The sequence below is a fragment of the Drosophila serrata genome, unplaced genomic scaffold (assembly GCF_035046125.1).
Source record: "Drosophila serrata isolate PLE 108 unplaced genomic scaffold, ASM3504612v1 contig_345, whole genome shotgun sequence".
NCBI classification, from domain to species: Eukaryota; Metazoa; Arthropoda; class Insecta; order Diptera; family Drosophilidae; genus Drosophila; species Drosophila serrata.
In genome coordinates, this window is record NW_028257243.1 from 27,358 (window position 1) to 159,327 (window position 131,970).

General features: G+C 37.0%; 5 protein-coding genes, 1 long non-coding RNA gene and 1 pseudogene across 63 annotated transcripts in view; 1 reads left to right on the forward strand and 6 right to left on the reverse strand.

Annotated features, from left to right (window-relative positions):
* The window catches only part of Gat (sodium- and chloride-dependent GABA transporter), a 19,530-nt gene extending 10,998 nt beyond the window's left edge, over window positions 1-8,532 (reverse strand). Inside the window, exons 1-5 of the mRNA XM_020954239.2 lie at window positions 8,100-8,532; window positions 7,560-7,824; window positions 7,120-7,221; window positions 287-467; window positions 1-178 (exon numbers count right to left, since the gene is read on the reverse strand). The exon at window positions 1-178 is cut by the window's left edge and continues 90 nt beyond it. Of these exons, the coding sequence (XP_020809898.2) occupies window positions 1-178; window positions 287-467; window positions 7,120-7,221; window positions 7,560-7,824; window positions 8,100-8,231 (858 nt within the window). The 5' untranslated portion in view covers window positions 8,232-8,532. The remainder of the gene's footprint in view (window positions 179-286; window positions 468-7,119; window positions 7,222-7,559; window positions 7,825-8,099) is intronic.
* Window positions 8,533-28,296: 19,764 nt separating this feature from the next.
* RhoGAP102A (Rho GTPase activating protein at 102A) lies at window positions 28,297-61,358 on the reverse strand. Its single transcript, XM_086838080.1, has 13 exons — window positions 61,290-61,358; window positions 61,189-61,230; window positions 55,977-56,140; window positions 55,772-55,916; window positions 52,280-52,372; window positions 52,029-52,195; window positions 44,738-44,971; window positions 44,530-44,683; window positions 39,702-39,987; window positions 29,650-29,784; window positions 29,442-29,537; window positions 29,219-29,373; window positions 28,297-29,153 (listed from the first exon to the last, which is right to left on the reverse strand). The coding sequence occupies exons 1-13, from the start codon at window positions 61,342-61,344 to the stop codon at window positions 29,017-29,019; spliced, it is 1,863 nt and encodes a 620-aa protein (XP_086694206.1). The 5' UTR covers window positions 61,345-61,358; the 3' UTR covers window positions 28,297-29,016.
* LOC147642853 (uncharacterized) lies at window positions 46,081-47,175 on the forward strand (annotated as a pseudogene).
* Window positions 61,359-61,397: 39 nt separating the features above from the next.
* On the reverse strand, window positions 61,398-71,405 carry dpr7 (defective proboscis extension response 7). Its single transcript, XM_086838081.1, has 8 exons — window positions 70,760-71,405; window positions 70,563-70,678; window positions 64,281-64,491; window positions 63,929-63,979; window positions 63,764-63,866; window positions 62,641-62,828; window positions 62,388-62,571; window positions 61,398-61,536 (listed from the first exon to the last, which is right to left on the reverse strand). Exons 1-7 carry the CDS (start codon window positions 70,893-70,895, stop codon window positions 62,447-62,449), a joined length of 930 nt encoding a protein of 309 aa, XP_086694207.1. The 5' UTR covers window positions 70,896-71,405; the 3' UTR covers window positions 61,398-61,536; window positions 62,388-62,446.
* A 1,043-nt stretch (window positions 71,406-72,448) lies between these two features.
* On the reverse strand, window positions 72,449-87,651 carry LOC110185399 (uncharacterized). 50 transcript variants are annotated; one of them, XM_086838037.1, is made up of 15 exons: window positions 87,382-87,651; window positions 86,910-86,963; window positions 85,513-86,016; window positions 85,004-85,099; window positions 83,836-83,883; window positions 83,714-83,770; window positions 81,296-81,382; window positions 80,573-80,860; window positions 78,516-78,603; window positions 78,132-78,317; window positions 76,865-77,065; window positions 74,574-75,031; window positions 74,421-74,520; window positions 73,632-73,973; window positions 72,449-73,263 (listed from the first exon to the last, which is right to left on the reverse strand). In XM_086838037.1, exons 2-15 carry the CDS (start codon window positions 86,925-86,927, stop codon window positions 72,596-72,598), a joined length of 3,141 nt encoding a protein of 1,046 aa, XP_086694163.1. In that variant the 5' UTR covers window positions 86,928-86,963; window positions 87,382-87,651; the 3' UTR covers window positions 72,449-72,595. The 50 variants fall into 50 exon arrangements, with proteins under 50 accessions (XP_086694163.1, XP_086694161.1, XP_086694162.1 ...); XM_086838035.1 differs by having other exon boundaries at window positions 83,714-83,773; XM_086838036.1 differs by having other exon boundaries at window positions 87,257-87,407.
* Window positions 87,652-89,435: 1,784 nt separating this feature from the next.
* Window positions 89,436-105,201, reverse strand: Gyf (GIGYF family protein Gyf). Of its 9 annotated transcripts, none has more exons than XM_086838032.1 (8): window positions 105,127-105,201; window positions 104,036-104,403; window positions 103,787-103,969; window positions 103,413-103,728; window positions 99,878-103,303; window positions 96,330-96,404; window positions 89,712-89,866; window positions 89,436-89,649 (listed from the first exon to the last, which is right to left on the reverse strand). In XM_086838032.1, the coding sequence occupies exons 2-8, from the start codon at window positions 104,354-104,356 to the stop codon at window positions 89,530-89,532; spliced, it is 4,596 nt and encodes a 1,531-aa protein (XP_086694158.1). In that variant the 5' UTR covers window positions 104,357-104,403; window positions 105,127-105,201; the 3' UTR covers window positions 89,436-89,529. The 9 variants fall into 9 exon arrangements, with proteins under 9 accessions (XP_086694158.1, XP_086694154.1, XP_086694159.1 ...); XM_086838028.1 differs by having other exon boundaries at window positions 89,436-89,658; XM_086838033.1 differs by having other exon boundaries at window positions 105,121-105,192.
* Window positions 105,202-124,481: 19,280 nt separating this feature from the next.
* Window positions 124,482-125,604, reverse strand: LOC147642854 (uncharacterized). The gene is made up of 2 exons (XR_015272838.1): window positions 125,314-125,604; window positions 124,482-125,253 (listed from the first exon to the last, which is right to left on the reverse strand). It is a non-coding gene; the product is annotated as an uncharacterized LOC147642854 (long non-coding RNA).
* Between the last annotated feature and the right edge of the window lie 6,366 nt (window positions 125,605-131,970).

Below are 131,970 nucleotides of genomic sequence, written 5' to 3' on the forward strand. Positions count from 1 at the left end.
GACAGTCAGCAAAACGTAAGGGAATAGAGCTGTAAAATATACAACTTTTCCCGTCCACTTAACACCCTTCCAAATGCAAAAATAACATAGAATCCACACAAGCAGCAAAGTTCCGGCCAATTCCCAACGAATATTACCAATTTCTTCAATGCCATGCGATATTTGAAGTGCGCGACGTCTAAAAAATAAAAAAAAAATTGTTAACAACTGCCAACCAAAAGCGACCAAAAAGAATATTTGATTTATTTACATTAAAAAATAAATAAATAAATATTCTAGTACTTACTCCCAAAACTCTTTAACTGGATCTGTAAGTTCAGAGGATGTAATATTTGCAGCAGCTACAGTGCAGACTTTTTTTGCTGTTCCATTTATTATTTTATCCCAACAATTTAGATTTTTTCGTTCGTATTGACTAACACAGTTGACGGTATTCCACCAATTGTTGCAAGATCTCCAGGGGACATCTATAATATAAGCAACACACAGATCAGTAAAAATATTTTATTTACCCTCTCATGGTATTATAATTTCAGTCAAAAGTTTGCAAAGCAGTGAAGGTAGTGTATCAGTTTTTAAGCTATCCGAATGAGACTTTGCAGTTAGTCTTCTATATACTCTCACTATTATATTTGTCGGAACAGGCCAGATCGGACGACTGCTTCATATATCTCCTTATATATATTTCTCGATCGTTCCTATGTGAGCTATAGGATATAATAGTCAGATTTTCATAAAATTTGACACAAAATTTAAGACTAATATAAAATGGCTATATCTCAAATTTGATGAAAATCTGTTAAAAACTGAAATTGTTATAATTTTTTTTGTAAAAATTTTCCGATCATGAATTACCCCACTTGAGTCGAGCAGCGAATGTGAACTTTACATAAACGGTGGGTCCGACCCACCGAACGAGTTTGCATGAAAGTCGGGAGAAATTTGGTTAAAAAGTCCGATTGGGTATGTGAATGATATGAAAGCAGGCATTAATTCGGCGTGCCGAATTTAAATGGTATTTATTTAAACCAACATTTATTATTAATTTTATATTTTCTTATTAATATTATTATCTATATATATAAAAATTCTCTGTTCGTGTCTACTTCCTTTATAGACTTGAAAAGTTCTGAACCGTTTAAGCCCAAATTTTGACTCAACATGTGTTGAGGTTCCAGCTCGGTTATTGTCTACTTTTGATGTTGATAGCTTATCTGCGTTTGCGAATACATCAGTTTTTTTTTCGCGTTTCCCCGTGCCCCTACTGCGGCGCCCTCTACAGGCAGCCAGCTTAATCGAAGCATTTCCTGTCAAACATCCCAAAAATATTGAAAGAAGAAATAGGAGATTACAATTTTATTATTTTGTTCAGTTTCAGTAAGAAACGAAGTCATGCCACCCAAGAAGTCGAGTTTGGGTCGTCGTACTCGCAATACAGAAGCAAAAAGAGGTAAGATTACGAATATGACTGACGAAGAGCGGGCCTCCACCCGAGAGACTGAGCGGCTGAGAGCAATGCAGATGCACAACGCGGAATCAGCAGAAAGACGAGCAGATAGGGTTGAGAGAAAACGATTGAGAGTTAGGCAGTCGCGTTCTGCAGCAATCGATTTGATTCACTCTCAAAATAATGAACGCGACAGGGCAAGGGTAGCTGAAGCTTGGATGCTCCAGGAGGAACGGGGAAAACATTCCTCATTACATTGATTCTGGCTACGGTTCGAGCTAACAAGGGCATAGCTTTAGCTCTTGCTTCATATGGAATCGCTGCGACATTGTTATCTGGTGGGAGGACTGCTCATTCAGCGCTGAAGTTGCAGTTGAACATGCAAATCATCGAGACTCCTACGTGCAACATTTCCAGAGCATCTGGCATGGGAAAAGTATTGCAAAGATGTAAATTCATTGTTTGGGATGAATGCACGATGGCACACAAAAAATCGCTGGAGGCTTTCGATCGATCATTGGGGGTTTTGTGTGGAGCTGTCCAACCATTTGGGAATGCGTTAATATTGCTCGCAGGGGATTTCAGGCAAAGGTTGCCTGTGATTTCCCGATCGACACCAGCTGCCGAGATAAATGCTTGCTTGAAATATTCTATATTGTGGCAAAATGTAAGTATATTACAGTTGAAGACGAATATGCGTGTCCAGTTACAGAACGATTACTCAGCCGACGTATTCTCGCGACAGCTACTGGACATAGGGAACGGAAAGCTGCCAGTCAATGAGACGTCGAGAAAAATATTATTGCCCGAGAATTTCTGTAATTTAGTTACATCGAAGGAAGGACTTATCCAAAAAGTGTTCCCCAATATCCGAATAAATTATAGGAACCACGATTGGCTCAGTGGACGAGCGATTCTCGCTGCCAAGAACAAAGATGTCTACCAGCTCAATCATGTAATCCAATCCAGCATAGAAACTGACGAAATTACATATAAGTCGATAGATACCGTTGTGGAGGCAGAGGAAGCAGTTAATTACTCTACGGAATTTCTAAACTCACTTGATCTGCCTGGAATGCCACCACACATATTAAAATTAAAAATAGGTGTGCCGATTATCATGCTCCGGAATATAAATCAGCCAAAATTCTGCAACGGTACGCGACTCGCAGTCAAGAAATAGATGAACAACGTAGTAGAAGCAACGAACATAACTGGTCCTTTCAAAGGTCCTCATTCCTAGGATTCCTCTGATCCCGACTGATACACCGTTCCTGTTCAAGAGATTGCAGTTTTCCATTCGTTTGGCGTTCGCAATGACCATTAATAAAGCTCAAGGTCAATCTCTGGAGTTGTGTGGTCTAGATTTGGATGCAGATTGTTTTTCACACGGACAATTATATGTTGCGTGTTCCCGTGTCGGAAAACCAGATAGTCTTTATATTTACGCGGAGAAAGGAGAAACGAAGAATATTGTATACCCACAAGTATTACAGAATTAAATGAATTTGAAAATTATTCTTTTTTGTTTGACTTATTTCTTATGCGTGCAACCACAATATGCCACAGATAAACGTGTCAGGGTACAGCTAGTTGTTACATAAATACGTATAGATTTTAAATTAAATATTGGAATTAAACATTTAGTATTTATAATTTTGCATTACTTATACAAATAAAATAAAAAAAAATAAAGAAAAAATAAGAACAATATAAAGGGACTCAAGCACTTAAAAAAATGTAAGCAAACTAAGGACATGCCCATATTAAGTAAATCAACAGTTTGTATGGCCTGTCATCGATGAATCATCAACAGCACCCCCTTGAATGTTGATGAAACGTTGATGAATTTCTGATGACAGGTACTGCAGGGTACCTAACAAGTGTTCAGCAGCCCAAAATATAAAATTTTAATTTTTGGTCGTTGCGTATGCGAACAGAAACACACACATATTCACGCACACAGACGCACTTGATTGTTTCCTGCAGTACTGCGTGTCATCAATAGGCCATCAAAAGCGTGTTTTTTTAGTTTTTTTGAACTAATATTTATTTTATATTTTTTAGTTTGGGTACATATAAACGCGTGTTTTTTTTAATTTTCTAAGCTATCAGTTATTTTACGTTTTTCAGTTCTTTTTATCAATAATCAATTTTTGCGGACATTTAATTATGAAATATCTTACGAACTATTTCGTAATCTCATTATTTTATGATGCGCAGATCGCGTGCTAGCTCTGTCTCTCTTACTCCTTTACGGAGGATCTATAAAAGAATTTATCAATCCGGACGATCGTAATCAGGATAATGATCAATTTTTATCAGTCCTTGAGAAGTATGCAAAGTTTCAACTTTATCAGATATTTGGAAACCCTTGAAAATAATGTTCAAAGATTCCGTTACATACATACATCCCGAACTAATAAAAGCGTATTAAAAAGAGAAATAAGCTGCTGCACCTGGGTGGACCACAATTGAAAGTCAAATGACATATGTTCACCTTTAGTGGTGAAAATGGGTATTTTTCTCTACAACGAAACTTGGTCTTCGAGAGACATCTTTATCGGTTATCTTTATGGTTCCCCTGGAAGGGGAATGCGGTTGCGTAGGCAAGTAGCGAAATGCTCTTTCGGCGAACACAGAGAAGAACTTTAGGGATTCTGCCTAAAGATAAAATCATCTATGGGGAAATGAATTGCCGTTGAACGAATTTATCAAAATGTGCTGCACCTGGGTGGACCACAATTGAAAGTCAAATGACATATGTTCACCTTTAGTGGTGAAAATGGGTATTTTTCTCTACAACGAAACTTGGTCTTCGAGAGACATCTTTATCGGTTATCTTTATGGTTCCCCTGGAAGGGGAATGCGGTTGCGTAGGCAAGTAGCGAAATGCTCTTTCGGCGAACACAGAGAAGAACTTTAGGGATTCTGCCTAAAGATAAAATCATCTATGGGGAAATGAATTGCCGTTGAACGAATTTATCAAAATGTGTTACATTGAAGTGCAGGTGAACAAGCAAATAGAGACAATGGGTACAGCTGGCCAAGAAAGCACAGTTCAAAGGGTTTTATATAAAGAGACTCGAAACCTTAACACACGAGCAGACTGCGATCTATGCGGGAGAAAGGAACACCGGAAGGGCAGCGCGGATTGTCCGGAAAAGACTTGGACACTTCGCACGAAGATGCAGGACCAACGGACAAACATATCAGGCTGGTTAACTGTGAGTCTGTGCAAGGTAAGGGGAAATCAGTAAACATTAATTGCTTTCACCACTGCTCGATGACCCGGCGACCATTTTCAACTTGCGCTCTACATCCTCTAATCAGGTCTGCTCCTATTCTTCATATAAACTTCTCAAAATATTACAAATATTTAGTTCAGCGTAAAGAGTAACCCAGAAGTGATTGCTACGTTAAATGTAATAGAAAGCAGCAAGCAATCACTACTAAAATGTGACACGGCGTTACAATTCCATGTTTTAAGATTTGGGTTAAACATAAATCGAGTTATGCAGCAAAAGGTAAATAAGAAACTGGATGAAGCCTTAGAATTTGATATTATAGAACCGGCGATTAGTCCGACCGCTTAAATATCTTAAATTGTGATTGCTTTCAAAGAAGGTGGCGAAATTTGTATGTGTTTCGATATGGATAATTATACCCTTCCAACTTTCAACTCATTGATGACTAAGCTAAATATTGCTAGATATTTTTCTAGGCTCGATCTTAAGAACGCCTACCATCAGCTGGAATTTGACGATACAAGCCGGGAAATATCGACGTTCAATACTCACCGTGGGCTGTTCAGATACAAAAGCGATTTAAAACGATTTAAACTATTTTGACGACGTTATAGTTTTAGGGAGAACCCTCGACGAACATGACAGGGCGCTGAGCAAGGTGCAGTATACATTTGAGGAAAATAGTGTATTACTCAACAAAGAAGTGTGTTTGGCGAACCACGTCTCGACCTCCAGCCCTTATCGAAAGATGACTTCTACGTCTACAGTCTTATCATTTTCGGGTTGTATATAAACCAACAAAAGAGAATATTGCCGGCTCGTTATTAAGATTGTCCCAAAAGACGGAGTAGAACGCATTTGATTTGAAGGAGAGATCAACATATATCATATTGTCTCAAACTCAATACCATTTTCGATATCGATCTCAGAGATGAAGAAGACAGTAGTACTCAAGATGTGAAATAATAAATGCGATGACGTCCTTAAAAGAGGATTCATGGAAGCTAGCAACATCAAGTCCTTTCTTTCCATTTAGAGTCGAAGTGTCGTCTTTACTAAACTGCTGCTGAGAGGAACCAAGTTAGTGATTTGAATTAGCAAATAAAGGCCATCCGGGTGAAAATGCAATAAAGCGACGGAGAATATATTTTGGTTCTCACCGATTATTAACCTCGATATATGGAATACAAAATAAAGAGAAATATTACATTAAAAGTGATTAAATTTTAGGTCGAGGAAATTTTTGCAGGACTTGGTTTCCCCAAACGTTGAAATCGTATAACAGTCATCAATTCGTAAGCATGGAGCATAAATTTAAAGAATTTTTTAGAGCAAACGGGATCGAGCTACTTACAACTCGTCCATATTGGCCACAAGCAAATGGCGAAGTGGTGAATATGAATAGGTCGCTGCTAAAGCGATTAAAAATCTAGCGGAAAATTCTAGTACTAGATTCGCTTTGATGTACAGGGTAATACCGTATAGTACAACGGGTGCAACTCAAACCCATCTGATGTACAATGGGACTATAACAGATAAGATTCCAGGAATTGAGGATTTCTCGTATCATATTGTGGTCCGCAGGAGAGAGATAGGCCCATTTGCCAAACAGAAAAAAAGTAAAGAAGATAGCAGATGCAGCTAGAACTGTTCATATGAAAAATTCTTTTTCCCCACAATTCAATTCGAAGTAGTACACCAGGAACGTCAGTCACTTCTAGAGAGTCGAATCACCGCATCCGCTGCTGCAGTTTCGCCAAGGCAAGGCCAATCATCGGAAGGGGCTGATGAATCATCCCCTTCCAAGCCGGGTGGCGCGGAGCCACACTTACAGATGCCACGTAAAGGTCTAAAACTGAGTCTGGAAAAAAGGAGAGATGTGGGAGCCTGCATCACCAGGAGTTTACCACAACGCGAGCGAAGTCACCTCATATGTTGAGTTAAAGAAGAGTATAAAGAAAATAGTGAAGGTGTGCGGTCAACGATCACGGAATAAAATAATCAAACTTAACTGATGAAATGGCTATATCTATATCTATTTTTACAACAAAAATTATAACATTTTTAGTTTTCAACAGAATTGAATAAAATTTGAGATATAGTCATTTCATATTATTCTACAATTTTGTGTACAATTTTATGAAAATCGGACTACTATATCATATAGGTGCCATACAAACGATCGTTAGATGTAGAGGAAAAATTTAAATCTGTGAATGTAAAACGGCAAATATAATATGTATAGGTGAATGAAATGAAAGCAGGTATTACTTCATTGTTTTAAAATTTATATAATTTATATTGTATGGATTCCTGGTCATCGAAGTTTTATCTGCAAGGGTATATTCACTTCGGCGTGCCGAAGTTAGCTTCCTTTCTTGTTATATATGGTTTCTTTCTAATTTTTTCTCCTGTAAAACATACCCGTTTTCATTGACATGAAGAAATAAAATACTGCCCAGGCCAGAATGACAATGTAATAGACATTCATCCAACAGGACATGACGGCAGCAGCATATCCAATTCCTTAAAAGAAAAATATAAATATATTACGTTATTAAATAGTTTAATAAAAAAAGAAACTACAGTCGAGTTTGACCAACTGTCGATTGTTGAGTTAAATTGTGAGGTACAACAGGGTCCTTCTGTCTCAGATTCCTGTAAGGACCTTGCGGGAAAATTTCGTAAATCAGAAATCATTAAAAATTACTATATCTCGGAATATATAATAATGCTCCTCCGACTCGGATTCCACACTAAAATCTTTTTGGCCAGTATACAAATAATAACAAAATGTGACAAAACTAGTATAAAAAAATTAAAACAAACAATAATTTTCTGTTTTTATGTTTTTAAAATCGTACCTTTAAATATTGGTGCAATTTTAAATACACCCAAACCACCGATGGTCAACATCTGACCTAAAGCTAGCTCCATAAAAAACATCGGTATTCCGGCCAAGAATAAAGTCAATATATATGGCAATATGAAGGCGCCTCCACCATTTTTGTAGCACAAATATGGAAATCTCCATACATTGCCCAAGCCAATGGCTAGTCCGACCACAGATAGTATGAAGTCCATTTTTGAAGACCAAGATCCACGTTCCGGTAGATCAATTTGAACCAACTGAAAATATTACACAAACATTTTTTTGTTAATAAAAGAAAAGTATTGTTGTAGATAACGCAATAATAATATTTGGTTATATAATATAATAAACTTAATGTTTAAATATAAATATAAAAATTAATAGCTATGTAATCAAAAGCCCTTTCTTTTTATTTAATTTTATACTATCGGAGAAAGTCGAAATAAAAAATTGTATTGTCTTTTAAGTTTCAATTTTGTATTTTTGTACTTCTGACCTTCCAAAGACAAAAAAGGGATGAGGGATTACAAACCTGTTTTGACTTGTCCAAAGATTTTTGTGGAGTAGAAGGGGAAATTGAAGGATGATCCAGGTGTTGGCACATTTCAATTTCGTTTTTACGAACATCTCCTCCTCCGCCGTCTGCATCGCTGGTACTGTACATATTTTCACTCAGTATTATTACTTATTATATAGGAATGCCGAGTCCCAGGACTCTTTTTTGATCACAAATTTATCTCGTCCTCGTACTTGTTTTTGTTTTACGTTAAAATTTATGAGATTTAAAAGAGCACAAGAGTAGTAGCCCTATCAGGTCAATAGCAAGCATCCAACTGAACATGCCTATTGTATTTTTCAGCTGAGGTAATTCCCCAATGTGATATAAGCTAAGTATATAAAACGCAGCTTAAATTTATAGGGGACTCTCCCAGTTGTGTTGACATTTTGTGCAAACGATTTAATTTAATAATGATTTAGAAAGAGGGTCCGATCCCCTATTAAAGCATTAGCATGTTTACTTATGCGGGCACAGCTCTCGCTAGATATTAATGGACCAAGCATTGTGTGTTTGCCAGAACGTCCATATAACTTAGTGTTTACAGTACTTAGCTATGAATGTAGGTGTCCCCCAACGCTTGTCAATTATGTGACCCATTTTACAAAATACTTGTACTGTAATCGCTAGATATTACAGAGCCCACTTCTCTATATCAGTTAATTTTTAAGATTTTTGTGACCATTATATTAGTTATACAATTCAGATAACTATGTACTTTTTAAAGACTATTTATAAACTTTCCTAAAAATATATTTATATATATTTTTTAATATATATTTGTTTAATTCCGATATACAATGAAGTGTATACAAAGTTTCATTTAATTTTTAATGTATTTTATTAGTATGTAGTAGATTCCATGTACCCGATTATAATGAGCGGACGTTTCATTATGTATATTTTACCCTTGCCAGGGTATTATAGTTTTCACCAGAAGTTTGCGATGCCATAAAGTATAAAAATACATATATCTAGATCAGCATCCACATCTGAGTTGTCTATTATATAGCTGGCAAGGGTATGGTCAGTAAATATATAGAAAAATATTTTTGTAAATTGTTAAGTGTATATAAAATTTAGATTTAGATTTATGTTTTCATTTGACAGAAATGGAGCGATTGCCAATTACAAGCTTTATTGGTATAAAATCTTTCGAGTCCCGAAGTTAGTTATCTTTTTTGTTATACCTTGACAGAGTATTAAAATTAAAGTCCGAACTTTGCATCACACTCAAGGAGTAACTTCCATAGAGTATATATATTTGTATTCTTTGTCAGGATAAACAGCCGAGGCGATCTAGCAATTTCCGTCTGTCGGTTCGTCTGTGTGATAATACGCAAACTAGTTCCTCATTATGAAAGGTATCTGAATTTAAGTTTGATAGTCTTCTATATATTCTTACTGGAATCGGACGACTATCATTTACCTGCCATAGAAGTAATAGGAACTTTTTTAGGTAAAATAATTGTGTTTGCTGGTTTTTAAGATACAGTCGAGTCCCGATAATTCGAAATGGCAAGGGGATCACTTTTTTTACGAATTAGACGGGAATTCGATTTATCGAGATTTCTATTTAAAGGGGCTCAAAAATGAAAAAGTCGAATAAACGGGGTTTTTACATTTCACATCATGTTTACATATGTATTTAGCTTTATTAAAATTAAAGAAACATAATAAATATGTATATTCGTTTGTACGTTTTTCAAATTAAAGGAAAATTAAACAAAAAATTAACAAACAAAATTAAGCAGAAACATTAAATTATTAAAAATGAAAATTCAAGATTTAAAATAATTGGTAATTTTTTATTGCTTCGTGTTTTTTTTCTTATATTTTTTCCATTGCGTTTTCTAAACCTATTAGGTTGTCAAACACACTATTTGGCACATCATGAGTCGAAAAATAATGTTTAAGTTGAGGAATTAATGCTCTGGTTTGTAAATTCTATAAAATTTCTTCTCCGTTCTGATGCCTGCATAATCTAACGTCGCTTTAACTACAAAATATTTCGCATCGCATTACGATTTATAAGAGGTTTTGAAACAAAATTACAATTTATAAGAGGTTCAATATTCTTTGCGTTGCGCCAAATACTACGAATTAACGAGGGGACCAAAATGTATGAAATTTTTACGAATTAACGAGTTTTTTTCAAGGGGACAGAATTTTTTACGAATTATCGCGATTTTCGATTTAGCGGGGTACGAATTATCGGGATTCGACTGTATTTACATCAAATTTGAGGCATGGGTATTTTGTATGAATTTAGAATTTTGGAAATAATCTCATGTAAATCGGCTATACACATTTATACGAGAATGTAATCAAAATAGGCATTAATTTGTTGGGTTTTTAATATAAATAAGAATAATTTATATTGTATAAGATAGGCATAGATAAGGATCTTATGGCGAACTGCAAGAATACACAAAATTAGGAGTTCCGAAGTTCCCATCCTGATTAACGCTTCTGAACAAGTCTAGCCAAGTTGATATTATGTTAGCAGGATAAAACCTTTACATTTTCAAAATCTTTTCAGAATTTTCCATGTATTATATCCTTGAAAATTATTATTATTTTAGTCAGAACTCAGCGAAGTAATCATTCCCGACACTTAAAAGTATATTTATGAATAAAAAGTTTTTATTCTCATGTTTTTTGTATAATATTTACTTATTCGGTCAGCTGTCTAGCCTGGCTGATTTATTATATACTAATGCTCACGTGGATTGCGTGAGTTGAGTACACTTTTATAGTAAGCGTTCTTGGTAATAACATCCAAAATCGACTGATACAAGTTCAGCGAAAATCAATTTCTAAAGCTCTATGGACTATTAATAACTAATTACAGAAATGTGTAATCTCTAAAGCGTGCCCATAGCTTTTAAACAATATTTTCTATTGGCTTAAGCCGAAGCTTGGTGATTGTGTTAACTCCGTCCTGTTTACGATGCTGATATTGTCGGTTTAACTGGTCGATTCAGAAACGTTTATGATTCAGCACGATAAAACCAAAATATAGTTGTTGAACGCCTGCTGGCCTGGTGGCGGATATTATTCAGTGCGAAATTGCAAGCGCAAAAATTAATTACCGCGTCTTTATGTTTTAAGCGATTTGAATTCCCTCTTTTATACTACTTAAGAGGTACTTACAGACTTAAATGAAAATGCTTGAAATGAAAGCCAGTACAAACAATTCCCAATGCAATGATTTAAGCTACGCTGCAATTTCTCTGTGTACTGTTGCTATGTCTGACTGGAGACTGTTTTCGGCAACAGAGTTCTTCTTCCCTGGCTTATAAAATATATTCGCTCCAAACTTTTTTTTATTAAATTATTGGAAAAGAACATTTTGTACCGAATGTAGTAAATGAGTACAAAGTATTTACTTTGGTAAACTCATAAATAATCATACACAACAAAGGAAGCTAACTTCGGCACACCGAAGTTTACATACCCTTGCAGATAAAACTTCGATCACTATGAATTACAAAAATATAAATTATATATATAAAAAAGCAATAAAGTAATGCCTGCCTTCATTTTATTCACCTATACTTATTATATTTACAGTTTTACATTCACAGTTTTGCATTTTCCTCTATATCTAACGATCGTGTGTACGGGAGCTATATGATATAGTCATCCGATTTTTATAAAATTAAAATTGAAATTCTAGAATAATATAAAAGTGCAATATCTCAAATTTGAAAAAATCTGTAAAAGTTATAATTTTTAATTGTATTAATTTCTTGATCGTACCTATGGCAGCTATATAATATACACTCCTGTTCATAACTATACGACACCTATAAAATTTTTGTTTCAGCGGTCGTAGGAGAATGGAAACACACAGTAGATCAAAATAAAGTATGGCGAATAATAGCACAAGGAGTAGTGCATAAAATGCGCTATTCTTATCCTTGTTTGCCTCACTCGTTTTCAAGTAACGGTTAAAAAGGACACGCGCCTTGATTTAAGCTACGCTGGAAGTGTTTCAAAATGATACGACACTTTACAATTATTGCGGCTAAAGAGAAAGGCTTAGTGCAGATTAGTTTGTAAAATATTTTATGCATTTTTTAATAAAATGCCGCATGTCACTATTGGCGTGATTTGAGTAAGGATCCCCTTATCTTCTCAACACGCCATTTTGGAGGCGGGTCAGCTATGGCTGGGGGAGTTTTCATGCATCTGGTACGCTTGAGCTGTGCTTTAGAAGCTCAAAAATGAAAATTGCAGACTAGAAAAATGTGTTACAAGATCGTCTTCTGCCATTTTTGGATCAAAATAAGGACCAAAATTTTGTTTTTATGCAGGATAATGCGTCCATACATAAAAGCAAAGAGACGCAACGGTTCCTCAATGACAATAAAATAAATGTTGGCCGGCTTGCTCTCCTAACCTTAATCCGATTGAAAACATCTGGAGTATCTTAGCCAGGCGAGTTTACGCCAACAACAATAAATTTGAGACTGTTGAAAGTCTCAAAATTTAAATTTTAAGATAATGGTCTCTCTTGGACCGAAATATCTTAAAAAACTTAATTAGTTCAATGCCTAAACGAATTTTTGAAGTGGGAAAGGTTGTAAAGTGTCGTATCATTTTGAAACACTTGCAGCGTAGCCTAAATCAGGGCGCGTGTAATTTTTTACCGTTACTTGAAAACGAGTGAGGCAAACAAGGATAAGAATAGCGTATTTTGTGCATTACTTTTTGTGCTATTATTCGCCATACTTTATTTTGATCTTCTGTGTGTTTCCATTCTTCTACGACCGCTGAAACAAAAATTGTATAGGTGTCGTATAATTATGAACAGAAGTGTAGTAGTCCGATCGTCATATAATTTTACACAAAATTGTTAAATAATGTTATATAACTATATCCCAATTTTGATAAAATTCTGTTGAAAACTGAAAAAGTTAAAATTTTTGTTGTAAAAATTTTCCAATTGTTCGTAATGCAGCTATGTGCTAAAGTCGCCCGATCCGGCTCGTTCCGACATACATATATATGAGTGAGAGTATATAGAGCTCTAACTGCAAAGTTTCTTTCACATAGCCTTAAAAACGGACAGACGGACACAAGGGCAGACGGACATGGCTAGATCGACTCAGCTGTTGATGCTGATCCAGAATATATAAACTTTATATGGTCGTTGGTGACTCCTTCACTGCCTTGCAAACTTCTGACTGAAATTATAATACCCTGCAAGGGTATAATAATCGTCGGATCGACATATTCTCAGATAATAATGTGTTTATACGCACAATGTCAATGTCTTTCATTTTCTCTATTGGCTTCTCACTTCAGACTACGTAATGTATTTACAATATTTAAAACCTCTGCCGGCAGTACCGGCAGAATTTAGCTCCTTAAGAACCATAAGTAAATATAAAAGAATAAGGAACTGTCAAAAAGGCATGTAGTGCCGCTCACAGATATATGCAAATTTATACCCTTGCAGGGTATTATAATTTGAGTCAGAAGTTTGCAACGCAGTGAAGGAGTCACCTGCGACTACATTAAGTATATATATTCTTGATCAGCATCAACAGCAGAGTCAATCTAGCCATGTCCGTCTCTCCGTTTCTACGCAAACTGATCTCTCAGTATTGAAGCTATCTGAATGAAACATTGGCCGGATCGGACGACTATATCATATAGCTGTCATAGGAACGATCGGACAATTTTCCGAACAAAATTATAACTTATTCAGATTTTCATCAAATTTAGAATATAGCCATTTTATATTATACTAGAATTTGTGTTTTATTTTTATGATAATGATATTAATTCCTAGAGATCATATCATAGAAGAAAGCATAATTTACATAACCAAAATAATTTATCCAGACGAAAAACCAAAGAAATAGAAAAATGGAAGGCGAATTAAACTTTCACAAAAGAGAAGGCTAGTAAAGGATTAGCAGCTTTATTAGGAGCAACTAAAGGTCATCGAGGACTCACTTCGCACTTGTGCGGAGTAACACAAATGGTCAAAGTCGCAAGTTTCTACTAGAATAATATGTGTGAAAACGCTGCTTCCAAAATATAATGTACAACCCAACTAACAAATAATAATTAAATAAAAAGCATATTTTAACAATAAACATCCTTTCGATATGCTTAAACATATTTTACTTAATTAAACTCTTTAACCAACTAACAAAAATATTAAGACAATGTTAGTTAACAAATATCCAAATTTCTTTTTTTTTTTTTTTAAATAATGAAACTGAACACAAACTAGATAACACTTACCTAGGACCTTATAAGGTAATAAGCATAGACACTAAGGAAAAACAACAGTTAGTAAGCAAGGGTAGATTAAAAACATTTTTCAATTAAATTATCAAAAAAACTTTGGCACGCTAAAGTTTGTATACAATTACAACACAATCATAATAAATGATATATATTTGTGTTAAAAAAAACGAAGTAATTTAAACTTTCATTTTACTCACCTTTACTCATCGCATGCGGCCTGCAGTTGGCTCATGGTGGACTCCGCCATTTGTTCCCCGCAGCCGTTAGTGGCCAACCTCTGCATACACGCCGCGAAGGCCTGGATGTCCAGGGAGTCGGGCTTGTAGCTCCTTCGTTTTTGAAGAGGGAGAGGAGAGGGTTACGCACGCTCGACATCCAACTCGGTGATGATCGCTGTGTGGTCGTTACCTGTATAGGCATTACTCAGCGTCTTGCCCTGGAGCAGCTCACGAATGTCGCACCGCCTCTAGGGGTGGAAAAGCCTCGAGGAGGGCCATGCCTCTGGCATTGGTGAGGGTGCTACCCCACTCAACTGCTAAGCGATGAAGTCGTCAACAAACAACAGAGTCTTTAAAGTCGGCGGCTAGCTGATCCACAACGTCTATACAAACAGCGAGTGGAATGCTTTAAGCCAAGTAAACGCTGTACACCCAAAATTTTTTAATATTGGCGCGCATTCCTTACTTGCTTCCTTAAATCTATAACCAACATTTTCTTCGAATTGAAATTTTTATTTGTACATTATTTATTAACTACCCAAACTGGGAAGTTATATGGTGATGACGACGGCAAAGAGGTACAGGTATAGTTTTGAGTATATGGGTTTATCGTCTTCAATACGTATTATAGCAATTAATTAATTGTGTTTCTGGAGAGGCAAAATATTTTCCTGAGTTTAATAGATATATCCGGATTCGTTACCTGGACTAGATCCTGTCCTTTCTGGTTACTGGAAGTAGAATCCTGGCGCTTGGTAAAAAATAGGTTTGTGTTTTGTTTGGGCATGCTTGAACTCCAACTTCTATAACTGTGTCTTTGATAGGTTTTCTGACCTCCCAAACTTCTAAAAAATTAAGAAGGGCGAAATAGTAACGCCGATAAATTGAATTCGACCCATTTTGCTAAAGCGAGAGCTGTTGGTATACTATATTTATATTCAGTGACATCGCCGAAGTATTATCGAACGTCCTTATTGTCTTGTTGGTAATAAGGTCTGTTCTTTCTCGACCTCGGTAATTCAGTAAAAGTCATGTCGCCCTGACTTTATGTTGATTGTTTTTATTCGATAGGTAGGTTGGCTTTTTGATAATTATCTCCATAAGTTGTCCTTCTGAATTTGATGAACTTGTGTTGCCGGTGGTACAGGTATAGTTTTGAGTATATGGGTTTATCGTCTTCAATACGTATTATAGCAATTAATTAATTGTGTTTCTGGAGAGGCAAAATATTTTCCTGAGTTTAATAGATATATCCGGATTCGTTACCTGGACTAGATCCTGTCTTTTCTGGTTACTGGAAGTAGAATCCTGGCGCTTGGTAAAAAATAGGTTTGTGTTTTGTTTGGGCATGCTTGAACTCCAACTTCTATAACTGTGTCTTTGATAGGTTTTCTGACCTCCCAAACTTCTAAAAAATTAAGAAGGGCGAAATAGTAACGCCGATAAATTGAATTCGACCCATTTTGCTAAAGCGAGAGCTGTTGGTATACTATATTTATATTCAGTGACATCGCCGAAGTATTATCGAACGTCCTTATTGTCTTGTTGGTAATAAGGTCTGTTCTTTCTCGACCTCGGTAATTCAGTAAAAGTCATGCCGCCCTGACTTTATGTTGATTGTTTTTATTCGATAGGTAGGTTGGCTTTTTGATAATTATCTCCATAAGTTGTCCTTCTGAATTTGATGAACTTGTGTTGCCGGTGGATAGAAGGTAGTTCTTCGGTGGAATTTCGAGTTAATTCTTTTTCTAGTATATCAAATTTTGAGCATTCAGTACGAAATAAAGTTGGAAAGGATCGAGTGTAATTATGGAAAGTGCCAAAGCTCAGAATATGCCAGAAAAACTTTTCGGTGTCCGGAATTACAATTCCTCTTCATCTAGTTCATATTAATATAATGTCAACATAATCTGCGGCAATCTGCATGTTTCCTTTTGTTGATCAGCCCAAAAAGTGGTTAACTTTTAACGCAGTAGCCATTTTAACAAGGTTTGTTTATATTTTTTTACTAGGTGAGGTGAAAAGTAACCTCCTTGACCGCCAGAATTCACTACTACTGCAAAAACGTTTATGGTTCCTTACGGTGCGTTCATATTTAGGCAAGTATACCAAATTTCAGTGCGATACTGCCCTTAGCTTTGTCTTGGCAGCTAATTGTGGTTGACGTGTTTGGCATCATGTTGAATATGGACAAAAACGATTTTCGTTCTATTATAAAACATTATTTTTTAAGAGGCAAAACGGCGAAGGAAACAAAAGCAAAATTGGACAAATATTATGGGGCAAATGCTCCGTCAGATTACATCTTGAAATATTGGTTTCGAGAGTTTCGTGGTGGCCGCAATTCCACTACCGATGAAGTCCGCAGCGGCAGGCTTTCCGATGCGGTTACAGAGGACAATGTCAAAAAAATACATGAAATGATATTGGCTGATCGTAAAGTGAAAGTGCGCGAGTTAGCAGATGCCACAAATATCAGTACTGAGCGCACACGCCATATTTTGAGCGAGATTCTGCATATAAAAAAGTTATCCTGCCGCTGGGTGCCGTGCATGCTCACTCCGGACCAAAAACTCGAACGCAAGAGCAGTTTGAAAGAGTGTTTGGACTTACTGATGCGGAATCCGGCGGACTTTTGGCGTCAATTGTTAACTGTTGATGAAACTTGGATCCACTATTACACACCAGAAAATGGGCCATTACACCCGGTAATTAGTGCTCCGAAGCGGCTGAGGGAGGCTCGATGGGTCGGAAAGGTTATGGCGGCAGTTTTTTGGGATTGTCATGGCATACTCTTCGTGGACTACCTTGGAAAAGGAAAAATAATCAACAGCGAGTATGACTGTGCTTTATTGGAGCGATTGAAGGCCGAAATCCCTGCAAAACGACCTCAGATGAAGAGAAAAAAATTTTGTTTTTGCAAGACAATGCACCGGCGCGCAAGAGCGTAGCAACCACGGGTAAAATAAGTTACTTAGGGCTCCAATTGCTTCGGCATCCACCTTATTCACCCTATTTGGCTCCCTCAGACTATTATCTCTTCCCGAACCTGAAAAGATGGCTCATTAAAAAAAATTCAGCTCACGCGAGGAAGTCATTGACGCCGCGGAGGAGTATTTTGCAGACCTTCCGAAAAATTACTTTTTGGATGGGATCAAGAAGTTGGAATATCGCTGGAATAAGTGTATCGAGCTAAAAGGGGACTACATTGAATAAAATAAAAAAAACATTTGAAAAAAATTTTTTTTTTCATTCTGCCCACAGACATCGATCTGCCATCCTCCATTCGTTGAACAGCTGGTCCATGGTTTTGCCTTTCCGAAATTTGACATATTGTTCTCCATTCGAATTTGATGGACTTGTTTTGACGACAGTTAGGCTATAGTTCTCAGGCGTAACTCTGAAATCTCTGAGGGTGGCAGTTCAAAGTGTGCTAGAGAAACTCTTCGGTAGATTCCGATAATTCAACATAATTCAATATGTTACCAACTATTATTAGTATCCGTAGAAGACATTTAACCAGCTTTGTATACGCTTTGGATGAGCCAAAGCTGTTCAATCGGCTGTTATCGGACGGAGGATGGAGATTCATTAACCAATGTAGAGCAATAAGTTAAGTTCAGTTTAAGGCGTGAAATAATTCAGTGGGTGTTCTTCAAAACTTGGTTAAAACAAAAAAGTCCTTTTAATACGTTCCTGATCAATTTAAAGGATATGATTGAATAAGGATAAATATGAATAAGGCCATCTATACGGATATAGAATGTACATGTCGTTAACTCGAAGGGATATAGTTATTATTTATTTAAATCTTAAATTATACCCTTACCCCTGCACAACAAAGGGAGTGTTTTTTAACGATGTGCTCCGACTGACATCAGGTGGGCAGAGGTAAGGATAGGTAATTTTAAAAATTTTGAACGGTAAACTCGATGGACAATTCAACGTGTAACAGAAAATAATACTTATTGTACATAGAACAAAGAACACGGAAAGGATCATGCTCGTCAATGTTCGTCTTACAGACGTTAAGGGCTATTGGACGAAAATGACGAGAAGGCCTTACAGGGACAGCGAGTCGTAATTGGCTTAAATTTGACCATTAATTAACTTAAGAATAAAAATAACGCTGTGGCAGGTTCGACGATCCTTTAGGGTGGGGAGGCTTAAAAGTCGTAGCCTTTCAGCATATGATGGAAGACGACGATGTGGGTCCCAGTTTAATCCACGTAGAGCAAACAAAAGGAATTGTTTCTGAACAGATTCAATAAGGTCTTGATACTTCGCATATTGAGGTGACCATATACACGAACAATATTCTAGAATAGGGCGAACGAGTGAGATATAAAAAAGTGATATATAAGGATCATCAAACTCCATTTACCATCGCTGAACAAGGACAAAATCCCCTCGAGCTTTACTATTAATTAGACCAATGTGGTCATTGAAATTAAGGGTGTGGTTAAATAGGACTCCGAGATCTGTTACCTTGTAGATGCGTTTAAGATCGCTCGCACTTATAGAGTAATTGGCGAGCAGGCAATTCTTCCGGTAAAATGACATAAATATACATTTGGAGTTGTTGAGAAAGAGGAGATTATTAGTGCACCAGGATTGCATGTTATTGAGGTCCGTTTGCAAAAGATATATATACCATGCAAAAGTTAAAACAACTCTAAGTAGAGTTTGGTCTTTACGATGAAAATTCTGAAGAAAAATATTCACAGAAATTTAATAGGCACAAGAATAAGAATGTGGGAAACAAAAGTCAAAACAAAAACCAAAAGTAAAATGACATAAATTTACATTTGGAGTTGTTGAGAAAGAGGAGATTATTAGTGCATTAGGATTGCATGTTATTGAGGTCCGTTTGCAAAAGATATAGATACCATTTAAAAGTTAAAACAACCCTAAATAGAGTTTGGTCTTTACGATGAAAATCCTGAAAAAAAAATATTCACAGAAATTTAATGGGCACAAGAATAAGAATGTGGGAAACAAAAGTCAAAACAAAAACCAAAGTTTTACAATAACAGACATTATTATCCTAGTTCTTATTATGCCACAACTAATCAGAGTAATATTCAACCTCAAAATTAATCTCAGTACAAGGAAAATTTGCCATGTTGAGTCTGGACATGAAGATCCGGCTTACCGTAAAGCACACAAATACCCCCGAAGCTTTGACCAGGAGGTAAACAAATCAATCAAGGAAATAATAGAACAGGGAATAGTTCATAAGTCGAAGTCTTTGAATTGTTTACAAATTTGGGTGGTTCCTAAGAAAGCAGATCCCTCAGGGAAACAAAAATTTAGACTATTCGTTGACTATAGGAATCTTAATGAAATTACTTTTGTAGTAGGCTAGTAGAGCGTCACGCTGTTAAGCTTACGACGTATGGTAATCCTAATTATGTTAAGCATATGTTATACAAACCTATGTTAAGCGAATATAAAGATCATGTAAATTGGGAGAAGGAGAACATTCTGGTTTGAAGAGTATAATATAGTAGAAGTACATAAAGCGTCAATCTGATCTTTCACAAGGAAGAGGATCAGACCGGCACCTCCAACACCGGACCCAAAGAAGTCAACACCGAACCGGAAAACACAACAACACACTATGCAAAAAGTGATTCCGAGAGTATTCCAGACAACAATGAACTTCTCGGAATCAGCACACAACTGCTGGCAACACTCATTGCGCAGCAAAATTCTTTCTAACGAGCAGAAGCTCGTAGCGCAACACAACAACAGCACATTAAAGAGCTCAACACCGTTGAAGGAATTCAGATACAACAAGAGAGGCGCGGGACCATACAGACACAACAACAAGGCGCCGCCAGCCAACAACAACGGCCAAGCTGAGTACTAACGGCACACAGAAAAACAGACCCCATACCAGGGCATGATCACTTTTATTTCCCAAGGAAGCGGCCACCGATTTCGAAGGCAATATTTGCGCAAGAAATTTGGTGGAATACCTCAAGAACCTTGGTCAGATTTACGGATTACGGATGCTGCTCGTCAACAAACTCAGAGGCAACGCATAACGATGAGCGTTGTACTATGTATTTCGAAGAAAAATTTATGATGTCCCAAACCAACACCCCAAGTCAACACCGGAGGCGTCTGAAGCCAACAACTTGCACTGCAGGTACTGCAACACCAAGGGCCATTTTGCGAAAGACTTCCGCAAACCAAAAAGGCCACAAGGATCCTGCGGAGAGATAGGTTATTAGGTTCGTAGGAGAATGACGGTAAAAGAAAAGCAACAATGACAGCAACGTTAACTATGTACAAAGGAACGTTACGAAATGTTTTTTTTTTTGGTTTTACTGAATACCTATTATTGCTGAATGTCTCATAGACTCAGGGAACGTGATATCGTTTATTAAGCAGTCCAAAATCCCATCTGGGGTATCATTGGAAAACGTGAACGAGGTTTATCATGGGTTAAAAAAGAGCCAACTTGAAATGTTTGGAAAAACTTGTTGTTTCATTTTAAAATGAAAAAAGATCTCTCTCAATGTCTACGTTTCGGATGAACCACTCAGCACCAGAAATTCTCCGCAGGAATTGGTTTTGGAAAACCTGGATGCGACTCAGATTTTATTTGGCCACAATACTATAAACTTGAATCCCATATGTCCATATCTCCCTGGAAGGTCCGAGTGATGAATCCTGTTAAGTCTTCGCCAAGTCCGCCGCGATGCAGGCCTCCTGGCAAGGATATTTGGGTGTGATGTGAGCTTATTCCTATAGTATTTGACTTGCTCATTAATTATGTCCCCAATCAAGGAACTTTAAAATCTCTCGCTATGTCTACGTTTCGGATGAACCACTCAGCACCAGAAATTCTCCGCAGGAATTGGTTTTGGAATACCTGGATGCGACTCAGATTTGTTTTGGCCACAATACCATAAACTTGAATTCCATATCTGAAAGTGGGTGCAAGGATGGATTTGTATATCCTTATTTGCCAGGCTCAGGTGGTTATTTGCCTTCAGCAGCCAGTACAGCCTTCTGACCTTTTCCTCCAATAAGAGCCTAACTGTACTTGTATGCTTGGTAAAGGTTGATCGCGGTCCAAAGTGACCCCCAGGTACTTATAATATCTGCCCTGCTCAAGAAGCCCCCCATGCAGGAACAAGCCAGAGCACGACTCTTTTCTGAGAGAGTACGTCACTACGGCACTCTTTGCAGGGATAATGGATATATTCCACCTACAGGCCCTATTCTCAAACCTCTTAAAGTACAACTGAACAGCGTCATAATTCTAGTTGGATCTGTGTCGGTCCCAGCACCCTTCCTTGGGGAACTCCTGCCTTAATAAACTTTTGAGAGGATAGGGTTCCATCCTGGACCACCCTGAGTGTTCTGTCAGAGAGAAAGCTCCTAACCATTTCGTATAGTTGCGGGTTAATTAACGGCTTCAGCTTACGAAGTAGCCCTGCATGCCACACGCTATCCAACGCCTGCGGAGATATATTTACACTCTGGTATCAACTTTACTCTTGCAGATTTCGAATTCCTGAGAGCTAACCACTCCAGCAATACTCGCCGAGGTGTTTCAGTTTCTGATTAAAAAAGGAATTTCCTATTACCACCTTCATGTTGTTAGGAATTGAAAATTCAACTAGCTATCGCCATGGTCTCAACTAGCAGAGGAGACTTACTGATTGGTGCAGCATATCTTATATCTACCTCCTTTATTAAGTTGGACTAGTGTCGAGTTTGATCACCTGCTGTCAGACCATAAGTTCATCTTAGGCGGAGATATCAACGCATCCTCTTTGTGGTAGTTACAAAGCGCTCTACATGATGCTAGAAGGAATTCTTCGGCAGAAATTCAAACGACTGGAAGCCCTACGTGCTTTTCATTCAACTCTAGGGCCACCCCGTCCTGTATTGATATTTTTATCTAAAAATCGATTGCAAAATTGGCTTGAGGAGTTAGTCACTTGTTAGATCTATTATTAAGAGGTGAAACTGTTAAAGATAAACTTTTAAGAAATGATATTGCTAAAGAGAAACTGTTAAGGAAAAAATGTTAGGAAATTAAGCTTTTAACTAAAAAATGTAAGGAAATGAAACTGCTGAGGAAAAAATGTTAGAAATAGCTTCATTTTTAAAAAAATATTAGGAAAGAAAAGTTATATAGAAACACACTAAGAAAATAAAACTGTTAAGAAAAAAGCGTTTTAAAACTCAACTGTTATGGGAAAAATATGGGTAGATACAACGTTTGGGTTGAAATTGTTAGAAAAGAAACGGCTGAAGGAAATCTCGTAGGAAGCAAACCAGATGAAAGAAACTTTCAAGGTTTTGATGAGATGCCGCAAAAAGAAAAAGTATATCTTTTAACGGACAACTTTGACAAATAAATGTTGAATGTTGAACACTGGTACAATATAATCAAGCAAGTAGAATATGCACTCAATAACACTATACACCGAAGTATTAAATAAGTTCCTGGCAAGATGCTCTTCTGTGTAGAGCAAAAACGTCAAATTATTGATGAACTTTGGCAGAAATTGAGAGAAATTAAAGATACAATACAGGTAAGAAGTTCAGAGGAAATTAAAAAACTAGCTATGGAAAATCATAATCGAGGACAGGCGTATAACGAAACATATGATATGATAAAACAATAAACAATGAAAAGCCAAAGGATTATATTAAAGGAGATTACGTAATGGTTTCAAATTTCGCAAGTACTACGGGAGTTGCTAAGAAGTTAACCCCAAAGAACAATATATATATATATAAATATTCACTAAAATTGATCAAGCTAAAGGTTTTCATTAAATTCAAATTGATAATAATTCCATTGCGAAAACCGCATTTTCAACCATAAATGCGCATTACAAAAACACCCGTATACCTTTGTTTTAAATACGCCCCAGCAACATTCTATGGCTGCATGAATAATATGTTAGAAGATTTAACCTTCAAAGATTAATTTAGACGATATTACAATTTTCTCCACTTTATTAGGGGAACACATTTTATTTCTAAATAAAGTTTTTGAGAAGCTGAGAGATGCTAATTTAAAGCTACAGCTAGACAAATGCGAGTCAATAAAAGAGAAACCAGAAATCCTGGGACATTTTGTCACTTCTAATGGTTAACTCAAAATAATACCAATGGCTTACTTTACTTTTCTTTACCTAAGACAACTAAGCAAATAAAATAATTTTTGGGATTATGTGGGTTCTACCGAAAGTTTATCCTTATGATTGCTAAAATAGTTAAGCCCATGACCCTTAAATTAACGAAAGGAACAGTAATATATGTAAATTGCTAAAATTACGTCGAATCATTTGAAAGGTTAACGATTTTGACAACCTCAGATCCAATTTTTATCTACCCTGACTTGACCCAGTTTGACCTAAAATATTGAGATGTATCCAGAAACTGATTTATATTTTGACTCGCCGCCGGTGGTAGCTCAAAGGGTTGAGACGACAAACACTGGAACCCGTAGCACTGCCGGTCCGGGTTCGAGTCCCGGTAGTAAGTAGCATGGTCACCCCCGGACCTTCCATCCATTTTCCATTGAACTTCTCCCCTCACTATTGTAAAAAGTTGCTATACTACAGTAATTGTACAATAATAAAATTCAGCTCAATAAATAAGCATTTTTAAAAAAAAAAAAAAAAAAAAATATTTTGACTTATGCAGAACTCAAAGATTTAATTAAAAAAAAAAAACATAAGGAACACCGCGCAGACAAGACGAGATTTCACAAAACAGTGAATGCAAAATTGAGAATAATTGAGCAAAATATAGAAGATCGATGTACGAAAAGCGAAACGATTTTATTTGTTTATAATCATAACACAAAACACAACCTAGAGAACACCAGGCGACATATTTTTATATTCAAGAAGTCCGGATCTTAGCCCTCACAAAACAATATAAAAAAATAGACAAGCTCAATTTAAAAAGGCACAACTTTGAAATTTACTCGAAGGCATTTTACGTTATTTATTAACTACCTGCCCAAAGTTTTGACTAACTCCAGAGTACTTATGTACCATGACATCGTCAAGCTTTGTGTGCAACATAAGGACGTCGCATGCCAGTCGGATTTATAAACCGATCTTAATAATATTCAATCATGGTAAACTTATTAAACTTAAACGGCTCTAAATGCAAGCTGATGGCATTCTCTTGTGTCGTTCCCAAGCTTGCAACTTACACGCTGAACGCTATAAGAATTAATTCAGTTGATGATTTGGGAATCCGCCTGGACCGTAAACTTGACTTTATCGATCATATTTCGTCTATGGTGAATAGAGCCAGGGGTGTGCTTGGATTTATTTAACGGTGGTCGGAAGAATTTAATGACCGCTTGGACTACACCTAACCCAAACAGGCACGTACCTAGTCTCATGCGGGCCACTTGAGTGTGCTGACCGTAGTGTATCAAAGTCCAAGAAATTCTCCCAAAACTTTTGAAACTTACTCAATATCTTACTGAAATTCAGTAAGTGTTCTTCAAAACTTGGTGTGAATGGGGAAGACAACGAATTTTCCCACCCTTTAGCAATAAATAGTTAACGCACGAAAAGGTAAATTTTGTGCCGAATTTATTTTACTTATTTTACTCCCGATCGGACGCTTGGCTTCAATTTATAAATGAATATAATGTAGATAAAGAGAATGAAGAGCGCAGTATGTGCAGCGGTACACCTATGGGCGCATGATAAGATGCTTGCGGTCTGGTCTGACAATACTCCCCGCGTTGGAATAGGCACTGTTCCAACTTTATCGGCATCGTAGGACAAAACGGTTAGCTTGTCGATGGCCCTCTTGATCAGACCCTTAGCTGCACGGACCATAGCTTCTGTGATGACGGATGTTTTCCTGGATGCACCCATTTATCGATGGAATGTTGTTTTCCTTCAGCAACATCATGCTTCCGATCTTGATTAGGGACGGACTAATGATTTTAGGCACTAGACAGGTCTGCAGACACGATCCAACCAATCTTGGTGTTTTCAAGGATTAGCAACGCGCTATCCAAATAAATTTATTCCGATGTGATTATTTCGAAAAACCGACCAGCGCCAATTAAAATATCAATTCGTTGTGATCGGCCGAAATAAGCATAAGCGAGCGAAATGTTGTGTGGCATCCTCCATAGTGTTATATTTATATTGAAATGGTTCTGATAATCAGTGATATCATGAGTCACAACAGCTGAAACTAACGTACGACAGCTAGCATCCCGGGATTTGCGCTAGAATGTCGATGTGCGAACATCGGCAGCCGCACAAGATATGCAAGCCAGCATCAAGTGTATTCACAGAACTTAAGCGAAGAAAGATAAAATAGAATAAGATAAAATGCCCTTTTGAGACAACGCGTGAGAACACCAAGATCATTGGCATCATACAATCGCTTGGAATTCCAATATGATCCCACTGCGAACTACAGTAATAATGAAAATTAAGATATTGCAATGCGTTAAAGTTCAATAGAGAAACAGCTGGAGTGTGCTGCGCAAGTGGAAAAGTCAAACTGGATCCATTACTTACACCACCACAGCCACTGAAACCATTGTTCGATGGAAGTGATCCCGATTCCAGCAGTTTTCTTCAACACCTTTTTAAATACAATAACTGCTTTCTTCCGAGATGGTGGCTTCATGCCGACTTGCAAGGTTAAAGATACACAGTATTATTAAAAAAATTATTGTTTGCAATTACAGATACAAGGACAAATATATCATTTACGTGGTTCAATGGTGCCAACACCAGATAACCCGCATCAATTTCTGCAAATATATTTTATATCGTCGATGGATCAGCTGTAGGTGCGGTCCAATATACAAGGAACACAACAGTTAAAGAGACGAATTATTGAACAGTTGCAAGCTTTTTTTCACCACGAATTTGCGACGGTACTCGACTTTCGGTAAAAAGACATGCGGAATTGAAGCAAGAAAGTACGAGGGTAAAAATGTATGTATTTCTCGAATACCAATGATTCCGACTGACTTTAAACGATTTCAATTTCCAATTCGCCTTGCGTTCGCAATGACAATTAACAAGGCCAATCGCTTATTGTTTGCGGGATAAATTAAGAAAATCATAGTTTTTCACATGTATGATACAGTTATACATTGCGTGTTCACGAGATGAGAAACTATCCGCTTTGTTTGTATTAGCGTCAGACCAAAAATATAAACAAGAAAGGAAGTTAACTTCGGCACGCCGAAGTTTATATACCCTTGCAGATAGAACTTCTATGAATAGGAATCCATACAATATAAATTATATATATTTATGTTAAAAAACAATGAGGTAATACCTGCTTTCATTTCATTCACCTATACATATTATATTTTCAGTTTTACATTCACAGATTTGCATTTTTCCTCTACATCAAACGATCGTTTTGTATGGCACCTATATGATATACCTCAAATTTGATGAAAATCTGTTGAAAACCGAAAAAGTTATAATTTTTAATTTTATTAATTTCTCGATCGTTCCTATGGGAGCTATATGATATAGTAGTCCGATTTTCATAAAATTTTATCCAAAATTGTAGAGTATAGTAAAATGGCTATATCTCAAATTTGATCCAATTCTATTGAAAACTGAAAAAGTTAAAATTTTTTTTTGTAAAAATTTTCCGATCATTCCTATGGCAGCTATATGATATAGTCGTCCGATCCGGCCCGTTCCGACATATATACGAGTGAAAGTATATAGAAGGCTAACTACAAAGTTTTATTCAGATAGCTTCAAAACTGAGAGACTAGTTTGCGTAGAAACAGACAGACGGACAGACGGACAGACGGACATGGCTAGATCGACTCGGCTGTTGATCCTGATCAAGAATATATATACTTTATATAGTCGGAGGTGCCTCCTTCACTGCGTTGCAAACTTCTGACTGAAATTATAATACCCTGCAAGGGTATAAAAAACGCCTTTATAGGTAACCACACTAAAAAATAGAAAATAAATAATAGTTTAAAAGAACTAAAAAAACACCCTTTTATTAATGACCGAACTAAAAAGAAGAAAATAATTTATAATTACAAACAAAATGATTAAATTCAGGGCAAAAGTATATAATTATAAACAAGATCACTAAATTCAGAGTTAAAAGCGTGGGGTGCATCCGTAGACACGGTAGTATCTCGCGCCAAGTACCTGTTTTTTATTCTGCAATTAATTATATCAATCATTGTTTTAACATGTATTCAGTTCGATTATTGCTGTGAATTTGTCATTTGACTGATATACATAATGCTGTTCCTAAGCACAACGTTTGAATACATACGTGACGAGATATTCTACAGCTGCACTGTTTTTGTTAATCTAATAATTTTTTGTAAATATAAGAGATTTTCTTTTATATTTTATGTTCACAGAAATACATTTATCATTGTTTGTAACAATAGTTAAACATGTATTTGGCAAAGCATTGCACAGTGAAACTGTTATTTGTAGGATTTTTCTGTATTTTCATAATTTTCCCCATACAGATAGTTGCCCTTAGAATAATTGTAACATTGATTATAGATGCACCCCACGCTTTTAACTTTTAATTTAGTGATCTTGTTGATAATTATATACCATTGCTCTGAACTTAATAACTTTGTTTGTAATTATAAATTATTTTTTTCTTTTTATTTCGGTTTTCTTAAACTATTATTTATTTTAAACTATTATTTATTTAACATTAATTTAAAACGATAAGTATACAAATAATACTGGTAAAATATATTAATCGTGCAAAAAAAAAATTTGGGAAATGATCATTTGAGTTATACATTTTCCATATTACGTCGTACGAATGTACCGTTCGCTATCCTGGAAATGCCCATAGTATATACCATTCACTTTATAAGTTCATAGTTCATTTTTGAAGACACTTGGTGCTTCTATATTAAAAAACTAATATGTTATATGATTAATATTAGAATAAAGAACATTTAACAGTAATTACCGAATATACTTTCATTATGATACAGAATATATCTTAAACATGTAATCACATTGAAACATCAAGCATGCGAACTGGTATTTTAGGGTATTAAAATGTGTTTTTGGAACAGCATACCTTAATTTCATTATTTTTATCACTTTGCTCAGATTGCATTATTGCCAAGCGTTTTCCAGCAGCGTAGAAAGCGAATCCTAAATAATATTTGCAAATTGCCCTGCTAACTTGTTGGACATGTGTATCTCAAAATTCTCTCATCCAAAAATGGTTTTATAGGATAATATTGTAAACATTTTTTAAATAAAATATATTTATCAAATGTATATAACTTAGCTGCACATAATACTTCTTAAATGGTAGTTTTATCGTTAGTATGGCATTACATATTTTGTGTAAAATATTTATTGGGTTCAAGAATAAAATATTTTTTAATTATTTAACCGAATGGAGCTAGGTATTAAATGTTGCCGCTTATGTAGCTTTCTTTTCCTTTTTTCTAACACCAAGTTACTGGAAATTGATGGCTCAGAATTGTCGTCATCTTTTCTGGGGTATGTATTATTATCTATTTATTGGATATGCGAAATGAATAAATACGTGAATATAAAGTAAAAAAATATGCATATTTACCCCTATTTCCAAAGGATTGTGCTTTTTCCGGCAAAGATATTTTCAAGCTAACTGTGAAAACTTTATCATTATCTCCTTGACAATGTCTGTTAGCACATAATTCTTCCTGATTGGTATTTTTATTTTTCTGTGTTTTGTTGTTATAACTTTGATCGCTATTGTTTAATGTACATATTGTTATCTTATTAGTGTTCAGATAGTAATCATTAACAATAATACAAACCGATCACATTCTTTGGAAGTATTTTCAAAGACATCGTCTGATAAACTTGCAGCTTCACTGCAATTTTGGAAATCGTCTAAATGGTGATGTAGATCCCTGCAAATAATATATATATATTGTAATGATTGACAACTTGACTATATTAAGACAAAATGTATTATAATAAAATTTAATTATATTTTTTAATTAATTTAATAAATATACTTACCATTGCAATAGCTGTGCTTTTGTGGAAATTAGTTCATTCAACTTATCAGGACATACATCTAACATTTGAGCATAAAGGACGTCTAGAAGTTCTGCTGGTACTTTAAACATTTCTTCATAATGATCAATCATGGTCCTACAAAGAAATGTTAAGTATTTATAAATAATAATATTTAAAACGTTTCATTTTCTTTATTTAAACTTAAACGTGGTCCCTAATTGGCGCTCTCTTAATAGTGACCGTACCAACTCTATCGTGCACGGTCGATAATAATAACGTGTGTACGCCCAGTCGCACTTTTTAGCCAAACTCCTGCCGACTTTCATGCGAATCCTTTATTACAAAAAACTTTATGAATCTTCGATTTTTTTACAAGCTAATTTCTTTTATTTGCTGCATTTAAATTGTAGTAAATTATTTTAAACCACACTTACAAATATTTTTTAGAATATTATATGACCAACTGGGGATTGAACCTACGTCTTAATGTTTAACAGTCCGGCTGCTTACACATCGCGCCACGCAGACAACTAAAATTGTGTCGGCGATATACACACATCTGCATATCGCGTGTGAGAGGGACAAAAACTTTCAACCCCTTTAGGACATTTATTGTTTTTGCTAGCTTGATATTTGTTTTTAATTCGCTTTTATTAGTTCGGGACGTAAGTATGTATGGTATGTAACGGAATCTTTGAACACTATTTTGCAAGGGTTTCCAAATATCTGATAAGCTTGAAACTTTGCATACTTCTCAATGACAATGCAAGGATCGTCAGGATTGATAAATTCTTTTTTTATAAAGCGTCCGTAAAGGAGTAAGAGAAACAGAGATAGCGCGCGATCTGCGCATGCCTGCTGGACAAGCAGAGCTTGATTGCCCAAAGATAACACGAAAAATCCCATGGCTATACCTCAAATTTGATGAAAATCTGTTGAAAACTGAAAAAGTTATAATATTTAATTGTATTAATTTCTCGATCGTTCCTATGGGAGCTATATGATATAGTTGTCCGATTTTCATAAAATTTTACACAAAATTGTAGAATATAATAAAATGGCAATATCTCAAATTTAATCAAATTCTGTTGAAAACTGATAATGTTATAATTTTTTATGTAAAAATTTTCCGATCATTCCTATGGCAGCTATATGACATAGTCGTCCGATCCGGCCCGTTCCGAGTATACGATCCGTATACGAGTGAGAATATATAGAAGACTAACTACAAAGTTTCATTCAGATAGCTTCAAACCTGAGAGACTAGTTTGCGTAGAAACGGACAGACGGACAGAAGGACAGACGGACAGACGGACAGACGAACAGACGGACAGACGGACAGACGGACATGGCTAGATCGACTCGGCTATTGATGCTGATCAAGAATATATATACTTTATATGGTCGGAGGTGACTCCTTCACCGCGTTGCAAACTTCTGACTGAAATTATAATACCCTGCAAGGGTATAAAAAGTCGAGAGTGCGGACGACCCAAGAGGCCTATAAGGATCAGCAATGCCCTTAGAGGAAGTCGACAACCCTTCTGAAGCACTAGGGGAAATCGAGAACGATCGAGAAATTAATACAATTAAATTTATAACTTTTTCAGTTTTCAGCTGATTTTCATCAAATTTGAGGTATAGCCATTTTATATAAGTCTTAAATTTTGTGTCAAATTTCATGAAAATCGGACGACTGTATCATATAGGTGCCATACAAACGATCGTTTGATGTGGAGGAAAAATGCAAATCAGTGAATGTAAAATTGCAAATATAATATGTATAAGTGAATGAAATGAAAGCAGGTATTACTTCATTGTTTTTTTTTAACACAAATATATATAATTTATATTGTATGGATTCCTATTCATAGAAGTTCTATCTGCAAGGGTATGTAAACTTCGGCGTGCCGAAGTTAGCTTCCTTTCTTGTTTAATATATCGCTGTATCTCATACCAAGGTGTTAACTTTTATAGTAGATAATAATATCGAGAGTACGGTTTCTTATTTTAAATTTGATAGTTCCTTATCTTTAGCTTAGTATATATTATTTGCACTTTTTACTTATAATATATTTGGCACGTTTACTTTTATTTTCTTCTGCACTTTTCTCTTTCTATTTATGAATTTTTTTTTATACAGGGTAGATTACTGCTCAGCATCACCCAAGAGGATCTATCCATGTACGTAGGTACTTGTCACTCAAAGAGGTAAAGGGAGGGGAGAGAGAGAGGAAAATAAATATAACAAATTATAATTTTCCCAATTTATTACATATCTTCGTCATATATTTGTACATTTTTTCATTTTTCCGGAATAAGCCTTGACTAGTTATCAAAGGAGGAAAATTTTAGTTGGAGGCAACGACCATAATAAAAACAAAACGAAAAGAGAACGAAAAACCTTTCGATTCCGCATTCTATGATACTAAGATAAACTAAATACAGTGAACGAAAAACTCAAAGGGGTTGCCGGGTCAAGTACGCAGCTCTGATTTTATAACCAAAATACAAAATAATATTGGTTGCGTTAAGCAAACAACATGCAACATCTTACAATAGCTCGGCCGCTCTTTCGCTTCCGTATGCAACGGCCCTTCGCGCACTTTCCGCTGAGCAAAACTACATGATCATCAGCTCACGAGTTTTCGAGCTGAGGGATGGCTAGTTCACGACCCACTTCTCGGACCCGCTCCCGCCCTGTTATGTTGGGCTTATCGGTCGGGAGCGCGGGCCTTATATTAAAGCTAGTTTAGTACCATGTATGCAGCGAAATAAAGCTGACACGCTAAAATTACCCTACGACGCCCCGACTTTTCATTTCTTACCCCGAGAGTTTTTCTTCGTTTCGCGACGTGGGATTTTTGGCTTCACCCCAAGGCTCTACACATTTTGGTTCTTCGAGCAGGATACGGATATCCTTTCGCCCTTTCACCAGCAGTTTCCGGTGATTTTTAAGCTAAAGCACAAGCTTTTTTCCGTCTTTTTCTCGCTGCCGGTCTTCAACGGTGGGCCGAACATGAAATTTCGGTCATACTGCTGTTATAGTAATTTTTTTGTTCGTGTCAACTCCAAATCCGAGTTTTCCTGACGCAACGACAGTTGAGAAATTCCTATTTCTCTTCATATTCGACCGTATCCGTTTTGTGTACGCTGCCAGGATCCTCACCGTTTCTTTCGGTTCCCCATTATCCATCCACTTGCCAACGGTCGAGCCTTAATGTGCAGCCACATATACACATCTTATGACTAATATATTTTCTGACTTTGATTCCAGTGATTAACGTCCTATAATATAATTAAGATATTCAGAGTGAGCAAAACAATCGCCAACAAAACGCAAAGGCGAGTGTTTTTTAATTGTTTTCAACTTAGCGGCCGTGTTGTTGTTGCCGTTTAGTTCTTTAGCTCCCTCACATAGGGAAGGCTTGCCATCGGCATAACCCAGTGAGCTTTTTCTCCGCTACCAAAATCCGAAGTTTTTAATTCCACCTTGCCGGCGCTGAAATAATTAGACATCTGCATCTGATAATTTTGTAAGCAACCGTTCAACACCCGTCAATATATACAGAACTAGAATTTAAGCCCGCACGGAAGCGACCGCGATTATTTCTCAACTTAGCCGCCGCAGCGGCCGTGTTGTTGTTCTTCCCACTGAGATTTTCTTCTGAACGAAGTGTTTATTTTCATCATTTCGGGTCCGTATTAAATCAATTTGACAATAATTAATTACTTGCGACTAATAATTACCTAAATCAGTAATTAATTAAGTAGTAACTTTTTTTTTATAATTTTTCAACTACGGCCAACTTCTTGCCCAAATCTCTACACTGGGCCTAGTGTAACCGTATACCCAATCCGCATCTCCGCCACTGTCCCATCTGATTTCGAAGCTTTCAACTGTAAATCCACGAGCAGTTAGCAAAATTCCGTAAATACTTCTTCGACGTTCACTTGTTTCACCGCAAAAAGCTGGCTTAAACCGTTGTTGATATTGCCTTAAGGAAGTTTGTCACAACTGACCGGGTAACTCACTTTAAGGCACACAATAACATTTCTGCCACTTCCGAATCTGCAAAAGTTTCTCCTTTCATATGCCAAGTCCATCGCGATCACCTTGTGGGAAAAGGTGAAAAAGAGCTACGAGAGCTGTCCCGATCTTCTTTTCGTGTCCGCTGATACTACGGCCCACTCTTGCCGTACGTGCCGCAAACGGCATCACACTATGCTGCATCCCATCAACTCCGCCTTCAGTGTTCAGATTCCTCCTGAACCTTTGAACCCAGTATTCGCACCGATCCAAGGAATTTCGTCGTTTTCCGCCCGAGTTGTAACTTCTCCCGATTCCGTCAATTACTGGGTACCATAAGACGGCATCAAAAGCAGGCGTTCCACAGGTTCTCACTCCTACCGTTGCTGTCTGTATCGGAATCCATCCGCTTCCAACATGCCAACAGTCCCTCAGGCTCAGTACTGAGAAGTAAAGTACCCCGATCTTAGCATCGAATACCTCCGTATTCCTAGTTCGCACTATTATTGACCACTCATTTAAATGCTATATTTTTCTAGTCCGCCCCGAAATGATGGCGACATCTTTGCGCACCGCGAACGATCTACAGGGCAGACGTACCAGAGGTTTCCACTTCTACAAATGCCGATTCTGCCCCGAAATCCATCCGGTACGGAGATATTCAAAAATATACCAGATACCGATAGCAATATACTTCTGTAATTAAGTAAAATTGTAATTAAAACGTATATTAGCCAGCTCACTAGATTATTGCCGTTGCCAAATCTTGCCACCAAGTCGGTCTTTCAAACAATAAAATTGTAATAAACTAATTAAAAAAATTCATGGCGCCCCAGGGTGGACAAGTTATTATTTAGAATTGGCAACATAAAAAATAGTGACAGAATATATATATTTTCACATAAACACATATAAAAAATCAGAGGTATTTGTGCAAAAAATATAAAGCTGGAGTTGGAGACAAATTAATTGTTTGTTGTCTTGTGCTGCAATATTACACCTCGATTTTAATTCTTGGCACATACGTATCCATATAGTAAAGCTAGATTGACTGAGTAATTTATCAATTATATATATTTTTTAAACAATTACATACAACACATATTATAATTGAACCGCTCTAGGACAACATTTATTTATTGTATCGTAATATTGCAATCACTGTCGCGCCCTTCCCCCGCTCTCTCGTTGAAACTAGCTTTAATAGTTTGGAAGTTAATCCAAGCTTGCACGCCAATACATAAAGCCGTATATACCAGCAGCTGCAGCGGTGAACTTTTTCGTATTCGCTTTTATGTACCGGTGTAGGTGTTGTTGTTGTTGAGCCGTCTTCTTTTGGCGTGCTTAGATTAGTGGACCGCCAAGTGACGCGCTACCCTGTTTTCGTTGGGTACACTCTTTTTCGGTCATTTGATTGGCGGACCGCCAAGTGACGCGCTACCCTGTGCGCGACTTCCGAATTTGGCATTGCAAAAATGTAGTGGAAATTATTCTGAATTTAAAATCTTTATCAGCCTCTTCGAAACTTTGGTTCATAAAGATGCCAGCATTCTACTTTGGTGAAGCTTTAGTAATAATTCAAGCTTACCAAGTCACCGAGAGTAATTACGATAAGGCGATGGCCAGTTTAAAAAAGGTTTACGAAAGCGAATGCCTCATTTTCATTAATAACATTAATAACATTATTTTGTCTTCCGAAAATATCGCATCTGTTCGCATCCTCCTTGAGAAATCTTGTCGACACTGTTTCGTCGGTTTACGGTTCTCTGCTATCGATAGGAGATGACTCCAAAATTTCGAACGCAATATCACCGTACAGACAATCAGGTCTGAAGAGTCTCAGGTTCTTCAAACAACAGGTTTTTAATTGACAAAGTGGTATTCAAACTCACCTGAGGTCAAGTTGTAAATACTTTCAGTTGTAGTGAAGAACCGTTAGTGCCGACACCATGTTACAGAAATTTTAGTCACTGGAGGAAATGCCGACTTCAAAGAAAATTGTATCGCTAGAGCACAACTTGTGTGATAATTTAAGGAAGACTACTTAGGTATTGCCATCAGGTCGGTTTAAAGTAAGACTGCCGTTTAAATCTAACCCCAATGGGTTGGGCAATTCCTTTGAAGTTGCAAAACGGCGGTTTTTGCCGCTTGAGAGAAGGTTGTCACGAGATCCTGATATGAAGACCATGTACTTGGAATTCATGTTCATATGTCATATGTCGCCAACAGACAACAAAAATCCTTCCACTCCACATACTGTCACTCCTCATCAAAGTGTGTTGAGGCCATAGAGTACGTCAACAAAGTTGCGCGTTGTTTTCGATGCATCGTGCAAAATATCGTCTCAAATGACATCTTGATGGTGGGACCGACAATCCAAAAGAGTTATACTGCACTCTACTCCGCTTCCAGCTGCACATGTACGCCGGACTGCAGATGTTAAAAAGATGTATCGCCAAGTTATCGTTCATAAAGCGGATAGGCAGTTTCAACTCATACTGTGGAGAAGGCACCCCTCTGAATCCTTGAGATTACATAAGCCCAATACCGTTAGATATGGAACAGCCCTCTTTCTGGCTACTCGGTGTTTAAAAAGGTTGAGTTAATCTACAAAACTTTCATTCCCTAGGTCTGCTGACGTAATTGGATTCGATTTTTACGTCGATGACCCTGTATCAATTAGACGAGGTAGCTATTCCTCGGCTTGTGCATACCAATTCGATGACACCGGTACAGTTACATGCCTTTGCCGACGGTCTCATTATAGAGCTTGCGCCTACATTCGTAGCTGAAGGTTAAAAATTGTCGTTGTTGACTTCGAAAAGTAGCGCCGCTCAAGACCAAAACCCTCCCAAAGCTTGAGTTATGTGCCGCTCACCTTCTCGCAGATCTCTGCTAGAGAATCAAACCCTTAATAAAGGTCCCTATCGAACGAATAGTATACTGGTCGGATTGGATCCGATTTCATCCATCTTCGTTGTCGACATTCGTTTCAAACAGGGTTGGAGAAGCTTATGGCGGCATGTTCCAACATATCAAAGCCCAGCGAATATAGTTTCTAGAGGTTAGAGGTGACGTCGACGAAATTGGACAGTCGATCTGTATCACCGGATCACCGTGTCTTAAAGACGAAGAGGAGAACTGGGCCCAAAAATACGGAAAAAAATGTGCAAACTTCCGGTTTGCAAGACATCATCAAGAGATTCTCGTCACACCTTAAAGTGCTTAGAATGTTTGCTGCTGTTTTTTGCTTTATAAGAATATGTCAAGACAAGAGTATAGTTTTCGAAAAAAAACACTGTCACCGACTAAATATAGTGAAGCATTTAATAAGATTGTCATAATAATTCAAAAGCACGAGTATCATATAGAAATCGAAAAAATGCAAAAAAGCTCCTAGGTCGGCCCAAGTCTTCAGCGATTGAACCAATTTATCTTATTAAAGCCCTAACTGATGACTCAAATTATGGGAAATCTTCCCGCAGATAGACTCCGTGCTTTCCGCCCATTTACAATATGGGGCGTTGATTTTTATGGCCCTGTTTATACGACATAGAAAATTTGAGAAAGACCCCCATATAAATCCTACGTTGCCTTATTTGTTTGTTTTCCGTCCAAAGCGGTTCACTTAGAAATTTTTTCAGACCTAAGTACTGACTCCTTTTTATTGGCTTTTCAAAAGTTCATTGGTCGCTGAGGATGTCCCCAGACGTGACGAACTTCCTTCGAGCGAAACGCCACGTCCAGGCTCTTCGCAAAAGGCTCGAGGACCAGACAGGCGGTCCTCAACGCAGAAGAGCTCGGAACAGTCCTCGTCGGGGTACAAGGAGTTTTGAACTCGTGGCCCCTCGGAGCTCTCAGCCAGGACCCAAGCGACGCAGAGGCGTTCACCCCCAGACACCTGCTGACAGGCGGTCCCCTCTTCGCAGCACCAGCACTTCGGACCCCGGACCAGGCGGGTCTCAGCTGCTTGGGACGATGGCGGCTTGTCTCGTCAGTCAGGCAGATGTTTTGGCGGCGATGGTCCCGGGAGTATGTTCTGGGCCTACAGCTCCGAGGCAAGTGGCACCACCAGGAGGATAACGTCGAGAAAGTACAGCTCGTCGTCGTGGCGCCTCAACAGTGGCTGATAGGGCGGATCGTCGCGAAGCACGCAGGGGAGGCCGGCATGGTCAGGGTCGTCGACCTTAGACGGAGCGTTGGAGCTGTCTTCCGAAGGGCGATCCAAAAGCTGGCGCCGCTTCCAGAGCGCAATAAAGCTATCTTGCGCTCTTCGCCAATTCGCCTTCGTTTTAGTTTTAATTTCAATATGTGTGGTGGCATTCCAGGCAGATCAAGTGAGTTTAGAAATTCCGTAGGGTAATTAACTGCTTCCTCTTCCTTCCTTCCTCTGCCTCCACAACGGGGTCTATCGACTTATATGTAATTTCGTCAGTTTCTATGCTGGACTGGATACATGATTGAGCTGGTTTACATCTTTGTTCTTTGCAGCGAGAATCGCTCGTCCACTGAGCCAATCGTGATTCCTATAATTTATTCGGATATCGGGGAACACTTTTTGGATAAGTCCTTTCTTCGATGTAACTAAATTACAGAAATTTTCGGGCAATACTATATTTCTCGACGTCTCATTGACTGGCAGCTTTCCGTTCCCCGTGTCCAGTAGCTGTCGTGAGAATACGTCGGCTAAGTCATCGTTCTGTAACTGGACACGCATATTCGTCTTCAACTGTAATGTACGTACATGTTGCCACAATATAGAATATTTTAGGCAAGTATTTATCTCGTCAGCTGGTGTCGATCGGGAAATCACAGGCAACGTTTGCCTGAAATCCCCTGCGAGCAATATTAACGCATTCCCAAATGGTTGGACAGCTCCATGCAAATCCCGCAATGATCGATCGAAAGCCTCCAGCGATGTTTTGTGTGCCATTGTGCATTCATCCCAAACAATGAGTTCACATCTTTGCAATACTTTTCCCATGCCAGATGCTCTGGAAATGTTGCACGTAGGAGTCTCGATGATTTGCATGCTCAACGGCAACTTCAGCGCTGAATGAGCAGTCCTCCAACCAGGTAACAATGTCGCAGCGATTCTAGATGAAGCAAGAGCTAAAGCTATGTCCTTGTTAGCTCGAACCGTAGCCAAAATGAATGTAATGTAATGTTTTCCCCGTTCCTCCTGGAGCATCCAAGCTTCAGCTACCCTTGCCCTGTCGCGTTCATTATTTTGAGAGTAAATCAATTCGCCTGCCTAACTCTCAATCGTTTTCTCTCAAGCCTATCTGCTCGTCTTTCTGCTGATTCCGCGTTGTGCATCTGCATTGCTCTCAGCCGCTCAGTCTCTCGGATGGAGGCCCGTTCTTCGTCAGTCATATTCGTAATCTTACGGCTTTTTGCTTCTGTATTGCGAGTACGACGACCCAAACTCGACTTCTTGGGTGGCATGACTTCGTTTCTTACTGAACCTGAACAAAAAGTAAAATTTTAATCTCCAATTTCTTCTGTCAATATGTTGGGGATGTTTGACAGGAAATGCTTCGATTCAGCTGGCTGCCTGTAGAGGGCGCAGCAGTAGGGGCACAGGAAAACGCGAAAAAACAACTGATATATTCGCAAACGCAGATAAGCTATCAACATCAAAAGTAGACAATAACCGACTGGACTGGAACCTCAACGCATGTTGTGTAAAAATTTGGGCTTAAACGGTTCAGAACTTTTCAAGTCTATAAAGGAAGTAGGCACGAACAGAGCATTTTTATATATATAGATGTATGTCATACAATCGAACGTTAGATATAGCGGAAATATGCAAAACTGAAATGTAAAACTGTAAATATAATATATATATATATATATATATATATATATATGTGAATGAAAGCAGGCATTACTATTTTGAATCTTAACATAAATATATATAACTTATATTGTTTTAATTCGTCATCGAAATTCTATCTGCAAGGGCATATAAACTTCGGCGTGCCAAAGTTGGCTTCGTTTCTTATTTTTGAAATCATACCTGACTACATTAATTGCATCGCTCATCTGCTGCTGTTCTCTTTTTTTATCCAAGGACAAAGTTGTATGGCGAAGAATATTCGGAGCAAAGACCGTTGCCAGATTACTGCTATCCATTTTATTGCCACTTATTAAACAATTTCCATCAACATCGCATATATCGTCGCTGTGTGCTGCCACTTTTGCAAGAAATACAAGTAGGACATACAGCGTGTCTCTATGTGGAATCGGAAGTAGTCTTATTAAGTGTGATATAGCTTCTAGTTGCAATCTCCGATTTCGTATACCTGCAAAATTCGGTTTGTTATTATTTTTTAACGGGAATGGAACCTCGGGTAGCCTTAGTTTGTACAGCGTTACGGAAAGCAATTGGATAAAATTGGATATTGTGGGAATTGAACTCAGCCCAATAACTGATGGCGGGTATCTCACAGTTTAACTATAGTTCAGTATAGTGTTGCCAAGAGTCCTGGACTAATAATCTTACTGTCCAAAGGTAGACCTTGAGTTGCTATATTGTTTTTTTTTTATTTATTATATAAAGAAATTTACATACTGTAACTATAAATTTTTTTTTACAGAAGCAATGTAAAAATAATTCATTATTTCCAAGCTCAAAAAACAGTATATGCAACCTCCAATTTAAGAAAATGTTTATACCCATGCAGGATATTATAATTTCAGTCAGAAGTTTGCAACGCAGTCAAGGAGTTTGTCTAGCCCTCTCCGTCTGTCCGTTCTTACGCAAACTAGTCTCTCAGTTTTGAAGCTAATTGAATGAAACTTTGCAGTTGGTTTTCAATATACTCTCACTCGTATGTTATATGTCGGAACGGGCCGGATCGGACGACTATATCATATAGCTGCCATAGGAACGATCGGAAAATTTTTACAAAAAGAAAATTATTACTTCTTCAAATTTGAGATATTGCCCTTTTATATTATTCTTTAATTTCGGTTTCCAATTTTCATAAAATTAAAATCGAAATTCTAGAATAATATAAAAATAGAATATATATAAAAACCTTTAATATGATGAAAATCTTTTAAAAATTTAAATTGGTTTGACTTGTTTTCTTAACATTTTCCAATTGTTCCTATGGCAGCTATATGATATAGTTATAGTATATAATATGTACGAGTGAGATTATATAGAAGACTGACTACAAAGTTTCCTTTAGGTAGCTTTAAAACTGAGAAACTACTTTGCGTAGAAACAGACAGACGGACATGGCTAGATCTACTCGGTTTTTGAAGCTAATCAAGAATATGCATAAATACTTTATATGGTCCGAGATGACTCCTCCAATGCGTTGCAAACCCTGCAAGGGTATAATATAACGAGAAAATTAATTACCGACGTGATGCCAGATTGTTTGCTTGCATTTGTTCTAGGTGGATTAGTATTATGGATTTTAGTATGAACAGACTATCTACATTAGAGTTTATGTGTAGAAATCATTATAATTATGCACATACATTTTGAAAGGTTCATGCAATTCAAAACAAGTTTAACAATGACGCAACATTAATAGGGTCTTCCCACAGAGATCCATCTGCTTCCTCCATCCGTTGAACGGATGGTCTATAAGGTCTTACGGTTCCGAAATTTCTCATTCTCCCTCTCCTTCCGGTGTCCATCCGAATTTGATTAATTTGTTTGGCGGTAGTTGGACGATAGTTCTTCGGTGCAACTCTAAATTCTTCTTATAGCCTATGAAAATTTTAGCATATTTCCACGAAAATGTAAACAGAGATGAAAGGAACGAGTTGAATATGGAAGGCGCTAAAGTTGAAAGTACACCATCGTCGGTGTTTTCCAGTATATTCTAGCCCTCCGTTGTCTCGAATACTATTTCTGCTTTATTTGAAATAGATGTTGTGGACCAAAATGCACACTCCTTGGAGCATTTGCTCTTTGTTAACTAATGCATTTTAATATAGTGCCACCATATTCTGCCGCAATTTGGATGTTTTCTGTTGTTAAACAGCAATTTTTTACAGTAGCCATTTTAACTAGCTTTGCTTATACTTTTGAAGACGGAGTTCACATCTGTGAAAAATCCTAACTGTTTCACACGAATGGACTGTGTAGGAAGACAGTATAGGATCAAGTATTTCTACTTGGTACGTGGAAATTAAGTTAAGTCCACGTCAACATGATTGAGGTTATAGATAAAGGTTATGCCAAGCATAGTTCCACGGTTGGCTTAGGATGGTAGTTTGATTAGGAGGAGTCTTTTTGAGTAAGAAGGTAGTCTTGGGTTTGGATCATAATTAAAACCGAGTAGTGCGAAAAGTAAAAAGGTTTTTTGAACCGATTCGATGGGTTTACTGTGGACACCGCACTGAGGGATCTAATACAGCATCCATATTCAAAGATAGAAACAACTAAAGAAATATATCGGGATTTATAACATAGGGGTCATTGAATTTCTTTGACCACCGTTTAATAAATCCAAGCACGCCCCTCTATTCACCCCCTCTGTTCTAAATAATGTAAACAATAAGGGACCCAAATGACTCCCTTAAAAACGCCAGAAAAACATAAGACAGATTATTCTTAAAGAGGACCTTTTCCGTCCTGCTATTCAGATAACTTGAGATCCAACTAAGAAGATCAACTAGAAATCCCATTAAATCGATTTTCTTAACTAGAAGGGAATGGTTAGAAGAATCAATTACTTTACTAAAGTTAGTATAGATTTCGTCATTCTGAAAGTTATTATGGAAGCTCTTTATTATAAAGGAAGCGAGCTCCAAAAGGTTCATTTTTTTTATCTTTTTATTTATAAATCCATGTTGACATGGAGAAATAACGGATCTACAAAGGTTGCAAAGATAAAAGACTTTTTGGCTAGACAGTCAGATATATTCCGTAAGTCAGATCCAAAGTCGAGAGTCTCATCGAAATTAGCATGATAGTGATCTTCTGGTTGCGTCAGAGGCGCAATTGACTTTTGCCGGATCAGAGCCAAAACAAAGATCGAGCAAGTCGTCTAAGGAATTTCGTACATGGTTGACTTGAGACGGCAAATGTTAAACAAGCCAGCGATAAAGTAATGCTGTGTAGAAATTAAGAGAGTATTGGCGGAATTATTTAAGCACTAAATAGCTCCAGGTATATTAAAATCACATAGGACTACCAACTGGTCTCTATCCAAAAGTCTACTGGAAACCATCTGAATAGTGAAAAGGGGGTTCCAATAAATAAGAAGTTCCGACAATGGAGATATGTAGGAACAGGTAATAAAAATGGAGCTACCATTGATAGACAGCTTTACACATTGGAATTTAGCATCGTTTCATTCCTCGACGTGAGTAAGGAGTCAACCGTTATAAGGACTCCACCCAAACGCCTGATAGGGAGTAGGTTAGTTTTTTGGTTCGGGATTGGGAGACGTAGATCAGGCCTAGGATGAGTTATTTTACAGGCCGCATTTTTTTTCTAAGTTTTCAACTCTTTGGCAACAACGTACTCTGGTCAGAATTTGGTAGAGCAAATAGTGTCAAAGAGTTTGAATTTTTATTTTGATTTTATTAGCTCTGGTCTTGCCTTGGATAAAGGTGATAACATCTTTCAATGTTTAAGCAGGGGGGAGCCACGAAACAAATATATGTCTCGTAAGTAGAGATTAGTTAACTTCCGTGCCATTGTCGGCCGGTATTCTGGGCCTAACACCCTGGGCGGATGTAATGATATTTAGGGGGCTTTGGGGGGTCATTATTTGGGACCCCCAGGGGATAAAACAGATATCAACTCTGGTAAGGGTATTCGGTACATTCGGGCACCGAAACTTTTCTAGCTCTCAATCTCAGCACGGCTGCTGCTATGTGCCCGTCGCGGGTTGTTGGTATCCGCCAAGATGCTGCCCCCCAATTGCGGTTTTTTTTTTTAAGAGCTAAGGCTATTAAACTGGTTATATAGCGCCAAGAACATAGTTTAGCGAAAACTCGATAATATGTCCTTAAAACCGCCCTTGGTTTGCTACATGAAGTGCAGCATTTCCGTCTCCATCTCGCGACAGTCCTCGCAGCAGTAACGCAGGCCGATGTTTTTTCTAACATCGTCCACCGTCCCGTGCAAGATGTTGGCGCACAGCCAGACACCTGCAGTAATGTGCTTTTTCAGGTTTTGGCAAAGCTGAGAATTTGCGAATTCCTGATTGGGACTTACCACTGTACTTAAACTTTTGGAAATAAGCGAGAGAGAGCCATAGATAAGACAGGCGGTACAAAGAGAGAGTGGGAGTGCGAGAGCGTGGATATTAGCAAGCAACATTTAGCGGTCGCGACGGCGCAGACAACGGCTAAATGGGATAGACACAAAGAGGAATGCAAAAAAGCGCAAAAGCAAATAATAGCAGCATAATTAAAATTGATAAACAAACTCAATTAACTACACAAATTAGAAAAGCTGCGGGAACATGCGAAGTGAACGGGAAGTTAATAAACACAAGGTAAGAGATTTAAATTTAAGCCCCGGTGCTTTATGCAAAATTTAATCATAAATCGAGAGCGCAAGAAAAAACACTTCCGTTTACTCGGAAAGATAGACAATAACTATATAAAGATAATAAGTGTCGCTGTCGCAACGATGCAAACAACGGCTTAACAGGGAAGGCACGAAGAGGAATGCGAAATATGCAAAAGCAAGCGCTAGCAGCGCAATAAAAATAGAATGCACAAGAATAGCTGCGTGCAGTGCATCGGGTAGGTATTGCATCGGTAGGTATTATACATCTCGATCGAATTAATCCAATTGCAAAAAAAGGCTTCCTTTCTGGTTTATTTATAATATATAAAACATTAAATTTGTATTTACGCACGTTGAGTTTCTATAAAGGTAGAATATAACGCAGTACACAGAAGAGGTTCGGGAAGGTCTCGTAGAAATTCTTTTAGTAAAGTGGCAACGTCGTGTGGACATGTATTGACAGGAATTTTGAAATCTCCAATACCGCTATCAAATTCTTCTCGCAACTAGAGAAATATTAGACACACAGTGAGAGCATTTTATAGATAACACGTCATTACCTGCTTGATACGCTTTTTGGATGAGCTTACACGAAAAAGTCCGACCTTTTGCAATCCATTTTCCTCTAAATGCTCAATACAGCTATAAACAAATAGAGGCACCATAAGATCTTGATGGGGTCTATTGTAGTTATGTTGTGATTGATCTGTTTTTAGAGGGTCGCTAAATCGCTCGCAGTTTTCCATAGGCCCATTTTCCAAAGACTTGGTTGGTAAACTCTCACAAGATCGCACCTAAAAAATACATTTTTAAATAATATCTATATATATATATATATATATATTTTGTATATAATCCAAACCTTACATAGAACATGTACATATACATATGCTTTAAAACCGTGCAAAAAATAATTACTATAGGCTTTTTAATGTTAGGGAAATCATTTGACGATATAAATGTATAAATAGGTTATAAATTATTTTTCTAAAAGTTTCTGTAGCATCTATATAATGCAGTTGTTCGATCCGACCTGTTACGATTTGTATAGAAGTCGAACTGCAATGTTTTATTCAGATAGCTTCTAAACTGAGAGACTAGTTTAAGTAGAAACGTACAGACGGACATGGCTAGATATAATTTATAGGGCCGAAAATGAGTCTGTTCGAAGCAGACCGCTCGCGCATAGGTGTACTGCTGCACCTGCTGCGCTCTTAGGCGCTATTCTCTTTGTTATCTATTACTCTCTCTCTCTTCTTCTGTCACCTCATCTATTAAGCAAAACTACATTTGTAAGCTTATATATATTGAAGCCAAGCGTCCGATCGGAAGTTACAGGTCCGACGAGATTAATACGAAAATAAATACGGCATAAAACAAACCTATCGTGCGTTAATTAGTAAATGCTAAAGGGTGGCAAATTCGTTGTCTTCCCCACAAACATTTTGGTGACCCCGACGGAATTCCTTAGCTCGGAGCCTACAATCCTGTGTTCGCTTTTTAATATTGTTTAAACAAATCGCTGTGCTTCGCTGTCGCTTACTGGCATTTGGTCATAAGCAAACAAGCAAACGCACATACATACATACAGAACTACCTGAGTGCATATAGCCGGCCGCTGATTTTCGTTGACATCGCGCGGTTAAAACAAAGCTGTATTGTGCCAAACATTATAAACAAAAGTGGCTCGCGTTTAAGCTTCGCAAATAGTGCCTATTTCAGATATATATACCTATTTCAGATATATATATAGCATAGACGCGCGTTTGCCAATTATCCGCTGTTGCGAGGCAGACAGTTTACAGCAACAACATTGTTGAAGTGCCGTTGCATCTCGGTGACGCTAATTAACCTCTAAATTTCCGCGGTGGAAACAAAACGGGTTCATACCTACTGAAGCGGTCAGACATTTTCCTTTTATTAATTCTTGTCGCGTGAGAAAATAAAAATGTCTAATACGGAAAACTCGGTTCAGCCTCAAAATGAACCGCCAAGTGCCGTGGACTTTTACCGAGCCAAAACCCAATCCCTTTTGCAGCAATTAAATTCGGTGAATATTTATATAAACGCAGAGTCGGTGGATCAGTCTGATGAAGCTTTTTTACTGGCGCGAATGGAGTGAATAAATTTCTGGCCTTTGGTTCCGCACAGACTTCGCTGGAAAAATTTGATTTTGCGGAGATAACGAGCGACTATCGGATCAAATTCTCCACAGCGCTCATGGATGTGAAGGCGAAAATAAATTGAGGTTTAGCGGCACTAAGTAAGTCGCATTTGCCGGCTGCATTCACTGAAAATTCAACATCCATCGACATAATTAATCATCCGGATCTAGGAAGCCTGGGCTGTCAATTCTGGAGATAGCTCGTTTCCATGGATCCTATTCTGATTGGCCGGATTTTATTCCGACGTTCACCACAGTTATCGGAAATGATAAGGAGCTAGGCGATATTGTAAAATTACAATATCTAAGGTCAAGTTTAGGTGGCATGGCTCTAGAGACCATACGTTCTCTTGAGCCCTCGAATGCCAATTATAAAAAGGCTTTGGATTTACTCACCAATCGATTTGATAATAAAGTTCTGAATTTTCAGGCACACTTACAGGTAATATTTGGGTTAAAGAGAAGGGATCGGCCAAGGGTCTTCGGTAGTTAGGCGATTGCATGAATACGCATATGCGAGTACTCCGTAGACTTGCTACAACGCAACAAATCTTAGATGGATTGCTAATTCACATCGTCGCACGAAAGCTGGATCAGAGGACGCGCGAAAAATGGGAAGAGGATTTGTCCATCAACGAGCTATCTACATGGGAGTCTATGGAGTTGTTCTTGCAGAGGAGGTGTAGGATGATGGAAAATTTGTATCAAGCCTTGGAAAACCTAGGAAACCTGCATACATATAGCTCATTGATTCAGCTACTAACTCAAATCTTCCGCTATGCATGTTTTGTGATGCGAAGGATCATTATTTGGCAAAATGCTCTCGATTTTTAAATTTGAGTTCGAATCTTCGATTTAGAGAAGCAAAAAAGTTGCACCTGTGCCTCAACTGTTTGAACAAGGGGCATAGTTCAATTCAAAGCACTGCGGATATTGTCGCATGAAGCACCACACATTGTTGCCCTTCAATCAAGACCCATCCGTACCATCTACCTCAGTCTCATCACTATCATCCGATTCACTTCTAAACTCTCAGTCATCAACATCATCTTCATCAGCATTAGTATCATGTTCACATTCATCATCCCAACCTGATCAACATTCATCAAACCCTCCACCAAAACCCACAAATATTCTGCCCGTTAATTACGTGTTGCTTCCAATCATCGAAAGTCGCATACATTAGGTTAATGGGATTGGTTAATCTTCCTTGAATTTTGATAAGGTAGTCAGCATTCGTCGTGACTCATAGTATCACTGATTATCAGCCCCATTTCAATATAATTGCATCATCGCTGATCCTTATTTCAACTGATCAGAACGAATAGATCTTTTATTGGTGCTGGCCTCTTTTTTGAAATAATTGCTACGGGACAAATTCATTCGGATAGCTCGTTGCCAACAGTTCAGAACACCAAACTTGGTTGGATCGTGTCTGGAGGGCTGCCGAGTGCGTCAAACATAAGTCTGTCTTAGCTGCCATCATCAAGGATCCTAGTAATCATTCTGATAATGACACACTTGTTGCCGTAGTAAAGCGATTTTGGAATATAGAGGACTTTAGTTCGTCAGAACCAGTATTGTTGCCTGAAGACTTGCGATGCGAGCAGCTTTTCAAGGAAAGTTGCGTAAGGCTTGAAAATCTCTTGCCCACATCTGGAGTCATATCTTTAGGTGATTTCTTTTGCCTGCCTCGTCGTCGCTTCAAAAGCTTGGAAGCTAAATTAGATAGGTACCTAGCATTGAAGGCTCAGTACTCCGCATTTTTACGGGAATATATGGAGCTAGGTCACAAGTATCGTGTAACAAGGGCAGCATCGGTACCACAATTCTTTCTTCCTCACCATTGCGTACATAAGCAAAAAAGCACGAGCACAAAGCTGCGTGTCGTGTTTGATGGATCAGCTAAATTGACTTCTGGTAGGTCTCTGAATGACTTACTTCTTGACGGGCCAACAATTCAAAGAAAAATCTTCAACATCCTGATTCGCTTTCGATTTTTCAAAGTTGCCCTTTGTGGAGATATCTGCAATATGTACCGCTGCGAGCGCGTTTCGCATCCTGATAACTTTTTGCAGTGTATAGTTTGGCGACAGAACTCCACGGACAAGCTGAGTGTTTTTAAGTTAAACACAGTGACTTATGGAACCAAGCCAGTTGCCTTCTTGGCTATAAGAGCCATGTATCTCTTATGATGAGGTGGAATCATTCCCGGTTGGAGCCAAAATCGTTCGTAGAGATTGATATGTGGATAATTAAATTTCTGGTGGTGATTCAGTTGAAGAGGTGAGAGAAATTCGTTGCCAGGTAAAGGAGCTACTGTCGCGAGGGCACTTTCCAATCCGCAAATGGTGTTCGAATGATGCAGGAGCTCTCGAAGGGGAGTCTGAGGGCGACAGGGAACAGTTAATAAAATTCCACGATGGATCGTACATCGCCAAGGCCTTGGGCTTGGCCTGGGATCCGGCGTCTGATCAGCACCTATTTTTTCTATCAAATACTGACAACTCATCGACCCACCAAACGAATTGCATTGTCAACAATTGCAAAATTCTATGATCCACTTGGACTAATAACACCAATCATTACAAAATCTAAAATCTTTCTGCAATCCATATGGAGTGCTAACGTGGATTGGGATGACGTATTGCCAGTGCCCATTCTTTCGCCATGGGTGGAGTTGACCTCTCAGTTGGTAGTCATCCAGAACATATAATTTCTACGATTCGCAATGCAACCACAGGGTTCCGTTGAGTTGCATAGATTCTGCGATGCTAGCCTACCACGTGTTTATATCTGCGATCGAAGGTTAATGGACAGTTTAAAGTCCATCTGCTCTGTGCCAAGTCGAGAGTAGCTCCCTTAAAGGCTTTGACAATTCCAAGGTTGGAACTCTTAGCAGCTTATAGTAAGCATCAAGGAAAGTATAGATTTCGACTGCGCATCTCATTGCTGGTCTGACGCATCTATTGTGTTGGCATGGATTCGCCAGCCCCCGAGCTGTTTGAATTGACTTTTCATCGGGCTGCAAATGCATCAACACTTGTGATAAGTTGCAGCGCGTATTTGCACACATTCATCGTTACATTGCCAATTGCAAACCCAAAGCTGTTCCGTTAATAGGCCATCTTTCGGTTGAGGAGATCAACCTTGGTACTGTACTGCTTCTGAGGAGCACCCAACAGTTTTACCTTGCCAAAGAGTATAGGGTTCTCAGCCAGAGCAAGCCGTGATATCACCAAGCAAACGGATATCACTGAGGCCAATGCTTGTATTCGATGAATTACTTCGCGTTGGCGGAAGGCTTCAGAGCTCAAACTTTGACTACGATAAGAGGCATCCGATATTGTTACCCAATGATCATTCAGTCACAAAGGCAATTGTCGTTTATTTTCATAGGAAATATTTACATGCAGAATCACAAGCGTTGCTTGGCACATTTCGGCAAAGTTATAGGGCAATTGAAGGCCGCAAATTCGTAGCTAGCCGTCCTGCCCAACGATGCCGAAGCAGTTGGATAGCAACGATCGAGAAGTTATCTATGATAGAAGACATCACTGGCCACTGCCACTGCATTACTTCGCAGTTTTTATACCCTTGCAGGGTATTATAATTTCAGTCTGAAGTTTGCAACGCAGTGAAGGAGGCACCTCCGACTATATAAAGTTGATCAGGATCAACAGCCGAGTCGATCTAGCCATGTCCGTCTGTCCTTCTGTCCGTCTGTCCGTCTGTCCGTTTCTACGTAAACTAGTCTCTCAGTTTTGAAGCTATCTAAATGAAAATTTGTAGTTTATAGAAGACTATATACTCTCACTCGTATATTTGTCGGAATGGGCCGGATCGGACGACTATATCATATAGCTGCCATAGGAATGATCGGATAATTTTTACAAAAAAAATTATAGCATTTTCAGTTTTCCACAGAATTTGATCAAATTTGAGATATAGCCATTTTACTATAGTCTTCGGGCAACTATATCATATAGCTCCCATAGGAACGATCGAGAAATTAATACAACTAAATGTATAACTTTTTCAGTTATCAGCTGATTTTCATCAAATTTGAGGTATAGCCATTTTATATTAGTCTTAAAATTCATAAAAATCGGACGACTATATCATATAGGTGCCATACAAACGATCGTTTGATGTAGAGAAGAAATGCAAATCTGTAAATGTAAAACTGCAAATATAATATGTATAGGTGAATGAAATGAAAGCTGGTATAACTTCATTGTTTTTTAACATGAATATATATACAGTCGAGTCCCGATAATTCGAAATGGCAAGGGAATCACTTTTTTTACGAATTAGACGGGAATTCGACTTATCGAGATTTCTATTTAACGGGGCTCAAAAATGAAAGAGTCGAATAACCGGGGTTTTTACATTTGTTTATTAAAATCAAACAAACATTATAAGTATGTACATTCATTTGTACGTTTTTCAAATTAAAGGAAAATTAAACAATAACATAAAATTAGAATAAAAAAAAATTAAACAATTAAGCAGGAACATTAAATTATAAAAAAAAAAAAAAATTCAAGCCTTAAAATAATAGCTGTCTGTAAAATCTAACCTACAAAAAATTTCGCATTGCATTACGATTTATAAGAGGTTACGAAACAAAATTACGATTTATAAGAGATTCAATATTCTTTGCGTTGCGCCAAATAATACGAATTAACGAGGGGACCAAAATGTATGGAATTTTTACGAATTAACGAGTTTTTTTCAAGGGGACAGAATTTTTTACGAATTATCGCGATTTTCGATTTAGCGGGGTACGAATTATCGGGACTCGACTGTAATTTATATTGTATGGATTCCTAGTCATAGAAGTTCTATCTGCAAGGGTATATAAACTTCAGCGTGCCGAAGTTAGCTTCCTTTCTTGTCAACATAAATATAGGGTGATTTTGATTTCCTTTTGGCAGCCCTAGTTTTTTACAGTTAACACTTGTTTTTTGTCTGGTAACCCTGGTTAATATTTTCAGCTAGGCTTATAATTTAACTATGAATCGTTTAACAAACGAACAAAGGCTGTCAATTATTGAATTTTACTATCAAAATGATTGCCCTTTTAAGAAAGTTCAGTTTCGTCGACCTTCTCTGTCGGCTATTCGGGGTGTTGTGATGAAATTTCGCACCAAATTTACCCTTAGTTTATTTTTTGTGGGGCCATGTCAAGGCTCATGTCTATAGGGACAAGCCCGCAACAATTGGAGCATTGGAAGCCAATATTGAAGCTTTCATGACCGAGATACCGGCAGAAATGTTGGATAGAGTATTCCAAAATTGGACTAAGCGGATGGAGCATTTAAGTCGCGGGCAACATTTAAATTAAATTATATTTAAACATTTAATTATATTGCCCATACTATGAGTCAAATAAAGATTTAATTCATTTTTCTGAATTTTATGTGTTTTTTTTTTTTCTTTTTAAAGTAGGAAAGCTTTAAAAAAAATCACCCTTTATAAATTAATTAGATTGTATAATTTATTAATGATTGAATTGCAATCTGCAAAGGTATATAAACTTTGACGTACCGAACTTAGCTTAGCTTTCTTTTGTGTTATAATTTAACAACAGTCGGGTCAAACTTAGTAGTTAGCGTATACAAACTTTAGCTTCACAAAAGTGGTGCATATTTAAGAACAAATAAAAAGTTAAAGAAACTTACATTATCGCTGAGCTTAATAACACTTCCGGGATTACTACGACTTCCACGAAACATTGACATTAAGGAACACTTTGAACTATTCCCATTTTCCAAGTAAACATTACGTTTAGTGTCTCTTGCCAAGCACAATTCCAATGGTACTCCAAACAATTCCATCTCTCGTCCGTCTTAATTTAAAAAAAATTATAATTTAATATTTTTTAATTGTATTTCATAGAAAGAATTATGCTTTTTTTCAATAGTAAACTTACTCTGAACATCTTTTTTGCCAATATCGAAAAAGCTGGTGGTAATCGATTTTTTCTTCGGTGCGATTCGCCTCTTCTCCGAAATTCTTTTTAACTCTAAAAAATTCATTTAATTATAATTTTTGGAATATACATATGAATATATTATCGACTATTCTTTATTTAAGTTGCATACCAATGCATCATCAAAGAAAGCTGTCATTGGGATGCCTAAGTTTGTATCTGGACAAAGTGTCGAGGAAAATAAAACAAAAAAACAAGACAACTGAGTTGTTAGAGCCATTATAAAGTTATTATTATTTTTATTGTAATGGTCTTTCCAAGTGATAGATTTAGATTAACTAATTTTATATTTATGCTTTGAGGTGAGTTCCGACGTGGCTTTCCAAATCTGCACATTTCTGTACCTAAATCAAGCATAATTCCCCTTAAACGCTTAACCAACAATTACGTGTAAATATTATAATAATAGTGTTTAATTTATCTGAAAAGAAACACTGGCATTTAAGTTATCCAGTCGACATTTTCAGCTACCTCGGCTGATCGACCAAAAATATCATAAAGCTATTTTTATGGCAACAAAGGTGTTCGGTTTCCGATACTTTCATTCATTCCATCATTTAGTCGAATTGGGAATCCCCCATCTGACTAAAATTATCATATACTTCAAGCAAAGACTGTACAGTCTACAAGATGCCTCACGACCATACATTCGTTTTGCAATATGAGGCTAATTTTTATACCCTTGCAGGGTATTATAATTTCAGTCAGAAGTTTGCAACGCAGTGAAGGAGGCACCTCCGACTATATAAAGTATATATATTCTTGATCAGGATCAACAGCCGAGTCGATCTAGCCATGCCATGAAGCTATCTGAATGAAACTTTGTAGTTAGCATTCTATATACTCTCACTCGTATAAATGTCGGAACGGGCCAGATCGGACGACTAAATCATATAGCTGCCATAGGAATGATCGGATAATTTTTCAAAAAAAAAATTATAACATTTTCAGTTTTCAACAGAATTTGATCAAATATAGCCATTTTACTATACTCTTCAATTTTGTATAAAATTTTATGAATATCGGACTACTATATCATATACATAGCTCCCATAGGAACGATCGAGAAATTAATGCAATTAAATTTATAACTTTTTCAGTTTTCAGCAGATTTTCATCAAATTTGAGGTATAGCCATTTTATATTAGTCTTAAATTTTGTGTCAAATTTCATGAAAATCAGACAACTATTTCATAGAGGTGCCATACAAACGATCGTTTGATGTAGAGGAAAAATGCAAATCTGTGAATGTAAAACTGAATGAAAGTAGACATCTTTGTTTTTGAACATAAATACACATAATTAATGTTTATATTATTTAATATTGATACAATTACAAGCGGCAAGTGCCAAAGTTAGCTACCTTTCTTGTTATTCCTTTGCAGGGTAAAATAATTTTAGTGGGCCGTTTTCAAAACGTTGAAAGAATCATTTCCGACCCTATAAAGTATACATATGGGCAATTCTCCAGAAACGTGCACCGCGGCCAAAAACTTAAAATTGCTTAAAAACGAGTATACATGATTACATTAAAAATTGGTCAGGATGATCAAGACTAAGAGAATTTTTCATTTTCTAAAATAAGTTTCAAAAAAATCGATGTCAAACACGCGCAAACGCAAATAATGTTGTTTTTATCAAAAAAAGGCATAAAAAATGGCATGTTTTTTTTTGATGCCCATCTCTTAAACCGAACCATTTTGTTTTAACTTTTGGTTTCTAATATGACATAAAAAACCCAAAGATTCAATATTAAGTGCAAAAGGACATATCCGATCACCAATATTCGTACAGTTTCAGTTTGAATTAGCGCTTTCCAAACTGTCGCGTGCGACACGTCGCGTGCGACCGGGACTAAAATTGAATTTAAAAAATAACTACTTAAAATTTTAAAATCAAACAAAATAGGTTAGTAAGATAATTCATTGCGTAATTCATTAAAATTTATTGTACTACAATTTTTCATCACGTTTCGCTGAAATCAGAGCTTAAACTGGTTTTTTTTTCAAATGTAACTTCTATTTTTGTCGCGTGCGAACGCAGTACATTTTAGTGAATATCTTGAAAACAAACAAGGGTTCAAAATCGACCTTTGCACCAATTATAGTGCTAACCAAGAGCGATACGTTTCAATTTTTATAAAATTAAAATAAAGTCTTGGCACATGTGTTTTTTTAGTTTGAATGCGTACGAATGTCGAATTCGACACCAGAGAATTGCCCATATACATATGTATGTATGTATGTATACTCTTGATCAGCATCAACAGCCGAGTCCATCTAGCCGTATCCGTCTGTCCGCTTCTATGCAAACTAGTCTATCAGTTTTCAAGCTTAATGAAACTTTTCCATATCATATATGTAGCTGTTATAGGAACGATTAGAAAAGTTTTACAAACAAAATTTCAACCTTTCCGGTTTCAACATACATACATTCATCTAATTTGAGATATTGCCATTTAATATTATTCTAGAATTTCGGGCTTAATTTTAAGAAAATCGGTCTACCATATCATAAAGCTGCCACAGGAACGATTGAGAAATTAATTGATCAGGATTAACACCCGAGTCGATCGTCCCATGTCCGTCTTCCCGTCCATCTGTCCGTTTCGAAGCACACTAGTCGCTCAGCTTTGAAAGTATCTCAATGAAACTTTGAAGTTAGTCTTTTACATATATACTTTTACTCGTATATATGTATGTCGGAACTGGCCGGATCGGACGACTTTATCAAATAGACGCAATAGGAACGATCGGAAAATTTCAAAATATTCCAATTTTCAAAAATTATTAAATATAGACATTTTTAATATTTTAGAATTTCGGTTTTAATTTTATGAACATCGGATTACTTTATCATTTAGCTGTCATACAAACGATCGCTACATACAGAAGAAAACCGAAAACTGTGAATATATGTTTTTGTCATAAATATATATAATTTATGTTGTATTGATTCCTAATAATTAAACTGCAACCTGCTAGGGTATAAAAACTTCGGCGTGCCGAAGTTAGCTTTTTTCCATAACATTAAAATCAAAATTCTAGAATAATATAAAAGAGCTATTTCTCAAATTTTATGAAAATTTGTAGAAAACTGAAACAGTTATAATTTTAAATTATAAATAAAATTTAAATTAAATTTTACACAACATTTTAGAATAATATTAAATGGATATATCTTAAATTTTATAAAATGTTTGTTGTAAATATTTTCCGATTGTTCCTATGGCATATATAGTCCTTCGATTCGACCCGTTCCGAGACATGGCTAGATCAACTCCGCTGTTAATGCTGATCAAGAATAAATATACTTTATGTGGTCAGAGGTGACTCAATCACTGCGATACAGGTTTCTGACTAATACCCTGTAAGGGTGTAAAAAAATAACCTAAAAACCAGAACATTTATGTATATAACATTTTAAACTTACCCGCAACATTTCCAATATTTAACTCCTTAATCTTTTCTAAAATAATATCGTTTAGGAAATCCGTTTCAAATTTGGATAACTTTGTTAATATCACATCTTCAACGTGAAACCTTTCGCCATTATCGGCAACCCATAGTAAATTCTCCTAAAATTGTAGGTATGAATATTTTACAAATATGTTACCTAATATAAAATATTTTCTCACCGCAGGATGCCATTTTAAGGAAGGAGTGCGAATAAGGTCTTCCTGCACATTGTGTGTATTTTGGCTTTTTGAACGGCTACGCAATATTTTTGTAGTTACAAATTGTCCAACATTCGACAATGACTTCGATTTTTGCATATTTGGTGTTAATACATTTCGTTGATCTAAGGAAAGATAAAAAAGACATTTTTAAAATAAAAACCAAAACAAGAATGGAAGGAGAACTTCGGCACGCCGAGGTTTATACACCGTTGCAAATAGTACTTCGATCACTAGTAATTAATGCAAGATAAATTATACATATTTATGTTAAAAAACAATGAAGTAAAGCCTGCATTTGTTTATTTACCTATACATATTATATCTAGAGTTTTAAATTCAGTTTTGCCCTTTCCTCTAATCTTACGATCGTTTGTATGGCAGCTATATAATATAGTCGTCCGATTTGCATAAAATTTAAACAAAAATTTTAGAATAATAGGAATAATAAAATACAGAATTTTCTAGAAAAATATATAGAATGGCTTTATATCAAACTGAAAATCTGTTGAATATTGAAAAAGCTTTAATTTTTTTTTCTAAAAATTTTCCGATAGTTCCGAAGGCAGCAATTTGATATAGTTGTTCGATCCGGCTCTCTTCGACATACATACATATGTAATACATATACATATTATGTATATACAAGTGAGACTATTTAAAAGACAAACTGCAAATTTTCATTCATATAGCTTAAAAACTGAGAGGCTGTTTGCGTAGAAACGGACAGACGGACATGGCTTGATCGACTCGGCTGTTGATGCTAATCAATAATATATATATTCTTTATAAGATCGGAGGTGATTTCTTCACAACGTTGCAAACTCCTTACTGTTATACCCTTGCAAGGGTATTACAAGATAGAACGCTTATTTCGGAAATCGGAAGTTTGTAAAGTTGGGGTAATCAACCGAATCGATTTAGTGAATTCAACACATGACAACATTTTCTTACTTTATACATATGTATGTATGTATAAGGCAGACATGTATAACCATCGAACTAGTTTTTCAGGCTGTCCATAACACTGGAAAACTCAATTGCCTTATTATTTGATGCTTAAACTTTCTGGTACCGGGTCCTTCACAGTCAATTAAACTAGATTGGACGTTCTTACTTGGCCTATAATTTAAATATAACTCAAATGATCAGTTTCGGAAGTTTTTTTTTTTTTTTCACGATCAATACATTTTACCAGTCTTATTTGTATACTAAAAAGAAGCTTTGGCGACTTAAAATTTTTGTTAAAAAACAGTGCATTGCGGACGCTACAAAAAATAGAAGTGCTGTTTGACCTAATCTTGAAAATTGTATATATATATATATATATATTTAATATATAAAACTTTTAAACAACAATAAAATAATGTAGTTTTTCATTTATATAAGTAATATTTAATTTATTACTTTATTTATGTTACAAGGTTATTCCCGATTTAGAACTGTAAATCGCGAACGCTACAATATTTCCATTATGCTTTTTGCTAAAATTTGTTAATGACATTTTAATTAGATAAATAAAAACATTACTTCAATACATAAAAAAATAGTTGAAACAAAAGTAATAAGGGACACATGTTTTTTAAAGAAAATATGTTTTAGGTACGAACTGAAGAATATTTGTTCTATCTAAATGATTTTTCTTTATATATGTATGGATGGCAAACGGTACAATATTCAATTCACTAAAAAACCTTCTTCTAGCCACAATAACAACATTTTTTTATCTATTAATTACCAACAATAGGCTGAGTTTGAGAATACATTTCCTAACTTTAACACCGACTGCTTATCATGTAATGATGAGAACACCTATTTATTATATACATTATTTATCGTTCTTTTTCGCGCTACAGCATTTGTACTTTACTTTTGAACGGATCAGTTTAAATACAAAATAAAATACAAAAGGACTCTTTAAAATTAATAAAAACTTATCTAATTTTTAGGACTACTAATCTAATTCTACTTTTGTCATAGAAAGGACTAAAATTTAGTACGTTTGGAAAGACGTTTTCTCCGTGTGCACGAGCTTAATATAGATTTGAAGAGTCCTGGATAATTTAAATTTATAAAAAGGTATTACCTTTAATACTTACATATATTCGGAATTTTTTCTTTTAATGTATTTATAGAAGCCCCTGTAGAATTGTAGTGCCCATGTCCATGCCAAATATTTGAAAGAAAGTGAGAGCTCGAAGACAGCAAGCCGCTTGAAGAAGGTCTCAACGATTTATCTTGAAAATGTTCCGATGGGCTGGATGGGGAAGTGGGGGCAGAGGTACTGTCTAGCACCGATCCATTTAAAATTTGACGCCTCCATTCCAACGCCTTTTCTCTTCTCTCATCCTCAGACTTCCTCCATTCGCTATGGGCATTTTGTAGATTTATGGTACTATCGTTGCCCCGTATAAAGTCCAATGCAATTAGCGGCCAAGCATCTAAGGTCTGAGTAGCTTTATTTAAGCCATCATTCATTCCCGGAGGATTTATTTCACCTTTGGACTTGATATTTCTCAAAGTTGTATCATAATTAATTGATCGAAATTTATTTGCTGCATCTATATCGTGAACACTTTTCTTTCTGGCCATTTTTAGATAACGTTTAATTGTATTGCTCACGGATTGTGATATATCTTCGTTGTCAATGGAACTTTTACGGCAATTATGTGTGTCCTTCTCCTCTGAGGAGTTCTGCAGAAAAATTGACTTGTATTCATCCGCCAAGCATTTTAGTTCACTTAACTGAATAAAATTAGTTTGGGTTCCCGAAGAAGCGGTTGCCACTCTTTCTATTTTTTGCGAAAATGTTAGGCTATTGTTAAGATCCAAATAATTCAAATCGCGCTTAGGTGCATTGGATGCCTTCTTACTAATATCACGTTGTTCTAGATTTATGGGATTGTGATTTCTCTGAGATATTACTATATTATTCCTAATATTATGTTCTTCTAGATTTTTGGCATTCTTCTGAGCGCTTTGATTATAAGCTTTCATAGCGTTATCCAAACTTCCGAAATTGGAATTTCCAGAAAGTGATGAAGCGCTGTAACTTCTTTTATTATATTTTTGATGATTGATTGACTTTGATGGTTCCATGGAATGTAAAGCCCGATGTAGCTGATTCTTCTTTAATGTACTATAGACTTTCTTTAGAAAAGTTTTATCTTCTAGAATTTTAGGTGATATATCACCAAGGTCCAAATGTAAGGACTCTTCTTGTCCCACTAAAATGCTTTCCGATAAAAGTTTTAGGCGGTCGAGGAGTTCCGTGTGCAAGCCCAAACATGCTGGTTCATTCTTGAGAGTTGACATTTCTGGTCTCTGCGAAGAAGGAGACGATGTTTGATCAGGTCGTGTCGTTTTAGTACCGAGTAACGTTGTTGTTTTATTATATGCATCACGTAGTTTAAGATAGGTTTGCAATAGTTCAATAATACGATCTTGATTATTGATATACCTTTGATGACTAGAATGACGCGATAATAATTTTGAACGCCGTTTGGAGCTGAGAGTGGCACCCGGATATGAGGCTTTTCGCCGCCAAAGTACAAATCTTGGTTCCGAAGCACATACACGTTGAAATTGTGCCTCTATTTGGGCTATGTTATCGGGATTACCTTCTGGTATGAGCTTACGACCGGCATCTGCCATATAACGCCATGTTTTTCTCGTTAGGAGCCAGCGTTCTCTTTTTTTCTCTTTAATGCTACTTCGACGTAGTTTGTTTCCAATATATGATGAGTGGGCAACGGATAACGTTGAAGGGGATACTTGCAATGTATCTTCCTTACATAGCTTTTCGAGCGCCTCATCCAAGGGTCGTGATTTTTTTTTTGTAACTGCCACAGGATTTCGCAGATTCGAAAAAACTTTCGAATGCTGTTTGTTTTCTTTATTTTCCATATTATTTTTTTTATATTTTATGAATGTATTCTTATTAGTTATGACAATGTTTTAATTGCAACATCTTTTTACTATGTACCAGATATTTTTAATTAAAGTTTTCTATATTTATTTATATTTGTGAACAACTTTTATGACGTTTTTTTTTTTTATTTAGTTTTAGTTTAATGGTCGGATTTTTTTCAACCTTAATCACATTGTAAATGTTTTCATATTTATTAATATTTTATATTAATACAATATTTAAATTTGTATTGAATGAAATTATATATATATGTTGCTATTTATGTTATTAAAATATTTTTTATTCCAATGTTCCAGTTTATATTTCTTTGTATATTATTATTTGAGTATAAACGTTTTTATATTGCTTTTATTTTATTTATTTTATTTTATTTTTTGAACCTTTTTCACATTTTAAATATTTTTACTTATTATTTCATATTTATTAATATTTTTGTATATTTTGTATTGTATAATTAAATATATAGTTATTTACGTTATTCAAGTATATTTTTTTGTATTTTAATTTGTATGTTTTTATTTATATATAAAATATCTTTAGTATGGCCTTTTTTATTTTTATTTTAATTTTAATTATTTATCTTTAAACAATTCTAAATTAAACATTTTCAGTTTAGTCAGAATACCGATTATATTTCTGAAGTAAAACACATAAGTATTTTTTTATAAATAAATGCCTCACATTCGTTTCTTTAGGTATTTCTTTCTCTTCGATCGTGTATATATGTACATGTACATATATATTGTGGTTATTAAAAATCAGAAATTTATAAAAACTTCTTGTAATTTTATGAAGCAATTTAATTTATTTCTTTATTTTTTATATTAAAAAAATTTTTATAAACATTTAAACTGTTACGTAGGCATCTCAACATGAGAATATTAGCACGAAGAATAAACGGCAAAAAGCATATACATATTGTAAGCAAAAGAACTGCTTCAAGAAAATATAAATGTGAAGATATTTCGAAAAATATTCAAGAAAAGAATATATTTCAAAATGTATATATGTATGCATATGTATACGAAAATATGCAAGCAGTTTGTTTCTTATATACACAGAAGAATTCTCATTTTTCTCGCAACACACATGGAAGACTTTCCTGCTCATTGATTCCTATACGTTATTATATATATATATATTTATAAATATGTATGATATAAACATATCTTCTGTATTTTACAAATATAAGCACAATTATAAAAACTTATTTTGTCTATATAAATGTTTATGAATACCTACTTGGAGAATTTTGACGTAGTAAAATTACTGCCGAAATAAATACTGTTGTTTGGGAGAGCAGCCTCTAAGTTACTTCCTAACCATTACTAAAAGATACTTACACCAGCGGTCAAGATAATATAAATAGGTGGAAAATATCTTGTGTCGTCTCCGCATTAATTCCGAGTTAAGACAATTTGTTATAAAAAACGAAAAAAATAAACCATTGATTCTTATTTATATTATATATATTTTTTTTTAGTTTTTATATTTATTTTGTATGTATGACTATAGGAATTATAATTAATTGTTTGTATCTGTATTGAATATTATTACAAACGCGTTCGTTCCATTCGAATATGTGGTTCTCTGCAATTAAAAAAGCAATATTTGGATAAGTAATAATTAGCTGAATCTTTGTAAACATATTAAGCTATAAATAAAACCAGCTTCAAGTTGGGATTTTATAAATATATATGTATATGTGTATATGTACATATATTGCGTGAATTATCGACATGCTTTCATCTCTAGCGCCATATAGTCAGAAAAAAGGAATCGATTTTCTCCGAGAAAATTTAATTCAGACAAAATATTTATACTCTTGCAGGGTTGCAGTTTGCAACGGAGTGAAGGAGGCACCTCCGACAATATAAAGTATATATATTCTTGATCAAGATCAACAGCCGAGTCGATCTAGTCATGTCCGTCTGTCCGTTTCTACGCAAACTAGTCCCTCAGTTTTAAAAGCTATCTCAATGAAACTTTGTAGTTAGTCTTCTATATACTCTCACTCGTATATATGTATGTCGGAACGAAACGGATCGAACGACTATATATTTAGTATATATGTGAATGAAATATAATATATATGTATATGTGAATGAAATGAAAGCAGGCATTACTTCATTGTTTTTTAACATAAATATATATAATGTATATTGTCTTAATTCCTAGTGATAGATGTTCTATCTCGAGGGTATATAAACTTTGGCGTGTCGAAGTTAACATTTTTTTTGTTTTTTTTTAATATTTACATCTACTTAGAAATGAAGCCATTTTTCATTATTTCGAAGTTTTGGGTTTAATTCTATACAACAATTGAATAATTACATCATATAAATAGCTAGAGAAAAACGCAAAAATTTTAAAACTGTAAATATAAAACGTGTGGGTGACCAAAATTGACCGATCTAATTGCAAACTGCAAAGTAACTTACCCTTAAAACTAATTTGTTTAGATTATTTGAATTTTTATTTTTTCGTTTGTCTAGTTTAGTCATCTCTCCTTAAAAATTGAAATATATAACAACATTTTGACTGATATGAATATAATAATCATTGCGGTATTGTTAGTCCTTATGCCATTCGCAGAACTAGTTTGCATTGCCGCTGGCTGTTCACCTAAAAAAAAAAAAAAACAATAATAATTGAAACATGTACTTACATACATATATACTATTTAATATTTACCTGTCAATACGTGAACCCTAACTGAAGCTGGTATAGCCCCATTTGGAACGCAAGTATAATTCCCCGAGTCCTTTAAGGAAGCTCGCGTCAACATCAAGCGACTTGTTGTTCCAATATCTGTTTTTTCTGTCTCCAAGCTAATGCCACCGCGAAGGGAATCAAAATCGACAATGGATGATCCATGGTACCTGTAAAATATATTTTTTTATGTATCTTTATCTTTATTAAGTATCATCCATATCATATCTTTATTAAGTAAATATCAACAGACTACATTTCTCCAGCGATCTGACTTTGAATAATGGAATTCAAACTATCAACGTCCTTAATCTCGCTCCTAGTATTGTCCGTTCACTAATCCAATCATGATTTTTATAATTTTGGGCAATGCCTGGAGAACTTTGTTGATGAGTAACCCTTCGATGACTTGAATTCGAAAAGTTTGCATCAACAAAAATATATGTCATTGCCAAGCGCCAACAGTTGTCTTAAAAATTCAGCAGCACGTGTAAAGTGACTCTCAAGTTCGTGGTCAATTTCAATTTGCCACCACAAGGACGATTTTAGGTACGCATTCACCTCATCGGGTGCCGTAGATTACAGAATGTGTTTGACGCGATTCACGTTTAAGTTTACAGATTGGCTTCTTTTAATAAAATTTCGTCTATTGTGAGGTTGCGTATTTGCAGGGAGAATCTGTGCATTTTAGGCCCGCCTTAATGCATTTTGTTCGACACGTTCATCGTGTGTTTGATTATTATTATTTACTGGCCGATATTTGATCGCCTAATAGCACACAGAAAAAAAAACTTGGTAAGTTTTCTCTCTAATGTTAACGAAACGTAAGTTTTCAGCATCTGTTGAACCTCTAAAGAATTTTCAGGAAGGTTTTCCAACTGATGTGAAAATAACACAAATGTACACCATTTTTATATATGTTTTTATACATATGTGCCACTCACATACGGTTGTAGTTGTGTAATTACCTACATTCAAAATATCATAAGTTGCAACGCTAAGGGGCTATAAGGTCAAAACACATTTTTTAAAGATAGAGCCATATAGGCTTTACATTGAATGGACAAATGATCATATTCATATTGAATACTTTTTTAAATCATACCATAATACTGATGATGCATGTGTGTTCACTGAACACGCCAAAGCAATGGTGCTATCACGCTTTACGTGAATTTCCGTCGAACCCAGGATTTTTGCACGAGCAGCTTTTAAAGTTAAATTAAATTAATACAATAGAATTTAAAAATTTATACAGAGGAGAATGCACCTTTTGAATCGTAATACCGTCTATCCGTTTTAATGTTTTGAAATTCATTATCTGCAAAAATTAAAATAAAAATTTTTATATGTATATATTTATGACAGATTTTGTATTCTCTTAAATGTACTAATAGATTTTTAAATGTTAGAAGAAGAAGAAAAGCTTATATATTGCACCACCAAAGTTTGTATATTGCACTTTAAAATTAGATCGTTGAGAAACTGTCGTTTCATTTTCACAATAACTCAAATTGGTGTATTCTGAACGTTCCTTCTGCGATCAGGGATTCCTTCGATACCCACGTTAGTGTAAATGGCCTATTATTTGTGAAACAAATTTGTATGGAGTTAATTCTTACCTGTAATTTCCAAGAAAACAGCTAAATTAATTTTTGGCTCGGTATTCACTTGACACTCATAAACACCGCTATCGCGTGGCTGGGCGTAATCAATTTTTAAATCCCAATCTTCACTGCTTGGTGGATGTATAACTGAAAATCGTTGATCTCCAGTATATGTATATATATTGGTTGTCAGAATGTGAAGATCTCGCTTACGCATCCATGATACCTAAAGAACAAAATTCAGTTTTTAGATGGGCTTGTGAATATATTTTCAATAGTTACTATTATCATTTCAGTCAGAAGTTTGCAATGCAGTGAATGAGTCATCTACGCCCTTATAAAGAATATATTTTCTTTATCAGGATCAACAGCCGAGCTAATGTGGCCATGTACACTCAGCCGCATATCTCTGCGTACACCCCAATAAAAATTGAAATTCAAACTTTTAACACAAGTTGTTCACTTAATTATTAACATTTTAGAAAATTTTTTTCTAACATACTCTTTATTAAACTGTCTTCAATGACATATTTTTTTAGAATTATGAAACAATGCTTTATATTTTATTTTTAATTTTAAACTTAACACTGTAAAAAAATGCCCCCGCAAAAGTCTGCGTACAGCTAACAAAAAACTATTTGAATTTAATAGTATACTTATTTTAATATCTGGTATGGTATCCATTTCTGTGTACAATCTCCGTAAGGCGTCTCGGCATGGAATCCACAAGATTTTTTGGTTCCTCGCCTGTAAATTTGATCGTTTCCCCCACAATGACATCCTTAAGCATTTTTTCGACGTTATTGTATGTTTCCGGATCTTCCGCTCCAAAAGATGCCACAAATGCTCAATTGGGTTAAGATCTGGACTCTTTGGAGGTACTTGCGACTGATTTTTAACTTTTAATAGAAAGTAAAGCTTTGTATTGTGTGCCGTGTGCTTCGAATCATTGTCCTGTTAAAAATCATCAAAGTGCCGACTGCGACTTATACCGAGACAACGCTTTCAGTCGGCAATTTATATTGATAAATTCTCTGGGACTCTCCCTTTCGCAATAATAAAAATATATTTTTTCAAAATGAACACTAAAATAAGAACTTTTAAATAGGGGTACAAATTAATTTATTTGCCTCCAAATATTTAAAATTTTTGTTCTTGCTCTTGCTGCATTTTTGAAGACCCTAAATAAAGTGCAACAACAAATTGTCAATGTATAAAATTAAAAACGAAGAAAAAAAACAAGATAGAAAGCTGATGTTTATATACCCTTGCATAAATAATAAAATTTGTGTTAAAAATCAAGGAAATAATTCCTACCTTAATAATAGTCACCTATAATTACTATGCTTACAGTTTCACATTCACAGTTTGCCATTTTTCACCACATTTAACGATAGTTTCTATTGCAGCTATTTGTTATAGTCTCCTGATTTTCATAATTTAAATCGAAAATCAAATAATATAAAATGGCTATGTGTCAAAATTGAGAGACTAGTTTGCGTAGAAACGGACAGACGGGCAAGGCTATATCGACTCGGCTGTTGATGCTGATCAATGACATATATACTTTATATTGTCGGAAATGACTTCTTCACTGCGTTGGAAACTTCTGACTAAAATTATAATACTCTGCAGGGGTATAAAAAGGAAATGTGAAGTCTATTGCTCGCGATCGTGACACATGACTCAAGGGTAAGAGGAACTGCCTAATAAACAGGCGAGAGCAAGTTCTTTTTTAAATTTTTTCAATTTTCATTTTATTTTTCAATTAAATCTAATAATAAACAATATTGCCAATTATTTTATAGTTCGCTAAGAGCGACTAAGCAAATTAGGGTGCAGAAATTAAAATAAATCAATTAATAAATAAGAAAATGTTATTGCTGTTATACATTTTATGCTTGAAACATTATGTAACAATTTCCAAATTCAATATTAGTTTTACATTTTCTTAAACAAAAGGTATTATTTGTGATTACTTTTTAAAATTATATTATTAAGAAAATGTTTTTTCTAAAGAATTTGGCAAACTCTTGAATATATAAAATTAAATTCTTAAACTTTGATGCGAAAAACCCCGGAAATAAAACGGCAGTTACCTGATCATATTTTCCCGTAGTATTTTCAAATGAAAGCAAAGAAGGATTTGTTTTAGGCTTACCGTATTGTTAACAAAGTTATAAAACTTTTTTGGTTTCTGTGAGAACTGGACCCTGCAACAAGTCAAATAGTTTTCGTGTTCAGCGCAGTTTGAAAATCTCCTAGGACTACCAAATGGTTTTTAGCCGAAAGTCTATTGAAAACCATCTGAATATAGGCAAGGAAGATCCAATATATAGGAAATTTCAATAATGGAGGAATGCTGAAATGGAGAATTAACAGGCACACTCGGCCACCATATTTGATTTCTTAGCGCTCGATTTAAACATTCCCGTTGCCCGTACCGGGTTGTTGGGATCCGCGTACATGCTGCCCACCAACTGTTTTTTTTTTTACATGGGAGGCTATTGGCTAACCAGCGCCAAGAAAATATCGAGTTTTACAAAAAACTCGATAATACATATGTACTTAAAACCACGACAAAACGACAGGCCTCGCAGCAGTAAAGCAGGCCGATGTTTTTTCTAACACCGTTCACCGTCCAACCTGCAACACCAATGCACTTGGCGGAAAGACGTTGAATTGTAATCCGGCCCGTTCCGAATTATATACGACTGATAGTATATAGGGACTAACTAAAAAGTTTCATTCATATAGCTTGCAAACTCAGAGTAGTTTGTGTAGAAACGGACAGACAGATGGACACACGGACGGACCGACAGACATGGCTAGATCGACTCGCCTGCTAATCCTGATCAAGAATATACAGTGGCGGGCAAAATTGAGTGTATGTTCATAACTCTGACTTTGGCCATCACTAAAAACGCAACCACACAAGCAAAGCCAACAATTTGCTCAATCGCTCATGTTTTTGGGAACTGATTCGTACTGCCCAAGCCGTCGTTTAATCCAATAGTATTGTTTTCCATCGCTTTGGAAACGTTTAAATTTCGACTTATCAGACCAGACAATTCGTTTCTAATCTTCAGTAGTTCAATTTGTGTGGTTTTTAGCAAATTTTAAGCGAGCATGTACATTAATTCAGGCTTATTTTTCTTCAGCTCGACATATATCTGATGTCCTGCAATACCTTTTTAGCTCTCCATTCGCTGACGTTTTTGTTTACGGCCAGACAATCACACTTTGGTGTTAAAATCTTGTTCCTTGTGCATTTTGGACTTCATTAGACGAGCATCTGAGTACTTTATTATTTTTTGCCGGTCTGTGACTTGAGGCTTGTGGCTAAGCGTTCGCCTCTTTTGAATGGATTGGTAAAATTCCAAGCCTCGGCAATTTTACGAGTAAACTGGCACTTTCAGTCAGACTCAGGACATTATGTTCAATTCCCCGACGATTTTCGCATTTCTTGGCCTTTATCAATAAAATGTTCTCATTATTCATCGACAACAGCTTTTCTGTTTTGTTAGTTTAGTTTAACACGGTTTAAACTAATCACGACCAGCAAAAGAGATCTTAAAAGCAAAGATAGGCACAAAACATAAAACGTGCAAAATTGAGTTAATGTGGGTTTATCTTGTTTTCTTATTCTAGGTATTTGAGTTTATATGATATGTTGTTGATTCTTTCCTTAAATAGTAATAAAACCAGTAAAAACAAGAAAGGAAGCTATCTTCGGCACGCCGAAGTTCATATACCTTGCTAGATAGAACTTCGATGTCAAGGAATCAATACAATATAAATTATATATATTAATGTTACAGTTTTACATACACAGATTTGCATTTTTCCTCTATATCTAACGATCGTTCCTATGGGAGCTACATGAAATAGTAGTCCGATTTTAATAAAATGTTAAAAAAAATTGTAAAGTAATATAAATGGCTGTATCTCAAATTTAATTAGATTCTGTTGAAAACTGAAAAGGTTAAAAATTTTAGTTGTATTAATTTCTCGATCGTTCCTTTAGGAGCTATTGGATATAGTAGTCAGATTTTCATAAAATTGTACACAAAATTGTAAAGTAATATAAAATGGCTATATCTTAAATTTGATCAAATTTTGTTGAAAACTGAATATATCATAATTTTTTTTGTTTCAATTTTGCGATCATTCTTGAACGAAATCCCTTAATATTGTATTTAACTCTAACAATGTTATCAGAAGACCTGTATGATTCTGTCTACGCTCTTAAGTACTAAAATGTATTTTTAGTCAATATCGGTAAAATATGAGAAAAAACTATAACCCTGTTTTATTAAAATGCGAATTTTTAAGCACAGTTTTTCTCGACCATTTGTCCCGCGCTCTATCTCTCTGTTTGGTCTGAAATGTCATTTATCGCTCCGCGTAACATGCTTAACCGGGGAAATCCTTATCATTAAGGGCATCTTCCTTTTAACAACTCTAGAGGGAAATACAGGTAAGCGGGCAAACGGACATGGCTAGATCAAAAACAATAGAACTACTGAGATGAGTAACGGCCATACATTCGTTTTGCAATATGGGGTTAGATTTTTTGATGGCAACGACAATCGCGCTTGTGTATGAGTGAAAAAAACCCTGCAGCTCCACATGTCATCAACAATTCATCAACGTGCTGACCCTTAACCCTATTGCCCTTTCTTTACATGAATTTGGAACGAGATCGCCAGCTTGGGATATTGATTATACATTAATCGAGAGCGGGACTGTCACTAACGGACCGCCACTTATTGATTTTAAGAATTTGTGTGTTTATTAGAGATAGCCACTTGTTGGTTTCAAGAATTAATTGTGTTAATTGAGATAGGGTATATAGGTATATGTCACTGCCCTGCAGTACCACATGTCATCAATAGGCCACTTTCATCAACAATTCATTAATGAGCCGACTGCGACTTCGACCGATTCGACGCTCTGCCCATGATACAATTACGAAGGTAGTCGTCGGCAGTATCATTGCTCGGCCGATGATGAATTGTTTATGAATGCTAAATGTTGAGGTTGATGACAGCCTAGGACATGCCCATGTTAAATTCATCAGTAATTTGAATGGACATTAATCGATGAATCATCAACAACACCGCCTTGACTGTTGATGAATCTATGATGAATTACTGATGAATATGTCACTATATATATATCTAACTGGCAAAACGTGAAAGAAAGTTCAAATTGTGAAATTGCAATTTTCACGTGAGCATATACAATTAACAGCGAATTTTATTTTTCCAGTGCAATAAAAAGGCCAAAAATTGGTGAATCATTGATGAATTGTTGATGAATAATCAATTAATTGTTGTTGATGACAGTCTAGGACATGACCGTGATAAATGCATCAGTAATTTGTATGGACATTAATCGATGAATCATTAACAACACCGCCTTGACTGTTGATGAATCTATGATGAATTACTGATGAATATGTGACTATATATATATATCTAACTGGCAAAACGTGAAAGAAAGTTCAAATTGTGAAATTGCAATTTTCACGTGAGCATATACAATTAACAGCGAATTTTATTTTTCCAGTGCAATAAAAAGGCCAAAAATTGGTGAATCATTGATGAATTGTTGATGAATAATCAATTAATTGTTGTTGATGACAGTCTAGGACATGACCGTGATAAATGCATCAGTAATTTGTATGGACATTCATCAACAACATCGCCTTGACATTATGTGTTCCTAAATTCTTCTGTTTGCAAGCGCAAGCCCCAAAAATTGAAATCGATGTCTTTGCATATTTTTCACACTTCGCATGCTTAATACCACAATGTTCCTTTGTAATGTATTATTATATATGTATTTATTTCTGGTAATTACTTTTATTATTTATTATTATTTATTATTTATATATTCAAATAATTATCATATAAAATATTCGTTTTTTAAAAAGAACTAGAAACTTATAAAGTGATGGTTATATTATGATCAATGAGAATACGCCTCTTATCTCTGGCCCAGAAACCGATCAGAAACCTATTGATCTGCAGATCAACGGTGGCTTTTGAACTCACTGGCTTTTAAACAAAATGTAAGAGAGCCTGAAGCCAGTTCAAAAACCAGCACGAAAAAATAATGTGCAAACAAATCAATTGGCGTTACTTATATTAATAATTGTATTGTTTTTGGCTAGATCGTTTCGGCTGTTGATCGGGATAATACATAAATACATATGTCTTGTTCTTTCTAGGGTATTGACAAACTTCTGACTAAAATTTTAATACTGCTGCAAAGGTATAAAAAACTTACCGTGCGGTTTCCCTTGTTTTTAACACGACATCTTAAAATAGCAATTTCGTCAATGACAGCTGAAACATTTCTGGGGCTTATATCATCAAAAAAAGGACGATCCGAATTGGCCAAATCTAAATAATAATGTATATTAAATTGGAAAAAATTATTGTGTACATACATATGTATGTACACACATATGTGTTAAAGCTTACCGTTCAGATTTAAATATGTAGAAGCATTGATATGATGAAGGCATATGTTGAAATTTAATATCAAAAAAATTAATGGCTTGATTTTACTAATAGAATTATAAGTCGAATATGTATTATTTTTGTCAACTGTCGTCATATTGCTTTTAGTACAAGAATCATTGTTTATTATCCAAAATGTAGCGGTTTATTTTGTATAGCTGTCCATGTATATATTAATCATGGTTAACACAAACACTAATGTTGGTAACACAATCGGTTTTATAAATATTCGCTTGCCCACTGAATATTTTAAATATAATATGTGAAAACTCGTTGTGCGGCATAAGGGTAGGGCTAACAGACGTTCTTCATTTCTGAAAATATACTTCGCTTAGGATAATTTATATTCTTTTTAGATACAATATATATCAGCTTAGTAGATGTCGAAAACGTTTTTTTTTTTCTCAACATTAAGCTTACTTCAACCCCCATAAATTCTTGAATAAAAGAGAGCTTTTTATGGAGAACTTGAAGTTGTCATTGCAGCCCTGAAGACGTATCTGCGCATGCCCAAAAAAAGTCTACTTGCCTATAAAACTTATATTCTTAAGCTTGTTTTTTGTTTTTATAATTTTTTTGTTAAAACTTATGACTCTAAAACTCGTCTGAGAAGTAAAAGAAAAATACACATGCGGTATTTAAACATGTGAATTCAAGAACATTATGAACGGCTTTATACCCTTGCATGGTATTATAATTTTAAAAGTTTGCTAAGCAGTGAAGGAGTCATTCCTACCCTAAAAAGAGTATACATTCTTGATCAGCATAAACAGCTGATTTGATCTAACCACGTCAGTCTGTCCTATTCTACGCCAACTAGTCTATCAGTTTTAAAGTTACCTGGATGAAACTCTTTAATACACATATGTATACAATACACTCTGTCGTATATAAGTCGGAACGGGACGGATCGGAAAAATTATAACTTTTTCAGTTTTTGACATATTTTTATCAAATTTGGGATATAGCCATTTAATATTATTTTACAATTTTGTGTAAAATTTTATAAATATCGGACTACTTTATTATATAGCTGCCATAGGAACAATCGAGAAATTGATATAATTAAAAATAATAATTCTTTCAGTTTTCAACAGATTTTTATCAAGTTGGAGAAATAGCCATTTTATATTATTCTACAATGTTGAGTAAAATTGTTTAAAAATCGCACTACTATAAAGCTGCCAAACAAACGATCGTTTGATATGGAGGAAAATGCAAAACTGTGAATGTAAACTCTAAATATAATATGTAAAGGTTAAGGAAATAAAAGCAGGCATTACTTCATTTTTTTTTTTTTTTTTTGAACATACGTATATATAATTTATATTGCATAAATTCCTAGTCATCGAAGTTTTATCTGCAAGGGTAAATAAACTTCGGCGTGCCGACGTTAGCTTCCTTTCTTGTTTGATTTGGGGTAGAGTAAAGTGCGAAATGGAACTTATATGTGGGTTTGGTGGAAGTTTTAATCATTCAAGTTTTAGACAAGAAAAAATAAGACAATAAGATAAGCTATCACACAATTAGTATTGTCAAATTGTCTATAAATCGCATAACCGATACCGGGTATCTCAAAATCGAGTGTACTCGACTGCGATTTTCTTATGTTTTGAACATTCTGAAGGTGTTAAAAAAAAACAAAGTATATTTCGATGTAGTATCATTTATATTATTTTTACAGATCCCAAAACAAACAAACACAATAAATATAAGTACATTAAGAACATGTTTATGGTAATATGTCGCAAATCGTTAGGTAAATCGTCGACGTCTTGCCTTTACGTCAATATGTCCTTAAAAATCCGAATATGGCACTTCAGTATACGGTAAATTTCTAGACAGAGTTGCCGGCGGGATAAATGGACTAGAATAGGTCTGTTGATGTTGCTTGCTTTGCACTTCGCCCCAACCTTTGGCCAATTTATTAAAAGATTGACCCTGGTGCGATTGTTTTTGGCAGGGAACATAGCTAAGTTGATGAGGTTGCGGTGAAGTTCCTCCAATTGGGCTATTCCAACTAATGGGTGACCTAGATAGGTTTTCATTGAAAGAGGTGCATTTTGGGGTGCCAAATGGTATAGGAGATGCATTCTGCACTTGCGTCTTTTGGCGAATATATAAGTGCTGTTGCTGGCTATGGTTATCAGGGAGATTTTCATACCGCGACAGTTTCTCAAAGGATAATGGCGAAGGATTAAAGTTGACCTGTGGCGCAATATTATTTATGGGCTGCGGAGAAAATGAATGCTGTTGTTTCGGCACTGACGTCGTGTACCCCAAAGGATTAGAGTTGGGTAGTGGAAATCTTCCATTTGAGGACTGCGTGTCAGGTGAAGTTCCAAAATTTGATTTTGGCAAAGGTCGAAATGTGGATTCGTTTGTTTGAGATGCAGCAAATGACAGTTGCTTTTGTGGTGGTGGAACGTAGCTTGATAGAGATATTTCCTTTGGTACATATAAACCTGTAGATTAATCAATTAAAATATTAATTTGCATTATTTTAAGTTTAAGTATGTATTTAAAGTAAGATAATATAAGTAAGTATACTGCGGTCCACTGAGAACTATAAAACAAAACATATCAGGCTCATTAAACATGTACACATAAATATGTGAATGTGCGTGCTTTACAACAACATATACATATATTAATTTGCAGGATGAAGTTTACAATAACTTGAGTTACCAATTGGTATCAAAGGAAATGCAAGAACGCAGATTTACAATGAGTTTAATAGTTTGTTGTGGAGTTGGTAGTAATTATATTAAACGCAACCTTGTTCCCAATACTAGGCCCATATAAACACATATCATCCACATTTAACTCTTGCCTTCATTTATGTTAATTGCTTCTTCATCGTTCGAACTATTTTTGAACGTTTCCATAATTGACTGTTGCTCAAAGGATTGTATCAACTCGCGTACATTCAGTTTGTCATCTACATCTATATATTTTTTACTCAGTTTATCAGGCAATTTTTGCTGTTGTTCCAAAAAGAACGTTTGAAATTGTTCAAGTCGGTTTAATCGTTTTTCAATTTCATTCGTAAAATTGATAGGTAATCCTTTGCCCTTTGCGTATACAGCATTCATATTTTCGTGGTCATACCTTAGGCAGCAAAAGTCACAACTCTGGCAAGGAAGCTCATTTACTTCATTTGCTTCACAACATTCTGAAAATGTTTCAGGAGTAATTATGAGATGTTAATTAAAACATACTACGTATCAACTTTTAGTGGCTAATTAAATTACATCATCCCAATTTATTGCAACGTATCACATGTCAAATGTAGGTTTTTCCTTTGCAACATTTACATTATTTGCGGAGCAAATAATCTGATTTGTCTTATGTTTAAATGACGGTTTCTATCAATAATTACGTATATATAAAAGGACGCACGAAAAAAAAATTCCGTGTTTTGACGCCTATCGCAACAGATCAATGAGCACTAGATAATTATTTGGCGACCCCAAACAAAACATTATTTTAGGATTAAGAAAAATTAGAGGAGGCACTTACGAAATATCGTCATCTAATTTAATACTGCAGTGGTATTCCACAATTTAATGTATGTTATTATTTCGAATTATTCTAAACAAACACTAAATTAAATACCAACCTTTTGGTAATTCAACATTACGACCTCCCCAGCCTTGGGCAACGCTTGGAGTATAAGCCAACACTCTTTGCGGATTGAAGGGTGTTGGTGCAGGGCTCTTCTGCAAGAAACAAATGTGTTATGTAAAATTTGATTAATATTTTGTATACTAACATTTCTACAGAGTTCCTCTCTATGATGTTGTTGGTTGTTCTTTAATCCAAGATCATGAGAAGGCTTTACTGCTGCATCCGTCAAGTCCCTGGACGCGCTTTGTCGATGATACATCGTTGGCGATGACACTGTGGGACATCGACCTTGGTCTGGGGACTCCTCCAAAAATGCGGAACTGGCAGAGCCAGTCTGTAGAGCAGCTTCCCATGGCGACTTGACTACCTGCACACCGCCCTTTGAATACTTTTCGATTAACTGATTTTGATGCAAATTTAATTGAACGCGGTGTTTGCCAGCATCTGAATATGCTGGCACAATGTTTGGCGATATTGCCTTTGGCCGTGGTTGATATTGCTGGTAATCTGGAATACCAGATGGTAGACTTTGAGTTCCAGCATTCGTTTCATCGACAATCCAATTATCGGCTTTTTTGCGTCGCTTTGCAAACAGTTCGGCGCCTATCAAAAAGTGAGCGAAATGATGGTTGCGGCGGCGCGACGGCAATAAGCATAGCAAATGAATTTTAAAAGACAATTATATTAATACGTTTAGCAGAAATTTAATGTTTATATTTGAACAAAATTCCATTAGCACGTAGATAATAAAATAAATCAAATTTGTCCATAGTAGATCTGTAAAAATATCGATTCTCAGCGTATACATTTTTTGTGTGTTTTTTAAAAGTAAAATTCGATGAGTCAAACAGTTAGGATTTTCGACAGATGTAAAACTATGATTCCCACAGATCTTTATCCATTTTCCACCAGTCGATAACAGCTTATCAAACAGTTGTGGGTTTTTATGAAATAGTACCAATCTAGACAATTTGGACAAGAATATACCGGAAAACATCGAATAGTTTTTTGAATATACTCTAAACTTTGCCGCTTTCTATATTTTAATTTTAATTGTTCCTTACAATCCTTGTAAATTTTTTTTAAGTGAATGATTAAATTTTTACTGACATGAACAATTCTGAGTTGCCAACATTGTTAAAACAAGTTCATGAAATATAATAAGAAGCGAAACTATCTTCGGCACGCTGAAAGTCGTATACCCATGCAGGTTGCAGTTTGATCATTATTAATTATTACAATTTAATAATATATTTGTGTTAAACAAAAAAGAACTCTATCTGCTGCACGCCTAAATTTGTATATTCTTGCAGATTTTAATTATGTGATTAATATTTCATACTAAATTAAATTAATTCAATTATATTTATATATATATATATATATATATTATTTATTTAAGAACAATACACAGTTTAACATTCACAATAGTCGTACGATTTTCATAAAATTAAACCCGGAGTTCAAAAAAACTTTTAATAATAATAATAATAAGCGATAATATTTAAAGGAAAATGAATTTTCATTCAATTTTATATAAAGCCGTTTTAATTTCATAGAAATCAGATTACTTCATTATGTAACTTTTATTGGAACGTTGTAAAATTTAATTTAAAAAAACTTAATCATCTACTCAGAGAGGTACACTTTTTATTATTTCAGAGTTTCGGTTTTAATTTTATATAGTAATCGGATGAATATATTATATAGCTGACATATACCGCCAAATACAAAGAAAAATTATAAACCTTGTATGTAGAACTGCAACTGTAGATACATTTTAAAGTCGATCTTTTGAGTATATGTATAAATTGTCTACATAATTCTAGTTAGTTTCATTTGATCAAATTGGGTTTATTTCTAATGATCCCATTATAAACTGCCAGGGTATATAAACTTTTTTGTGTTGATCGAATTATCTATGCATTTATATGTATGCAAGCCCTAAAATTTTACTTTACTACCTATGCATAAAGATTTTATATAAGTAACAATTAGTTACTGATTAACATAGCGGAACTTTCTTTGTCCCCAAGCTATAATCATTCCGCCATAATTATAAACGTACGGGAGTAGCTTTGCGATCCTTGCATAACAACATGAAATAACAATGCTGAAAACTCTAAAATGGAACCTGAGCCAAATATATGAATCACAAGTAATCATTATTTTAGAGTTTAATTTGTTGTTGATTTAAATAAATAATTATTTTTAAATTTTTATTTATTTCTTATTTTCAAAACCAATGATAATTTTTAAAAGTCAAAGAAACTAAGGAGATCAATTCATCATTTTATCATTTTTTTCAAAACGAAATCGATGCTGACATCGATTTTGCCGAGCTCTCCCTATACTGTTTGTTATTTGTTTTCATTTGTATAAAATCAGATTTAAAAATTAAATTCGTAATGGAATTTTGTGTTATAAATATTTTACCTCGTCCTTGGTGAAGTTGCAATGCATTTATTAGCTCAGCGCAGTTGTCAGGCGATAAAAGGCCAGTTTCAACATTAATTAACTCTTTAAGCGAATTATAATCCCGAACTTGGCCCTTCGGATTCATTACAAGCTTAAGCGGCATTTTCTCCAACTTTGTTGTTGCTTCAAATAATGATGGGGACTTTCTTTCGCAATTGGCTTAATATAAAAAAATAACATATGCAATTATTGCTTGAATGCATCAATATGTTATTACATCCTTAAACTAAATGAAAAAAATCAATCAATCAATGAAAGGTCTCAAAATCGGGTACATTGCAATTAAAAAAAAAAAAATAGTTCATTATTCTGTCGTATAAATTTAAAACCATAACCACAAAATGTTGAATTCACTACAAATTTGTCTACATTTTATTTTAAAAAATCACTTAATTATTTAAGTAAAGCTTTAGTTAATATTGGTTCATTCGTTTATATATATGTAGTTATTTTTGTTATATTTTTACAACAAACAAGAATTTTCGTGATATAATTGCCAATAAATTTCCCTCTTCAATTTACGTCAGATCTTTTGGACAAGAACTCATCTTAAACATGAATCCATGTTTCTCCCATTCTCGACGAGCAAAAAATGTCCCACTTAATTTTCAACTAAAAACTAGTCTCCAGACCTAGATATACCTATTGTTTTCTCTGGTATAATATTTAATTATTTTAAACTGGTGGACCTATAAATTTTCACCTTCAAACGTTGATTTATATAAAATCTGTACCCACAATGGCTTTAAAGTCATTAAGGCGAATTGCTCGAAAGAGCAATTTATATGGAAAAATAAATTAATGTTGATTTAAAAAAAATGTAAAAAAATATCATCAATAACATTTAAAATGTAAAAAAAAAGTTGTAATATTCTCATATAAAATGGAGCGATAGTGCTCAATGCAAGAAATATTGTGGTTTTCATATAATATATATATATATATAATAGGTATTAAATAAGAAAATATATTTTTCAATTATTAATATTATTATAAAATTTTAAATTCCTTTTTTTTATACGAAATGTAGGAAATGATATTCATTAAATATAGGAATACACAATATTCCTCCTCGTGAATTGTCTATAATAGTTTGGGAACAGTGTCACTCCAATACATATATTTAAAGAGTAAGACAACTAATTAATTAGGATAAACGGGTGTAATAATTTATACCATTACTATAATGAATAGTAAAAACATGCTTTCAAAAAAAGACTATTACCTTGACCACCTTCATGTACCCATTTAACAGAGCGTTTTTTTCGATTGACATACATTGATTGACCCTTAGATGTTTGGTTCGAGATATCGCTTAACGAATGCGATATTCTCCGGGCTAGCTCAACCTGGTCTTCCACAGTGGGGTGTAGTGTTGGAGAATAAAATGCGGACGAGGCATATAGCTTTCCTATTCGAAACAAGGTTCAAAGTATTGATGAAATAAGGTTTATTGCAATATTGCATAGGCACAAAAAAAGGTGATAGGTAACAAGTTATTTTTGTTAAAAAAGCGCTCATATTAGTTGAGTCATGGAACAGCGTTATATATGTAGGTCTTACGTAGCACCTTTTTTTAATATAAACCGAATAAAGACATCTTACTTACGGTTCTTCGGTAATATTTCAGGAGTATCGGTCGCTGGTGTAAATATTTTGCGCAAATCAATATTTGTCTTCGATATATTTGCGGGTTCCTAAGTAAAAAAAATCTAACTGTTTTTACAAAGTTCAACTAGAGTGGGTCTACTGTTTTCATTATAAATTACATTTTTTTTTTGCCACAATTGTTTACCAAGCTCTACTAGAATATCTCGTTTTTGCCTATCGTAAAGATCACTTGGTCTATATCCTCGCCTCTTCTCCACTATGCAGTTCATTTTTTCAATTCACTATATTCAAGTAATATTCAATGAATTTTAAAGAAATATACACAAGAGTCAGTACGGAATTCTAAATTAAAGCAGCCTTAACGTTTAACATACGCCTCACACTATGCTCTCTGCGATGCTAAATATAGAAATTTTGTATTTTGAAAAATACGTATGTATGTTTATAAGGCACATACAAATGTTTAGAGCGACCAACACACTCATGTATATATTTGTTTTTGTCCGCCTTCAGATAAGGTATACATATATGTAGATAAATAAACATGTATTTGGTATGGATAGTGCTGAAGTGCTGCCAGTATCTCCGAGCCAAAATAATATACATTTGGAAAAACATGCTGCACTAAACTTAAACAAAATGTGTATAACTTGATTAAAAAATACAATAAAACAAAGTATATAAAATTCAAATAATTAAAAAGTCGGTTTGCAATGAATCTAACCTTGTTAGAAACGGTTTCAGTTGCGATTGATTTCGTGTCCTCAAAAAAAAACACCCAAAAATATTATTATTCTACGCAAACTGTCTCTCAGTTTTGAAGCTATCTGATGAAACTTTGAAGTTAGTCTTCTAATTACTCTCACTCTTACATATATATGTATAACGGAACGGGCCGGATCGAACGACTATATCATTATAGCTGCAATAGAAACAGAATGCCCAGAATGAACCGATACTTAATGAACCTATTGAAAACATGTCTTGGATTAACTCGGCTAGCAACGGAAAGAAATTAAGCTAATTTCGGCACGCCGAAGTTTACAAACCCTTGCAGATAGAACTTCGATCACTAAGAATAAATATAACCTTATAAATATTTATTTTCAAAAATAATGAAGTTATTTCTTGTTTCTATTTATTCACCTATAAATATTATTTTAACAGTTTTACATTTTTGTATGGCATCTACACAAAACAGCCATATCTTAAATTATATGAAAATCTGTTGAAAAATGAAAAAGTTATTTAATTTACCGATCCGGCCCGTTCCGACACAAATAATTGTGAAATTATATAGACTAACTACAAAGTTTCATTTTGATCGCTTTAAAACTGAGAGACTAGTTTGCCATGAAACGGACAGACGGACATTGCTAGATTAACTCGGCTGTTGATGTTGATCAAGAATATATATACTTTATATGGTCGGAGATTACTCCCTCACTGCTTTGCAAACTTCTGACTGAAATTATAATAGACCACTTAAAAGCTGAGGGTTGCTAGAACGACGGCTTTTGAAGAATATAAATATTTATATATATGTATTTTATAGGGTCGGAAATGACTCCTTCCATCCAATTTATTTTCCAAGTAGTATCACTGGTAAAACATTGTTAATGAAAATGGACTTAACTGAACGGAGTGCATGGCCTAGAAAGAGAATTTTCTCAATCCATGATTGTACCATGATACTTCAAGCAAAATTAAGTATTTAAATTACAATAGTTTAGTTTGTGCTTGTTTTTGGCGGTGATGATTGTTTGATAGCCCGAAAATCGGTTACAATTAAATAACCACCACTCGGCCCTCTATAAAAAAGGCTGCTTTGTCCTAAAAACGCTGCCTAGGGAAGATAAGTTTAAAATTTTAACATAGTTCAGTTGGCTGCGATCCGTAATACTAACTGCTTCTGCAATTTGGCCACGCACTTAAATTTTTCTTTGAGAAAGAAAAAATAATCAGTATACTGTTACCTTTATGTGCCATGTAAGAAAATGGAGTCAAAAACCAATATATCTGTAAAAGTTAACAGCCTTATAATAATTACTTTACCTGGGATTGTGTAGTAATTGGCTGAAATGGAGGATCACTATGGTGGAATCGTTGGGACTCGATTTCAGATTTACTTTTAGCTTCCCATTGATTTGGTTGTTGCTTTGCTCTGTTTTGATCACTTAACTGCTGAGCCAAGAGCTGTTGCTGATGAATTTGACTTGCCAATTCGTTTTGCTTTTGAATCAACTTCAGTTCTTGCTCTTTCAGCTGGGTTATTTTTTCCTGGGCTTTTATATTAATATCTATGTCCGATATTATTTCTTTAATTTGGTTGTTAAAATCTTTCTGAAATTAAAAAATAATAAAAAATAAAGCAACATATTTATAATTTTATGTGAATTGAAGGTATAAATAAATTATCGATCGTTATATATTAAACGAAAATTCCTCTTTAAGCGGTGGGAAAAAGTAACAGCTCAAAGTTTCTGATACTATGAAATAGATTATTGCAAAACATCAACAGCCATTTAGCAATCCAGAAATTTTCCGCCTAACGTATCTACGCAAACTACAAGGTCTAACAGTCAAACAGTTTTGGATCCATCTGAATAAAACTACTGACGATAGTTTTCCTTCCACTCTCATATTTTTTTGTGATTTTTTTTTTCTTTTTAATATTTATTTTTACCTTTCCCATATTTATTTTGACTTATAATAGAAAAGAAAGAAAGTCTAGTTTGCGTATGTATATACCCTTTCAAAGGAAATAAAATATCGTACCTGATCTGAAGACTTCACTTCACTTCCCATCGTTTGTGCGTTGGAAAAATCGGATTGAACAGGAATGTGTTCTTCCTGCTTCGAAACCTTTAAAATTTAAAAAAGTAAGTTCATAAATTTATAAACTGATATTTACCGAGCATATGAATACCACAGTGAACCCAAAAATGGTCAAATAATGCTAAATATTCCATGCTTTCGTAATTTTTTTCCGACGACACAGTTTAAAATGTATTTATTTAACGAATGGTACATTAAAAGATAACATTCGAAGAATGCCTTATAAAATTTGTTTAAAGCAATATTCAACAAGAAAGCTAACTTCGGCACGCCGAAGTTTATATACCCTTGCAGATAGAACTTCGATGACTAGGAATCCATACAATATAAATTATATATATTTATGTTAAAAAACAATGAAGTAATACCTGCTTTCATTTCATTCATATATTCATATTTCAGTTTTATATTTGTAGTTTTATATTCACACATTTGCATTTTTGCTCCACATCTAACGATCGTTTGTATGGCACCAATATGATATAACATAGTCGCCCGAATTTCATAAAATTTGACACAAAATGTAAGACTGATATAAAATGGCTATATCTCAAATTTGATAAAAATCTGCTGAAAACTGAAAACGTTTTAATTTTTAATTTCATTAATTTCTCGATCGTTCCTATGGGAGCTATATGATATAGTTGTCCGATTTTCATAAAATTTTACAAAAAATTGTAGATTAATATGAAATGGTTATATCTCAAATTTGATTAAATTCTGTTGAAAACTGAAAATGTTATATTTTTGTTGTAAAATTTTCCGATCATTCCTATGGCAGCTATATAATATAGTCGTCCAAACCGGCCCGTTCCGACATATATACGAGTGAGAGTATATAGAAGACTAACTACAAATTTTCATTCAGATAGCTTCAAAACTGAGAGACTAGTTTGCGTAGAAACGGACAGACGGACAGACGGACAGACGGACAGACGGACATGGCTAGATCGGCTCGGCTGTTGCTCCTGATCAAGAATATATATAAACTTTATATAGTCGGAGGTGCCTCCTTCAGTGCGTTGCAAATTTCTGACTGAAATTATAATACCCTGCAAGGGTATAAAAAATAAGTAATAGTTAAAAATATCTAAGAAAACATAAAAGAATTTATCAATCCTGACGATCCTAATTAGGATAATGAATTTTTATCAAATTACTGCATTGTCGTTGGTCCTTGAGAAGTATGCAAAGTTTTAAGCTTATCAGATATTTGGAAACCCTTGCGAATAGTGTTCAAAGATTTCGTTACATACTTACATACATACATCCCGAACTAATAAAAGCGAATTAAAAACTCGACAGCATTACCTCCCAAAATATGTACAGAAATTGAGTTTAAAACTTCAAAAGGATCGGTGCAGTAGTTTTGAAGTTATGATGGACACCGAGCCGATCTAGCCATGTCCGTCTGTCCGTCTGTCCATTTCTACGCAAACTAGTCTCTCAGTTTTGAAGCTATCTGAATGAAAATTTGTAGTTTATAGAAGACTATATACTCTCACTCGTATATTTGTCGGAATGGACGGGATCGACCGGATATAGCTGCCATAGAAATTATCGGAAAATTTTTACAAAAAAATTATAACATTTTCAGTTTTTAACAGAATTTAATCAAATTTAATAGATATTTCATATTATTATTCATAATTTTGTGTAAAATTTTATGAAAATCGGACAACTATATAATATAGCTCCCATAGGAACGATCGAGAAATTAATACAATTGAAATTATAACATCAAGTTTGAGATATAGCCATTTTATATCAGTCTTAAATTTTGTGTCAAATTTTATGAAAATCGGACGACTATATTATATAGGTACCATACAAACGATCGTTAGATGTGGAGCAAAAATGCAAATCACAGCAGGTATTACTTCATGGTTTTTTAACATAAATATATATTATTTATATTGTATGGATTCCTAGTCATCGAAGTTCTATCTGCAAGGGTATATAGACTTCGGCGTGCCGAAGTTAGCAGCCTTTCTTGTTATAAATTAAAACCGAAATTTCTAAATAATACAAAATGGGTATATCCTAAGTTAGATGAAAATGCGTTTAAAACTGGAAAAGTTATCATTTTTATACTACAAATTTTCGGATCGATCCTATGGCGGCCATATGATATAGCCGTCCCATCCGGCCCGTTCCGACTTTCATATATACCAGTGGGAGACTAGTTTGGGTAGAAACGGAAAGACGGTAATGGCTAAATCGACTAGGCTGTTGATGCTGATCAGGGATATATGTATATACTTTATAAGGTTGGAAATGAATCCTTTACAGCGTTGCAAACTTTTAACTTAATTTATAATACCCTGCAATGGTATAAAAATAACTAAGAAATCTTACCTCAGTTTCAGTAGGTTTTTTTATTAAAAGTTCCGATTCAACATCTTCTTTTTTTAACTTCTTGGGATAGATGAACAATAATTATTAAATCAAATAATACATTGGATAAGACAAAAACATACATCAATAGGTAAGCCTTCTTCTCCATTTCCCTCAGGGTCCTTCTTTTCCTAAACATAATATAAGAAAATTGGAGCGCGATAATTATATATTCAAAGAAAAAAATTTTTTAGATCCTAGATCCGAGTCACATGAATTTACATTTCATATCTAGTTTTAACCGATTTCTGTTCTGTTAATTACTGTTACTGAAAATGTTGTGAAAATTATATTAAAATTACCTCTCAAAAATATCTCTAATGAAATTTTGGTCTACTCGGCTTATGATGTCACCAATAAGCTTCAAACTATGGGCGTATATCACTTACATCAATTAGGGAATGACTAAATTATTGAAAATATCTGCAATTGAAAACAGTTGCTTTCATACAAACTGCTCATACAATTTTTTCAGTCGTTACTCCGAGGTTGGTTAATATATATATATATATATAATATAATTTATATAATATATTACCGAAAAGGCAGTGTTGCGTTCTTTTTTACTAAATTTGGCAAAGCAATTCCCCTCACCGTGTAATGAAATTATAAATTATGATTATTAACGGTAATACGATTTATTTTTCAGCACAACTTTACCGATTTTATCTAGAATTTGAAACGCTCATTGGGTATTCTCTTCGCCGAAAAATCCAAGGCGATATAGGGCACCCAATAATTCTATATTTACAGACAATTTCTGTTCTAAACGTTTGCCATTTAAAACATTATCCTTTTTTAAGGTCAAGGATATATTAAAAAGTTCAATACTTTACTCTCGACCTTCATCAATTGTTGCCAAAATTTCAAAGGGTTTTTCGGGAATTCAATTATTTAATAGTAGCTTCAATACCTATTTTGTCGTTTTTTCGTCATTTTCTTTTATTGTTTACACTTTACACTTTAAAATTTTGAAAACAGCTGCTCAATTCAATCGCAGACTTTTTCAAGTCATTCCCTACACACAAAAAAAAAAATTGAAAAAATCATGTACGGTTCGGGTTAAATGGTCAAATTAAGCCCGTATATGGATTAAAATGAATTTATATCTCGCACGTGTGTTCATATGATTCCCAACTGATTCCCGGATTTTTTTTGTGTGTAAAAGTCTAAAAATATCGTCCAAGTATAGCAACACCGATATTTTCAGAAATTTAGGCTTATAGGGAATCAAACTAGTTCTCAACTTGCCTTTTCATTGAGCGATTCGTTCGCTGTTGTAAGATCAATTTTATTGTTATTTTCCGCAGTCAACTCCGATGACACTTTTGCTCGATCATTGGGATCCTGAAATATTAAATATTTAATTTAGAAGAACAACCAAAGTGAAAAAAGTTTTTAAAAGCTGTTAAGCGCGCGCTATCGTTAAAACGCAGCTTCTGTTATAATATTATAATATATAAAATAATATTATAATATCTTGCAAAACAAAAGTTATAATAGCCTTTCAATAAATAGTTAAAGGTTTTTCAATTGAGATAATATTTTGCCCTTATACTGGATTTGGAGCTGCTCGTTCTTTTCTGTAGCGCATACCCATACCACCCTTTCTATGATATCAAATTATTGACGCATGTTATTAAGACCTAAATTAAATAAAGATTATTCTATTAGCCAAAGTTAGAATAGCTAGCTGCTTTTAAAAATAGTTTTATGAGCTTTTAAAAAATAATTTTTTAGATGTAAAACTATAAAAATACTTCATCTTCGGAAAAAGATTCTACGCCATCGTCTCCTGATTCTGATTCTTCAACAATAACATCTTGTTTTTCGTCATCAATTGGTATTTTTGGCTTATCATCCTCAATTTTCAATACGTTATCAACATTCAAAGGGGGATTATCAGTTATAGAAGGTTCTTTGATAGTTGGATCTGATGGTTTTGAATCACTGTCTGTGACATCCTCTTTAATATCTTTATCAATAGTATCTGTTGAGGCAACAGTAATCACTGAATCACTATCTGTGACTGCCTCTTTAGTATCTTTCTCATTAGCATCGGTTGAGGCAACAGTAATCGACGATATTTGCTCGACTTGATTTTCGGTACTTTCAGTTATATCTAAACTTTGGTTTTGTTCAGACTCGACGGCTTGACTTTCGGCCTCGCCTCCACTTTCTTGGTTAGGAGCAAGAACCACTGTTATCGTAACCTCATCGTTTTTAAGCTCCTTCTCTGCTGAATTTCCATTTTCGATGTTTACCTTAAGAATTTAAAATAAACTATAATTCACTTCAAGTTTACAAATCCAGAAATATTTGTTTTCAGAAATCACGTACTAAAAGGTGTCTAAAAGTATGCATTATACATTTACTAAATCTAAAATGTAGCTCGTAGCATCCTTTTTGACACCTTTGTAATGGAATGTGAAGGTTTTTTAACGTGTAAGTCTCGCTTTAGATACACAGGTATATTATATATGATTTTACTCTAACTCCATACAATTGTAATACATTTTGGTTACAAATTATATATTTATACCCTTGCAGGGCATTATAGTTTCAGTCAGAAGTTGGCTACGCAGTGAAGGAATCACTTCCGACTATATAAAGTATATATATTCTTGATCAGCATCAACAGCCGAGTTGATCTCGTCCTTGTCCGTCTCTCCGTTTTTACGCAAACTAGTCTCTCAGTTTTAAAGGTATCTCTAAATGAAACTTTTGCAGTTAGTCTTCTATATACTCTTACTCGTATATATGTCGGATCGGACGACTATATCATATAACTGACATGGAAAAATCTGAAAATATTTACAATATAGCTATTTTTGAATATAGCCATTTTATATTATTCTACAATTTTGTGTACAATTTTATGAAAATCGGACAACTATATCATATAGCCGCCCTAGAAACGGTTGTTAGATATAGAGGAAAATGCAAAACTGTGAATGTAAAACTCTAAATCTAATATGTATGGATTAAAGAAATATAACCAGGTATTACTTCATTGTTTTCTTTCATAAATATATATAATTTATATTGTATTAATTCCTAGTGATCGAAGTTCTATCTGCAAGGGTATATAAACTTTGGCATGCCAAAGCTAGCTTCCTTTCTTGGTTTTATATTAGCACATTTATATCGTACTTACCACGGGTGTAGAATCCATTTCACAAATCAAATCTTTGTATATTCGAGTAACAAACTAAATATATAAAGAAAATATATAAATAATGCCTTCATAAAGCCTATCAATAAAGATAAGTATGAGCAACAGGTGCCAAAATTATATACACATATGTAGGTATAGGTATGTATACACAAACATCTGGCACAGGTGCAAGTACTCAAATATACTCAAATGCTAAAAAAAAGCGTTCAATACTTGAGTTCATTAAATTATATAATATTTATTTTAACCACTGCATTTGAGTATTTAATAATACTTTTTTTCTAGTAACCAATTGAATAAATTATAGACATCGTAATATTTTTTACCTGATTATTTGTTATAAACGTTAAATAATTTGGACTTTACAATACTGTGAAATCGAACTATATTTGTACGATAGATAATAATAAAATCAAAATTCTCGCAAGAATGAACCGAAGAATATACATACGCCGTCGAATTTCGTAGAATTTGAGTGCACATCAAAGATACGTTCCACACCGTCCACATTTTTTTGCTATTTACTATATCAACTCATTTCCCACATATAACTTTTTCTCACAAAAATTTAATTTTAAACACACACACACAAATAGTGTATGCGTACGTACAATTACAAAAATAAATATATTTTTTATATGTGTATATACTAGGCTGATTTTCTGGTGGAAAGTCGCAAACACACACGCGGAAGCATTCAAATACAAAATATATAAAAAATGTATTGTGTATTTGAATTTTTATATTTTTACTTTTTTTTATACAAACTTAATAAAAACCACAATATACCTTTATTAATTATTTCCTCACCACTGTAAACGGTCTTCCACATGAGGTAGTTTGCAAAAAAGTGTTTAAAGCAACTAGAAACAACAACGTTTTTCGAAAATGTTAATAATTTCTCAAATTTGATGAAAATCTGTTAAAATCTGAAAATGTTATAATTTTTAATTGCATTAATTTCTCGATCGTTCCTATGGGTGATGATGTAGTAGTCCGATTTTTATAAAATTTTACATAAAATTGTAAAGTAATATGAAATATTACGAGAGAGAGTGTTATAATTTTTTTGTAAAAATTTTCGGATCATTCCTATGGCAGCAATATGATGTAGTCGTCCAAACCGGCCCGTTCCGACATATATACGAGTGAGAGTATATAGAAGACTAACTACAAAGTTTCATTCAGATAGCTTCAAAACGGAGAGACTAGTTTGCGTATAAACTGACAGACGGACAGACGGACATGGCTAGATCGACTCTGCTGTTGATCCTGATCAAAAATATATATATACTCTCTATAGTCCGAGGTGCCTCCTTCAGTGCGTTGCAAACTTCTGACTGAAATTATAATACCCTGCAAGGGTATAAGAAGCAGGCATTACTTTATTGTTTTTTACATAAGTATATATAATTTATTTATTTTTTATCTAACACGCTGAACAACCTTATTGTTATACCTTTGCAGGGTATTACAATTTTAGTCAGACAATTGCAACGCAGTAAAGGAATCATTTTCGGCCCCGTTTCTACGCTAACTATTCTCTCAGTTTTAAAGTTATCTAAATGAAACTTTGCAGTTAGTCTTCTAACTATAAAAATAAATAGCCAAACTGTAAATGTAAAACTTTCCCTTTAAATATGTATAATAAGAATGAGTGACACGGCAAGATCAAGCAAATTTCTTGCAAGAGGACACACAAACTGTCCCACCGTTATCAGCGACGGGAACTACTACAGACGGGAACCTACGAAAGAACTCGGAACCCGAAGAGGGAATCAAAACTCAGACAGACACACCAACGAAAGACATCATGGGCAATCAATGACATGAAAGCCGATTCATCCTGAGATCCCTCAACTGGTAAGATATTGAGGGAAGCATCAGGGAGTGGATCGGGGGTATGCTACCGAGCAGGATGATTAAAGCCGAACTGAGTTGCACTCACCTCCCGTGGACGGTGAAGAGAGGCACACTTCATGGCGGGGTTTTATCGTCCCTAATCTGGCTTATAAACATAAAAAGCATATTGGAAAAACTCAATATGGGTGGTATATCTAGGAGTGATACTGGACCAATGGAAGAAAAACGTCGCGGAAAGTCCGGTAGGGCTGCTCTAAATGCTGTCCTGAACGTAATGCCGATAATGGGAGCTGGGATCTATGCTGATCACTGGGAGATTGAAGAGGTCTTCAATCTCTCCGACTCAGCGACGGTCTTTCAAACCGAGTTGCTTGCCATAAGGGAAGCAGTCAGGCTTTCAATACGGCGAGGACTTAGCGACACAAAAAATCGAATCTAGCTCAGCTGGCGTGAAAAACAACGAACGGCTAGTTGCAGAATGCCGGGTACCGGGACACAATGACATCCCAGGGAACGAAAAAGCATACGAACTAGCCCTAGCAGGCTCTAAGAGGCTAAGAACCGACATAGAGACACTGATCTCCTCAAACTCGCTCCAGACAAGAATTTTCATTCCACTAAAAGCAATGGTATTAGTCCCAATTTATATGATATTTAACGTTGTTTATTGTTTCAAATTCAAAAGTTTTTTAACATACGACTTTTGCAATTGTAACTTTATATATAAAATTGTAGGTTATGGTCCATCAACATAATCTCGAACGCCGACATTAATACGACCCTCGGCGGCTGTTACCGAAAATCCAAGAATACTCCGTGCATCCATTCTAGTCATCTTGTTCTTTTTCACTTTCTTCTGTTTGTTCTTTGGAAATAAAAAAATTAATAAGAAATCTTAAAAAAATTATAGCAACCCACCTTATTATCAGTATTATCATTAGATGATGGAGTTATAGCAGGCGCTGGTTTGCACATGTCATCGTTGTGTGCATTCTGTGCCCGCTGCAAGCTCTTGTATTTGCTGCGACGTTCTAAAAACTGTTTGGCAAAGTCCAATGAATCTTTTCCTTCACCTAAAGAAGAAAGAAAGAAAATTCGGACATTTATAAAAAAAAACAAGCAATATTAGGAATTTTAAAGTTTGTTCCAAACATCGAGAATAATAACCAAGAAATAAAAAATTCTTCATGTTTGCAGATTGCAGATATTTTTACGCAGAAAGAAAGAAACCTCGCACATCAGGAATAAAACTAATTATAATATATTCTCCATAAGACAAGTTACATTTGGTATACCTACGCTTAATACAAACCCAAACTAAGAAATAAAGAATGCTCTTTCTCAGGGTATTTTTAAATTAAAATTTCTCATATAGAGACTTAGAGACTTAAAGAGCAATATTAGGAATTTTAAAATTTGGTCTAAATATCGAGAATCTACGGCTGCCGATGAGGTTAATGTTTATGTGAAATCTCTCTGTGTGGTGTCAAATCAAGAAATTAAAACTCTACGAACATGAGAGTAACTTTACAGAATTACGCCTTAGCTGCTGAATTCTCAAATTGCTGAATTGGCAAATTTTTGTAAAGTCACGCCATCGAGGCGGGAAGTCATTACTCAAGTTTTCCTCGCATCGCTCAAAATTATAAAAAGGTCGATTGGATTACTGAACGAGCAACACTAGCAGAGAAGAATTCAAAATCCAATCGCTGAAGAACTGCACTAGAGAACTAAAGCCATTAAATATCCGATGGAATTTTTGAACTCGCTTGATCTGGAACTCCAGAAACTCCGGCGCATAATTTATCTTATCTTCCGAAATACTACAATGGTACGCGTTTGTCGGTAAAGAAACTAATGAACGATGTAATTCAAGCAACGACGATCACAGGCAAATTCAAAGGAGGGGAAGTTATAATCCCACTAATTCCAATGGTCTTCCATTTCAATTTAAGCGGATTCAGTTCCCACATTGGCTGACTTTTGCGATGACAAAAAATTAATCGCAAGGCCAGTCTGTGGGGTTAATGAAAATTTTTCGCATGGTCAGTTGTACGTAGCATATCCCTGTGTTGGAAAGCCGCCTTCGTAGCTTATAAGTATTTACGCTAGAAAATAAATCATCAACTGATGAAATTCAAATAAATTATATAGAAAATTTAGTTATCTGCGTTTTATTATCACGCTGGGGTCATATACAACATCAAAGTGGGGCGAGACAAAGTTGTATATATGCAAGCATGATGGCCGCAGCTTTTCTTGCGGTGGATAATTTTGCATTTAGATACTATATCCCTATATTTGGCGAATAGCTCCGATATCTGTATATCGCTTATTCGAATTTTTCTTAAAGCTGAAATTCTTATCTAGCAGTTCTACAGTATGAAGTATTTAATTATGTGCTATTAAGGTTTAGTTTCATTACATATAATTCGCAGGAAAACCACCATATAAATCCGTAAAGTATGAGTATTCACTCAATAAAATTGCTTATTGTTAATTTGACCTATATCAGTGCTTGTTTGCTGCTAGAACAATTTTGGGGCCCATTTTTACACCCTTGTAGGGTATTACAATTTCAGTCATAGGAATGATCGGAAATTTAAAAAAAAATAAATAAATAAAAATCGGACTACTATATCATAAAGCTCCCATAGCAACGATCGATAAATTAATACAATTATAAATTTTAACTTTATCAGTTTGTAACAGATTTTCATCAAATTTTAGATATAGCCATTTTATATTAGTCTAAAATTTGACCTATATCAGTGCTTGTTTGCTGCTAGAACAATTTTGAAGCCCATTTTTATACCCTTGCAGGGTATTACAATTTCCGTCATAGGAATGATCGGAAAATTAAAAAGAACAAAAAATTATAAAAATCGGACTACTAAATCATAAAGCTCCCATAGCAACGATCGATAAATTAATACAATTATAAATTTTAACTTTATCAGTTTGTAACAGATTTTCATCAAATTTTAGATATAGCCATTTTATATTAGTCTTAAATTTTGTCGTCCGATCCGTCCCCTTTCGATATATATAAGAGTGACAGTATATAGAAGACTAACTACAAAGTTTCATCAAATAGCTTCAAAACTGAGAGACAAACAGATAGACGGAAATGGCTAGATTGACTCGGCTGTTGATGCTGATCAAGAATATATATACTTTATATTGTCGGAAGTCCTCTTTCACTGCGTTGCAAGCTTCTGACTCAAATTATAATAACCTGCAAGGGTATAAAAATATATAAAAAAATAACTCGTGTTGCATTCTCCAAGGTTTGGGCAAGGAACGTAACATTCGCTAAGCGAAACGCACTTGTAGAGCACATACTAAAGATGTTTGGAAAAAAAAGTTGATCACCCTAAACTGAAATTGGATGGGTAAGGGCAAGAACATCATAGCCTTTGCTGTTGTATATTCCTTGGGTACATGGTGCATCAAGTCGAATCGCAGGGGAAAATCAATTGGATGGACACCACCTTCCCTTCGGAGAAGGTCCTCCGGTCGGAAGTGATCTTGCCGTGGCTCTGGGGCGGAGCCACGGTCGACCATGGAACACAATCCAAAATCAGTTTCGGACCTCTTGGACCTCTGCATCTCCGAAATTGACGAAGATGAGTTGTTGCGCTCGGTTGACAAAACGCTAATTCCGTCGCGTTCGGCGGGCACTGCTAAGGCAAGCACTCCCCAAACGGCACAACAAATAACAAACTCCACCAAGACAAGCCACGTCAAGGTGATAGGGGTAGGCGACCAGCCAAAGTCGTCAACCCATCAACAAAAAAAGGGGCAGGTTAGCAAGGCCCGGTTTATTCCGGCGAAGATAGACAACAGTGAGAAGGAGACCAAAGCAAACCAGCGAGATCAAGCCGATAAAGCTAGATTCCAGGCAGTGGTCAAGGAGTTCGAGCGATATGAGAAGGAGCATCCAGAAGCGTTCTTACCCACGCAATCGAAGCGCAACCGCTCACATGAAGTGAGACCAGACTGTCTGAGATGGTAACAGACAAATTAATATCGGAGCCATCTGGCTCGACACATCAGCAAACTGATGACAATGGCACTGCACGCATGTGCGAAAGCCTGTAGATTGGGCACCAACCAAGGTAAGACGGATATTTTGCTCTTCACAAAAAGAACAAAGATCCTTAACTTCAATAAACCTCAGATAGAAGGTTTAGACCTAAAGGTTTACTTTTTTGCGTGAAAGTAAATATTTTTTGTCCGAACAAACTGCTGATAGAATGGAAATTGTAAATCAAGGTATGTATTTTTTACTGAATATAGATTGTTTATGTGTAGTCTTAGTGTTTGTTTTTTGTTTAATGTTCAATTTATGTGTATTTTTTATAGAAAATTAACATACGTCCCTTGTGTTTTGTGGAATAAAACTAACGACCTGACGGCTGCTGACAAAAACTAATTACGTCAGTTTTAAGACTAATATAAAATGGCTATACCTCAAATTTGATGAAAATCTGTTGAAAACTGAAAAAGTTATAATTTTTAATTGCATTAATTTCTCGATTGTTCCTATGGGAGCTATATGATATAGTAGTCCGATTTTCATAAAATTTTACACAAAATTTTAGAGTATAATAAAATGGCTATATTTTAAATTTGATCCAATTCTATTGAGAACTGAAAATGTTATAATTTTTTTTGTAAAAATTTTCCGATCATTCCTATGGCAGTCATCCGATCTGGTTCCATTCCGACATATATACAAATGAAGCCCTAGCCTACATCCTTCAAAATTTGTAAACCAAACAGCAATATGCAAACACTAGGATTTTAATTATAAATCATCACAGTGACATCTATCCGAGCTACAGTCAAGTAAAAGAAGCTAAGATACAGTGGTATAGAAATATAGAATATAGAAATATAGAAAGGTATAGAAATTACAGAAACAACTGCTCAAGTGTCTCTGCAAAACCTATTGAATCATTCTGCAGAGCGAATAATTAAATGCAAATAGATGTTTTTAAGCAATCTCTGGATTGTTCTGTAGTCAAATAAATTTGCAGTTAGACTTTGATGGACCAACTGAACAAAGTGCATACAAGCAGAAGTTTGAAGTAAAAAATAGTCTCAGATCAGTCCTTTTTTTGTAACTTCTGTTATACCTATTAAAATGATTGACTCATTTCAACGAAATATCTGGGTTAACAGAACACCGCAAACTGTTCTATTTTGCAGGCCGCTGAAAATTCAATTTGTTAATGAAACTTTTGATCATATACGTATGGAAAAAAATCAGACTATCAAAAGATAATCTAAAACCGTTCTTTTATAAACTGAATGAGGCTAATAACATAACAGTTACCTTTGAAATGCATATGGCACTCATTAACGGAAAAGTTTTAATGTACTAACTCAAAATAAATAAATCAATGTTGTTCAATTTGTGCTGTTACCCCCACAAAAGTAATGGAAATCAACGATTTCAATTCAAAAATCTTTACGCCCAAGCTTGAAGCTTTAAAATTTGGGGTGAGTCCTCTACATGCTTGGATTCGGTTTTTAGAATTTGTCCTGCATATATCATACAAAATGGAAATACAAAAATGGCATGTAAAAGGTGATGACGTGATGGTGCGCGGAAAAAATATATTCATGAAAAAATGTGGATTGATATGGGTCTTCAAGTAAGCGTGCCAAAGAATGGTAGCGGGAACAGCAATGACGGTAATACAATAGTGAGCAAATAGTGAACAACTATCATCCATAACCGGCTTTGATAAAACCCTTTTAAATAATTTGCACATTATATTAATAGCAATTTTATTAACTATTATATAAACTCTGACAAATTTCGAACTTTTTGTGATAAAACGTTTTGCCTATATATGCATAAAAACCCGTGGTACCCCACGGTTTTCCACGGTTTTCAAATAAATAATTCAGCGTTAGTTCCACTAGGATTCTTAGGCGAAAATGCTTTAGAAGCCCGAAATAAAATCTATAAAAAAGATCAACTCTCACACGCAAGGAAAAATAGCCGAATCAATACTATGACTGACATTTTTCACTGGGCGATCGATTCCTCGGATCCTTTACTATCTAGTGCCTGTTAAATGGAAAGAGAACGGAAAAACACAAAAAAAAACAATTCCCAAAGAAGTATTACTCCTTCTGGAGCTGCCGTCAACTGTGAACAACATCCCATTTGAAAAGGAATTGCAATCTGATTGTGATACGGATGACTTGAACGAAGGCAGCACAATAATACTAGAAGAAGAAGAATATGATGTTTAAGACAGAACACATACATAACATATAAATATGTTTATATAGATATTTAAATTATTTCTGAAATAAATGTAAGTATATTGTCTGAATTCAGCATCATACTCAATTTCTAATGATAATCCTACGAATCGGTGTGTATGGGAAGCAATAGAGGGCGTGGTCGCACAGACTCAAAAATTATTTTTACATTATTATCTTTCTAAAAAACATAATGTGCAAAGTCTTAGGTAACTCTATGTAACTCTATTTTTAGAATTTATGCCAAAACGATTGACTTCTGGACCATAGTGCAAAAGCTAGAAAATGATGCTCATTTGGGTTCAAACTCCCAATGATGCTGTAATATCATCAGAAGTTCATCAAATAAGAACATTTTTTTTTATGGCAGCTATGTGATATCGTAGTCAGCTTTTATAAAATTTAAAGCAAAATTCTATAATAATATAAAACCGATATATCTAAAAAATCTGTTAAAAACTGGAAAAGATATATTTTTTTTTAACAAGAAAAGAAGCCAGCTGCTGCCAGGCCTGCTGATGTTTATATACCCATGCAAATAGAACTTCGATCAGAAGGAATTAATACACTTTAAATATACATTTATGTAAAAAAGAAAAAAAAAAGTATTGCTATCTTTTGTATGGCAGCTGTATGATATAGTAGTCCGATTTTCAGAAAATTGTAAACAAAATTGCAGTAAAATATGAAATTGCTATATCTCAAATTGTATGAAAAACTGTTGAAAATTGGAAAAGTAAACTTCGGCGTGCTGAAGTTAGCTACCTTTCTTATTTTTATCTATTTTAAGATAAAGCCTTTTGTAATATTCTAAAATTTCGGTCGTCATATGATCAATCAATAAATTGATTTTTTAAATATTCCGATATATAACCAGCGCATAGACAACAAATCTGACGGATACAGGCAACGTATAACTAGTTAAAAACTGGAAAAGTTTTCATTGTTTCCAATTAATTTCCGATTATCTTCGCAGCAGCTACGATGGAGGAAAGTTAAAAAAAAAACACTTTTGAGAATAACCTAAAGAAAATAAATATTGCGGGTGTAGACTGCTCTGCAGAGCATTCCTTCTTAGAGCTATAACTTTCGTAACACATGAAATATCAAAGAACCCTTTTAACCACATAATCTACATAACTTATATATAATATTTATGAAAAATAAATGCAACTTTTTTCCCTTTTAAAATTTGTTTTGCTGTAAACTAGTGATCATGTGTGTACATTTGCTTACTTTAGTACATACCGAGATATATGCGGACATAGTCCTTGACCTCATATGGCGCCTCCAAGTCCTGCAAGAAGGCTACAAATGTTGGTACTGAAAAAAAGATACAAAGTTAATAATATTTAAAAACAAGAAAGGAAGCTAACTTCGGCACGCCGAAGTTTATATACCCTTGCAGATAGAACTTCTATGAATAGATAGATACAAGATAGATTATATATATTTGTGTTAAAAAACAATGAAGTAATACCTGCTTTCATTTTATTCACCTATACATATTATATTTGCAGTTTTACATTCACTGATTTGCATTCTTCCTCTACATCAAACGATCGTTTGTATGGCACCTATATGATATAGTCGTCCGATTTTCATGAAATTTGACACAAAATTTAAAGACTAATATAAAATGGCTATACCTCAAATTTTATGAAAATTTGTTGAAAACCGAAAAAGTTATAATTTTTAATTGTATTAATTTCTCGATCGTTCCTATGGGAGCTATATGATATAGTAGTCCGATTTTCATAAAATTTTATGCAAAATTGTAAAGTAAAATGGCTATATCTCAAATTTGATCCAATTCTATTGAAAACTGAAAATGTTACAATTTTTTTTGTAAAAATTTTCCGACAGCCGAGTCGATCTAGCCATGTCCGTCTGTCCGTCTGTCCGTCTGTCAGTCAGAAGTTTGCAACGCAGTGAAGGAGTCATCTCCGACCATACAAAGTATATAAATTCTTGATCAGCATCGACAGTCGAGTCGATCTAGCCTTGTCCGTCTGTCCGTCCGTCCGGTTCTACGCAAACTATTCTCTCAGTTTAAAAGTTATCTAACTGAAACTTTGCAGTTAGTCTTCTATTAACTGTTACACGTATATAAACGTGCCGAATCAGACGACTATACATACATACAACATTTCGGTGTTATTTTGATACAAAATAAATTGACAAACTGTAGATGTAAAACTGTACCTGTAAATATAATAAGTATAGGTTACACGGCAAAATCAAACAAATTTCTCGCCAAAGGACACACAAACTACCCCACCGTTATCAGCAGACCAGACGGCACTACTACAACGACAGAGCTACTTGTTGACACTCACTTTCCAGGGAACCTACGAAAGAACTCGGAACCCGAAGGGGGAAGGAAAACTCAAGACAGACACACCAACGAAAGACATCATGGGCAATCAATGGCATGAAAGCCGATTCATCCTGAGATCCCTCAACTGGTAAGATATTGAGGGAGGCCTCAGGGAGTGCATCGGGGTTATGCTACCGAGCAGGATGATTAAAGCCGAACTCAAAAACTCAATATGGGTGGTATCTAGGAGTGATGCTGGACCAATGGCCTGGTCAGAGTTTACGATAGCTTTATTAAATGTAAGCGAGGAAGGGTATAAATTGAGTTTACGCTTAGTGTTAACAAAGTTATAAAACTGTTTTAGGTTCTGCACAAACTGAACCCTACAACGAATCAAATAATTTGTATAACACTGAGCGTCAAGCACGGTAAAGTTCGATCGAGCACTTAGATAACTAGAGAAAACAGTGTGTGAACCCGTGAGTTTATATTTATTATAAAGTTTTTGAATTTACATTTTTTAGGCGAGTTAGCCCTTTGTTGAACTAAGGCGATTTATTAGAGACCAAAGGATAAGTTACCGGAACACTTTACGAAAAGAAAGAAAGAGTTCATGGTTCTGTAAAAAATGTCCACGGCGGTTTCCATGTCAGAGCACATGTACAAGATTTTCAAGCTTTTTTCAGCTTTTCGATTAAGTTTAATTCCTATGATATTACACGTATCGATAGTCACATCGAAAGTTGGATGGTAAGGATCTTCAGGTTGCGTCGATGGAGGAACTCTAATAGGGTTTACGCCTGCAGGATCAGAGGCGAAGTAAAGATCAAGTAAGCGGTTTGATGAATTATGCACATGAGATAAGGACAAATCAAGCGAGCCATCTATGAGTTCATGCTGTGCCGCAGTCTGAAGGACATTTGAAACACCATCAGAAGCCCAACGAGCTCTAGGTATATTAAATTCCCCTAGAGCCAATAGTTGGTCCCTATCTGAAAGCCTTTTGGAAACGGCCAAATTGGCTCTTCAGACGTTGGAGGGATATACGAAGAAGAGATATGAATAAAACTACATGAAAATGAAAGTTTCACACAGATAAATTCTTTATCCGTGAAATCGTCAGACACCACCAAATCCGAGATAAGGCAGGAGTCAACGGCAATTAAAACTCAACCTCCTCGCAGGAAAAGGCGGTATAATCTATTAATTGTGTACTTATCCGGAAGAATTTCGGAGCAGAGTATATCCGGCTTCAACCAGGTTTCTGTAAACACAATTATCTAGGATGCAAAAGAGAAGCTATCAGAATACGGCTTCAAGAGGTTGCTGTGCAAGTCCCTCGTATTCTGATTGGAAAGATTGAGGTGAAGAGGTTAGTTCTTGGGGACTGAAGGTACAACGGTGGATACTGTAGCTTGTGCCTGGGTAGTTGTACTCCTACAGGCCGTTTTATATGCTCGAGCCAGACGTCACAAAGTCCACGAAGGTGGAACATATTGTTACTAACATCGACCGTTAATGGATTTCGATAGAATCAAGCGGTGTCAACAATTCTGACACCGCAGCGGACAGAACGAAAATTACTGGCGAAGCTGTTACTGTTATCCCCACGCTCGATACGGTTTCAAAATCCTATTCCGCTCCAGATCTCAGAACCATTGGACTTGTTACTGGATTCAGGAGCTGTTCCACGGGGGCGTCGCAAAGCCAGCAATGGAGATTCGGCTGATCAGCCGAAACACCTTTACATCAATTTTTATTGCGCAAACAATACCTAAGGACATTATCACAAACCCTTGAACTACTTTGCACGTTATCAAAAATCGGGAGAGCGGGAGAATAAGACAGCGAAAGAGCAAGAAAACAATAGAGCATTAGCGGGAGCTTCAAATCAATTAGCTGCAGCCAAAAGAAAACGACACTCAAGCGGGCAGAAAAAAAAGAACGGGATGACAACAAAAGGAAAGTAAGAAGACCGTTTCTGTACAAAACCAAAAAGTAATAATAAATAGATATAAACTACACAGAGAAAATATACGCGCGGTAGCTAAACGGTGTATGTAATTAATAATATTTAATAAAGAATTGAAAGAAATCCCGGTGGTTTAACACAAAAATTCGGAGCCAAACAAAAACACGAAGTGTGTTGATACGATAACGAAGTATAGTTAATTTTTTCCTATTATATCGAAGTATAGATATTTTTTCCTGTTACTGTCCCATTAATTTTCGATCGTTCCAATGTCTAGTCCCTCACTTGTATGTATGTCGGATATAGGATTGATCGGATTCTACATATTTTCATCTTCTCTAAGAAAAAGCCACTATAATATGTATTTATATTATTACAAATTTCTCATTCTTCAAGATCTTTAGATTGATTTGCTGCCTATATACTTAATGTACTCGAAAATTATTTCTTGGAAATAGAAAGATAAGAATAAGGATAAGGATAAGGGATAATAAAAATATTTACCATCAACTTTAGCAGACATATTGTCCAAGCTCTTCATACACCAGTTGGTAAACTCATTTTCATACTCATTAACCTTGCTTATTGAGGGATCTGTTTGCCCCTTGAATTGTGGTTTTCGATCTTTATCCTTTTCTTCAATTGAAGCTGCGATTGCTTTCTGTTTAGGTTTCACTTTCTCGGGTTGATTTTGTGGTTTAATAGCAGGCAATGTTTGACTTTTTCGTAGATTTCGTGGCGATGTTAGGGGGTTTGTGTTAGACTTATTCTGTGCCTGCAGAATTGACGAGGACCTAGTGGCAGTGGAGGCTGCAGTGGAAGATCCTCCTCCTCCTCCATAATATGAAGTCTGATGCTGGTTAGTTAAAGTCTCTTCCCATAAACCAGAAGAGCCAGAAAGAGCCAATGGAGAGGGACCACTCCATGCTTTATTGACATTACCCCAAATGTTCGACATCGTGGCGCCTCCTCCTCCGACCCCTGTCCCAGATGCTCCTCCCGGTAATGTTCCAGTTCCAAGATGCTGCTGCTGCTGAAGCTCTATATCCTTTCGTAGCTCATTTGTTAATCGCTTTGTTTCTTCCGCTTGAATCTCCGCCAGACTCATAACTGGCATAGAAGTTGGTGCGACCGATTGCCATTTTAGGAGAACATCGTTGGCTTCAGCTTGAGCTGCTGCATTAGCCCGCGACCGCTTGTCGAGTTGCTCCTGATGACGCTGCTGGTCGGCTCGACGCTCGCGACGTTCTGCCTTTTGAATCTCAGCCAGACCGGGGGCAACGGTGCTGTTAGCATTTGGTGATCGGGCGAGGGACCAAGGCGCTATGGATGTGCCTGGTAAACGGACCGAGGATCTCTGTGTCTCTAATGACTGGTCTCCGGCGGCTTTGAAGACTGAATCCTTTGTAGCATGAGGTTGGGCATTGCTAGTGCTGCCTAGCAGAGCCTTCCGACGTTGGGCTTGTATCTGCTGCTGTCTCTCCTTTTCCTCTTGAACTTGTCGGGCTCTTTCTTCAGCTTCTTGAATGGCCCTACGCTTTTCCTCTTCTAGCTGCTGTCGTTTACGCTCTTCTTTTTGGCGTCGCTTTTCTTCTGTTTGCTCTCGTCGGCGTTGATCCTCATCATTGACTTGCTTTTGTGGTTGTCTGATATTTGAATTTAGCTTGTTATTAGTTGGTTGCTTATGGTCCTTTGTTTTATATGGTTCATTCAATGATTTAGTTACATCTTCGTGATGTACATCTGTTACAATGTGGGGTTCATGGGGTTCTTCTAAAGGTCTCTCTTCATTCTTTAAGCTTACCTCCGCCAGTTTCTTCTCCACAAAATTGCTACTTGGGTGCTGTTGCTGTTGCCGCTGCTCTTTTTGTATCATTAGTTGCTGCTGCTGTTGACTCTGTTCCTCTTCTAAAGTAGCCACATCCCATAGCGTTCCTTTTGGCCATTGCGAAGTGGAGTTGGTAGGCTTCACTGACTGAGGAGGCAGCCACATGGGTATCATTAAATTTTGAGCTGTTAACATTTGTGTTTCTTCAACAGAAGAATGAAGTTGTTGAGAATCTGCTGCAATTGCTGACTGATGACTATTGCCACGTAATAACATTCTCAAATTATATTCATTTAACAAATCCAAATCATTCCTTGACGGCAATTCTTCCGCATTGGGGGTTATTACCGGCTGCTGCTGTTGTTGTTGTTGCATTAATTGTGCATTCAATATGAAGTTATTAGCATCTAATAGATTATTACCAACTATTGACCTTTGTTGAACGCTCTGTTGATCTTTTTTGCTCTGCTCTGCAACCAAATTAAATAGTTCTCTGGCTGCCATTGGATTTATGACAGACAAAGTGTTGCTGAGACCATTTAAACTTGTTAAATAATCGGGCAAAACAATTAATTGTACTTTTCGACGTACAATAGATTCACGTTCTATCGCCGAAAGTCGCTGAAAACAATCGTTTTTCGTCAATTCCGCAAGAATTTGGTACTCTTGATGCTGAACATATTGATCCTGCAGCATTTGGAAACGCATCGATAGCAATTGCGATGTATTACCCATTAAATTTCCTTTAATGGCCAAAGTAAGAGCTTCAGCTGCGGCCGTTACATTGGCTTTAAGGGGTTCATCAGATTGATGTTTACGTGCAAGCAAGGGAATTATGGGCAGGGCAGCGCTTGAAAGTGCAACAGCTGGAAGCGTAGCGGCTGTTGGAATTAACTGTTGCTGAACCTCTTCTTCCAGTAACTGCTGCTGTTGATTTCCACCAGGAATACTACCTCCGTCCAGTAACTGCTGCTGATTTCCACCGCGCAGGCCTCCTCCTCCCTCCAGTAATGGCTTCGGACCTCCTTCCATTTCCATATCCAATTCTAAAGGTGATGGCAACAAGTGGCTGTGCGTGAATGGCATATTTCCATGGCAAAATTTTATAAGTTCGCCCAAGGGACGAAAACGATTATCCGCAAACCGACGAACAAATAAGTTTTCATTGAAATAACCTGCACGATACCACTCTGTCATTTCTAAAGCGCTAAATGGTCCCTGGACGTTCGTTTGCGGATCGCGATAGAACCACAAATCATTAAGGTTCGAACTCAAAGAATTCATCAAATGCGAATGATGATGGTGTAACGATTGACCAGGCGGAAGGAGGGAGAAATGTTGCGTCGTCGGCTGCTGATGTAAATGTTGTGGTTGGTGACGTTGCAGATGACTTAAATTAATAGGTTCGGGAAACGGAGCATTTTGAAGTAAAGATTTGGCAGACAATTCCTCGCCTGATGTTGGACTCTCATTATTTGTTTTTGATTCCATTATAAGCTCAGCAGCTGCAAATCTCTGACTATTGCCAGAGTTTAAATTATTATCATCGTCCATAATCAACTTCTCAACTTCAACAGCCACTTCCTTGATTCTATCAGAAATATCAGTACCGTGAATAATTGTTTGATCTATAGCAGTTACATCACATTTGTCTTCACTGTCCCTCTTCTTTAATTTTACATTTAAGCAGTTTTCCTGAATATTTTCACTTTCCTTGTCGCTGCTTGAATCCTTTATAATTTTCGCTTCTATTTCAGCATCAGCTGTTTCTGGCGTGTTTTTGATTATCGCCACATCATTATGATCAGTGCCATGAAAAGCGCCGCTGGAATCAAAGCTCCCACCAACTTCGGATGGATTTTCCATTGCCCATTCCGGTAGATTATCATCATTTACAGCTGCCTCCACACCAGTCCACAGTTGAGAGCTCTTCACACCGGATGTTGAAACGCGTACAGAAGAGTGAGCAGTTCCAATTCCCGTTTGTTTCCTCTCACGATCAATGCTTACAGAGCCAACAGTGGAAATGGAACGATGCATTATAACATTTGTCGGTTGACTTTCGCCATTAGAGTCATCTTCACGCCAACTTGTTGATCTTCCTGAAAAAAGGCAGAGTAACCAAATACATTTAATTAAGTTATGTATTATATTTTTTTAATGTATGCAGTTAAGCTTTTAGTAATATTAAAATAAAAGTAAAAAACCTACCCCATCGATGGCTGTTTGTACCAAAACTATTATTTCCACCGCCGCCACTACGCCACCCGGCGGCCATATCTGAACCACTACTAGCAACTACTGGACCATCGCCGGAACCATCTTCATTTCGCATTCGTCTCCAGTTTTCCATGTTGGTGTTGCGATGATGATGGCTGGCAAACTCCTTCCGCGGACTCGAACTTGGCGTACCGTTCCAGTCTAGTATGCCACAACTGCCTCCTCCTCCACCACTTGTTGCTGTTGACGTGTTAGAGTTTATCGAATCACCAGTTCCATTCCGATCAATCCAATTACGTTCAGCGGGCTATTATATTAAAAACAATGTTTTTAGAGCTTATCCATTCCATTATTCCGGGTTTTACCTTGATATTCATTGCAGAAGTTGCTGTAGAATTTTCATCAAAAACACCACTGGGGCGTTGATATATTGAATGATATACCGATTTACCTCTCATTCGGCCACGATCAACGGCTCCACCACGTCCTGTTCCACGCGAAGAAGAACCGAAGCCGCTAGAGGAACGCTGCAACCAAGCAGGCCGCGACTGTAATTCAAATCACACCATTAATTTATTACATTTTAACATGACATCAAATGGAATATAACTTACGCTATTCCCCATAGGATTTGGATTGCTATCTTCTTCAGAGCTGGGCGTTAATGCTAACGGATATTGTACTTTTTCCACAAATAACTTCTTAAATGAAGGCAAAATTTGCGGCAACAAACAGTTCCGATCGAAAAGGGACAACATCTCCTCGCGGCCGTAACGGTATTCAGGAAACAAGAAATTACGGGAAGCTGAGGCAGATGTCGCCATATTAACACCGCCAGCAGCATTTACGTTGTATGTGGTGCTAGTAGAGCCACCAGAAGGCTCAGCTGACATATTGCGCAACCATTCTGGGCCAAATTTCATTGAATCTGTCATGTTCTGACTTCGATCTTTGCTGGTTCAATATTTATCGTAGGCTGACGCTAAATTCCATGTGAATGAATAAAAGAAATTAATGTTAATGAGGTTTTATATTTGTCTCGCTGATGGATTATAACAATAAAATTAATTAAATTAAAAACAAAAAGCGCAATTGAAAAAGTGTGATATTTAAGGTTCGGACTAAATGAACCATGCATCTTAATACAATTGCGTATATGTATATGTGTATGTACATACATCACTTTCAACTGTCTGCAGAACATATATATTATTTATAAAAAAATTACATTTAGTTACATAAAGAAGTCACACAAAATTATTTGTTACATATACATTAAATGGGGCAATAAACAAAGCACTTAGAACATAAAAAAGTCGAGAAACAGCTAACATAACCTTAAATAATACCATACAATACAAACGAAATATACACATGCACTAACACACGCATTTGGATTAGAAATAATTTACATATACAAATGTGTGTTACTTCGCACCTATAAACTACAACGAAGTGGCTATTTATTACAAATATGTTATAATCAAACATAAATAGTATAAACGAATTAATATAAAATCAAATATGGTGCAACATATGAATGTACGTATGCTTATAAGATTTTTAGCTTTCAACATACAAGGTTTAATGTCTTCGAAATAGATATTGACACGCTATTAATATAGTTATTTATTAAAACTTTAGTTTCTAACCATTACTACTCCAAAATCGAAGAAAAATAATATCTATCTCTACTTACACGTACCACAAATGTATTTTATAGGAAAATATCATTTACAAATATTTTCAGTGTGGCCATCATTGAAACACTGACCAACATACCAAATTGTTATTTTATACCAAAAATCCACTATGGAGACATTAAGTTATGCTTTATTCTTGCCAATTCAAGTTACATCTGTACCTCATCCAAAACATTAACAAACATTAACATTTTGCCAAATAAGTTAGAAGAATATAAGAATTATAAGTATATAAAGTAGTGGAAATTCGAGACAATTTGGGTCTTGAATATACCGGAAAACACCGACGAGTTTCTCTGGCGCCTTCCATATTTCACTCGTTCCTTGATATTTTTGATTACAAGCTGACGGCAAGTAACCAGAGCTACAAACTCCGTCGACTCCCAAATAGAGAATATTTTCGTATTATAAATTTCTTTTCTGAGTTAAATCTAATAATATTGCATGGTCATTAATACACTTATTAATTCCAATCTTTTCCTGCTCTGCATGCATGCAATATTTTTATTTTTAAAAACGCAGAAAGTTCGTCTTCTTCTTCTTTTCCTTAAAATATATATCTCTAAAAATATATATCTTATGCTGGTATTATGCTTAAGCTGGTTATATCTGGTTTTCCCTTCTGACGATTTAACTCCAGAACGCTCAAATCGATTTCCTTCTCTGATATATAGCATGTACCTCAAACCAATATTTTAAGTAGTCGTTTCCTAAATCATATCCAGGTTGCAGAAAAAATGGCATTCAAATGAAGTGGATGACATCATATCAGCTGAAATTTCTGGTCTTGCCACTGATCGCCATCTACACGACATTGTGACGACACAAATGGTCCATGGAACGCGTGGTGTATTAAATCCATTACTTGTATTAACGTCAGATGAAAAATTTAATTAATTAAATTGATTTCACGTCTCCCTACAGGTACTTGAAGCGACGCTCACGAACTTAATTAATTTACCTAAATTAAATTACCTCTCTAAATTATTTACCTCTCAGTCCCTCTTCCTGCTTAGAAACGGTGTTTTACCCCCGCCGTACCATACTTAGGTAATGATTTTTGTTATGGCCACTTTAGGCCCATCTGTTTCATCTAAAGGAATATCGAAAGAGTTCGATCGATAGATCTGCATAGGGGTGTTACAGATGCCACCCTGCCCCAAAGAGAGATCGGATCGATGCACCACCTTCTGGAGGAAAAGGTTATTGACCTCGAATGGTTTGAAACTGAAACAACATGGTTCCAACCAGAAAAAGCAAGAGAAGGTCTAAGAAAACTACAAGGGGAATAGAGCGGCTGATTCGTTGAAAGCTACGCAAACGGGCCGGTTATAAGTTTAGAAATAAATAAGAAATTTCGAAAAATTAACAAAAACACAAAACATGTTTAAAATTGTAAAATAAATTTGGCGGGAGGCAGATGATTCATTTGGACATTTGGAGAGGATCAGCGAGGTCGAGTTGAGTGGTAAGGATAGAAAGCAAATGTATTTATAGTTAGTGGGTCTGGGTAAGACCGGGGTCTCTCGCCAGATAGAAGGACCCACAAATTTAAAATATAAAAGTGGCCAAAAGAGGTATATCACTTTTGGGATTTGCTCCTGAGTCACAAGGACGACATCAGCGGCTGATAAGAAGCTGATTTGCAAACTGTTATAAAGGAAACAATTGTACCATATGTAATATAAATCTGTGATATAACCATAAGTAAAATTAGGAATATGCCAGGTATTTCATCCTTGGCATATTGCGAGCATCGAAAACGGGGGAAATTCAACTGCGACATTAATGAAGTTTAAACAAAAATAATCCTAAATAATAAATAAGCGCAGAAAGAAAATTAATTAAAGATATTTAGTTAGCAAAACATTTCAGCTTGTTAGATAAAATATAGTAGAAAAGTCATTCAATATTTTAAATTAATAAAAGGGGATGAAAGTAGATAGATATACGAACTTAATTAAATTCAATTGACTTTACTAATTGTTTTTTTTTTTTTTGTGCCAGAATCGAAAAGTCCTGCGACATCTGAAGACCCAGGGTGACGATTCGTGAGCCTTTGGAAGCGATCAGATGAAGAAGATGACCTCGGCTACCAAACGTCGAGTAGGGAGTGGCCTTTTTTTTACGACGCAGGGTGAGTCCATCTGGAAGCAAAACAATAATTAATTAGTTATATGTTTTCTAGCGTCCTTTATTACAAGTCATCAATCCAATTAATGATATATGCTAGTTGACGAGCCGGGCGCCAGCGTTTGTTTATTTTTGTTGTATTTGTTTATTCACACACATATAGATGGCATAAGTATCAATGGGAGCCGCACACACACCACTCACAACCCGGGGAGTGGCCCAAAAGGCACTCCACACGGGTATTCAAATATCCAACTGGAACCGATTCAGGATTTAGGATACAGGTTTCACAGGAACAGATCTGTAATGGGCGAATTAAATGACTTCGACATCCAACACTGGAAAGGATCGGAAAAACGAATTGGGGGATACCCTATCGGGAATGGTGCAAGACGTTCAGGAAGCAGAAGACCACTGGGATTCCAGACCATAGAGTTTTAATCGGAGGAGTATCGCGAACTGCTAGACGAGGTTGAAGCGGAAAAATCTTAAGGCGATGTATGGCTTTATATTTAAACGGGTCAGGATGAACAGCAAACCAGAACTTTAAGAAAGTAGCCAGAAATCATCTAGACGTTGAATGAACAAGCGCACACACCACCAACGAAGGCCCATGGAGGAATGACAATAGCCCTACATCGCTTAAGGCAATGGTTCAATAGGGGATGGTGGCTCAGGTAAAAATCTTCATCAGGGACTGCAAGGTGTGTAAGGAGACAAAGCCGTCGTATGAGGGTCCGAGGACAGGACTGGGAGGGGAAACCATCACGTATCGTCTGTTCCAGAAGGCTTACATTGACTTTCTGGGAAAGTATCCACGCTGAAAAAAAGTCCACAGGTCTACCAGTCTGTGCTGAACGCAATACGAGCATACCTGCAGGGTAACCAGCGAGAGTGGGATTTGTATCTTCCGGAGATAGAGCCGGCATTACGAGGCTCGGTTCATCAAGCTACAGGGGTAACATGTGTATGCATTGTATGTCATAGAAAGAATACGATTAAAAAATTGATTTGTATTTTCGTTTCAAATGTATTTATTATAAAATAAAGAAATTTAGAAAATAATAATATTTGACTTAAAAATAGATATAATAATTATTGAATGTATTAAAGAATTTATATTTAAATTATTTATTTGTGAGATGGAGAAATATTGTTTTATTTACCATGACTTCAGTGGTGTCAATTTTTGATCGTTTTTCGCAAATTAAATTTTTGGCAACAGAAAATGCCCTTTCCGATGCTGCACTGCTCGCGGGAGCTGCTAGTATCTTGCAGCTAATTTGATAAAGTAAAGGAAAACGGTCTTTATTAATTGACCACCATTGCAGATCATCAAAATCGTCACTGTACGCTTTATTTATTTTTTTATATGTTTGAAGTTCATCCTAAGATATAGCGAAATATTAGATCTCTGAACAGGTTCCGAATAATCTGCAAATCTATGTCTTGTGCAGGTTTAATTAGTGGGTGGAAACAAAAAGAGGGCAATGTTGTGATATTTTTTAAAATTTTCTATGACTATTGAATCTAAGTACTCTAACAGTGAAATGTTGAATTTATTAACTATTTCTATGTCATTTTTATTTGGTGAGGATATTTTTTTTTTAGTTTTTAATATGTGGAACAGTCAAGTACAATGTTGGATAATTACTACCCTCCAGCTTTTTGGAGCAACATTCAAAAGGGGCAAGAAGGTTCACCATTCCGCTAATATTAATTAAATTTATATCTGTAATTTTGCTAATTCATTTTTATCCACCAAAATCTTCGAAATGTCCATCCAATTTAGCTCAACAGTCTTCAAGAGGTTAAATATTGTATTCCAACGAGTTGGACAGTAGTTTTTAGGGTGCTTGTTAAGTTCCAGTTGTGTCCAGATTTTCTAAAATACTTAAAAAGCTTACTGCAGCAATTAACCATATCCAGCAATTCTGATACTTCATTCACAAGTTTGCCAATCACATTGTGTATCAAGTGATATGCAAATTATTTATTTATCTGGGTCGGCTGGCTATGCCTCCGTGGCAGAGGTAGGGCCGGCTGGTTGAATATCCGTAGCGGGGACGGCGGTAGGTTGCTGCCGCTGGTGACCCTCGTCGCTATAGCTCCCAAAAGATTGGGTGATGGTGACCACCAAGGTTGGTAGCCACTGGAGAGTCGTGTGGTCGCTTCGACTACCTTCCTTCTTCTAAAATACTTAAAAAGCTTACTGCAGCAATTAACCATATCCAGCAATTCTGATACTTCATTCACAAGTTTGCCAATCACATTGTGTATCAAGTGATATGCAAATTATTTATTTATCTGGGTCGGCTGGCTATGCCTCCGTGGCAGAGGTAGGGCCGGCTGGTTGAATATCCGTAGCGGGGACGGCGGTAGGTTGCTGCCGCTGGTGACCCTCGTCGCTATAGCTCCCAAAAGATTGGGTGATGGTGACCACCAAGGTTGGTAGCCAATGGAGAGTCGTGTGGTCGCTTCGACTACCTTCCTTCTTCCGAAGTTTAAGGTGGGAGATACTTATCTGCGTTGTTACGGCCCTTAAGGTGCGATAACCCATTAGGCCCATTAGGCTGGAACCAATTTGAGGTGGACCATACAAGAGTGTGTTAATAATAGTAATAATAAAGAATGATTAATAATACAAAATGATTAACATTAATAATGAATAATATTAATGAAGGGGATAAGAATTGGCCTGCTCAGCCTACGCTGGGAGTTGGTTGTTAACTTGCACAGTGTATTGTGCTCAGTCCGTTGAATGCTGCTTTCATATTAGCTCCTAAAACAATTATTGGATCGTCCATCAGTAAATCACAACCAAAGTCACGTAAGATTCGCACTATTTTGTTTGTTATTAACTAAAAAATTTTTATAATATATGTATTATTATATATTCCAATAACATTTTATACTTTTAAACGGTACAGGAGGCTCCACTCATTGATTTCACTGCAAGCAGGCGGTTTTTAAGGTTGCATTCTTTGACGTAATTCATAGTCAGTGAAATATAAGAAGCTAAGTTTTTTAAACCAGTGTCCAGAATGAGTGCAGTATTTTTAAGAACACTACACTACTGTACAGAACTGTTGTGCTGCAAATTAGTATATTCATGCAGAAGTCTAATGTACACCAATGGGGCGTAATACCAGTTAGCACGGAAGCTGCGGGAATTGACGAATAACGAGCTCGAGAGCTTGGACCGTAAAGCGGAACCTGCATGAGACTAATGAAACCAGTGCAAGGCACTTTGATCTCTAAACACGAGAAGTTACCTTCCAGCGCGGACAAGAGGCGTTTCGCAGGTATCGTGTGCTGAGCGACTTTGGGAGGAGCTTCAACACCAAATTTGCAAGAAAGTTTTTGAAATGGTCACTTTAGGCCCAGCTTTTCCACCCAAAGGAATATCGATAGATCCGCATTGTTGTGTATCGTGTTTCGAATCTTCAACTTATATTTATTTTCACAATCATTATTTTTCCTTAATTAGGTGCTGATTATTTTTTTTTTCCTTTTGCCGATTTTTGGTCTTATTTGATTCCTTTAAAGATTTTTAATTTAATCAATCTATATATACAAAAATGCTCTGTTCGTGTCTACTTCCTTTATAGACTTGAAAAGTTCTGAACAATTTAAACCAGCTCGGTTATTGTCTACTTTTGATGTTGATAGCATATCTGCGTTTGCGAACATATAAGTTTTTTTTCGCGTTTCCCCGTGCCCCTACTGCTGCGCCCTCTACAGGCAGCCAGCTGAATCGAAGCATTTCCTGTCAAACATCCCCAACATATTGAAAGAAGAAATTGGAGATATAAATTTTATTTTTTTGTTCAGTTTCAGTAAGAAACGAAGTCATGCCACCCAAGAAGTCGAGTTTGGGTCGTCGTACTCGCAATACAGAAGCAAAAAGACGTAAGATTACGAATATGACTGACGAAGAGCGGGCCTCCATCCGAGAGACTGAGCGGCTGAGAGCAATGCAGATGCACAACGCGGAATCAGCAGAAAGACGAGCAGATAGGCTTGAGAGAAAACGATTGAGAGTTAGGCAGTCGCGTTCTGCAGCAATCGATTTGATTTACTCTCAAAATAAAGAACGCGACAGGGCAAGGGTAGCTGAAGCTTGGATGCTCCAGGAGGAACGGGGAAAACATTACATTACATTCATTCTGGCTACGGTTCGAGCTAACAAGGACATAGCTTTAGCTCTTGCTTCATCTAGAATCGCTGCGACATTGTTACCTGGTTGGAGGACTGCTCATTCAGCGCTGAAGTTGCCGTTGAACATGCAAATCATCGAGACTCCTATGTGCAACATTTTCAGAGCATCTGGCATGGGAAAAGTATTGCAAAGATGTAAACTCATTGTTTGGGATGAATGCACGATGGCACACAAAAAATCGCTGGAGGCTCTCGATCGATCATTGCGGGATTTGCATGGAGCTGTCCAACCATTTGGGAATGCGTTAATATTGCTCGCAGGGGATTTCAGGCAAACGTTGCCTGTGATTTCCCGATCGACACCAGCTGACGAGATAAATGCTTGCCTAAAATATTCTATATTGTGGCAACATGTACGTACATTACAGTTGAAGACGAATATTCGTGTCCAGTTACAGAACGATTACTCAGCCGACGTATTCTCACGACAGCTACTGGACATAGGGAACGGAAAGCTGCCAGTCAATGAGACGTCGAGAAAAATATTATTGCCCGAGAATTTCAATAAATTAGTTACATCGAAGGAAGGACTTATCCAAAAAGTATTCCCCGATATCCGAATAAATTATAGGAATCACGATTAGGTCAGTGGACGAGCGATTCTCGCTGCCAAGAACAAAGATGCCTACCAGCTCAATCATGTAATCCAATCCAGCATAGAAACTGACGAAATTACATATAAGTTGGTAGATACCGTTGTGGACGCAGAGGAAGCAGTTAATTACCCTACGGAATTTCTAAACTCACTTGATCTGCCTGGAATGCCACCACACATATTGAAATTAAAAATAGGTGTGCCGATTATCATGCTCTGGAATATAAATCAGCCAAAATTCTGCAACGGTACGCGACTCGCAGTCAAGAAATTGATGAATAACGTAGTAGAAGCAACGAACATAACTGGTCCTTTCAAAGGTGAAGATGTCCTCATTCCTAGGATTCCTCTGATCCCGACTGATACACCGTTCCAGTTCAAGAGATTGCAGTTTACCATTCTTTTGGCGTTCGCAATGACCATTAATAAATCTCAAGGTCAATCTCTGGAGTTGTGTGGCCTAGATTTGGATGCAGATTGTTTTTCACACGGACAATTATATGTTGCGTGTTCCCGTGTCGGAAAACCAGATAGTCTTTATATTTACGCGAAGAATGGAGAAATGAAGAAAATTGTATACCAACAAGTTTTACAGGATTTAAGGAATTTGAAAATTATTCTTTTTTGTTTGACTTATTTCTTATGCGTGCAACCACAATATGCCACAGAGAAACGGGGCAGGGTACAGCTAGTATGTAATAAATATGAAATAAATATATAACTAAATAAATAAAGCAATGAAACCGATAAAAAAAATTAAAAGATCCCGCCTTGAAAAAATACAATGCAAGGTTGTTTATGGGGAAGACAACAAATTTGCCACCCTTTAGCAATTATTACAACGCACGAATAGGTTAATTAAATGCTGTGTATATTTTCGTTCACTTCTCTGGTCGGAGCTGCAACTAACGACCGATTTATTGACTTCAACATATATAATCTTAAAATGTAGCTTAGCATAGATAAGGCGACAGAAGAAGAAGAGAGAGAGAAATAGATAAACAAAGAGAAGAGCTAAGAGCGCAGCAGGTTCAGCCATACACCCATGCGCGCATGATTAGGCGCTAGAGGTCTGCTCCGAACAAATACAATAATTCGGGTTTTGACAATTATATTAATTTGTAAGGAATAGGGGAACCTTGACACACCCTTGCTGTGGTCCTCACCGAGCGACTGAATCTGGAGAATCTCTGGATTAAAATAACGAAATTGTTTGCCACAACTAAAAGAAACTCACAGGGCATCTTCTCTTCATAAGGGTTATTTAGAACACGAATAGCGCCAGACAGCTGTCCGCTAGCTGTCAGGTCCCCTTAACCAACTTGATTCCGCCACATTGCCGGCTGTACCCATAGCCACTGGGAAACCGTCGACGACGCCAAAAAACTGCTTATGTCGGCGGTGGGTGCTGCCAATCCATCTAAGCAAGGTCCATAACACCAGAGCAGTGATGACCACACTGTTCCATCTTGACAGTGTTTATCAGTCTGGTTCCAAGTACTGATGCCTGTATCTTCAGACGTGACCTGAACTACTCCATGCCTAAAATAATAGTGAATGCAAACTGTCCCACGGCACCCATCTTTTTGAGCCAAGTAGCAAAAGCTCTACTAATCTCCTCCGGTAGTGGATAGTCCCTCTAGATCTTCTGCCTTCAAATGTTTTTCAGCAACAGCTACGCTGTAATTATCAGGCAGCACAGGAATTCGAGTGAGTCGAAAGTCGACACCTAGCACAAACATTCCCTCTTCCCTCGGTGATATTTGGCGCTCCTTTGACCACCGCCGAAACCCCAAAGGTTCATGATCAAGTCCGATGCGCAACTACAAAGCAACGTGGTGTCGTTAAAAGACGCGTATCCTTTAGCACGCCATGAATGTCCCGTCGACTTAACGTCTGCATCGGCAGACTCAAGAAACTCCAACTCTAACTTTCGAACTCCATACAGCGTTTCTGGCAGTATACGGAAAAGAAAACGGTCTCCATCGGTCCGCCTTTGCTGACTGCAAGAAGTCCGTGAGGTTACTCGAGCGGACTGCGAAGGAACCGATCTCCGCCAGATTGTGCTCCAAAATCGGTTGCACCTCTCGCACGTTGTCCTTCTAGAACTTGGCTTAGAATAGAGTGGTACATTCGAGGAGCAACGGAACCAACTGTAACTATTCGCAAGTTATCCTGAACACTTGGACGCAGTCCTGACCCAACTCGGGAAGATGGAATTAAAATACGGAAATGCCCCTCCGGGGACATCAAACCTTATCGCCGCTCCCACCTGAGGTGGAGAAGCCCAGTGGTAGTCAGACACTCACGATTCCATGAAGTACCTACCCTTTGGCTCGAAAGTCGGAAGGTAAGTTCACCAAGTGGGGACTGGTATCTGACGGCACCTGAGATACGCTTAGTTTCATAGAGCTCTTGGAGGAACGGGCGGATACTTACCAGATCGAGAGGAAGTATCCGTCACTTTTTATAGGGACGAGCGAAGAACTGGTTCCATACCATTACAAACGGTTGGATGACGAGATCCGCACACGCTACCATAGGACCAATGAGCCATTAAAGGAATATCTGGTGGACCTACGACTCCAATTGCAATGCGCAGAATTCACAGCAGAGCAGAAGCTAGAACGCATTTACGGTATATGCTTCCCGAAAACGGGCAAGGGTTTCGACTATCAGGGAACTTCCCGAGGACCCCGCCAAACGCCCAGAGAAACTGACCACCGCGATCCAACAGGATTATAGCCGTACCCGGGCAGAGGTCACGGTCGAGGGTCAACTTTTCACCGCCACCTTGGATAGCCTTGTCAGGCCATTCGAAGACGAAAGGAATCTTCGAGCCTTGCGCTCCCACGTCAAGCTAATAGATGGGACCGGCCGAGAAATAACTCGAGCGCTTAGGTTAACCATCCAACTGAGAGAAGCCCGCGTCAGCCTCGTTGTCCTTATCATATGGGACGTGCTGGACGATCTCCTACTGCAACACTCCAATGCGGTGGCCACAGACTTAAGCTCCAACCGCCCACACAACTCAGAGTAACAGAAGCCATCATAAAGACGCACCCGCCGTGGAAACAAACGCCGCCAAGGACGCCCGTCCAATAGGCCATTGCCGCCACCCACCGCCGTCTCATACAGACGCTCGCGTCACTAGAGGGATTGTCAACGTCCGCCGAATCACGTAACCGAGCCGCCATCAGGCCCGTTAGCGACACCCACCCAGCGAGCCCCGGGCTCCCCCGAGCGCAGGGATTTCAGCGTCGTGCTAGGCCACGCTGTCAACCGACCTAGGCATAGCATAGGAAACCAGACATCAGAGAACCTAAGGAGGGCAAAGTGTATAGTTAGTAGTAAGATTAGCAGTAGGGATTGCGTTAAGGATAGTAGTAAGAATAGCTGTAAGGACAGGAGCAGAAGTAGTTAGAGTAACATCACATGGCGGAGCCCCACACCTACGGCAAGGCCATACACTGCACCAGACTCAAACGCAACAGAGAAGAAACCCACTCAGCAGACCCCACAGCGGCAGAGCCACTCGCTGTCGGCAGAGCCACACACATTTGGCAGAGTCCCCACACACATGGCAGAGCAACAAGCTTAGCCATACACCCACCAGCGCCGAGTAGAATCACACCCCTGGCAAAACAGCACACGGCCGAGCATAGACACACACATGGGATCATAGCGAGGAGCCTCGGCAATAACCGCTCGCCGACAACGAAGCTGATCGCCGACGACCACGACGATATTTGGGAAACGGCCGAAGCCCAACGCTGGCACGCCGAGCTTTGTGCCAGCGCAGAGCGAGAACGCCAGAGCAGCAGAGAGATCGGCGGCAGAGGAGGTGTTGTCAACAGCCCAGGACGGCACACGTGCCTCCGGCAGCCGATTTTCAACACGCAAAGAGGACTGACGTGCCTCTCAGAGCCGCAGCGGTCCTGGAGCCGGTTGCCGCGAGGAACCAGAGTCCCGGGCGACCCAGGCTCAGGATGACGACGCGGCCAGCGACCCCGACAACGACGCCACCTATAGGGTCCGTCGCCGTGGATAGGCGGCCCCATGATGAACCACGAGGAGAGGGGGAACTTGGCCTTGGCGCCGAACCCCTTAGCGGGATTCGTGTGCGTGAGGAAGAGGTAGGGGTAGGTGTGGTTAGGGCCACCTTTAGACAATAAACAATTATTTGTAAATACTACAATTGTGTGTTTTGTCCAGTTAGGGTTCCCTCCCTCCCCTATCCTACCACCCAGCCCCGGCCTGTGATTAGCATTCTTACATTAGGTATATCTTGGTGTATGCATTGCCGAATGTCAGCTCGGTGTCTTCTTTCACCCGATAGTTCATCTCGTCAAGGATTTTACAGTGACCGGAGTGGTAGTTCTTCAGTCGTACCGCACTTTGGGGTGCAGTATTCATGATGAAATGTTCTAATGGAATAATGATTAGGACGACATTCAGCGCTGCCGCGGGACATGATCTTTGTGCACCCGTTGCATCTACGCATGCCGATCTCTGAATGATTGTCAGTTTCTGGATCTTGTAGGCCTTAGTTATTTCTGGCTACCACACTAGTGCTTCATATGTGAGTATGGGTCTTACAACAGCTGTGTAGAGCCATATTATTATATTGGGGTACAGTTTTTTCCGAACATCTTCCTACAGGGGTAAAAAGCTATGCTTGCTTTTTGGACTCTTTCGATGATGTTTTGTTTCGCATCTAGTATCACTCCCAGATACTTTGCTTGTAGCGATAGTCCTAGTTATATTCCTTCGATGTGAGATTTTTTTTAGGGGATCTTAGTACTTCTTGTGAAAAGCATAAGCTCCGTTCTACCTGGTTTAATGCCCAATTCACAGGCTTTTCCCATGTATTGAGTTTTTAAGTGCCCTTGTCATCAGTTCCGTGATGACGTCGGGGAAAGATCCTGAAGTCAGTAGTACTACGTAGCATGGTATGGTTCAACTTTTACACCTTCACTGTTAAGCGCTTTTAATGTATCATCCATGTTTTTTAGCCAGAGAAGTGGAGACAGAACTCACCCCTGAGGTGTGTTTCTCTTCACTAATCTTGTGTGATGAGTGCCACTCAGTTCGGCTATTATCCGTCTGCTGCGTAGTAATGCTCCGATCCAGGTACTGATGCCTTCCTCTTTTGTTTATTACGTTATTGAAGGCCCTCTATATGTCTAAAAATGTGGCTAATATGTAATTCTTGAAGAGCAGTGCCTTTCCTATGCATCGTACCACTTCATGTAGTGCGGTCTCTGTGGATCTGCCATTCCTGTATGCATACTGTGCGTCGGAAAGACTAGTCTCCGATTTACCTGTGATGCGGATATCTAGTATCCGTTCCAGTGTTTTCATTAGGAATCAGGTCAGGCTAATCGGCCTGTAATCCTTGGCTTGGACGTGTCTTCTTCTTCCTGGTTTTTGAATGAAAACCACTCTACCTTCCACGGAAGTGGTTTGTGTATTTATACATGCTTGGAAGATTGCTTGTAGCCACCTTCCCATGCATGTTTTTATTGTCTGTAACATTGCTGGTATTTTTTCTTCCGGATCCGGACTTTTTTACTTGTCGAAGAAGTCGATCGCTCAATGGATCTTTTCCATTGTGACTATCTCTTACACTTGTTTTTGTTGGACTTTGGATTGCCGTTGTTGCAGATTCTTCTATCCATTTTCCTGGGAAATGAGTGTCCAGCAGGATAATTAAATATCGCAGTCAAACGCAGCTTGAAGATGCACAAAATCAGGTACGGCTACTGGAAGGCTAAGCTCTTTTTTGCCGAACCGGACCAGATCCAGATGATATCCATCTTGGAGGTGGACGACACAAACACGAACACGAACATGAATGACATCATGACTGTCATCGACGACAAGACGCCCGACTCCACACCAATTAACCACGATGCCACGGCTTATTTTTCCATCCTTCTAAGAAAATGGGACATCGACATAGCACTAATTAAGGGCCACAAGAACAACTCAGTATACGAAGCGATAGAGGGTATAAAGGACACGGAAAAACTAAGCAAGATCCTTGTTGAAAGGCAAACGAGGTCATCTCTAATAAATAAACATGACGGCAACGTCGAATAAAAAATCTCTAGGGATTCTGGTAGACACCAGAGTTAAGAACCAGACAAACATAGATACATCCCAAATTAATAAAAGCTTATTAAAAATAAATTATAAATTGCGTCAAATATTTACTATGGGGCGGGGGTTCCGGGGATCTTCTACACGTTTTCCTCTGGGATTCCTATCTGATTCTACTCTAAATTCTCATACGATTCCTTCGTGATTCCACCTCGTATTGCTCTGAGAGTCCTATCTGATTTTACTTTACTGATTTTACGATTACAGGCTGATTCTGTCTCAAATTCCTGGATGATTCTGTTCAGAATCCCTTCCGAAATTCCCTTCTGATTAAAGGGGGAATTTGTGTCCTTAATGATTCCCGGATAATTCCTCGGGTAGTCGGAATTCAGCTTTTCTAACGCCTACTGTATGGAAATTCCTGGATGGCTTGTATGAAAGCTCCCTAATGATTCAGGATGGAGGCCTCTCCAATCCAACCTGATTCAGACCTGAATCCTAAAGGAATGGTACTGGGAACTAACACAAATTCTATTGACTCAAATCAGTATGGATCTTGCGTTTGGAGCCATAGTAATCGCATCGAATCAGTTGAATAGGTTTAAATTAGGATGCAAACCAAAGATTACCGTCCTATAATAAAATATCCCTCCTAATTAACTTTTCTTACTTAGTCAACCGTGGAATTATCCTAAGCATTATCGTTATTTTTTACTACATCCGTGGTGTAGTGGACAGTGCTGACTTGTTGGGTTAGCTCAATTTCCATATACCATCGGTGTAGAGGGTTATCTCATGTGGTTCGGGTACCCTCCCTCTTCTCCATTCTTCCATTGTTGGGTAGATCGTAAGTGTAAGTGTTGCCGAATCGCAGTTCGGTTGTCATACAATCAGTGTCTTCTGTCATTCGATAGTACATCTCGTCAAGGATCTCTTCAAGTGCCCGGTGTGGTAGTTCTTCCAGCTCAGCCTTTCCTTTAGTCGTACCGCTCTTTGGGCGGCTGTATTCCTGATGAAATGTTCTATTGCAATATTGTTTAGGATGACATTCAGCGCTGCTGCGGGACATGATCTTAGTGCGCCCGTTGCACCTGCGCATGTCGATCTCTGAATCCTTGCCAGTTTCTGGATGTTGTAGGCCTTGCTCCATATGTAAGTATGGGTCTTACAACCGCCATATTATTGTCTTGGTTTGGATGCCCCAGTTTTTTCCGAAAATCTTCCTAAAGGAGAATGCTAGCTTATTTGACTCTTTAGTTGATGTTTTGTTTCCATGACAGGGCCAGAGAGAATGCACCCCGACATAACAGAGTATTCGAGGTCGGCGAGAAAGTCTTGGTCAAAGCCAAGCCGAAGGCTTGGCAAAAAACTCACTCCACTGTGCGAGGAGAAAGCCGTTGAAGTGGACCTTGGGACTACGGTCCTTATTAAAGGAATTGTGATCCACAAAGACTCCATAAAAATTAAGTTTTTCTCTGTTCTTTCCAATACATTTCCATTTGACCACTTTGAAGTTTATCCACAAAGTCATGCTAGTAATTTTGATGGTGGAAAATATAACAAAATATATCTGCAAAAATATATAACCAAGGTTTATCGTAAAGATGAGGATTTATTTTCCTACTATCCCTTTCATTGGTATAGGCTCACATCTTCGATTATTTGCAAGCGAAGTACATTCCCATCTTTGATGCTGAGTGCTAGTATGGAACTAAATAACAAGCATGTGTGTCACATTCGCATATGAAGAAGTTGCTGGAAGTAAATACTGCGCATATGCGAGACCTGCTGGCGTCCACCACGGTCACAATATTTCTTGTCACGCACGGTAATGTTATGCTGCGGATAACGGACAATGTTGTGGTAGTGTGCGGTGGATAAGGCTTGTACCGTATCGCCAGGACCACGTTCTGTCAAATAACATCCGACAGCTCATGCGCTACAGCACTCTATGCAGGCGTATTAGCACACTGCGAAATTCAGCTTCTGCCGACTTCCCATAGTATCAACAACCGAGTAAATCTAGCCATTTCCGTTTGACCGTTTCTACGAAAACTAGTTGATGCACAACGGTCAGTGCATTTAAGCGTCCTTATAAAACCAAGCACGTGCCTGTTAGAGTTATGTGAAAAGAATACGAGGAAATCAATTACCGGCCTTTTGCCGGATTGTTTGCTTGCAAGGAGGGCTATTTACGGTGTAGATTATGGTGTACAAATATTTATAATTTGCACATAAGACTCTAAGTTCTACAATGACGCAACACTAAGGATATAAGTGACATATTCACATATTCACATATACACTCCACAGTGAAATATTCAAATATTCACATTAAATCCACATCCGGAGCAACCGACCCCATCTTAATCTACATAAACAATTCTTGAATCCAATATGCGGCGTTCCCTAATTGACAGTAAACAGTAAACAAAGTGCAAAAGAATTAAGTCGTTTAACTTAAGAACTCAATCTTAACCTGATATCAATCGAATAAACACAAAAACAAACCGTTGTTAAATTTATTTTCTGCGTTCTAGTCTTAGTCTTAGTCTAGTCTGCGTCTTAGTCGAATGAAGGAACATTAATTTGACTCACAATAAATGTTACTATATAGGATATAGTATATCTGTGGTGGGTGGGTAAGGGTGCATCAGACCATGCCCAGAACAGCATAGCCTTTGCTGTTGTATATTCTATGGGTACTTGGTGCATCAAATCGACTCGCAGGTTAAAATCAATTTGATGAATACCACCTTCCCTTCGGGGAAGATCCTCCGCGTGGTACCCCCTGGAAACGTACTACGGTAAGGCTAATGCGAGCGGCAGAGTCCCGTGACTCCTACTCCACTTCCGTGGCCTGGGCAAGTCTTGAAAATGCTTCCGTGCCCTCTGACTATAAGGTTCGCAGCTGAGCTGTGTTCGAACGGAGACTTCCGAGGTCCGGGCAACTCTGGGTCGGAAGTGGCCTTGCCGTGGCTCTGGATCGGAGCCACGGTCGACCATGGAATACAATACAATATCAGCCCTCTCCAAACGGCACAACAAATAACAAACTCCACCAAGACGAGCCACGCCAAGGTGAGAGGGGTAGACGACCAGCCAAAGTTGTCCACCCATCATCAACTAATGGCACAGGCCTGCAAGTCCCGGTTCATTCTGACGAAGATAGCCAAGAATGACAAGGAGGGCAAAACTGACCAGCGAGATCAAGCGGACAAAGCTCGATTCCAGGCAGTGGTCCAGGAGTTTGAAAGATACGAGAAGAGATACGCTCCCAGAAGCGTTCTTGCCCACGCAGTAGAAGCGCAACCGCTCGGACGAAGCAAGCGGCAGCGCTCCGAAGATAGCGAAGAACGACAAGGAGTCAAAAGTTTAGTGAGGTGACTAGAGACAGTCTTTCCATGGCACTGCTGGACGAGCTCAATGACGATGGGCGCCTGCTGATGGAGGTCGAGACCAGACTGTCTGAGATGGTAACAGACAAATTACTATCGGAGCCATCTGGTCCGACACCCTTCTTAAACTCTTCACACATGGTTAGAGGTCACCGGGTGATCAGGTGCGACGACGAGTCATCGAGGGACTTCCTGGCAGAGTGCATTGCTAAGATTGGCTATGCATGGAAGGAAATTAGCGTGAAGCTAGTCTCCGCTGCTATGGCTGATAAACATGGATGACACATTAAAAGCGCTTAATAGTGAAGGTGTAAAAGTGTTATTCAGTGACTTCAGGATCTTTCCCAGCCGTCACCAGCGAACTGATGACAAGGGCACTACCAAACTCAAGGCATGGACAAAGCCTGTAGATTGGACATTAAACAACACAAGAAAAACAAAGATCCCAAACTTCAATAAACCTCAGATAGAAGGTATAGAACTAGGACTATCGCAACAAGCAAAGTATCTGGGAGTGATACTAGATGCGAAGTTATCACGGAAACAGAACATCAACGAAAGAGTTGAAAAAGCTAGCATAGCTTTTTACTCCTGTATAAAGATTATTGGAAGAAACTGGGGCATCCACCCCAAGATAATAATATGGCTCAACACAGCGGTTGTAAGACGCATACTCACATATGAAGCACTAGTTTGGTGGCCAGTATTAACTAACGCCTACAACAACCAGAAATTGAAAAGGATTCAGAGATCGGAAGACGCAGGTGCAACGGCTGCACTAAGATCATCATCCGCGGCAGCGCTGAATGTCATACTTAACATTATTCCAATAGAAAATTTTATCAGGAATACAGCAGCCCAAAGCGGCACGACTGAAGGCAAGCCAGAGCTGGAAGAACTACCACACCGGACACTGTAAGATCATCGACGAGATTAACTATCGGATGACAGAAGACACAGAATACATGACAACCGAACTACGATTCTCCAACAATTACACCACGATATACCCAACAAAGGAAGAATGGAGAAGAGGGAGGGTACCCGAGCCAAATGAGGTATCACTCTACACCAACGGCACAAGGATGAGCTGTGGGGTAGGGGCCGGAATCTTCCCCGAGAGGTGGGGAGTAAAGGAGTTTTCCAGTTAATTAGGAGGGATCTTATAGTATAGGACGGTAATCCTGGCTTGCATTCTAATTTAAACCGAAATATATTGAACTGATTCGATGCGATTACTATGGACGCCATACTGAGGGCTCCAAACGCAAGATCCATACTGATTTAAATCAGTAGAATTTGAGTTAGTTGTTTAATAAAACTGCGAAAATAGATCGGCAGTTGCCTGATCACTATTTACAGTATTATTTTTTTGAAGGAGAAAAAATAGTTTTTATAACACTGAGCGTCCTGCACCGAAAACTTTGACAAAACAAATATAATAGTGGAAAGGGCAGATTAAGAACAGCCTAGATTTTGTATTCTTAAGGCCAATCAAATTTTCAAAATGGAGCTCAGCACTAATTGGAGGCTACCAGGGTAGCCTCACCACTGTAACCTAACCTAACCTATCTTTGGTACATGGAAATTGAGCTAACCCAACAAGTCGGCACTGTCCACTACACCACGGATGAAGTAAAAAATAAAGAAAATGCTTAGGATAGTTCTACGGTTGACTAAGTAAGAAAAGTTAATTAGGAGGGATATTTTATTATAGGCTTTGCATCCTAATTTAAACCTATTCAACTGATTCGATGCGATTACTATGGCTCCAAACGCAAGATCCATACTGATTTGAGTCAATAGAATTTGTGTTAGTTCCCAGTACCATTCCTTTAGGATTCAGGTCTGAATCAGGTTGGATTGGAGAGGCCTCCATCCTGAATCATTAGGGAGCTTTCATACAAGCCATCCAAGAATTTCCATACAGTAGGTCATAGAAAAGCTGAATTCGGACAACCCGAGGAATTATCCGGGAATCATTAAGGACATGAATTCCCCCTTTAATCAGAAGGGAATTTCGGAAGGGATTCTGAACAGAATCATTCAGGAATTCAAGACAGAATCAGCCAGTAATCGTAGGGGAATTTAGAGTACAATCAGATAGGACTCTCAGAGGAATACCAGGTGGAATCACCAAGGAATCGTATGAGAATTTAGAGGAGAATCAGATAGGAATCTCAGAGGAATCCCTAGAGATTTTTTTATTCGACGTTGTCGTCATGTTTATTTATAAGAGACTAGCCGGCCCGTCCCTGCTTCGCACGGGAATTAAACATTACATTTAGATTAGTCAATTTTAACACATTCATAATAATAATAATAATATGACACATATTCATCCTTTTTTTTCAATTATTGAGTTCATTACATTTATTTAGTTAGTGCTTCTCTTTAAACAATATTTGATATTTGGCAGCAAAATAAATTGATTTTCAGGGGCTCCGACTCGCGATAGACCAACATACAGTTGACCATGAGTAAAACATTTATTTCGCAGATCGATCCCTACTAATTCGAAGGTTTGGCCTTGGGACTTGTTAATTGTTAATGCGAAAGATGTTTTTACCGGAAATTGAAGCCGTTTAAATGGTATTGGCAGATCAGTTGGGATCATCGGTATCCTCGGTATATGAGCTAGTTGACCACTTGCTGAGCCAGTGATAATATTTGCTACTGTTAAATTGTCCTTTAACTCCTTAATAAGCAGCCTCGTCCCATTACACATGCTCGGAGGGTTTAAATTTCTTAAAAGCATGATTGGGATTCCGATTTTTAACGTCAATTCATGGGGTGGCAGTCCAGAAGGGTTCAACGAATTTAAAAATTCCTGTGGATAATGGACTGCATCTTCAATATTCGTTACAGTGTCGATCGATTTGTATGTTTTTGTTTGGCCGGGGACTTTTTGATCAATCAGATTATTTATTTCATTGACAGTATCATTCTTAGGTGATACTATAGCCCGAGAACACAGCCAATGGAAGTCTCTTTCGTGCAAATTCTCGATATCAGGGTATACAGAATCTATTAAATTTTCCAAATTATGGAGTATTTGGCCTAGAGACTCATCCAGAAGAATGTCACAATGACCGCTTAAATTTGGAGTTGCAAAAATTCCTTCCCCAAGTTTTAGCAGTTGCTGTGGGAAATCGCTATCAGTGATTCCATGAAGATGAGCTCTCATATTTGTCCTTAATTTTAATGTTTCAATCGTAGTCCATATGGGAGACGATTTCAAGCATGCCTTGATGATATCTGCTCGCGTGCCTCTGTTAATAACGGGGAGAGTCTGTCGAAAATCTTCAGCAAATACAAAAGTAATCCCGCCCATGACTGCAGAGGAGTTCCTTAGATCCTGTAAGGTTCTGTTCACGGCCTCTATATGTGCTCTATGGCTCATCGTGCATTCGTCCCACATAATCAATGAGGCTTCTTGTAGTAATTTACCAATTGGTCCATTTTTGCGGATTGAACATGTAGATTGTTGTTCAAGATTGACGGATAGTGGAAGTTTAAAAGTAGAATGAGCAGTTTTGCCATCCTTCAAGAGAGTTGCAGCATTCATCACAGCATCCCGCAAATGGATATATTCCTCGGACCGAAGTTTCGTCTGATTCAATCTAAGAGGCCTGACAGACCTGATTCATCCGGCCAATAACGACATTCGATTCGAGCTGTAATCAATAGTTGGATTATATCTGATCTTCTGCAAGCTGTAAACGCGCTTCAGCTACCCTTGCCCTGTCGCGTTCATTATTTTGAGAGTGAATCAAATCGATTGCTGCAGAACGCGACTGTCTAACTCTTAATCGTTTTCTCTCAAGCCTATCTGCTCGTCTTTCTGCTGATTCTTCCTTGTGCATCTGCATTGCTCTCAGCCTCTCAGTCTCTCGGATGGAGGCCCGTTCTTCGTCAGTTATATTCGTAATCTTACGTCTTTTTGCTTCTGTATTACGATTACGACGACCCAAACTCTACTTCTTGGGTGGCAGGACTTCGTTTCTTACTGAACCTGAACAAAAAAATAAAATTTTTATCTCCAATTCCTTATTTCAATATGTTTTGAATGTTTGACAGGAAATGCTTTGGCTGCCTGTAGAGGGCGGTAGATGTAAGGTAGTTTTTTGTTTTTTTTTTTAACACCTTGGATTACGTTATCTTAATTTTAGTAAGGATGCCTATTTTTTTTTAAATGAAATATAGCCTATGACACTCAGGAATGATGTAGCTTTCCAACAGTGAAAGAATTTTTCAAATCTGCCAAGTACTTTCGGAGCCTATTCAAATCATACAAACAAACTTACATTACCTCTTTATATAATAGTATAGATGACCTCGTTTGCCTTTCAACAAGGATCTTGCTTAGTTTTTCCGTGTCGTTTATACCCTCTATCGCTTCGTATACTGAGTTGTTCTTGTGGCCCTTAGTATGGCGTCCATTCATTTGATGCATAGCTTGTGTTGCAGGTTCTCCGGTCACTCTACATATGTTATTGAAGGAATTAGAGGACCTCACGAATATATTAGTGAGGTCCTCTAATTCCTTGTGCCTTTTTCGTTCTGTCACTGACATTCGAGAGGACAAATTCACTGAATTTGCCCCAATTCAATGTTTCTTTACCAGTCGAGACCTGCTCGTCATTAGTCCAAGGTTCTTAAATTAATGCTATGTCGATGTCCCTTTCTCTTAGAAGGATCGAAAAATAAGCCGTGGCATCGTGGTTAATTGGTGTGGAGTCGGGCTTCTTGTCGTCGATGACATTCATGATGTCATTCATGTTCGTGTTCGTGTTTGTGTCGTCCACCTCCAAGATGGATATCATCTGGATCTGAAAAGCTTAGCCTTCCAGAAGCCGTACCTGATTTTGTGCTCCTTCAAGCTGCGCTTGACTGCGATAATTAATTATCAGAATAACTAACTAATAACCCAGTCCTCTGTATGTATGTCCAGATTCTGTGCTCACAGACATTGAAGCACCCTTGTATGGTCAGGCTGCCCCTTTATTAACCAGATGCTAGTTGTGGGCCTCCTTAAAATCTCACTGGCGTGACCTTATCCTAAGGCCATTCCACATCTTGCTCTTATATCAGCGCTATAACCAGACTGTCACTGGCCACCACACTGAACTTCTTCGTCTGTTCGACGAAGGATGTCGCGTTAGCACTTTCGTTGACGTCCCGAGCCCTCTTGAGTGCACTCTATTTCGCGTAGTGTGACTGATCGCGCTTCGGCTTCGAGGGCTGGAACGCCTCTGGGTGTACCTGCTTATATTGCTCAAATTGAATTTGACTTGAAATTTGCAACTGCCTCCTTCTTAGCTATCTGTTAGCCCTAGCGCGCCTTTGCTGTGTCGCTGTCAGGTTAATTCTTGGACGTTGATACACTAAGGTCAGTACATTCAAGTGGCCCGTATGACACCAGGCACGTACCTGTTTGGGTTAGGTGTTAGTAGGCGCGATGAAAAATATAGGACAGAATACGAGGAAATTGACTACCGGCGTGTGTTAGTATTAAAGATTTTAATTTGGGAAGGGTATCTTCGTTACAGATTAGTGTGTACAAATCATTATAATTTGCACATAGCACTCTAAAAGCTTCCTGCAGTTCAAAGGAGGTTCTACAGTGGCGCAACACTAATGGGATATAGGATCTAGTAGCTCTACATGGTACATGGAAATTAAGCTGACTCAACAAGTCAGCACTTTCCAACAAGCACTTTTCACAATGTATAAGGTTAAAAATAAAGGTTATCAGTAGCATCGTTCTACGATTGGCTAAGGACGGCAAGTTTATTAATAGGAGTCTACTAGAGTAGGAAGGTAATCTTTGCTTTGCATCCCAATTTAAACCGACTCAATGCGTTTACTATGGACGCCGTACTGAGGGCTCCAAACGCAGCATCCATATTCTAGGATAGGACGAACTAAGGAAGTATATAAGGATTTAGTAACATAGGGGTCATTGAATTCCTTCGACCACCGTTTAATAAATCCAAGCACACCCCTGGCTCTATTCACCATAGACGAAATATGATCAATAAAGTCAAGTTTTGGGTCCAAGCGGACGCCCAAATCGTCAACAGTATTAGTTTTTTCCAAAGAGCAGCAGTTCAGCGTGTAAGTAGCAAGCTTAGGAACGACACCAGATATTGTCATTAGCTTGCATTTCCATTTAAGTTTAATAAGTTTACACGGTACCAACTTTGAAAATTATTAAGATCTGTTTGTAAATCCGACTGGCAGGCAACGTCATTGTATTGCACACAAAGCTTGACGTCATCCGCGTACATAAGCACTCTGGAGTTAGTCAAGACTTTGGGCAGGTCATTTATAAATAATGTAAAAATTAAGGGTCCCAAATGGCTTCCTTGCTGGACGCCAGATGTAACTCTTAGAACATTGGATAAAATATTCTTAAAGAGGACCTTTTGCGTCCTGCCATTCAAATAACTAGAGATCCAATTGAGAAGATCACTTGGAAAACCCATTGAATCGAGTTTTCTAACGAGGAGATTACATCTGTCTGACAATTATTATGGAAGCCCTTTATAATATAGGAAGAGAGCTCCAAAAGATTTGTTGTTGTTGATCTTCGCTTAATAAAACCATGTTGACATGGAGAAATAACCGATCTACAAAGGTGCTGTAAGTGAGAGGTGATAATGTTTTCAAATAATTTAGGGATGGCCGACAACTTAGAGATTCCTCTATAATTGCTGGCATCCAATTTGCTACCTTTTTTGTTGAGAGGAATAATAAACGATTCCTTCTAAATAATGGGAAAGTGGGAGGTTTCTAAGGATGATAAGGATAAAACGTTTCAGAAGAGGATAGCACAGGGCGTCGGCACAATACCTGAGCACACAGCCAGGAATTCCGTCGGGACCTGGCGAATAAACTGGCTTGACACGATGAAGATCTAAAAGAAGAGAGCTTTCGTTTAGGATAGGACAGAAAATTAAGTTTGATTTGGGTATGTCGTAGGAATAAGTCTGGTGTAAATACGAAGAGCTTGGATAGGTTGTTTGAAAAAACTGCGAAAATAGATCGGGTATTGTCTGATCATTATTTGCGGTAGGAAGGATTTGTTTTAGGCTTACGTTTAGTGTTAACGAAATTATAAAACATTTTTGGGTCCTGTGAGAACTGGGCCCTACAACGAGTTAAATAGTTTTTATAACACTGCGCGTTCAGCACGGTAAAGTTTGACCGAGCTGATAAATAAGATGAAAGGGCAGATTGAGAACCGGTGATTTTAAATTTAGCATACAGTCTAGATTTTTTATTTTTAAGTCGGCTCAACTCTTTAGTATGCGGTTTATTCGAGCTTGGCGGATAATATAACGAAACACATTCAGTAAAAAATGAATTCATGGCACTGTAAATAATATCCACGGCAACAGCCATGTCAGTGCACATGTATAGATCGGACCAATTGAACTCGTTTATAAAATTATTCAGCCGTTCAAAGTTCGTTTTGCGAAAACATAGGACTTTATTGGCTGGACGGTCAGAAATATTCTGTACGTCACACCCAATATCAAGAGTCACATCGAAAGTTGGATGATAAGGATCTTCGGGCTGCGTCAGAGGCGCCACCCTTGCTAAACTGACTCTCGCAGGATCAAAGACGAAACAAAGATCGAGCAAGCGCTGTAAGGAATTTCGGACATGGTTGACTTGAGACAGCGAAATGTCAAACAAGCCAGCGATAAAGTCATGTTGCGTAGGTGTATGGAGAGTATTGGTGGAATTATTTGAGCACCAAATAGCACCAGGGGTATTAAAATCTTCTAGAAATACCAACTGGTCTCTATCCAAAGGTCTACAGGAAACCATCTGAATAGCGGAAAGGTGATTCCAATAAATAGGAAGTTCCGACAGTGGAGGTATGTAGGAACAGGTAATAAAAATGGAGCTACCTTTGATAGATAGCTTCACACAGAGGAAATCAACATTGATGCATTCCTCGAAGGTTAATAATTCTGACGTGAGTGAGGAGTCCACCGCTATGAGAACTCCACCCCCGTGTCTGATAGGGCGATCTAGCCGATATACCGTGAACACAGCTGGAAAAACTTCGGAGCTCAGAATCTCCGGCTTTAACCAGGTTTCTGTGAGCACAATAACCTGAGATGCAAACGAAAGGCTATCAGAATACAAGTTAGGAAGCTTACTACGTAAGCCTCTTGCATTCTGATAGGAAATACCTAAGGAGTAGGTTAGTTTTTTAGGTCGGGATTGGAAGACGTAGAAGGCGCAGTGGTATCATCAGGTCTGGGAAGAGTTATTCCTACAAGCCGCTTTTTCTTCGCCTCGAACTCCTTAACAACGATGTACTCTGGCCAGAAGTTGGGAGAGCAAATAGTGTTAAAGAGCTCGTTAGGGACATTTATTTTGAAAGATGAAATGTCCCTTGCGTAAGAAAATTTGAACTTTTCCACCTTTATCTTAATTTTTTCGGCTCTGGTTTTGCCTTGTATAAAGGCGAGAACATCCTCAGATGTTTGGTCAAGGAAGAGCCACGAGACAAAAATATGTCTCGTCGGTGGAACCGCTATAAGGGCATTTGGCAAGGCAGATTGGTTAACTGCCGCGCCATTGTCGGCCGGTATTCCGGGCCTAACACCCTGGGCAGATATATCGTTCATCACGGGACTTTGAGGGGTCAATATTTGCGACCCCCCAGGGGACAAAACAGAAATCAGCGGCGGTACGGCCACTCCCGCTGCACATTCGGGTACCGATTCTTTTCTAGCGCTCGATCTCAGCACTCTTGGAATTAATGCTGAGGTCGAGGTCTGTGCCGAGGGAGGCTGCTGCTGAGAGCCCGTTGCAGGTAGTTGGGGTCCGTCTACATGCTGCCCACCAATAGCAGTTTTTTTGCGCCTAGGAGACTCATTTAATAGCGTAAGGCTATTAAATTGGGTGTCCAGCGCCAAGAACATATCAAGAGTTTTACGAAAACTCGTTAAAATGCCCTTAAAACCGCTTTCTACATCGCGACAGGCCTCACAACAGAAACGCATGCCGATGTTTTTTTTTACATCGTCCACCGTCCGAGCTGCAACTCCAATACACTTGGCGTGCATGACGTTGTCGCACAGCCAGCAGCCGATTGTAAGGTCACCTGCAGCAATTGCCTTTTTGCAGGTTTTTACGAAACAGACAATATTTCCGGACATTATAAGGACTTACCACTGTACTTGTACTTGGAAAAAATAACAACAGAGCTATTAAGAAAGTAGTGAAGAGTCACAGCAAGAGCGAGAGAGCGGGAGAGCGAATGAGATCGAATAAGATAAGAAGTGCAGCGGCACAGCTAAAGTGAGAAAGTGGGAGAGCGTGGGAGATAAATAAATAAAACGTTTAGCTGTTGCGACGGCGCAAAGCTAGACGAAGAAGGCACAAACAGGAATGCAAAATATGCAAAAGCTAGCACTAGCAGCACAACTAAATTGGAAAATAAAACCAATTATATACACAAATTAGAATAGCTGCATGCACACGCGAAGTGAACGGGAAGTTATAAACACAAATTAGAAAATTTAAGTTAACCCCGGTGGTAAGATTCAATCTTTAATACAAAACAAGAGCGCAAGAAAAAAACACGTCCGTTCACTTGGAAAGATGAAAGAATATTTTTTTTTAAGCCGAGGTTGTGCCCACAAATGTATTGACTATGATGTCGGTTGAGATACTAAGCCCTGCCTAGGCTTTAGTAGCTCTTCCTCGTCCATCTCTGACATTGTGTGGGGATTAGCCTCCCCCACGAGGTCCGAAGTACGGCGTTGGGTATTCATTTTCATACATACGACCGTGGCTTCACGCCTAAGCAAGAGCAAGGTCATTTACGGCCCAGTAATGCCCGGCCTTGGGAAGGCTCCGTTCAAACTGAGCTGAATATTACCCCTCATCTGCAAACCTGAAAGCCAAGGGGTATGGGTTCCATAATACGTCTTTCTTGAGGGGAGGCATATTGACGACTTGCCCACGTCCGCTTGCCGTCTAGTCTTCCCTCTGGATAACCAATTCAGTATAAAGATTACAAACAACAATTCAATCAAAATCAAAAATTCAATCATTGACAACAATTCAATCAAAACTAAAACTAATTAGGTGTAGTCAAGCTAAACGTGCCCGCGAGGCCAGTCGCTCATCAGGCCAAAGTGCTGACACTACTAAAAATAGCATAACTCTCCATAACGGGAACCAATGAAATCAAGGCACGGCCTTTTCAGCCAGAAGATTACAACGCAGTGAAGGAAACACCTCCGTCCATATAAAGTATATATACTCTTGACCAGTATCAAGAGCTGAGTCGATATAGCCATGTCCGTCTGTCCGTTTCTACTCATTTAGCTGCAATATGAACGATCGAGAAATTAATA

What these genes read in the sequence shown, in the direction of transcription:
- RhoGAP102A (XM_086838080.1), bottom strand. Translation starts at nt 61,344, where the DNA reads ATGCGGAGACGACACAAGATATTTTCCACCTATTTATATTATCTTGAC. An exon ending in CCTTAAAATGGCATCCTGCG is followed by an intron (nt 55,917 to 55,976) that starts GTGAGAAAATAT and finishes CTACAATTTTAG; the next exon opens with GAGAATTTACTATGGGTTGC. An exon ending in AAAGCACAGCTATTGCAATG is followed by an intron (nt 29,538 to 29,649) that starts GTAAGTATATTT and finishes TATTATTTGCAG; the next exon opens with GGATCTACATCACCATTTAG.
- dpr7 (XM_086838081.1), bottom strand. Translation starts at nt 70,895, where the DNA reads ATGACGACAGTTGACAAAAATAATACATATTCGACTTATAATTCTATT. An exon ending in TACATATTTAAATCTGAACG is followed by an intron (nt 70,679 to 70,759) that starts GTAAGCTTTAAC and finishes ATTATTATTTAG; the next exon opens with ATTTGGCCAATTCGGATCGT. An exon ending in CATGCATCATCAGTATTATG is followed by an intron (nt 62,829 to 63,763) that starts GTATGATTTAAA and finishes TATATTTTACAG; the next exon opens with GTACCATGGATCATCCATTG.
- LOC110185399 (XM_086838035.1), bottom strand. An exon ending in AAAAACCTACTGAAACTGAG is followed by an intron (nt 81,383 to 83,713) that starts GTAAGATTTCTT and finishes TAAATTTTAAAG; the next exon opens with GTTTCGAAGCAGGAAGAACA. An exon ending in TGAAATATTACCGAAGAACC is followed by an intron (nt 78,318 to 78,515) that starts GTAAGTAAGATG and finishes TGTTTCGAATAG; the next exon opens with GAAAGCTATATGCCTCGTCC.
- Gyf (XM_086838028.1), bottom strand. Translation starts at nt 104,356, where the DNA reads ATGACAGATTCAATGAAATTTGGCCCAGAATGGTTGCGCAATATGTCA. An exon ending in CAAATCCTATGGGGAATAGC is followed by an intron (nt 103,970 to 104,035) that starts GTAAGTTATATT and finishes TTTGAATTACAG; the next exon opens with TCGCGGCCTGCTTGGTTGCA. An exon ending in TACAAACAGCCATCGATGGG is followed by an intron (nt 103,304 to 103,412) that starts GTAGGTTTTTTA and finishes GCCTTTTTTCAG; the next exon opens with GAAGATCAACAAGTTGGCGT.